This window comes from Odocoileus virginianus, chromosome 21 (assembly GCF_023699985.2).
Source record: "Odocoileus virginianus isolate 20LAN1187 ecotype Illinois chromosome 21, Ovbor_1.2, whole genome shotgun sequence".
Lineage (NCBI taxonomy): Eukaryota > Metazoa > Chordata > Mammalia > Artiodactyla > Cervidae > Odocoileus > Odocoileus virginianus.
This window is the reverse complement of record NC_069694.1, coordinates 43,421,542-43,565,720: the sequence shown is the minus strand read 5'-3', so window position 1 is coordinate 43,565,720 and position 144,179 is coordinate 43,421,542.

The window sequence follows — 144,179 nt, the reverse complement described above, 5'->3', positions numbered from 1 at the left end:
GGTTCGATCCCTGGTTTGGGAAGATTCCCTGGAAAAGTGTATGGCAACCCACTTCAGTATTCTTGCCTGGAGAATCCCCATGGACAGAGAAGCCTGGCGGGCTACAGTCCATCGGGTTGCAAAGAGTCAGACCCAACTGAGTGACTAAGCACGCACTTGTATTGTTGCAGGCCTTCAGGTTAATACTTCTCCACTGTTGTCTCACCCCACAATAGTTCCCTGATGAAGAGTGATAGTGAAGATTGATAAGCTGCTCACCGAACTCATTTCTTTTTCCTGGGCACACAGGGAGAACAAGTATCTTAGGGCCCCTGTAGTCAGGAGTGACTGTGGGACCAAGGGGTGAGTTCATTGGTTAATGAAATGGGGGGAGAAATGATTGTATTGCTTCCAGGCTCAGCCCATTAACATTTTTCTACACATGAGACTTCTGTTTTGTCCCATCTGCTGGTTGCAAATCCACACCCAGGGAGACCTCAGAAGGCAAAAGTTGAAAAACAGCAGCACCATAAGATAGAAGCAGCATGATGAGCCTCTGAATCACTTTTTTGGGAGAGACCTCACTGATCAGAAATACCATCATGAGGCTTTACGTCAATTCAAAATAAATTTCTGTCCTGTTAGAGCCATTTTACAGCTTTGGATCTATTAGAATATCTAGCATTACTTTAAATACTCCTACCATCTCTCTTTTAACAAAGGAATATGTTGATGTTTAGGGAGGACAAGTAACTTGTATAAATTCAAATGTTAAGGAGATGTCAGAGTCACGAGCTCTATGCAAATCATCTGGTGTTAGAGATTGTGCCTTATCCACTGCGTTCCACTGCTTTTCCTTTTTATGAGAGCAGTATGTCAACAAACATTGATTATCCAGAATCTAGGCATTTCCTAAAAGCCTACCACCACCCTCGTCCAAGGTCCATCATCTGTTTTCTGAATTATTGCATTGTCCTCCTGCTTTGCTCTCTTACAGTCTATTATCAATCAGAAGTCAGAGTGGTCCTATTAAAATATATGGCTGATCAAGTCACTTCTTTGCTCAAAACCTTCTGAAGGGCTCTCCTCTCCCTCAAATAAAAGCTATGGCCACCCCAGTCCATTCCATCTGTGACCTGGCCCCTTCATCTCTCTGACTGCCTCTCATATCTCCACCTCCTTCAACCTTGCTCACTTACTCTGGCCATGTCAGCCTTTTTGCTCATCCTTTACATTTACCTTTGCTCCAGATACTCACATGATTTGCTTCCTTATTTCCTTCAAGTCTTTCCTTAAATTTCCACTTCTTAGTGGGAGTTTCTGTAACCATTCTGTTAAAATTATGCCCCTTTATTTGATTTATTTTCAGTCCCAACATTTTTCTCAGTAGCATTTAATACATTGAGCATATTATGTAGTATACTACCAATTATTTTGCTTATTGTCTGATTCTTCTACTATAATGTGAATTATAGGAGAGCAGAAATTTTTAATTTTTAAAACATTATTTTTTACTATCTTTTTACTATTTTACTATTTTATCAGTATCTAGAAAGGTGCCTAGAATAGAATATCTCATCTTTCATATGTACACATGGAATGAATGAATGAATGAATTAGCATTCTCCAAACTACGGGAAGAGGATGAAGTTATTAAGTCTCTGTGGACTATATTGAAGGTCTCCCAAACCAGGAGGAAGATTGGCCAATAGGACTGACATATGAGCCCTTAAAACATCAATGGAAATATATTAGTATGGAGAATATTACCTTTAAGAAGTCCTTTCAGAGATAGTTCTGTAAGTGATTGGGATGAAGAAGTTGATAAGCCACTGAGATGGTGAAGAAAGTGACACTCCTCCAGGGCTCGATATCACCAAACCATCTTGCAGTGAGGGTGGGCCCAGTGAACCTCAGCGCTGAGGATTCCCAAGTAGGGCATTGCTTAATTTTTCAGACTGCAGGGTGGAGGCCTCATCTGCCACTAACAGACTTCCTTTGATCTTACCACATGTAATCCTTAGTCCCTCTTATAATTAAGTTTGTATCTAATGACTAACCAAATATTTATTTAGCACCAACTTTGGTGGATTCCTAAGTGCTGGGAATATAGTTGCAGATGAGAAAAGGTCTTTGTTTTTGTGGAGCCTATATTCTGGTGGAGAGAGGCAAATTATAAGTAAAACAAAATTAATACAATTTAAGGTGTTGATTTGTTATTGTTGTCAGTTGCTAAGCTATGTCTGACTCTTTGTGACCCCATGGACTGCAGCACACCAGGCTTCCCTGTCCTTTACTATCTCCTGGAGTTTACTCTGATTCATGTCCCTTGAATCGGTGATGCCGTACAACCATCTCATCCTCGGCTGCCCTCTTCTCTTATTGCCTTCAGTCTTTCCCAGCATCGGGGTCTTTTCCAATGAGTCAGCTCTTCCCATCAGGTGACCAAAGTATTGGAGTTTCAGCTTCAGCATCAGTACTCCCAAAGTATATTTAGGGTTGATTTCCTGTAGGGTTGACTGGTTTGATCTCCTTGCTGTCCAAGGGACTCTCAAGAGTCTTCTCCAGCACCACAATTTGAAGGCATCAATTCTTCGGTGCTCAGCCTTCTTTATGGTCCAACACTCACATCCATACATGACTACTGGAAAAAACACAGTTTTGATTACATGGACCTTTGTCAGCAAAGTGATGTCTATGTTTCTTAATATACTGTCTAGGTTTGTCATAGTTTTCCTTCCAAGGAGCAGGCATTTTAAATTTCATGACTGTAGTCACCATCTGCAGTGATTTTTGGAGGCCAAGAAATAAAATTTATCACTGCTTCCACTTTTTCCCTATTTGCCATGAAGTGATGGGACAGGATGCCATGATCTTAGATTTCTCATTGTTGGATTTTAAGATATTGATATGTGCTACAAAATGGAACATTTTGCTACAAAATTGGGTGATAGGGTAGAGAGCTACAGGAATGGATTTAGAACCTTTATCTGTAGAATGTTAGCAAGGGCTTCTCTGAAGACATCTCATCAGAACAAAGGCCAAAGGGATATGAAGGAGGCAACCATGTGAAAACTGGAAAAAGAACATTCCAGGATGAGGGAGGATAAGTTCAGCAACTCTGACATAGGAGCAGAAGCAAAGATTGGGAATAAGGCGAGTGACTGGAATATAGAGGGAAATGGAGAGGTGGGTTTGGAGATGTTCCCAGAGGCCTGAAGGTACATGGTCTTCAGGCATTGTGGAGAGATTGTACTTCACTCTCACGGCAAAAGGGAGTCTTTGGAGAAGTTGAATGCAGCATAATTGAAAACCATCATTTTTAAGGGATGCCAAAATAGCCCGTCAAAAGCTGCCTCATGTCCCAGGCTAGCACTGTCTGCAGATTCCCACACTTGACTCACAGGAGACAGGTTGCAGGAATCTGACCCAGGCCTTAATAAATTCTTATCACAACTTTGAACCATAGCAGGGGGACTATAAAATCTGGGATCATATTTTTCTAAGGGAACTTTCAAGTAATTATTTGAATGCCATTTGGAATAAATGTCCAGTTTTAAAAAGAATCTTCTTTTAACAGCCCACCAAATAAACCCAAATGGTTCAACTGGCATTCAACACTTTGCGTTAAATGGCTAAATAATTTCCTTTTAAAATGAAACACTTTAATGAGCCACAGAAAGCAATCAAATATATTTAACTTTAAAAGAAGATAGTCTTTGGTTAACGAGGTAAATCCAAATGGCACAGTGTGAGAGATAAAATATGAGTTATCTAGCAAAAAGGCTTGTTCCTATAAAACACAAAGTAATGCAAACGAGGGAGGAACATTAATAAATAGCAGTACAAGTTTCCAATTAATCAAGTGTCACTTGACTTTAAAGAATTGGGAGGATGATCAGCATTTGTGAGGAAAGAATGCCAGCAGGAGTTTATAAACAGCTCAATCTCTTAGTCTCTGAGGAAGCAGTGTTTTCTGGGATAAGCATGTTTGAAGGGCTTTGTATGAGCAGTTTTTTATCAAGTCTAGAAAAATTACTTTGCAAGCCTCCAAGACTTAGATGTTTTTGTATTTCTTCCCCAAGGAATGGTACTGTGGGATAAAAGATAAGGAAAAATAAGACCCAAGTGTTACCCACAAAAAAATCAATCCAGTAATGTATAGGGACATGGCTGCCCCCAATTAGGATGCGTATGAGGGGTTGTGTTAGAAATAGAACTGAGTTATTATTTGAGCTAAGAGGTTGCAAAGAGTTGGACATGACTGGAGGGACTAATATGCTATGGGGTTGTTTTAGAAATAGAATTGAGTTATCATTTGAGCTAATGGTGGTTCAAATCTAAACAGGTTTATTCTATATATTTTGGGGAATGGGTCTTGCTTTTCTATAAAGCTATATTTACAGAACAATTATTCAACAAGTATTTATTAAGTCCTGTGGGTATATGTCTCTTTTCTCTATCCTGTACATGTTATACTCTGATATATATCCATTGTCTGGCACATGGTAGGAATTCAATAATTATTCATTGAAACATATTTAAATAAATTAAAATATGAGTTTGTTCCTTGCCTTAGAAATTCAGAAACAATAAGGACAAAATGCCGAAAAAATTAGACAAGCCAGGCTAACTTTAGTCCCTGCACTTATTGTGTAGATGCCTGGGAAAAATTGTGCAGGCATTTGGCAAATGCATGGGATGGAAAAACTATGAAATGAACAGTTATTTCCAGCTGATCCTCAACTTGAAGACGACAGGGTTGAAGGCAGGTACAGTGCAGGAGAGATCAAAAGCATGAGCAAAGGTAAAATGCTGGGGAAACTTGTGATGTATTTTGGGGAATAGTAGAGTCCAATTTAGTTGAAGAGTTGATTGCCGTGATGGAGAGAGGTTGGTATGGTGGGAAGAACAAGAACTTGTGAGTCACATAAAATCCCAGCCCTGCCATCAGTTTGGTTAACAGCTTAAAGTTTATGATCACCCGTTCCCTCATCCTGAAAGAAAGATGTTGATGTTTCCTCTCCCTGGGTTTTTCTAAAAAACTAATAAGTGCTTGTATTCACTGAGGTCTTACTATGTGTTCAACATTGTTCTAAGCACAATAATTCTATTAATATAAATACTCATGTGAAGCAATTGGTGTTAATGACCTTATTCAGCCCTCACAAAAATCCTATGATGTAAGAGTTGTGAAGTTAAACAGAATCACATAATGCAGTGCTTGGCTTATAGTACATCCTCAAATAAATGTCTATATCACTTCTTTAACCCATCCCATCCTTTCTGTTGTAAGTAACTCGTGGGAATTAAGTCTGGAAAGGAACCTTGAGCTGAACTGCAGAGGGGCCTTACTATTAGCACTTTATTCAGCCAACAACTTGTGGTCTTTGAAGATTTTGGAGCTGGGACGTGACATGTTTATAGCTGTGATTTCCCTTTACAAACAATCAAGTCCTGTGGGTTGGAATTTTTTCTCACTGCTTCATCAGCTTTCTCAGAGATTAAATTTTCTTTTCTTTTTTTAAAAGAGATTAAATTTTCAATGCAAGTTGCAACTTTACCAAACTTCTTCTTTTAAAGAAATGAAATATCCCTCAATGACTAGAGGGTCTCAGTAGCATTTTTGAGATCCCCTCTTTAAGTTGTCTAGTCTCTTTATTCACAGTGATATAGACAGTTGAGCCAAAAGTATTTTTCCTGACTGTTGTTCATTATTTTACCCTGAGAGATATTGGGACATCCTTCACTATCAGTTGCACACCTCAATCTGTTGCACAGTTTTACTCTTTCCCCCTTCTGACTATCAAATATCAACTTAAACCCCTCTTTCAACATGGTTGAAAGAGCTTACCAATTTTCATAGAAGTTACCAATTAGCACTTATTTTTTATTGCTAGGTGAATTTGAGGCTTCTTTACCAAACAGAGACCACCGGATGGACCTTTCAAAATGAATCACATGTCTCTTCCCAAACTCTTTTAATTTCAGCCTTTTATCATTGCTATATGTAAAAACTACTGAATAAAATTTATAATAATAAAGCAAAATAAATACCATCATCTCAGGCTAAACTTCATTGTAAACCTAAGGTAGATTCAAGGCTAGAATACTTACAGATTCTAGAACTTTTTTTAAGTTATACCTCTTAAAGGATTTGCTTATTCTAATGATTAATTATAGTATTTAATTCAAAGATTATAAATTCAAGATTAAAATTTTAAAATATATTTAAAGCTATAGTAAGTCACAAAGCTGTAGAAAATTCGTGAATAAATTTTTTTGGCCGTCTAAAGCGAAAGGATAGGAATCATGGTTTGGGGATTGCAGACAGAATATCCTTTTTACTATACTGTGGAATACACCCAACATAGTAAGATCATTTGAAGCCAATTTCTTATTCCCCAAGATCCCTTGCTTCGACAGACAGATTCAGGTTCCTACTCAAAAGAAACACATAGTCAATATGGGTAACACATGTGTTCCCAGATGCTATGAATCTAAAACTAGTGGCATGAATGGAATGAATGACCACATGGTCTAAGATTTTGTTTCAGTCCATACAAACTGGAGACAATGAGATTTAATGGAAAACATTGAAATCCCGCCCAGAGCATGTTCGCTTGTTTATTGTTTCACTGTACTATAAGCTCCATGAAAGCATAGACTGTTTCTAAATCTATGGCCATTAACACTGTGCCTGGTACACACATACACACAAAATAATGAAAATAAAAATCACAGAAGGAATCATTTACTTGAAAATCATTTAATTTCATATTGATGTTCCTTTCTTGTATTGAATAAAGTAAAATAAAATAAACTTGATACAGAATAAGCCCTCTTATCAAATTCAACTATTTTTAGGTTAAAAAATATTTGTTGAAACACAGAATATGAAAAAGTAAACATATCTACTTTTCATATTTAAAAAAAGGCACTCATCCTAATATGTGGTTGTTTTGGGAATGAATTTAGTCGGATCAGTATTTTAGTTCAATGCCTCTCAAACTGTGAAGAAGAACTAGTTTGCTTTTTGACTTTCCAATCTGTCTCATATGAGTCTTCTGTAAAATACAAAAAGTGAGTTACTGGAAAATAAAATGTAAAGACAAAAGAAACAAGCTCCAACTTTTATATTATTAGACGAAATAGACATAAAACTTTTCTATTTTGTCTCAAAAGTTTCCAAATGCTTTTTCTTCAATTGTTCTCTCATTAAGAATGAGTAAGATAGTTGATGAACTAGCTGCTATTAGAGAACTACACTTTAAATAGCACTTTTTAGGATGTGCTTAGTCTGCCAGTAACTAAACTTGGTGTATCTGCTTTACACTCCGTGGGTTTCCTTTGGTCATGTGTAAATGGAGAACAGAGCCGAATCTTAGAGGTTGCAACACAGAGGTGCCCACTTTGTTCTTACATCCCTCCTAAGTCTAACCGGTGGTTCTTCTAAGGAAGGGTACCTGACAGGTGTGAACTAATGTGAGGCTCAGGGCTCCCTTGCACCACCTCCTAATCTGAGATGGAACATGACCTTTGAAAACTGATGAATGTTTTTAGTGTAGTAGTTATCTCCCCATCCCCTGAAATATTGCATATTCCTTTTCCTGCTTTGTATTTTCTTTGTGCGTGCATGTGCGCTAAGTTGCTTCAGTCATGTCTGGTTCATTGCGACCTATGGACTGTAGCCTGCCAGGCTCCTCTGTCCATGAGATTTTCTAGGCAAGAATACTGAGTGCGTTGCCATTTCCTTCTCAGAGGATCTTCCTGACACAGGGATCAAACCCACATCTCTTACATCTCCTGCATTGGTAGACAAGTTCTTTACCACTGGTGCAACTTGGGAAACCCCATTTTCTTTGTAGCATTTGAAAATAATAAACTATGTATTTTGCTTATTCATAATCTGTCTCCTTTCCCTTAAATGTAAGCACAGTCAGAGCTGAAATTTTTTATCACTTTTTGCTTGTTAGTGTGGGAAAAAAAAAATCCCTAAAATTGTTCTTTACAAATGATAGACAGCAAGTAAATATCTTTTGAATAATGAATAAGTGACTCTCAATTCCTTTATATTGCTTGTTAGTGATTTAATGTGATGACGTTTGCATATTCACTACTTTAGAATTTGGATTACTTCATTTTCCTTGAGTCTTACTATAGTTTTAGTGGAAAATCCAATATTTGAGGTAATTTAAGCACAATTCTGAAGATTTTTCAACTTGGCTATTTATGATTCCAGGCGTATTTTCCCCCTAATATATCAAAAAGGCCTTTAATGTATGTCAAATTCAAAGTTCTCTTTCAAAAGCGTAATTTGGACTCATCCAAATACAACAAAAACACAAATCCATTTTCAATGTAAAAGGCATGATTTAATAATATTCATATAAATCAAAAATGATTAAGTGGAATCATTCAATATTTTCTAAAAAAACAAAATGGACTGAAAAATGAGCATGAAAATTTTAGGCCTAAGGAGACATGTGTATGTATACGTATGCATATATATAGTAGCCGTGTTCGTTGCTATGTCGTGTCCAAATCTTTGTGACCCCATGGACTCACCAGGCTCCTCTGGCCATGAAATTCTCCAGGCAAGAATATTGGAGTAGGTAGCCATTCCTTTCTCCAGGGGATCTTCCCGACCCAGGAATTGAACCTGGGTCTCCTGCATTGCAGACAGATTCTTTGCTGCATGAACCGCTAGGGAAGCCTGTGTGTGTGTGATAAAAATTATATATATATATATTCATATAATAAATTTTTGTTAATGAGAAGGACTCAAGTACCTGTTTTCATATGCTTGTTCAAGTTCTTTTTCAATCATACTTACACCTTGACACTGTGGTACTATCAGCAATAATATCAAACAGAACTTTCTAATCCCACATTTATAGTATGTTGGGAAAAGGCACCAAAATCTCTATATTTATATTAAATAGTCTTTACTTTTCCTTTCAGGAAATTCAAACAAAGCAACTAAATAAAACACAAATCTGCCTTATGATGTTACCCACTACAGAGAAAAAGGAATTCAAATGTATTTAAACATACATAAACTTTTGTGTGTTTTTTTTTTTTTTTTTTTTTTGGCCATATGTGCCTTAATAATTAACTTTGAAAAAAAGTTTCCATATGTTTTTTGTTCTTTCTTGTTTCCATATTGGTCAGTCAACTTTTTCATTTCTTTTTCCTTCTATTACCTGATTGTTTCATTTTACTATTCATATTTTTAATGCAGTTTATATGTTTAGCTATAACTTCAACTTTCCCACAAAAGGACAATTTACTTTTTATGCACATTTTAGGATCTTAAGTTAAACACTGAAAGGCAGGGCATAGATGGGACCACATTTTCGCTCATCCAGTGTTCCTGCCTGCTTACACACAAGAGGTAGAAACTTTGATCCTTCCATAACTAATGAAAAGTGAAGCTTGACCTTTTCTCTCATTTGCGTTTCTTCTTCTCCTTCCCCCAAGAAGACTGACTTAATTGATATGAGAAATTGAGAGGATAGTCATTGCACTAGCTTGGCTTCAGTATATCTCCCCCTCCTCTTTGAGATCTGTCTGCTTTGAGGAAGTATACTTTTCTTTTCCTTTTTTTTTTTTTTTTTCTTTTCTTTCTTTCTTTTTTCCAGGCTCCTCCATAGAGTAAGTGCCCCCAGTTCAGGGTCTAAGGGCCTCAAGATTCACATCTATGGGGTTCCAGAGCCTAATGGGAGGGTTCTGGATGATCTGAAGATCTTAACTCTTCTTTGGAGGAACAGTCTTGATCAGTAGTAGGTTTGGGGAAAGACAGTAAAACAAAACAAAACAAATTCTTGTCATAGATCTAGCTGCATTTGTTAATCTGATATTGCCAATAGTAAAACCAATATTTTGACAATGACTTAATGTCTATTTGACTAAACACTCATCTGATTGCTGTATCTATTCTCAGTCAACTCAGCTCATGGGGAGGAACACAGAGTTGGTATGAATAATTATTCTCACATGAGAAAATTGGGTAGAATTTTGGTAGGTGAATGAAAGGAAGGAGATTCACAGGGTGATGTGAATAAAAGTGGGCAGAGTGGTTGCCCACTTCTGCATTTGGGTTTGTGAGTGATACATCTTTTATGGCTGGTGCATGAGATGCTTTTGAGAACTTTCATGGAAAAAATCTTGGATAAAATAGAATGGAGATAAACGTTGGTTGTTGATGGAATCTATGGTACTATGGAATGAAGAATCATGGAAAAATTTTTATTTATATAGTCACATAAAGAAGATATGAGCAGTATGAAGGAAATTTAGGGATAGGAATTGAAATAATGGGAGAAAGGGAGAAGGGAGAAAAAACAAGTGAAAATTAGACTAGGTATCTTAGCCAGCTGAGTAGCAATAAAAGCCAGAACCAAAGCAGTCAGCAGAGAATAGAGTATATGTATTAGGGACACATTTTAGAAGGAGATCAACAGATGTTAGCTGTTGACCAGATGTGAAAGATGTGGAAAAGAAAGAAGCAGAATTTGACAAAAATTTTAACAATATGAATTGGGAGGATGATATTTCATTAATCAAGTTAAAGAATATATATATAAAATATTTCAACCTTCTTTCTTTCCTTTTTTCTCCTTTTTCTTCTTTTGCTTCTTTTTTTCCCATTTTCCTTCCTTCTTCCCTTCCTTACTTTTCTTAGTTCTGTAGCACTTCAATCTATTAAGTAAATGCTAAGTACAACCTTTTTAATTTAAACTTTTTATTTAATCTTCATGTTGTTCCTACAAAGGAGTCAGATTTTAGTTAACTGGTTTTTTGATTAATTAATTAACTCAAGGCTCAGAGAACTTGAGTTACTTGTCCAAGGTCAACAGTTTGTTTGCATAAACATTTGGATTGGAACCCAGATCAGTTATATTCTTTATCTTTAAAGGAAAACTGTTTTACTACTAAGAACACATCTGACACAAAATGTATGAGCTTTCCACAAGAACTTTTCCAGTTCTGTGTGGACACCTATTGGGTGTCCTACAATTTCATTCATTCTGAAATTAACTATGCAGAGTTAGCATAGACCCCACAAGACTTCCTCAGTGATTCAGACAGTAAAGAATCTGCCTGCAATGCAGGAGACCAGAGTTCGATCCCTGGGTTGGAAAGATCCCCTGGAGAAGGGAAAGACTACCCACTCCAGTATTCTTGCCTGGAGCATCCCATGGACAGAGGAGCATGGTGAGTCCATGGGGTCACAAAGAGTTGGACACAACTGAGAGACTAACACTTTCACTTTCTTTCCGTAGATTAAGGGCTCAGTCCTGCCAGTCTATCTCCCCCACATCTGATGCCAATTACAAGTAGTGGGTCTTCAGATTACTCATACTTCTGTCTGACTTGGCTACAAATTTGGGGTTTCCATGACTTTCCCCCACCCACCTTAGTTTCTACAATTTGCTATAATGGCTCACAGAACTTAGGGAAAAAATTTACTTTTCATTGCTGGCTTATTATAAAATATAAGCTGAACAAGCAGTTAAAAGGTACACAGGGCAAGTTCTGGAAGGGTCCTGAGTGGAAGAACTTCAGTCTCTATGGAGTTTGGGGTGTACCAGTCTCCTGGCACATGGATGCATTCACCAAGCTGGAAGCTCTTGAAGAGTTTTTCATGGACATCCCATTACTTAGGCATGATTCATTAAATCATCAACTATTGGTGATTTGACTTAATCCCTAGCCTCATTCTCCTCTCTAGAAGTTTAGGGTGGGCCTGAATGTAAGTTCCAATCCTCCAATCATGTGGCTGGCTCCTTTGGCAACCAACCCCCAACCCGACCTCAAGAGTCACTAGTTAGCATAAACTCAGCTTGTTGGTGCTCAGTTCCTCAGTCATGTCTGACTCTTTGTGACCCCATGGACTGCAGCATGCCAGACTTCCCTGTCCATCACCATCTCCTGGAGTTTGCTCAAACTCATGTCCTTGAGTCAGTGATGCCATCCAACCATCTCATCCTCTGTCATCCCCTTCTCCTCCTGCCTTCAATCTTTCCCAGCATCAGGGTCTTTTCTAATGAGTTGGCTCTTTGCATCCAGTGGCCAAAGTATTGGAGTTTCAGCTTTAGCATCAGTCCTTCTAATGAATATTCAGGATTGATTTCCTTTAGGATTGACTGGTTTGATCTCCTTGTAGTCTAAAGGGACTCTCAAGAGCCTTCTCCAACACCACAGTTCAAAAGCATCAATTCTTCTGCACTCAGCCTTCTTTATGTTCCAACTCTCACATCCATTCATTACTACTGGAAAAACCATAGCTTTGACTAGTAGTCGGCAAAGTAGTGATGCTGCTTTTTAATATGCTGTCTAGGTTTGTCATAGCTTTTCTTCCAAGGAGCAAGCATCTTTTAATTTCATGGCTGCAGTTACCATCTGCAGTGATTTTGGAGCCCAAGAATATAAAGTCTCTCACTGTTTCCATTGTTTCCCCATCTATTTGCCATGAAGTGATGCAACCAGATGCCATGATCTTAGTTTTTTGAATGTTGGGTTTTAAGCCAACTTTTTCACTCTCCTCTTTCACCTCATCAAGAGGCTCTTTAGTTCCTCTTCACTTTCTGCCATTAGGGTGGTGTCATCTGCATATCTTAGGTTATTGATATTTCTGACGGTAATCTTGATTCCAGCTTGTGCTTCATTCAGCCTGGCATTTCGCATGATGTACTCCGTGTATAAGTTAACTAATCAGGGTGACAATATACAGTCATGATGGACTCCTTTCCCAATTTGGAACCAGTCTCTTTTTCCATGCCTGGTTCTAACTGTTGCTTCCTGACCTGCATACAGGTTTCTCAGGAGGCGGGTAAGGTGGTCTAGTATTCCCATCTCTTTAAGAATTTTCCACAGTTTGTTGTGATCCACACAGTCAAAGGCTTTATTATAGCCAATGAAGCAGATGTTTTTCTGGAATTCTCTTGCTTTTTCTATGATCCAACGGATGTAGGCATTTTGATCTCTGGTTCCTCTGCCTTTTCTAAATCCAGCTTGAACATCTGGGAAGTTCATGGTTCATGTACTATTGAAGCCCAGCTTGGAGAATTTTGAGCATTACTTTGCTAGCGTGTGAGATGAGTGCAATTGTGTGGTAGTAGTTTGAACATTCTTTGGCATTGCCTTTCTTTGGGATTGGAATGAAAACTGACCTTTTCCAGTCCTGAGTTTTCCATATTTGCTGGCATATTGAGTTCAACACTTCAACAGCATCATCTTTTAGGATTTGAAATAGCTCAGTTGGAATTCATCAACTCCACTAGCCTTGTCTGTATTCTTATGAATAATAAAGGATGCTCCTTTCATTGTTACCACCCAGGAAATTCCAAGGGTTTTAGAAGTTCTGTGACAAGAACCAGTGGTGAAGACCAAATATATATACTTCTAATTGTGTCACAGTATCACAACTTTTGTATGGTAATCATGTTTTTAGAGAAGAAGGTTTCCCTGTGAGGTGTCTGCAACACTGCAAAGAAACCCACTGGACAGTGGAAGTGTAGGTTTGGGTCCTCAGGAAGATGTAGATTTGGGAGCCACCTGTGGGAAGGTCAGAATAAAACTATGGGAATAGATGAGGCCATCAAGGAATGTGTGCAAAGTGAGTGAGAGGACAGCTGGTGAGAGTACCTCGGGGACTGTCTACATGGAAGGGCCAGGTGGAGCACTCACAATTCTTTGGGGGCATTTGTAGTGATTTAGTCTATGAAATCAGTTATACTTATTGTAGAGGATTTTAAAAAATTATTTTATTTTTGGCTGCACTGTATTTTCACTGCTGCTCAGATGCTTTCTCTAGTTGTGGCAAGCAGGGGCTAATCACTAGTTGCAGTGTGCGGGCTTCTCATTGCGGTGGCTCCTTTTTTGTGGAGCCCAGGCACGAGGACACAGAGGCTTCAGTAGTTGCAGCTCCCGGGCTCCAGAGCATGGGCTCAGTAGTTTTGGCACACGGGCTTTCTTTAGCTGATCCGTAACATGTGGGATCGTCCCAACCCGGGGATCGAGCCCAACTGTGCCCTGCATTCTTAACTGCTGGGCCACCAGGGAAGTCTTGTAGAGGATTTTTAAAAAAGGGCTTTCATCCCAGCAAAAGAAATTACTTGGGATTAAAAAACTATTAGAGGTATACTTAGAAGCACATTTATTTATAAAATCACATCATGACCACTGGCATGGTGGGGTGATGCAATCTGAAAGTTGCCATGCCAGTGACAAACTTATTTACTCAACCTAACATTTCATTGGTTAGTTGATATCTTTTTAACTTATCAGTTATTTACTGATTTCATACCTTGCTCAAGACAAGAAATGTAGCAACTGAACAACAAAATATTCCACAACTGCTATTAATAAAAACTGTTGCATATTTTTAAGATGTAATATTATTCCTTAAGATATACCTGACCAAATGTTTGCCTGGCCACAATTCCTATGATGGAGTGTGGGTGACGGTAATATAAAAAAAGAAGTTAAATTATGAGCTGAACTGTGCCCCCCCCCACCATTCATATATTAAAAGCCCTAAATTCCAGTACCTCAGAATCTAACTGTATTCAGAGATAAAGTCTTTAAAGAAGTGGTTAAGTTACAATGAGGCCCTATGGTTGAGACCCAAATTCAGATATGTCTAGTGTCCTTATAAGATGGAAAAGAGAAACCAGGGACTCGTGGGCAGGGGGACAACCTTGTGATGAGTACAAGTTAAGAAGGCCTCGGGAGAAATCAACGCTGCTGACATTTTGAGCTTGGGCTTCCAGCCTTCAGAACTGTGAAAAAATTTATTTCTGTTGTTTAAGCCATCCTTTAAGCTGTAGTATTTTGTCATGGCATCCCTAGCAATCTAATATTCTGTGAAACTAGGAGCTTACCTTCAAAGAGGGTAAAACCCATGCTGATATTAGGAAGGAGGATTTCTGGACTCTGCACTCCCAATGCAGGGGGTCCAGGTTCGCTCCTTGGCTAGGGAACTAGATCCCACATGCTGCAACTAAGAGTTCACATCTGCAATTTAAAATGCTGCATGCCACAACTAAAAGACCCTGCATGCAACGACTAAAGATCCTGCATATCGCAACTAAGACCCAGCACAGCCAAATAAATAAAAAAAAATTAAAGTGTGAGTATTATTTAGTTTCTGACAAAAATAGATTAGCCTCTTGAAAAAGTTGAACTGAAACTTAACGAGATTTACTGGGTTTTCGAGATGGGGTGCACCAGGTCTCTGAACAATTACATGTTTCGATTATTGAAGCAGTGATCAGAGACCATATTAATATTTAATTATAAAATATCTTGCCTTTGGTGCATAGAGGGGCAAAAGGCCATTTAGAAAGACTTTGGCTTTTCTCTTCTGATTTTATAACCATATCTATGGTGATAGGCAGGGCTATTCTGAAAAATAACGAACATATAAAATGCAAACCAGCAACATTTACCCTTTCACAAGAACTTGTAAAGATGCCTGAAGAACACACAAAATTACTCCTTTTAATGTGTTTAGGAGAATAGCTTAAGGTTGTTTTCAAAGTTTCAAGATCCAAAAGCAAAAGACTCCACTTCTTTACAAGTGGTTTAATCCCATGGGTAGTGCGGTTATAATCCAGATGACTCTCTTGAGGGGCAGGGAGAAGCAACGCCAATATTTTTTGTGTGTTGAAAGGACCATAAAGGAGAAACAGATCATACTTTGTGGGTTGATAAATAGCTCAACACACACAGCCAGAAGAATGAACATTCTGCACATTGCACAGCTAGCTTTTTTTTTCCTCCCCCCAAGGCAGAAATGGGGGAAAGGAGTTGTGGTTTTTGTTATTCCTCTGTTCTGATTCCTTGCTCGGTGACATGGCAGGACTAAAAGGGATATGTCAGAATTTAAAATGTGACATTGAAAGAAGAAGTTTAGAATATGATAAAGATCTAGGTATGGACCTTTATTTATTTTCAATTTCTGGTTTAAAATGAAACATTGAAAGGGGCTTCAGAAATTATTAGAAGCAGAACATTGGTGGTCCTGTTCAGATGACATGTGAAAGGAATATTGAAGTAGGAACAAAAGCTGAGAAGAAAGTCTGCTTTGCTTGGGCTGATTTTATACTTGATAGATGACTTGGGGAAGGATCGATTTGCGGAAGAGCTCACTCTAATAGTGAGCAGGGAGTGCAGGAGAGGGGGATTTGTAGATAATAAAAGTATACCAGATGCATGTGAAAGCCGCAGTAAGAATACTCTGGGGACTTCAAGAGTATTCACACACAGACCCTCCCCTCCCTTCTCCTCTCCTCTCTTTTTCTTTTGTTGTGTGAGGCACCATTAACAGTAAGGGAGCACAAACTCACTTCTTATCATGGATACACATGATATTTGTAATCCTGGGAAAAGTTTGCTTGCTGCTATCTTCTTCCCTCTCATCCTCCAGAATTGTCTTTTCTAGTCTGGGCTAAATGAAAATTTTCTTTTCTCATCTACGTGAAAACACCCTTTTTTTAAACACATCAAAGCCCGTTTGAATTTGGATCACATCATAGTTTATTTTATCAAACAGATTCTAATTTTTTCCAGATTTAAAAAATTTCCAGATTATTCCAAATTTTGTGTGCCAAATTCTTCCCTCAATTATACACATGCAGCTAATTGCATACACATAACTGAGGGCAGAGTTTGCTTTTGGAGCTGAAAAATCTCTGGCGCTCTGATCTTTTTTGCTTGGAAAAGCACAGACTTTATGAAACAAACAAACAAAATAATAAACCTTAAAAATAATTTATATCACTTTGCCCAAGTTGCTTTCAGGCAGTTTAGTTAATCTACCACACCCTGGTGTAATTACTCTATCTTTCTTGCAATGAGACAATAGTCATGTAAATGATCTTTTTATTTGCTTGAAGCCACCTAAGCAAGATGGTGGTAGAATTAAGGTTAGAGTTGAGCGTTCTGTGTTCTGTAATGATAGCTGAAACTATTTTTTAGCATTACGTAACTGTGTGCTGAATCTGTTATTTTCTTGATCACTGCCTCTTTTATTATTCAAAGTAATAATGGTTGTTATTGTACTTTTTTCCTAATTATAAAGATAATAGAAATAATTTAAGCAATATAGAAAGTGTAGAGAATAATGAAATCACTTGAATTCTCACCACCACAAGGTGGCCTTTTATATTTTGTTTAATATTCTTATACAAATGTCATCTGACTTTTTCTCTAATTTTATATTGATAGAATATTAGACATGTTGTTTTAACCAGCATTTTCCACTAGGGAAATATTAGAAATGTTTTCACCTCAGGTAATAAAGATACACTTGTTTTAAGGCCCACATACTATTCCATTGGACCAGCAAGTCCTCGACCAATCAGTTATTTTCACAAGAAAAAATGTGCTTCCTTGCTGTCTTTATGGACACGTTTGTTTAATTAATAATTGGAATTCTATTCTCTTTTAGCTATGGCCAAAATCTCAGATTTCCATAAAATCTATTTATTCTATTTTAAAATTATAATTTTGAGTTGTACATTGATAGAATGACACTCAGACATGAAAACTGAAAATATCACGGCAATGGAAAAATGTGAAGAAGTGTGTGAAGTGCTCATAAAATTCTTAAATGTATTTTATGAATAACCTTTTATCCTTACTGAACTTTAATCTGATGCTCTGCTAAAAATGTCCATAATTGATATGGATTTTGAGTTTTATCTCCACTTCTTTTCTTTACCAGTCCCTCAGAGATTAGGGTAAGCAATGAACTAGAAAATCTTGGTTAATCTACATTTTGGGCAGTCAGTTGCCAAAAACTAAACTTGGAGTGAAGTGTTTGTATTTACATAGTGTTTGAAAAATTAAGAAACTCCATATAGGCGCTGACATTACTATTTTATTTTTTGTTCCTCCTTTGATCCTTCTACACTGCTACCTTCATAAAAATTCACATCCTTTATCAGCCTTGTATTCTTCACTGTCTAAACTTCTTTGTAGCCTGCCCAAGGACATTGTTCTTTCAATATTCCCTTCTACCTCTCAAATCATCAAAATTTCCTCTTTACTGAATTATTCTCACAAATACATAAATATGAATTTTTCTCTTATCTTAAAAATATTTCTTCTTACCCATTTTCAGCTGTACCTACCACAGCATTTCTTGGCGAGCAAAAGATTTATCTTTACTTCCTGATTTCAATTCCTCTTCCTTTTCGCTTTAAAGCAATCTAATCAGATTTTCTCCTCACAAGTCTTCTTGAGGTCGCCAGTGACCTTCATGATCTTAAATATGATGGTCAATTCTCAATCCTCATCTTACTTGATCTGTCAGGATCATTTGGTACATTTGATCACTCCTCTTCCTTACCTGGTGGCTCAGTGATAAAAGAATTCACCTGCAATGCAGGAGACAGAGGAGACACGTGTTCGATCCTTGGGTCAGGAAGATCCCCTAGACAAGAAAATGGAAACCCACTCCAGTATGCTTGCCTGGACAATCCCACAGACAAAGGAGCCTGGTGGGCTACAGTTCATGGGGTCGCAAAGAGTCAAACGCGAATGAGCATCTGAGCACGCATTCACTTTCTTAATAAATGTTCTTCACTTAGTTTCCAGAATGCCATTTTCTTTTAGCTTCTTCCCATCCTTTCTGGTTATTCCTTCTCAGTCTCCTTGTCTGGATTCTCTTCTTCCTGATTTCTTAATTTGGAATATTAGACTTTTTCTCTTTTTTTCCTCCTCTTTGTCTACACTCATAGCCTTAAAAACATCTCTATGGTAATTACTCTCATATTCACACCTCTAGCACCATTTGTCTTCCAGGCTTAACTTCCAGAATGTTCCAGACTTAACATTCACATATCCGTGGATATTTCCACTAAATGTGAGTACCACTCAAACTCAACGTGTCCAAAAGTGAACTCCTGATTTCCTCACCCATCTACAATCCTGCTTCACTAATCTCAGCTCTAGCCACTCTATCCCTGCTGTTGTTTACAACTAGAAAGCCATTTTTGACTACTTTTATTCTTTCACACCCCATGTCCAATCTTTTAAGAAATCTTATTGGCTCTAACTTCAAAATATACTCAGAATCCTCCCATTTCTCATCCCTTCCACTGAGTCACTAGAATCTCTAAATCAGTTTTTCTACTATCCTCATCTTCTCAGAGTCTATTGTCAACAAATAAACCAGTGGGAGCGTCTTAAAACTTGGATCACAGAGCGGTAGGTGGTACTTCTCTCCTTTAAATCCTGACATAGCTCCCGTTTGTACTCAGAGTAAAAACTACAGTCCACACGATGGCTACAAGGCTAAGACCTCCCACTTCTCTGACTGCTCCTACTCCCTCTTTCAGTCTCTGACAATCACAGCAGGGTCTTTGCTCTTCCTCACTTATACTAGGAGCTCTCTTATCTTGAGATCTTTCACTTGGATATTCCTTTTACCTGGAACACTCTTTCTCCAGATATCTGAATTGACAACACTTTTGTCTCTTAAGTTTTTGACTAAATTTCACCTTCTAAATGAAGCCTACCATGACCACCTTATTTAGTATGTCTCCCATCTCTGGCATTTCCTATCTGCCTATCCTCCTCTGCTTTGTATTGTGTGTGTGTGTTCCATGGTATGTATGTTTGAGTATATTTACTTAAAAATTAAATTTTTATTTAGTTTCTTTGCTCTCACTAGAATATAATCTTTGAATATATCTTTAAGGACAGAGATCTTTGTTGTGAGTGGTAGGATTATGGGTAGTTATCCTATTATTAAAATTATAAATAGAATAACTAACTAAATACAAGCATATCATGAATACCAATGATGAGAATATGACACAAAAGGATAGATTTTGGTTAATCCCATTCTATGCATATAAGATTCTCAAAATTGAAAAGAAGAACCAGGGTGAAAGGAAGACTACTGACGTAAGAGGAAACAGTGTAAACTTGGCATTTCTATTGATAGTTCATAAAATTCCCTACTCTAAGGGGGACAACAGAGGATGAGATGGCTGGATGGCATCACCGACTCGATGGACATGAGTTTGAGTAAACTCCGGGAGTTGGTGATGGACAGGGAGGCCTGGCGTGCTGTGATTCATGGGGTCGCAAAGAGTCGGACACGACTGAGTGACTGAACTGAACTGAACAGAACTGAAGAGCTTTTGAGAGAGGAGTGATTAAGTTACAAATGTTGCTGTTTGAGTCTTGATTTCAGATTGGTTAATGATTATGCTAATTTTAGGATAAAAAGGGAGTATTTGGGGCTTTAAAATAAACATGTATACATCATTAGCCCATCTCATTAGCACTTCTGAACTTTCCCTTCAGCTGTAGCTGATTAGCAACTAAAAACATCAAGGTTTATTTTGAGAATTTTGAAGACTACTCTAAGGCCTTGAAATAATTAGTAGCTCAAGTCCTCATTAAGAAATAGAGCATATACAAGGCTATAAGACTTGGCTAGTCAAGAAAGCAAAATGCTTTTGAGCATTTTATTCAGTTAGGTAAATGAGCATGCTTTGTTCCAATTGGTTAACCAAATGTTTAAAGTATGGCAGAAGGAATGAAAATTTCCCCAGCTGGAGGAGGGTAGAGGAGGGTGATGAGACGTCAGGTCCACATAAAATTACTTTGTTGCAAAGACTAGTTGCTTATGTCCACTGATTTTGCTGCCAATTATTTGTAGTAAAAAAAAAGAAGAGTCTTTGAGGGCTTTTTTTTTTTTTTGAGGGCTTAGTTTTTAAAAAATATTACTTAATTTCAGCATTTGATGAGGCAACTAATTATTGAAAGAAATCTTAAAGAACATTAATTCAAATGTTGGCTGTAAAATAAGAGAAATATTTAGGTATGAAAAAGTGAGGGTAAATTTCTAACTTTGATTAAGCTTTAAAAAGTAAGGCTGAGGTTTTGGGGGGCCCCAAATAAAATACTTTTTCCTACTGTTCATGGGGTTCTCAAGGCAAGAATGCTGAAGTGGTTTGCCATTCCCTTCTCCAGGAAAGTCTGGCATGCTGCAGTCCATGGAGTCATAGAGAGTCAGACACGAATGAGTGACTGAACAACAAAATAAAATACTCTCTTCTGCTTTATGAGGGTAGACTAAAGTGTCAGACAGGTGTAGATCAAAAATGCCAGCTTTATTACTAATCAAAATTTGGTCTGAAGAAAGCACTTTGATTCGCAGCCACAATATCCTTTCTAAGGTGAATGCATGCTCCAGTCACTCAATCAGGTCTGAACCTTTGGCGACCCCCATGGAGGTGGCATGCCAGGCTTCACTGTCTATGAGATTTCCCAGGCAAGAATACTGGAATGGGTTGCCATTTCCTCCTCCAGGGGATCTTCAAGACCCAGGGGTCGAACCCAAGTCTCCTGGGTCTCCTGCGTTGGCAGGCAGATTCTTTACGACTGAGCCCTGGGAGCCGCATCCTTCCTAACACTGCCCCACTGTGAGACACGCTTGCTCATCTGACATAAGCAGTGCTTGATAACACAGACCTCCCTCCTGGGTCAGGATGTTTTACCACATGATATGGAGCAGACAGGAGAGGCAGGGTCCTTGCATAAAGGACCCCAGAAGGAGAGAAAACAAGGAAAAGCCTGAATAAACTTGTTCAGTGACTTCTCCCCCCATCCGCCAATTAGACCAATTAATTCTCCTCCCTTAAGGAGGGATAAGTCGGGGTGGAACACAAGGCTAACTGGTTTCTGCAATTATAGCTAAAGTCTCCCCAGCTGGAAACAAGAGGAATGGTCGACAGATCCGCCTGCTACACCAACACACTTAACTCGTCACATATGTGTGATCTATTATGTTAATAGCAATTATCCCATGTGTTTCAAAGTGTGTGTGTTAGGAGAGGAGGGGGAATGGGGATTATTAAATTTCAAAATTTCCACCTTCATTTTTCAGGTAATTTACACAGAGAGTTGCAAACCCGGGACTCATACATTGTTGTCGTGCACAGTGCTGTGAATTAACGTTCATGAGTGGATGGCCCAGCCATGGGCGCAGGAGAAACAAGAAAATGCAGCTGTGTTTTCATTGATGAGCGGAGGTCAGAATGCTGAGATCCCCACGGCCTCTGCTGAAGGCAGCGCTGCTGCCATCTGCTGGTCGGTGCGCAGGAGCGCCCCATACAGATAGGCGTCAGTCCCAATTCTGTCCGTCCCACTTAGGAGGCATTATGCTAGGTGCCAGGTAGGGGCATCCAAAGATCACAGACGATTTCTCTGCACCCAGGAATTTAACGGGAGAGACACCTCGCTCAGGAGGCTGTGATAGTCTGGCTCTAATGGGAGAGCCATGAGACGGTATCACCAGGCAAGGATTTACGAAGAGGTGACGAGAGTATGTCGGAAGCAAAGGTAGTGGCTCAACAGGGCGAGATGGGGAAAAGCCAATTCCAAGTGGATGCTACCTCAAACAACTTAATTCTCCTGGCTCATGAAGGGGCTCATGACATTTCCTCCTCTTTTTAGAAATAATCTTTTATTTCTCTCTTGTGATTGGCCTTTCCTTAGTTTATAATTGTTCTCATCCATGGATCAGACTTTTACTAATATAGACACTAACAGTGGAAGTTATGGGTATTGTATAGCTAGCATGCTGTGTCTGTCCCTCACAATGCTCTGATTGGGTATCTCCTATGCTCTGCCCTGCAAACCAGGAGGAGACTTTATTTCAGTGAATGTCTTTGGTCTGTGGTTTATCGTAGCATAAGTTTATGAGGTTGAGTTTTACAAATTCAATTTTAATCAGATATTATTTTTGTCCTAAGAAAACTCTAAATACCACAAATAAAGCTTTCATCAGTTTAGAAACCACCTATAACTCACAAGTGTAATTAGGGTTAGATGATGCTGAGATTTCACACGATCCCTGCTCAACACTTGTAATTTTATATTCTATGCCTCTAGTGCCTGAATAGTGGTCAGCTAGATATTTTCCTGTTATAAGCTGTGGTATGTTGAGGACCCAGCATGTTAAAGAGTAATAACTTTTGATTTGGCAACAGCAGAATCAAGTGAAATCCTTGCCAGCATTAAGTTTGACACATGGCTGATGATATTTTCAGGTCTCTCTCAGATATGAATGTACAGTGGAGCTATTCTGCCTGAATTTAGTTTGACTTTCCTGTGGTCATCAAAATGGCTGTCTTTCAATCTTTGTGTCAGTGGAGTTTGGCTTGTGTGGAACTTGAGAGATCAACCTGTCTAATATAACGAAGTTTGTGATTCCACTGGGCCCTGTCATAAAGATCAGTTTTGAAACCTGCCAAACTTAGTGAAATTGGCTGATTCTGGGGCTAGGGCTTACTGCATACTTTTGGACAATGCCTGCACATATGTTTAAAATAACCTCTTGTTTCAAATACGCTTGTGTTTAAGACTCCTTCAGTAAAGGATTTGTAACAGTAAATAAATACAATGGAAAACAAGTTTAAACAAATGTTTTAAATTTACTTATCCATTTAGTGCTTGAAATACTCTATTTCTCTTCCAAAGCTCCATTTCCACCATCTCTTCTTTTTAAATCCAAATGTTCATAACATTAATTTAGAAGATGTGTAAAGCTAGGCCAAGGAAAAGGAGTCAAAACTATAAAATCCAGTTAGAAAATGTAAGGAAATGAGCCAAATTGGAAGCAAAGCCAGTACCCAGGGCAATGTGGAAATATTGGACAAAGACACCGCCTTGGAGATGGAGCAGACTGGAAGTGATGACATCTTCTTGTTGAGACACAATATTATCCTGGCCTTGGATAGCTTACAGTTTATTTGAAGAGATACGGCTTGTTCTGATGAAAATAAACAGTAACACAAAATAGCAGGTGCTGAGCCAGTGAGTAGGGTAGTAGCAGGTGTACAACATCAAGGGCTAATGTGGTAAGGAATAGATTATGAGGAGGGGAGGGTTTAATGTAGGTCTTCCTCTCTCTCAGTTGTTATTTTTAAGTTAGGAAGTATTATAAATGTGAGAAGTGCTTGCGTGCATGCTCAATCGTGTCCGATTCTTCGTAACTCCATGGTATTGTAGCCCACCAGGCTCCTCTGTCCACAGAATTTTCCAGGCATGCATGCTGAAGTGGGTTGCCATTTCCTTCTCCAGGGGATCTTCCCAAGCCAAGAATGGAACCCATGTCTTTTGCATCTCCTGCATTGACAGGTGAATTGCTTACCACTGAGCCACCTATTTCTGCTTTATTGACTATACCAAAGCCTTTGACTGTGTGGATTACAATAAACTGTGGAAAATTCTGAAAGAGATGGGAATACCAGACCACCTGACCTGCCTCTTGATAAATCTGAATGCAGGTCAGGAAGCAACAGTTAGAACTGGACATGGAACAACAGACTGGTTCCAAATAGGAAAAGGAGTATGTTAAGGCTGTATATCGTCACCCTGCTTATTTAACTTATATGCAGAGTACATCATGAGAAATGCTGGGCTGGAATAAGCACAAGCTGAATTCAAGATTGCTGGGAGAAGTATCAATAACCTCAGATATGCAGATGACACCACCCTTATGGCAGAAAGTGAAGAAGAACTAAAGAGCCTCTTGATGAAAGTGAGAGAGTGAAAAAGTTGGCTTAAAGCTCAACATTCAGAAAACGAAGATCATGGTCCCATCACTTCATGGGAAATAGATGGGGAAACAGTAGAAGCAGTGTCAGACTTTATTTTGGGGGGCTCCAAAATCACTGCAGACGGTGATTGCAGCCATGAAATTAAAAGATGCTTACTCCTTGGAAGGAAAGTTATGACCAACCTAGATAGCATATTAAAAAGCAGAGACATTACTTTGCCAACAAAGGTCTGTCTAGTCAAGGCTATGGTTCTTCCATTGGTCATGTATGGATGTGAGAGTTGGACTATGAAGAAAGCTGAACTCCAAAAAATTGATGCTTTTGAACTGTGGTGTTGGAGAAGACTCTTGAGAGTCCCTTGGACTGCAAGGAGATCTAACCAGTCCATCCTAAAGCAGATCAGTCCTGGGTGTTCATTGGAAGGACTGATGTTGAAGCTGAAACTCCAGTACTTTGGCCACCTCATGTGAAGAGTTGACTCATTGAAAAAGACCCTGATGCTGGGAGGGGTTGCGGGCAGGAGGAAAAGGGGACGACAGAGGATGAGATGACTGGATGGTATCACTGACTCGATGGACATGAGTTTGAGTAAACTCTGGGAGTTGGTGATGGACAGGGAGGCCTGGCGTGCTGCGATTCATGGGGTCGCAAAGAGTCGGACACGACTGAGTGAGTGAACTAAACTGAGCTGAACTGAGCCACCTGGAAGCCCCAAAGGTGAGAAATATATATATAGTGTTTAAACAGAACAGATAGTAATTATCTCACAATAACTATCATTTGTTAAATGCTATGTGTCAGCTATTGTGGTCAAGTGATTTATATACATTATTTTACTCAATCTTGCAATTTTCTATGACTTAAATACTATTTTTCCCCAAAATTACAAATGGCAACTTCAGGTACCCAAAGTCACATAACTTCTACAGGACAGAACCCAGATTCAAAGCAAAACATGCCTGATTTCAAAGCCCTAACTTTAAACCCTGCTATTAGTGTCAGTGTATAGCTAATGAACAATTATCTGCATGTTGTAATAAGATGGTCAATGTTATGATACAGAGAATGTCATTCCTATCTTGAAGCATATGTTAGTTTGGAAAGAAATTCCTGAGATGATAATTGTAAAAACTATTTAACAAACATGGAACATAATGTTAAATGTAAAAAGAATAATATAATAAACCTATACATTGTGTTTACAGTTAAATCAAAACTCTGTATGCGTATAGACAAAACCCTGGTATAGAAGTTTAAAAGGAAAATAGTTTTCTTGGAATGAAACAAGTCATAGTTAATTTTTTATTTAAAATTTTTAGTGTTGAAATTTTGCCATTAAGATTTTTATAAATTAAGTTAGAAATTAAAGCTATTAAACTAATTCAGTGAAAGAAATATAAAGCTTGGTGCTGGAAACCAATCATTCTCAAATGAAAATTACAACTTGTTTTAAACAGGAGATCGCTTTTGGAGGTCAGAACATAATGGAAACTCTCAAGCTGACAAAGTTTAGTTTATGAGGGTGAATTTTCAATTGTTTTACTAGAAAATGTTTATTTTTCCTCTTCAGAAATTTGCATTAAAGTTGCTATTTCAGAAGATAAGAATGTTTATAGAATAGGGTCTCACCCTGCTCCCCTCCCCTTTTCATGTCTCCCTGTGTCCCACCCAACTCCATTTTGACAAATAAGCACCTTTTGTTTCTTGCTGAGTTCTCCTCCACCACACCTCTTATCTAGAAACTCTACTTAACTTCTAGGGCTCACAAAGGAACAAGAATTTTTCCAAAGGAAGAGGGAAATGGTGTGAATTTTTTTTTTTTAGGCCATAACAGTTACTTGAGCGTGAGAACTGCTTAATGGTTCTACTTACTTGACGGAGATATAGTTCAAAGCTCTCAATGAAGCTAGAATTTGAATCCAAAAGTAGAAATACAATTTACTGTTTTGTTTTTCCATAGGGATAGTGAAAAACTGTAAATCTTCTTATCCTCCTCTTTTTAACTGACCCACCTAATTGAGTTGCTCTCTATTGGGTCTGCAAATATTCTGCCTTACGCCTACTCCACTGAGAAGGTCTAAGCACCAGGTACGGTCTAGCATGTCTCCCTCTCTTCTTTCTGATTCATCTACAGCCAAATCTGTACATGCAAATGGTACTTATTGCTAGAACAGTGTGTTTTAATAGATATTATGCACACTGGTGAAATGTGTGCAAATTGAAAGTTGTAGAAAACAGTTGAATAGTCTTTTGAGAAGCATATGGTTATGTAGATAAAAGGAATGGTAATGAATTACTTGTGGAAGAGACAGATTTCTAAAAAAGCTTTAGAAAGATATGTGCTCAGATTGCATTGAGAGTTTAAGTTTTTGCTTTATTTTAAAGAAACTCAAACTGAAGATTTTAGAACGAGTGCAATAAAACTGTTACTTACCATACATTCAAAGAATGGATTAGACTCTACATAAAAACATTTACTTGTGAATGTACACTTATGTTTTAAGTTAAAATAGAAATCTTTAAGGTATGTAATTTTAATTATGATTCCCCAATGTAACTGACTTTTAAGAAAATTTTTAACTGACCAGTTCCCAGTTTTGTAGATAAGGGATTGAGAGAGTTTTGACTGTATCAGTATCACCTTGTATTTCAGTTGTAAAGGTACAGCACGTTCAGTGGCAAAATCAGAAGTAAAGAGTTTGCTATTTTGAAAGATCCCTAATAATTTCGAACTTCTTTGAGAGTTTTATTTATTTACTTTTGCTTCTATTCCATTTTACGCTTAAAATACTAAGTCTGTTTTATTCCTCCTTTTTCATTAATTCAAACTGCCCTTCTGTGGTAGAGACTAGCTGTTGAACAAATATGTATTCTCCCCATTCTTTTTCAAACTGGCCCAGAGTTTTCAGCGGGACATACTGCCCTATAGTTAAAAGAAAGATCATATTTCCCAACCTTTATTGCTGCTGGGTGTGACCAGGTATATTAGTTTTTATGGCTGTTGTAACAAATTGGCACAAATATAGTAGCTGAGAATAACACAAATTTGTTATATCCTGGTTCTGCCGTTCAGAAGTCTGAACTTGGTTATTCTACTCCAGATTTTACAAAGCAAAAATCAAGGTGTCACAGTGACTGTGTTCTCATTTGAAAGGCTCTGGGGAAGGGCTCATACCCAGACTCACTCAGGTTGTTGGCAGAACTTGGTTTTGTAGGGCCAGAACCCTGTTTCCTTGCCTGCTTTCAGCTTCAGGCTGCTCTTTGCACCTTGAGGCTTCTCACTGGTCATTGCGTGTGGGTCCCTACATCTCAGGGCCAATAGAGGTGTTGTGTTTAGAACCATGCTGGGAATGTCTGATTTCCCCTTATACCCTGGCCTGCTTTTGCCTCCAGCTGGAGAAAGTGCTTCACTTTTTACTGGCTCATATGATTAAGTCAGCCCCACCTGAATAATCTCACTATTTTAAGATCTGTAACCTTAATTACATTGGCAAAGTCCCATTTGCCATTTAATTTAACATAGTCACATATTGCAGGGATTGGGGGTAGACATTTTGGGGGAGCCATTCCGTCTACCAGAGTCGGTGATTATGGAGTTCTGGCTGATGAATGGAAATGGAGATGTTGTATATGACTCATGGAAGTTCCCTTTGAGAAGAAATTTCTTTTTCGTTCTGTGCTCATCCTGCTGCTGAGAGAGCAAGGCAGCCTCTTTGAAGCTGGAGTCAAGGACCACGCTCCAGGGACGGGAGAGGGGAAACTGGAAGGGGCTGAATACTTTTGAAAAGTTATTTTGTTAGTCTAGTTTGGTTCTATCTGTGTTTCTTTCACATGAGAGAGAAATAATTTCTCCTTAAATCCCTGTTATTCAAATTTTTCTGTTATATGTCATTGAACCTACTACTGAAAAATATGCCCTCCAAACTTTGCAACATTTTCTTAGCTCATTACAGTATCTAGCACAGATTGACAAAATTAAATGTACTTGGCTTCCGAATTCATTGCAATTCATGGGGTCGCAAACAGTCGGATACAACTAAGCAACTGAACTGAACTGAATGTGAGTAATAGATATTATACAAGATTTTTGTAAATTATAGATAAGAAAAATGGTTGGATGTTGTCACCCACTCAAACATGAGTTTGAGCAAACTCTGGGAGATGGAGAAGGACAGGGAAGCCTGGTGTGCTGCCGTCCACGGAGTCACAAAGAGTCGGACACAACTGAGCAACTGAACAACAGCAACAACAAGGTTTTTGAAATTACATATTTATAGTTATAAAAATATTTATTACTTATGAAATAGCTAATTTAGTAATAGCTAATTCTTTTTTTTCCTGTGTTCAAAATGTCATTCCATGCATTTCAGTTCAGTTATTTTTCCATTAGAGTCAAAAAGAGAGGAAAGTTTGACTCCACGTCTGAAGCTGAAACTAACAGGAAGTACCCAATTTTAGTCTTAAAGGACACGTTCAAAGTTTAAGAAAGAAATACTAAGACTTAATGAAATACACATTATCATAAATCTTATTTAATCAACTGCTTTCCATATTATCTTAAAATACTTTCTTATAAGATAAACCTTAAAAGAATGTGAATTATCCCCAATTAAACAATACATACTATACATTTGTCTTGTTTATTTTGGAAACTTGGATAGCTTTCAGAAATTCAGACCTTCTTCAAGATGGATTATGTAGGACATTTCTGATGGTATTTCCATAGGCTTATATGGATATATATTTGTAAATTATAGATAAGAAAAAAGAATTGCTTCTTAAATTTAGACCCTAATGACAAATAATTTTTTAAAATATTGCTGCATTACTTTGCCATTTCAATTAAATGTTATTTTAAACATTAATCATAAACAGCATTTTAAGGATGCTTGCTTTTTATTTTTTATTATCTTATTAAATAAACTTTTAATTTTTTAAAAAATAAGTATTTGTATTAAATATTTAAGAGTATTTTTTGGGATTAAAACTTCCTTGAGCGTCTGATCAATGCTTAGCTCATCTGCCCAGAAAAATGTCCACATATTCTCACATGAACACTTTTTAAGCAATTAAATGAAATGTTCATAGTGCCTATGAAATCTAACCATAAAACCTGTGTTAAGAACCCTTAATATAAATGTAGTTTGTCTTTGGAGGAGACTTACACAGAAATTTATAAAATATATGGCATATTTTTTCCCAACATAGGAGATTACTAAGCTATTAACCATTAATACATGGTGTTTTATTAGTGCTCTTGTAGGAGTCTTCAGCATTCTGAGCTACCAAAAAGGTTAACCAATTAAACAAGATAGGCATTTATTCATATGCAACTTGCATCTGCCTTCTCTCTTTTTAAGATTCTGTCCCTCTGTCCAACCAACAAAGAAGGAGGCTAACATATTCCACAGCAGTATCTTTCTACAACAACAGAAAGGGAGTAGTAGATAAATATATTTTCCTTTGGCCCCAAATAAGCCCATTGACCACAGAAGTTACTGTTTTTAATTGTAAAAATAATGCTGGAAACCTTTTTTGTCTTCCTTTAGCTTTAGAGCATCTTCTCTCAGCAAAGTACTTCTAACTTTATTTTTTTTCTGAAATGATCAAGAGTTTTTGATATTGAATTTAGACTTTCTGACTAATAGCTCTAGTTTTGTGTAGCTTTTTGGGTTTATCTTTGGCCACAGCAGCACCTCTTTGTAGTTTATATAGTTTTGTGTGCTCAGTAGGGATCACCATGTTTAGGCAAGGAAGTTTGTTTAGATCAATACTTCTTAAACTTCTTCGTATCAGGATCTCTTTACACTCTTGACACTATCGAAGATGAGTGAGACTTCCTGTATTAAACAAATTAAAAAATACTGTTGCAAAATAGTGTACCAATTTTTTGTATTTACAAGTAAGCAAAAGGAAAACTCTGAGACGTTTATGAATGATAATATTCTGATAATAATGTTACAGAGATTATAGAAGAAATAAATAAAGTGAAGAAAGCTAGTACGGGCACTGAAGTACCGAGAAAATACTGAATTAATATCTGAAAATGCACTCAAAAGCAACCATCTAAGAAAAGTTTTTAAAAAAGAACGCACAGTGATTCATTTCATTAGCTAGCACAGCAATGATATTATTACATGTATAGTTTCTCTAAACTACATTGTACACATAAGCAAATACAAAATTAAATAAAGTCTTGTGGTGGTTTAGTAGCTAAGATGTGTCTGACTCTTGCAACATCATGGACTATAGCCCACCAGGCTCCTCTGTCCATGGGGTTTCCCAGGAAAGAATACTGATGTGTGTTGCCATTTCCTCCTTCAGGGGATCTTCCTGACCCAGGAATTGAATCTGCATCTCCTGCGTTGCAGGAGGTCTCTTGCGTTGCAAAGTGGATAGTTTACCAACTGAGCCACCAGGAAAGCCCATGAATAATGTCTTAGTGTAATTAGGAAAAATAGTTTCTGTTTGGTAGCTGCTGCTGCTAAGTCACTTCAGTCGTGCCTCTTAGCGACCCCATGGACTGCAGCCCACCAGGCTCTTCTGTCCATGGGATTTTCCAGGCAAGAGCACTGGAGTGGGGTGCCATGGCCTCCTCCAGGTTTTGTGGCTACATGAATGCAATTCAGGGACCCCTCAGTGATTATGGACCTTGTTTTGAGAACCACTAGTTTAGATGTTATCTCTCTTTAGATGATATATAATGTAATTATATAAAATTGTAGGGACAGATTATTAGTTTTAGGAATCTCCCATCTTTTTTGAGCGATATTTTCCTTGAAAATCTAAAGCCATAAGGTCCTATTTTTTCCCCTTCTGCTTACCTGTTTTAAATCAACTTTCGGAAAGTTTAGGGTAGAAAATAATCATAGACTCTTAGAATTGCTGAGAATCTTAATTAATTAAAAGAAATTTTAACATGTTCCATAGCATTCCTGATGGTCACCCAGAATTTCTGCTTGAATATCCCTGTGCCTGTGTGTCACCACCTGAGGATTCATATCCCTTGCTATTGTGAGTATGGTGACTTTTTCATCACCTTCTTAATTTCATAAACTAAGCTATACAGTGATGGTTGTAGCAGGCAGTGGAAATAACCTTGCATCTTGGCTGCTAGCATGGAGTTCTTTTTGTTTTTAGCTTAAAACTGCTATTTTATAGTTAATATTTAGAATTGTGTATCAAGGATAACTACAAAAAAAAAAAACTTCATAGGTTTTCTCATCAGCAGTGTTACAATAAATACACAGAAGATAGTTTTAGAAAATGTGTTGGAAATGTATAATATAGCTCTTTCCACCTGCCCTCATGAGTAAGTCTCTGCTTCATAACTTCTTAGGAAAAGACTACTTACCTTAGTAGGAATCTATGTCTCAGAGAGATGTACCATCAGACAGCTTGAGTTCAGGAAGTGGTTAGCTATTTGTTTAATATTTAGTGATATTGAGCGTCTTTTCATGTGCCTTTTGGCCAACTGTATGACTTCTTTAAAGAGATGTCTCCTTAGATCTTCTATGTATTTTTTAATTGGGTTTATTTTTTTTTAATGAGCTACATGAGCTGTTTGTATATTCTGGAGCTTAATCCCTTGTTGGTTGTTTCATTTGCGAATATTTTCTCCCACTCTATGGGTTGTCTTTTTGTTTTGCTTGTGGTTTCCTTTGCCATGCAGGAGCTTTTAAGTTTAATTAGGTCCCTTTTGCTTATATTTTTATTTTCATTTATCTCGGAGGTGGGTCCAAAAAGATGTTATGGTAATTTATGTCAAAAAGTGTTCTGCTTATGTTTTCCTCTAATAGTTTTATAGTGTCCAGTCTTGCATTTAGGTCTTTGATCCATTTTGAGTTTGTTTTTGTGTGTGTTGTTAAGAGACTGTCCTAATTTAATTTTTTTCTTTTTTTTTTTTTTTTTGTGCACAGAGCAGTCCACTTTTCCCACCACCATTTATTGAAGAGACTGTCTTTTTTCCAATGTATACTCTTGCCTCCTTTGTCAAAGATTATTTGAACATAGGTACGTGAGTTTATTTTTGGGCTTTCTATCCTATTCTATAAATCAATATTTCTGTTTTTGTGTCAGTATTGTGCTATTTTGATTACTGTAGCTTTGTAGTGTAGTCTGAAGTCAGAGGTTCCTCCAGCTTCATTTTTCTTTCTCAAGATTTTTTCACATATTTGGGGACTTTTGTATGTCCATCTAAATTTTACAATTTTTTGTTCTCGTTCTATGAAAAATGACATTGGTGATTTGATAGTGATTGCATTGGGTAGATTACCTTGGGAAGTATATTTTTAACAATGTTGATTTTTCCAATTCAAGTACATGGTTTATCCTTTCATCTGTGTCATCTCCAGCTTCTTTCATCAGCTTCTTATAGTTTTCAGAGTAGAGGTTTATTCCTAGGTATATTTTATTCTTTTTGATGTGATGGTAAATGGCATTGCTTCCTTAATTTTTCTCTTTGATCTTTTGTTTTTGGTGTATAGGAATGTAAAATATTTCTGTGTATTAATTTTAAATCCTGAAACTTCATTGATGAGCTCTGATAATTTTCTGGTAGACTCTAGGATTTTTAATGTATAGTGTCATGCCATCTTCAAACACTGACAGTTTTACTTCTTCTTTTCCAATTTGGATTACTTTTATTTCTTTTATTCTCTGATCACCACGGCTAGGACTTCCAAAGTCTTCCCTGGTGGCCCAGACAGTAAAACTCCCAAAACTGTGTTCAATAAAAGTGGTGACAATGAACATCCTTTCTTTGTTCCCTGTCTTAGAAGGAATGCTTTCAACTTTTCACCATTGAGAATGATGTTGGCTGTGGGTTTGTCGTGTATAGCCTTTATTATGTCAAGGTAATTTCCACTGTGCTCATTTTCTGGCAAGTTCTTATCATAAATTAGTGTTGAATTTTGTCAAAAGCTTTTTCTGCATATATTAAGATGATCATGTTTTTTTTTTTTAATCTTAAAATTTTTTTGTTGAAGTATAGCTGATTTACAACGTTGTGCCTATCTCTGTTGTATAGCAAAGTGACTTGTACACATATAGGTATTCTTTTTTTAAATATTCTTTTCCATTATGGCGATGTTGAATATAGTTGCCTGTGTTATACAATAGGACCTTGTTGTTCATCTATCCTATATATAATAGTTTACATATTCTAATCTCGAACTCCCAGTCCTTCCCCCCGGTCCTCTCCCCCTTGGAAATCACAGTCTATTCTCTATGGCTGTGAGTCTGTTTTTGTTTTGTAGATAGGTTTGCTTGTGCCATATTTAGATTCCTCACATAAGTAATATCATATGGTATTTGTCTTTCTCTTTCTGACTTACTTTGCTTAGTAGGATAATCTCTAGTTTCTTCCATATTGCTGTAAATGCCTCAGTAGTATTCCACTGTATACATGTACCACATCTTCTTTACCCATTCATCTATCTATGGACATTTAGGCTATTTCCATGTTTTCACTATTGTAAATAGTGCTTCTATGAACATAGGGGTGCATGTATCTTTTGAATATAGTTTTGTCCAGATACATGCCCAGGAGTAGGCTTGCTGGATATATAGTAATTCTATTTTTAGTTTTAAGAGGAACCTCCACACTAGTTTCCATAGTGGCTGTACCAACTTACATTCCCAGCAACAGTGTTGAAGGATTCCCTTTTCTCCACACCCTCTCCACGATTTCTTACTCGTAAACTTTTTAACGATGGCCGTTCTGACTGGTGTGAAGTGGTACCTCATGTAGTTTTGATTTGCATTTCTCTAATAATTAGTGATGTTGAGCATCTTTTCATGTGCCTACTGGTCATCTGTATGCCTTCTTTGGAGAAATGTCTATGAAAAATATGCAAAGACAACCTACAGAATGGGAGACATATTTGCACATGATGCAACGGACAAGGGCTTAATATCCATGGTGACATTTCCTAGGTGCTGCTTCAGAGTCTCTGTTTATCTGTCTCTCCCTTGAACCTTTGCTCTGTTCTGGCTGCTGCTGAGGAGACTACTCCCTGTGAACTCTGGGCAGTTCCATGATCTGACCTGTCAGATGCAAACCAGAACTCTCCATGGGCAAACACTGACCAATGGAAGATGGTGGAAGCAGACACATAAAATCCCTCTCCATTTCCTCTTCTTTGTCCATTTTGGGGCATAGTGTTTCTTTATAGCCTGACTGTTGATATTGTAAGTAACAAAAGAAAGGTTTATATCTCTTCAAGAAGCCAGGACCTCTGGGAAATTCACACCTCTTCACTTCTTGTTCTTCTTTGCCTTGTATTCCTTTTTTGCTACTCTGCCATTGCCCAACAAAGCATCAGTGCTCAAGTTCTGACTCAAGCTCTATTTCTAGGGAACCTGGGCAAAGGGCTGTTCCAAAGTAGGTTTTAGAAATGAGTGTGAGTATGATTTGTGTTTTTCCTATTTTCTCAACATGTCTTTTGTGTTCAGTAACAGAGAAGAGAAGCAAGATATGAGAGAATCAGTGTTTAGACAGTACAGAGGTAGTTATTCTGCTTTATATATATATATATATATATATATGAAAACTTAGTTTTCAGAAAACTAAGATCATGGCATCTGGTCCCATCACTTCATGGCAAATAGATGGGGAAACAGGGGAAACAGTGACAGACTTTATATTTTGGGGCTTCAGAATCAGTGCAGATGGTGACTGCAGCCATGAAATTAAGACGCTTGCTCCTTGGAAGAAAAACTATGACCAACCTAGACAGCATATTAAAAAGCAGAGACATTACTTTGCTAAGTTACATCTAGTCAAAGCTATGGTTTTTCCAGTAGTCATGTATGGATGTGAGAGTTGGACTATAAAGAAAGCTGAGTGCTGAGGAACTGATGCTTTTGAACTATGGTGTTAGAGAAGACTCTTGAGAGTCCCTTGGACTGCAAGGAGATCCAACCAGTTTATCTTAAAGGAAATCAGTCCTGACTATTCATTGGAAGGACTGATGCTGAAGCTGAAACTCCAATACTTTGGCTACCTGATGCGAAGAGCTGACTCATTTGAAAAGACCCTGATGCTGGGAAAGATTGAGGGCAGGAGAAGGGGACAACAGAGGATGAGATGGTTGGATGGCATCACCGACTCAATGGACATGAGTTTGAGGAAACTCCGGGAGTTGGTGATGGACAGGGAGGCCTGGCATGCTACAGCCCAGGGGGTCGCAAAGAGTTGGACACGACTGAACAAATGAACTGAACATATATATATATATATGTATGTATATACACACAATAATCTTAGAGTTTAGATAATTTTATCTCTATTTAACAAATGAGGAAACTAACGCCCCCAAATTTTTATTGGAATATGTTTAAGTCATACAGCTATTAAGTGAAAACATTAGAATTGAAAGCCAGATTTATTTGCCTCCGAAAACACATTTTTCTCTTTCACCAATCAATCCGCTTAAATTGGTAATAGGATATGATGTGCAAGAACTGATTTTAAGTGGCTTATAAGCATAAATTGATCAAGATTCGAGGAGAAATTTACAAGAGGTTATCCTTTGGATGCCACTCTGCTTGAACTTAATGCTATTCTTTGTCTTTATAAAAGAGTTAGTTTTTGCTAAGTGTTGTGGTGTTGAACTAATTTGACCTCCAGCTGCTGTAACTGATACACAAAATCCCTGTATTTATGATTCAGTGTGTAGCTTTGCCAACCTAATCTTGGCATTTGCCATAATATTTTTTTTCCAAATGACAATAACAGTACCTATAGACTTGTCATTTTTAGTGTTGTTTTGATGTTATTTCCAAGGCAAAAAAATAAAGAAAATTTTAATATTCTTCCTTGATGGGGAGTCATTTATGTGTTATCTTAGTATCTATTAATCCTGGATAAAAGATATCTCTTTAGATATATAAGAGATTATATGCACTTAGTGAAATAAGCATTAGGCATCACAGGAATTCCCTAGTTCAGTGTTTATACATATATAGCTTCCTTTGACTTTCTCTGAATGTTTGGTCATTTAGGGTCTCCTGGCTCTTTACTGTAACATTTTTAAGGGGGAGTTGTATAGAAATGATTAAACATCTCTCTCATCTACTCATCATTTATCCTTTTCCTTTCTGACGTCAATAAGAATCCAAGAGTTAATTTAAAACACTGCATAATGCCCTATAATTTTTTCTGGAATAAACTGTCTTACTTATGAATTTACCTTCAAAAAAAATAAAAGCGCCTAGGAGAATTTCTTCCCGATAGTCTTAATGGAAGGTGCAAAGTCATAAATTAATAATAAGCATGCTCTAGAGAAATCTGTAATCATGCAGCGGATTTCCATGTTATATTATCTGTCTTTCCTTGGCCAACTCTTGCAAAATTTGTCTTGGTGAGAAAGATTAACAGATGTATTTGAATGAATCCTCCTTTTGGAATAGAGTGGGGTTAGCATCAGTCCTTTCATTTAGATGTTCTGTGTGATATTTTCTTTCGCTCTTTGGGAAGTGAAATAACTTATTTTGAGCTCATTCTTACAATGATTCATCATCCTGTTATAAGATTATGGAAGTTAGAAGAAGTTGTGATTTATTGAGAAAGCTTACAAAAAAGGGTACCAACAGTTGTGAATATAATATCAGTAGTTCACATTCTTCATAAAAAAGGGTATTTTAGGGATAAAATGATTTAAGATGTTTTAAGAACTCAGAAACATTGCTGAGTTTCAGCAGTTAATGGACTTTTATGATATCTCACATTCCTGATTAGATTTTAGCCTAATCCTCCCAATGCCAATGTTTGAAATGGAAAGTCAAAAGACAACTTTTACGTGTACCCTGAGACCTATGCTCTCACTCTAATTTTCAAGGATTTAGCAGAAAAAGGTAAGGAGATTACATGTGGAAAATATAAAACAAGCCTCTGTGTGTTTCTGCCTTCTAATGCATGCAGCTATGCTTGTCTCTTAACTACCCCCCTGTGATACAGGTGTCAAATCACGTTCTATACTAGATGTTCCTGGACTTTATCCTTAAATGTTTGCTTGTTTCCTGCCCAAACACTCTGCGTGTAACCCCTCACTTGACTCTGCAATCACCTATAAAATATAAGCCGTGTAATTATTTTGAAAGATGTTTCTCCGTTTGTCATATGAGAAAATATGTGAAACCACGTGTGGTGAGACATGGTTATTTGAAGTTTTAGAAAATGTACTTGCTATTCTCTGTACTTATCTTTTTTCCCACCTCTCAGCATTTCATACAGTCAGAGGTGTTCCTCTAAGGTGAGAAACATGGAGCAGAAAGTAAAAAAAAAAAACCAAAACACCTTTTAATTGCCCCAATTTTAATCTTTGAATTGAAAAACTTAGGGAATATAAAATCCATGATGCTATAGAGAAAGTCTTCTTTTCTATCTACACTGAAAAGCATCCCCAGGACAAGGGGGAGAGATGAGAGAATGAGGGAGAATAAATCATTTTCTGCTGACAGATCCCATAGAAAGAGTTCTGCTGTATTCCAAGAGGAGAAAAATGGTATCACAAATGCTCAGATAAGTCCAGGTCCCTGAGAGCAGGAGGTCCCTGTGTGACCGCCTTCCCCAAAGCACTTCAAGTAGAGCCTGGGAGAGTGGAGATTCTCTGGACAGACTTTTCTGAATTAGCCTCAGTTTCCTAAGGCTCAGAGTTTATGGGAGCGGTAGAATAGCTATCATGTGACAAAGAAGTCTAGCGGTGGATCTGAATAAATCAGTTATGGGGAAAAAGGTGAGAATGTGTATTGCTTCACAGACGAGCTGTCAGTGTGAGTATTTGAGATCACCAGCGATACACTGTACAACCCTCCCAATTTACACTGATACTTTGGCCTTAAATTTAGGTGTAACTCCAAAGAGAGGGTAAGGAAGACTGAAATTAAGTCTTCAGAATTTCATGGACTAGACCTCAAAAGAAAAAAAAAATTCAATTTTAGGGAAGAATGTAAATTTCTTCATGTATTTCACACTAGTATCTGTAAGAGTAAAATTTGTATCTCTTTCCCCATTCTCTCCTGCGCACCCCCCAAATTCTACCTCTTAAAACACTGAGCATCCTGGCCTCCTGACATGCTCACCTCACTTCAGGTCCTCTTGGTTGAGCCTTTTCTGAGTCTCAGGTTCCCTGTGTACTCCTCTGCATGGGGAGAGGTGCAGACAGACCCCTTGGCCTGATACGGCAGGGTGCTCAACCATTGCATGATGTTAATGGTGAGTTAAAAATAAGCTGCCACTTGATACATGAAAAAAGAAGTCCAGAAGAAGGGAATAGTCACCAGCTGTCACTAGTTTATTGTCAGTGTCATGCTAGTGTTAAATACCACCAGCTGTTTAACAAACAGGTCTTTAAAAGAAACCCCAAAGTTAATAATGTTAGCTTATGCCATCTATGTGGTGATTTCAGGCTAGCAACTTAGGATGTAGATGGTAGATGCAGATATAGATGGATGAATGATGGTTGGGTGAATAAATACATGAGGGGATGTATAGATAGGTACATGTATAGATGTACATGATGGATGTATAGATGGGTACCTGAATAAATAGATAGGTGGAAAGGTGTATGGATAATGTATGGAAGGAAAGATGGCAGATGGTTGGATAATTGGATAACTGAAGGAAAAAAATCTCTGGACATGGTTCTTAAAAAAACTAGTGAGCTGGCTCGTTTTAAGCTACCACTGTCACTGAATGTAAAAATGGGAAGGAAATGAACAAAATCATCTCTCATATGTTTGTACCTGCCAGTTCTAGGCAATCAGTGGCAACTGTCAATATGTACACAAAAAGATATACCTTCCTTTCTCAGTGATTTTCAGGTCCAAATGTGGAATTTCTGTCGGTTTCACTGATGGGTGTAGACTATTTCTGAAGCAAAGAAAGAGTCTAACATAAAAAATTGTTTTTAACGGGAATAATAAATATCCTTGCAAGTAGTTGTATGTATTATGTATAGTCTGCCTCATCTGGGGAATGAATGTGTGTTTTATTTTCCTTCACCCTTGTTGCTTACAGATTATATTCAGTAATAGCATTACATTGGCAGGTTTCAGGAAGAATAGGTGAAGCAGATTCTTTTAGACACAGACCTATTATTCAGGATCAACATTATTGATTATTTAGGATCGACATAGCCAGAACAGACACAGAAATCACAAAGTTCAGGACAAAACCATATCAAGCTTACCTAGAGTTTACATTTATTAGGTTGTTTAATTATAACCTAGAGACAATGCAATATACTTTTTAGGCTTTATTTTAATATGTTTATGGTTTAGTTTTTGCCACTTTTCTAAGTGTATTACATGTATTACTTAACCGTTTATCAGAACAATATGAGACAAGTACTATTATTACCACCTGTATGCTTTAGATGAAAAACTAAGGCTTAGGTTAAGTAACTTGTCCAAGGATCACATCTTTCTACTTTCTGTTGAATGATATCATCATTGATAGAAACAATAGTGTTTATCCAGTTTTCTTTAGAGGATAGTTTCATAGAATGATTTTCTGCTCATCAGGTTACTCTGTCCCTGTCCTCTGTCTTCCCTGGTACATAGTTGATTGATTAACAAATACTTGTTGGGTAAATGAATTAATCCTTTGCTTCATTGTCTGGCTTTGCCCATTTTGATTACTGAAACAACTGTTATAGTTTATCATCCTTCTATTACTTTATTTGTTGGTTCATTGAACAGTAGTAGTTTTATCAATATTTACAAAAAGTCACAATGAAGTTGTAGTCTCAGTACTTGCATAGTAAGTTTAAAACAAAAACAGACAAATGAAAAACTAATTTATTTTTAAAAATTTTCCCATCACAATTGGATTCTATAATTTACCTATTGAAATGTGATTTTTAATTCATACAATTTTGAAGGTGGGAAAATTTGACGAGAGCATGAAGCAGCTTGAAAGAAGATGAAGAAATTGAATGAAGTGAGGAAAGGCAAATGAAATCTCTATGCTTGAAGTGAAGTGAAATGAAGTCGCTCAGTCGTGTCCAATTCTTTGCAACCCTGTGGACTCTAGCCTACCAGGCTCCTCTGTCCATGGGATTCTCCAGGCAAGGATACTGGAGTGGGTTGCCATTTCCTTCTTGGCCCCCAAATATAATATTAATATACATTTTAGCATTCTCAATTTCTATGACTTCTGTAAAGTCACAGCATTAAAGATTTTTTTTTGTTGTTTCTTATGAGTTTATTTAATGCAGTTAGAGGGGACTAAATATTATAGGAGAAAAAATTTATTTCCTACCATCTAAAAATAGGAATTATGGGTTAGGCAGAGAGAAGAGATCCCCATACCCAATTCACAGCGAATCATTCATGCTGACCACATGTACCACAGTCAGCTCATGTAGTCTACCACAAAGAGCCCGGTGGACACAGATTTTAGAATATGGCCTGGTGAGCCAGAATTGGAATAATGCTGCAATATCCAAATTGTGTCCTCAATCCGTGTTACCAGCCCTCCCTTTTCTCATACGCTGATGCAACACCAGTCAATGGGATTTACTCCGTTATTTCCTTTCTAACTCTTCTCCTGAAATAAAATTGATCATAAATTTAAAGCTGAGTTCAAACAGTGTCTTAAAAACATAAAATGGGGTCAAAGGTGAATCATCTCAAAACAGTTTCTAGTTACTGGTTTTCACATTACTTCACAGTGCTCTGTCTTTCAACAGCACCATCCTTCCTCTGCTCTCCCACCCTTTCCCCCTTTCCACTGTGCAACTGAAGATCAGGAAAGGATATTTTATGTAATGATAAATTATTTCAGTCTTTGCCTGGAATTTTCTGTGATTTTTGCTAGTGAGTTCTTTCCTATTAACAAACCATCGTTCCTCTATTTCATGCATCCAGAATAGAGGTTGTGGATCCAGCATATGATTAACTACTGGTTGCTATTTGCATACATTTTGTATTTGTGCTGACATGTCTTGTCATTTATGTGAAAGTCATTGCTATCCTAATGACCAGATTGTTGGGAAATAAATTATGAAAGACTAACTCAAACAGTAAAATAAATGGCTAATTATTTTCAAATTAAAAAAAAACTATCAGATGTTTAAGGGTTCAAATTAAAATGTCAATGATTTATTTCTTGGAGTGACTGATGCCGAGGTAACTGCATCATGCAGCTTTAATTTCATCCCCTATCATGCAGCTTTAATTTCATCACCCTATCTATCACGGAATCATGTCAACATAGCATCATTCATGTCAGTTATGCAACTTAACAAAATATGAGGGAAAACACTTTCATAAGCCTGGCAGTAAACTGTAGACTACTGAATCTATAATTATAATGGTAGATACTTATTTTTCAAGTTGGTTTGAAAAGTTGGCTATCTTCAAATTTGAATGTTTACGGAGAAGGAGAACCATTTATCTCAGGTACTGAAGCCACTTTTAAGGGGCTTATCCTCAGTAAGGAATAATAATTCATGAACCTGTTAACACAAGGAAGTTAGAAAGACGCAAAATAGGAATGCACATTCTTCTATTTCCTCTGTTAATCAGATAACAATACCTTCTGTATGTGTTTGCGTGGTACTTTGTTGCTTAAAAACCACTTTCTGTGCACATTTCCTCATTAAATATGCACAATGGATTATCATTTGATATCATCCCTATTTCTTAGGTGGAAAATTATAAAAACTGATTTTTTTTCAAGATTACAAAATTAGAAAACCAGAAGACTCAGAACGCAACTTTATATTCTCTGACTCAAAGTTTAAATCTGTTCCTACCATTTTTTAATGCTAGGAACCATTTTTTAATGGCTTTTTAAATGACTGTACAGTCATATATGCTAGGAGCTTAGTGGAGAGATATCAGTCATTTGGGCGGATAACCATCTGATCTAATTATATACCAAAATTAATCTCAATCACAAAACAGTAAACATAAATACTTAAGAAAACAAAAGAATACCTAGTTTTGTCGATGCATTCACTGCTAATATTTAGATATATATTACATTGGATATTTATTTTCTGATAGTGTGGTAATACATGAGGTACTGAGAGGTATTAGAGGATTAGGGAGATCTACCAGGGGAAGGTTGTGGCTCACTCTTCTCTCTTGGACCAAAGAGAATTTTGAAGTCTAAGAGTTTATTTGAGTGAAGATGAAACTAACAGGCCAAATGAGTAATTTAACCCAAGATAGAAAATTGGCCCAATTATATAATCAGAATTTTTTTCTTTTATTTTTAGTATCCCATTCTCTATTCCAAAGAGTTAATGTAAATATTTTATTTCCATTATGTTACATTTGCCAAATTGGATATGGAGGGTCACATTTGGTATAACTTGCTATTTGGGGCTGTCAGTGTTATGTATCCAGGAAACATTCCATAAAAGAATAAAGTTCATGCTTTGCTTTTAAAACCCATGTGTATATGAAAGAAAACAGAACCTCAAAAAAAAAAAAAGAAAACAGAACCTCTATATTTTCTTTATTTTATTATATGTAATATTATACATATTATATATGTATATGCATATATTCTTTATATTTTTATATTTTACTATATGTATAAATAAAAATATTCTTTTGTGAGAAATATTTAGTGTGCTAGAAGTTTTAAAAGCTTTATGATGTTTATGTTAGTGCTGTGGTTTCATCTTTCCAGACTTAGGATTATATTTAAGTTCAGAACACTGAAACATTAGGTATAGTTTGATATTATACTTGCCATACACTCTCATTCCATTTATTCTTGCTGCTGGTAAGTAGTGGTGCTTCCTTTTTCATGTGAGTTCTGTTTGGAAAGACAATCAAAATGAAGAGAGCTGATAAAATGGTTTAAAGTGTCTGTATACACATGAAGTCCAATTGGCATTCAATAAATTGAACATATTTAAAGTGTGCAACATGATAAATTTCCACAACCCAGTCACTGTCTGTAACTTCATGAGATGCTGGCTGAGCCCAGTCTATTCCCAGATTCATAAGGAAAAAAACAATATTGTTACTGTATTAAGTTGCTGATTTGGAGTGATCTGTACATAGAATACAGAGGAGATTGGAAGAGTTAATATTGTATAGATGTCAATTTCCCCCAAACAGATTAATAGATTCAATACTATCTCAATAAAATTCCAGCAAGGTGTTTTGAGAGAAATCAAAAAGGTGATTCTAAAACGTTATGTGGAAATGCAAAGAGTCAACAATAGCCAAGGTAATCTTGAAAATGATAGCATAAAAGTTGAAAATTGGGGACTTTGCTGGTGGTCCAGAGGTTAAGAATTCGCCTGCCAATTCAGGGGACACGGGTTTGATCCCAGGTTCAAGAAGATTCCACATACTGAGGGGCAACTAAGCCCTGTGGAACAATTGCTGGGCCTGCGCGCCAGAGTCAGCGAGACCCGACAGAAGCCTCTGTGGCCTAGAGCCCGTGATCCACGAGGGAAGCGGCCACAGCGAGGAGGCCCTGCGCCGCCAAGAGAAAGCCTGTGCGCAGCGACTAAGACCCAGCAGTCAAACATAAATTTAAAACGCTGGAAGTTTGAATTATTAGATCAAGTTTTAAAATCAAGGCATTTAAAAACTGAGGCAATTAAGGCAGTGTGGTGTTGGGACAGTGATAACTACAGAGAGCAATGAAGCACAGTGCAAAACAGCGTGATTCACTACAGAGCTCTTGCAATGTGATAGAGATAAGATTTTTTAAAAAATAAGCGATACTGAATGAATTGCATATTCATAAAAGAAGATCACATGTCTCTCAGCATACAAAAAAAAATGAAAGGTCAAGCAATAGAGCTTCTAGTAGCTAATATAGGAGAATATCATCACTTCAAGAGCAGGCAAAGACTTCTTAAATGGTGTATAAGCAGCGTGTGTTTAAACAGTGGCCACTTTTGTTCATCAAAAGACACCAGTAAGGGCAAAAAACCCTAGCAAGTCATGGATTTGAGAAGATATGTGAATATATTTAACAAAAGACTTGTTTCTTATATATATCAGTTCTACAAATCAGTAACAAAATAATAGATAGGGCCTAAAATCTGAACAGAAATTTCAACAAAAAATCCATATATAAAATACATATGTGAAAAAGACTTAACATCATTATTTATCAGGGAAAAGCAAATTTTTAAAACCCTATAAGATACCACTACAAGCCCACCAGAATTGTAAAAATTTAAATATATATATAGTCCAAGTGTTGGCGATAATGTGGAGAATCTGGGTACTTCCTGCACTGCTCTAAAAGTCATTTGTGAATAAATGTCTGGCAACATCTGGTAAAGCTGAACTTACATGTATCCTATGATTCATCACTTTCACTTCTAGATGTATATCCAATAGAAATGAATACATATTTGCACCAACATTCAAGAACATTCATGACAGCATGATTTAAACTAGTCTGGCCCTAGAAATGACTCAAATGTCCTTGAAAATTCCAATTGATAAATAAACTGTGGTATATTCATACAGTAGAATACAATATGGGAAAATAACGAATTTCTAGATGTAGAACCATAAGGAGAAATATCACAAATAATATTGAATGATAAAATTCAGATACAAAAGTTCTTACCTTAGGTGGTAGTGGTGGTGACCCCTAAGAGGATGAGGGTGCCGATAATGATATATTTTGGTCTGGGTGGCGGTTACAAACATCCATTATAAAAATTTTTACACTTAAAATTTGTGCATTTTAGACTATGAGGTATGTTATGCTTCAACAAAAAAAGTAAAATTTGGAAAATATAGTTCTGAGCCTTGCCAGAGTTCCTTTGTAAGTAACATTTTCCATTTTTAAAACAGGATAGTGAAAAAATGTTCCATATCTATTTCTTACAGAGAAAAATCCTTTTGTGTTCTCTGGTTTATGCTACTTGACACCATTTTGAGAAATCATGGTTATTTATAATTCAGTAAATCATGAATCACATAAATAAATCTACTTTAGTTTTATGGTGGCAAAATAAATCAAACCCCATATTTAAGAAAGTCAGGAGATATCTCAAGAGGAACGGAAACTACTAAGTGGTGGCTTGACTAATTAATATATTTTCTTAAACATGTCTTTTATAACCAAGGGAAAAATTACTCACCCTGAATTTTTCTTTAAGTCTCACTAGTGTAATTGAATTGTAATATAAAGGCCCATTTTTTTTTCAATCCATCCTAAAACACTTTCTGGAAATAAATCTGTGTGAAGATAGCAGCCAAGTATCCATAGTGTTATGACTGCATTCATTCTAAGTGTTACAGAGTTCCATCCAGAAAGAACTGACCAAGTTATCTTAGATTTAAATTAAAAAGGAAGAAACCACTGTCTTCAATTTTGAATCCTATAGCTCAGAAAATTATGAGCTATAAATTAAGAAGACTTTTCCAAGCTCCTCATTCCATATGGCTATTATAGAATTCCAGCTCTAAAATGCTGCATTAAAAGGAATTTATCCCCTAAATTACTTAGAATAACTTTTGATGTTTGTTTTAACAGAAGCTTCTCTTTACCCAGAGAAATGTGCAAAATCAAATTTCCTTTGAAAAACAAAGACTTAAAATGAAAGGAAAAGTTTTCATTGCTGTCAAAGTTGAGGGGGAAATGTGTTAGAAGTTTTATGAAATGTAGCACCTCTAAAGCCATTCCATTCTTTGTCAAAATTGCGGGTACAACTTGTAATAAGAGTGAATTTGAATTTAATTTGAATCAGAGTGATTTAATTTGGAAGTGCAGTCACTTTCATATTGGAGTTCCCACAATTTTAAGTGATGAATCTGAGGAAGGAGATTTAAATATACTTGTTTTGGTGGAAGGATAGTATCCTGCTTGTTCTTAATTTAAAATGAGATTTTTATTAAATTTATCCAGCTTCTAAATCACAGGTTTTCTGTGATAATCCCCATGTTATCTCCCAAGGATTGCTTCAAAGTAACATTTTTTAGTCATGTTTAACCTAGTAATCAAGGAAAAAAGTAATCTCTCATTGGGAAGTATAAATTAAAACAGCAGATAGAAAATTATATTTAAGCTCAATACAATGATTCCTTTATGGATAATAAAAGAGAGGTGGAAATAATTTTCCCTAATAAGATAGTTAATTGATGAAAGTACAAAATCCATTGGAGTCAACTAAAAAAAATGTTTCAATTACCATATAGGAATTTCTTTAAGATGTATAATGAAATTTCAAGATGTGATCATTTAAAAAACTGATATTATGATCTGATTGTTTCACTTTGGATGCCAATTTCAGAAATAAATTATGTGGAAGATATGTTTTTATGCATATTTTAATGCATATTTTTATGTATATGTATGTTTTTATGTATATGCATCTTTGATTTCCAAAGATAAAGGAATATACTTAAAATTATTATTTACTCAGTAAATAGGCTTTTTTCTAAAGTTATGTAAGTATTGTGTGTATGCATATGTGTGGCTACATGTATAAGGTGGGAGGAAATGGGAGGCAAAAGGAACTGGATCCTTATATGCAATTGCTTTTTCTCCAATTGGGACAAAAACTCCTCACTAATCTAAAGCACAGTGCTTCAAATTTCTCTTGTGTGTACGTTCAGTTCAGTTCAGTCTCTCAGTTGTGTCTGACTCTGCAACCCCATGAATCGCAGCACGCCAGGCCTGGGACAAAAACTCCTCACTAAGCTAAAGCACAGTGCTTCAAATTTCTCTTGTGTGTACGTTCAGTTCAGTTCAGTCTCTCAGTTGTGTCTGACTCTGCAACCCCATGAATCGCAGCACACAAGGCCTCCCTGTCCATGACCAACTCCCAAAGTCTACCCAAACCCATGTCCATTGAGTTGGTGATGCCATCCAGCCATCTCATCCTCTGTCGTCCCCTTCTCCTCCTGCCCCTAATCCTTCCCAGCATTAGGGTCTTTTCCAATGAGTCAACTCCTAATTTTTCTGCTAGTTATTTTGTTTTGTTTTAAGGGGTACTTCCTCTTTCTTCTTGCTGAAATGTGATGTGTCAATCACTTAGCAGTAGTAATATTTGACCAATAATGCCCAATTTTTATAGAAGTGTGTTGTTAGTTTGTTGTCATCAATCCAAAGATTATCACTATTATTTGATGTATAACAGAATTATCCAAACTGACATGAAAATACTTTGCTTTTCTTTAATAGTACTAGTTCATTAATAAAAATTTTAATTATATACTTGTCTTATTTCCTCTCACATACTAGAAAGATAGATACCTATCTAAGAGGATACTATTTATATTAGAAGCAAAATTAAAAACCCCTTGAAGTTAGTATCTCTGCTTAATTGATCTTGGTACACTTCAGTGTACAAAAATGAGATAAAATCAGTCAATCTTAAGGGAAATAAATCCTGAATACTTGTTGGAAGGTCTGATGCTGAAGCTGAAGCTCCAGTATTTTGGTCATCTGATGTGAACAACTGACTCATTGGAAAAGTCCCTGATGCTGGGAAAGATTGAGGGCAGAAGGAAAAGAGGGTGTCAGAGGGTGAGATAGCTGGGTGGCATCACTGATTCAATGGACATGAACCTGGGCAAATTTGGGAGATGGTGAGGGACAGGGAGCTCTGGCGTGCTGCAGTCCATGGGGTTATAAAGAGCTGGACACAGCTGCGCGACTGAACAACGACAACACTTCAGTATCCAGTCCAGAGCCCAGCACATACTAGTGAACACACATCTGTCTATTTCAGTCAGTTCAGTTCAGTCTCTCAGTTGTGTCCGACTCTTTGCAACCCCATGAATCACAGCACGCCAGGCCTCCCTGTCCATCACCAACTCCCCGAGTTTACTCAAACTCATGTCCATTGAGTCGGTGATGCCATCCAGCCATCTCATCCTCTGTTGTCCCCTTCTCCTCCTGCCCCCAATCCCTCCCAGCATCAGGGTCTTTTCCAATGAGTCAACTCTTCGCATGAGGTGGCCAAAGTATTGGAGTTTCAGCCTCAGCATCAGTCCTTCCAGTGAACACCCAGGACTGATCTGCTTTAGGACGGACTGGTTGGATCTCCTTGCAGTCCAAGGGACTCTCAAGAGTCTTCTCCAACACCACAGTTCAAAAGCATCAATTTTTCAGTGCTCAGCTTTCTTCACAGTCCAACTCTCACATTCATACATGACCACTGGAAAAATCATAGCCTTGACTAGATGAAACTTGATTGGCAAAGTAATGTCTCTGCTTTTTAATGTGCTATCTAGGTTGGTCATAACTTTCCTTCCAAGGAGTAAGCATCTTTTAATTTCATGGCTGCAATCACCGTCTGCAGTGATTGTGGAGCCCCCCCAAATAAATTCTGACCCTGTTTCCACTGTCTCCCCATCTATTTCCCATGAAGTGATGGGACCAGATGCCATGATCTTCGTTTTCTGAATGCTGAGCTTTAAGCCAACTTTTTCACTCTCCTCTTTCACTTTCATCAAGAGGCTTTTTAGTTCCTCTTCACTTTCTGCCATAAGGATGGTGTCATCTGCATACCTGAGATTATTGATATTTCTCCTGGCAATCTTGATTCCAGCTTGTGCTTCTTCCAGCCCAGCATTTCTCATGATGTACTCTGCATATAAGTTAAATAAGCATGGTGACAATATACAGCCTTGATGTACTCCTTTTCCTATTTGGAACCAGTCTGTTGTTCCATGTCCAGTTCTAACTGTTGCTTCCTGACCTTCATACAGGTTTCTCAAGAGGCAGGTCAGGTGGTCTGGTATTCCCACCTCTTTCAGAATTTTCCACAGTTTATACATCCTCAACTCACAAAGAAGTGGTGTTTCAGGTGTTAATTTGTAGATTTGTTTTTAGAAATTGTTTTTATTTCCAGACTGGCCTATAAAAGTCTCCTTTACCAATTGTCTGAAATACTTCTGATTATAAAGAAAAAAGTAAAAACAATACCAGTGCAAAACCAATGATGAAAACATGGAAAAATAAAGTTGAATAAGAAATCATGCATAATCTGGAGCAGTTATATTTTAAGTTTAATCTGTGAAAAGTGAAAAGCTGAAGAAAACTTTTGAAAATTCTTAGCATTGTGTTTTTAGAGGTTGATGGAACCAGGCCTTTATTGTGTCCAATTCAACTTGAAAGTTTGAGTTTTCCTTTGTTTTATGTAGTGAATTGTTATTATTCTGTACTTCAGCTCTGTCAGTTTTTAGCTGTGTGACCTCGGACATGTTACTAAACCTCTCTATGCCTCAGTGTGCTCACTGAAAAAAAAAAGGGAATAATAGTAACTATCTTAGTGAATTATTATAAGGATTGAGAATAGCATTTGACGTGTATTAAGTACTTCTTAAATGTTGATATTGTTGCTGTTATTACTTGTCTTTTTCTTAATGCTCATATACTAGGTATCTCTTTAACTTATTACATTCCATCCTGTTTTCTACTCATTTATATAATATCTCCTTTGCCTTACATGATTTTAATCTCCCTGGAGACAGAGGATAGCTTCTATTATACAAAGCATAAGGCATGGTACTGCATCCATACTCAATAAATGTGATTTCAGTAAGTTTTTTTTGTTGTTGTTTCAAAGTAAAACAAAGAACGGAGGAAGAAGGGCAGATGCAGTTTTCTTAGGGAATTATGGAAGTGTGGTAAGATGGTTAATGTTGTGTATCAACTTGACTGGACTTTACCCAGATAACTGGCAAAACATTTTTTCTGGGTATGTCTATGAGGGTGTTTCCCGAAGAGATTAGCTTTTGAATCAGTAGGCTGAGTAAAGAGGACCATCCTTACTAATGTGAGTGGGCATAATCCAATCTACTGAGGGCCTGAATAGAACAAAAAGGCAAAGGCAGAATAAATTTACTGGCTCTTCTTGAGCTGGGACATTGTTCTTCTCCTGTCCTTGGACATCAGTACTCCTGGTTCTTGGGCTTTCAGACTCAGATCAAGACTCTACACCATCGGCCCCTGAAGCTCAGGCCTTCTGACTGGGACTCAGTTACGCACTGACTCCCCTGCCTCTCCAGATGGCAGACTGGGGTACCTCCCAGCTTCCATAAGCATGTAAGCCAATTCTTATAATAAGTTTCTTCTTATGTATGCCCATAAGTCTCATTCTAATTCTGAGTCTCTGGAGAACCCTGATTAAAACATGGGTACGGTGGCTGCAGCCATGAAATTGAAAGATGCTTGCTCCTTGGAAGAAAAGCTATGACAAACCTAAACAGCATATTAAAGAGCAGAGACATCATTTTGCTGACAAATCTACATATAATCAAAGGTACAGTTTTACCAGTAGTCATGTACGGATGTGAGAGTTGGACCACAAAGAAGACTGAACACTGAAGAATTGATGTTTTCAAACTGTGGTGCTGGAAAAGACTCTGGAGAGTCCTTTGGACAGCAAGGAGATCAAACAAGTCAATCCTAAGGGAAATCAGCCCCAAATATTCATTGGAAGGACTGATGCTGAAGCTGAAACTCCAATACTTTGCCATCTGATGCAAAGAGCTGACTTATCAGAAAAAACCTGATGCTGGGAAAGATTGAGGGCAGGAGAGGGGGGATAACAGGATGAGATGGTTTTCTGGCATCTTTGACTCAATGGGCATGAGTTTGGGCAAACTCTGGGAGATGGTGAAGGACAGGGAGACCTGGTGTGCTGTAGTCCATGGGGTTGCAGAGATAGACGCGACTGACTGACTGAATAACAACCACCGCCTCTGAGTGAAGGTCTGTCTGTAGAAGAATTTGCTGCTATGAAAAATAAAAGAAGACCTATGGGTTGATACCACAGATGAGCTAACATTTAAGTATAGTCACTTGATAGCTCAGCTGGTAAAGAATCCACCTGCAATGTGGGAGACCTGGATTTGATCCCTGGGTTTGGAAGATCCCCTGGAGAAGGGAAAGGCTACTCACTCCAGTGTTCTGGCCTGGAGAATTCCATGGACTGTATAGCCCATGAGGTTGCAAAGAGTTGGACACGACTGAGCAACTTTCACTTTCACTGATAGAGATGTTTTCAGGAAGAAAATAGAAGTAGGGTGCATTTGATGTAATGTGTATGTGAATATTTGTATATACGTGGATGCAACTTTCTAAGATATACTAGTGAGTATAATCTAAAAGCTCCAGGTATTTCCACCCTGTGTGTATAAATGAGGTCTTGTGGAAGCCAGCTTTGTGCCCATAGGAATGTGAGTTCTTTCTAAAAGCCCCTCTATGTCTCCTCCAGCTTCTAAGGTCCTCATTAGTGACCCAGAGTCACCCTTGTTCCTGCCACCTCTGCCTACTCCCTGTAACATCTTCCCCTGCACTTAGGCTCCATCAGCGGCCTTGAGTGTGGTGAGCTTAGTCGCTCAGTCGTGTCCAACTCTTTGCGACTCTATGGATTGTAGCCTGCCAGGCTCCTCTGACCATGGGATTCTCCAGGCAAGAATACTGGAATGGGCTGCCATGCCCTTCTCCAAGGGGATCATCCCAACCCAGGGATGGAACTCAAGTCTCTTGCATCTCCTGCATTGGCGGGCATGTTGCTTACCACTAGCACCTTTAGTATTGAAAGCAGTGGGCTCAAGGAGGCAGGGACTGGCCTGTGCCTAACTCTGTGCTGCGTACATTCCCTGAATCCTCAGGCCCTACCATGCCTCTCAGTTTCACACTTGTTCATTTATACAGTTCCTGCAGCTTCTTCCCCTAAAACTCTTACAAAGGCTCAAAACCTGCTTGTCAGGCTGTTTGGAGCTAAGAGAATGAAAGTTGACTCTTCCCTTTCATTACCTCCTCATTTCTGTTCCCTTCAGAGTTCCTGCCTCCACATTTTCTCTTTTCTTCCAGGTAAAAACAAAACCCCATGCATATCAACTTACTTCCTCCTGCCCACAGCACCTAGACCACAGCTCCTGCCTACAAGCCAAGGTACTCTGTTGAAAATATTATACTGTCATTTTTAAGTAGCAGAATAATAGTATTAATATTTAAAGCAAGTGTAACTGTTTCTATCACAGAAAATGTTCTTTATTCTTTGGTTCATTTCCCCTATTCTCTTGTGGTCATTTAAAATGCAACATGAGAAATAGCAATGATATCTTACTCTTAAAATACCTATGAGACATATATGGACTGGATTGAAAGAGATTGGCTATAGGCCAAATGGACTGCCTGTTTGCTCATTCTGGAACATATTACTGAAAACACTCTCTAATTTTAACAAGGAATATATTTCTGCTAATACTAATCCATCACTAGCATATTCTTTAAAAATAAAACAAATGGATAAAATAATCATTTTCCTGTAAAATTGTGTTTGAAGAGATCACTTTTGCACTAGGTGTTGGAGATTTAGGGTACTTTGTGACAAAGATCGGGGGGGGGAACTTCTTCCTTTTTGCCAGCCCCCGATTAATTTTTTATAAATTATTTATTTATTTTATTTCGTGGCTGTCTGCGTCTTTGTTGCTGCTCAGGCTTTTCCCTAGTTGCGGTGATCAGGGGCTGCTCTTGTTGCGTGCGTGGGCTTCTCATTGCAGTGGTTTCTCCCCTTGTTGTGGAGCACAGGCTCTAGAGCTCACAGGCTTCAGCAATTGTGGCTCAAGGGCTCAGTAGTTGTGGTCCCCAGGCTCTAGAGCATGCATTCAATAGTTGTGGCTCACAGCCTTAGTTACTCCACAGCATGTGGGATCTTCCTGGACCAGGGATTGAACCTGTGACTCTTGCATTGGCATGTGGATTCTTTACCACTGAGCCACCAGGGAAGCCCAGAACCCTATTCATTTAATAGATGACATTATATTTTATTAGAGACAAATTTCATTTTTAATGAAATTGTTTTGCCATCTCCTTAATATAAACTTAATAATGACATCAGCACTGGTTCTCTGGCCCTTCCCAGGTGAGGGTAAGGTGTCTCCTTGAACTATTTCAAAGGTCCTAGAATAATTGAAGATCAAACTCAATACCATCCTAGCTTAAGTGGAGTAGACCTCCATCTACTATCAAGCTCTTGTTGACCATCAAGCTTTATGAACAGGACCTGGATACTCTTGTCAATTGTGAGATAACGTTTTTTAGAGCCGAGATGCTTGGAGCTAATGATAAAGTTTTAAACAATTTTTTTTTCCTCTCTTTGGGAGAACTGAGAAGTGGGCTTCCTCTTTGGTATTTCCTTGGAGTTCTTAAAACAAAGAAGTCATTTATATAAGTATTTTAAGGCAGAAATAACATGTTGGTAGTTGTTTTGTATGAGACTTTTCAGATTTTCCAGGGAACATCTATTCCAGGTGAAAGTAATTCCAATAAAAATATGTATGCTTTCAGTTAAAATGTAAAATGGAAGCTAATTGGTATCTCTAATTTAATAGACTGCTAATATAATTAAATGAGCTTTTTTGAAAGCATTTTGGAATTTTGGTTCTGGAATGATGATGTGAAAAAGCAACATTTAGTTGAAGTTCCCTGAAGGCAACAAGTTCTAAAAAATCCACACCATAGGGCAGCTTTCTTTGTGTGTGCTTTGTCGCTCAGTCATGTCCAACTCTTTGCGACCCCATGGACTGTAGCCCGCCAGGCTCCTCTGTCCCCGGGATTCTTCAGGCAAGAAAACTGGAGTGGGTTGCCATACTCTCTTCCAGGGGATCTTCCCCACCCAGGGATCGAACCCTCGTCTCTTACGTCTCCTGCATTGGCAGGTGGGTTCCTTATCACCAGCACCACCTGGGAAGCCCAGGGCTGCTTTAGATCTGCCTTAACAAAGCCTGGAACCAAGTTTTGACATGTTCCTGGTGAGTCATCAATAAATTAACTGCATGGACAAAACTGAACACTCTTTTAAGGCTGAAGCAAAATCCAGATTCACTATCATGTATCATTGCAATGCCCTATGGTCAATGCTGAATCCTGGACATTGTGAATGACATTGTAGAGGTTAGAGTTCTGATACATCCCTCAGAGTATTGATTTCTTTTTGCTTTATCAGAAAGCTAGCATAGATGGACTCAGACATCATACTGTGACTCTCCTGCCCTGGTCAACAGCTAAAATCTTTGTTTTTTAGTTGGCCTGTTTGGGTTTATCTAGTGCATGGATAACTTAGGACTTTCAAGGAGAATTTATACCAGAATTTGAGGCACCCAATTAAAAGTTCTCTGCTTTTCATATTCCTTTTCTCATTTTGCTTGATCCTCCTGAATTCTGTCTTCTAATTCTTCATACAAGTAAGACCCTGAGCTTTTACCCAAATTTTAGCCACCTCATGTAATGCTCACTGCAGTGCTTCAGGCTAAAAGTAAACTTAACAACTCATGGAATTCATGATCAACATATGAAAATCAGGTGTATTTATATAAAATAGTAACAGACAACCAGAAAATAAAATTTTAAATGTTATTTGCAATACCATTATAAAACATAAGATGCATAATAAGTTAAAAAATATATGGAATATTTCTATAATGAAGACTGTGAAACATTATTGAGAGAAATGAAATGATGTATAGATAAATGTAGAAATATATGCCGTATTAATATGTTGTTAAGAAGTCAGTTATCCTCAAAATCATCTCTAGATTTATTCTTATGCCAACAAAATCCAAAGCTAGATTTGGTATGTATGTGTGAAAATAGATAAATTAATTCTAAAATTTATCTATATGCAAAGAACATAGAAAGGCCAAAACAATCTTGAAAAAGAATGAAGTTGGAGGACTGGCATTATCTGATTTTAAGACTGAAGGCTACAATTATCAAGATATTCAATAAAGGTATCAAAGCAATTCAGTTGGGAAAAGAAAATGCTTTTAGTTCTGTATCAGCTGGATCTTCATCCACATTTTAAAAAAATCAGTGTTGACAAGTGTTTCATAATATACAGATAAATTAACCTACAGTGAATCATAGACCACAATGTGAAGTTAAAGCCATAAAGCTTCTGGTGTGAAACAGGAAAATGTATTTTCAATTTTTGGATAGTCAAACGTTTCTTAATCAGAACGTAAAAGAAAACCAATGATTAAATGAACTTCACCAACATTAAAGCTCACCAAAACTTACCCTTACAACAGCAAAAGAAACAATAAGCAAATGAAAAAACCCACAGATTGGGAGAAAATATTTGCAAATGATCAGAAAGAAAAAAACAAATATCATAATATTGTTAATATGTGGAATCTAGAAAAATGATACGGAGGAACTTATTTGAAAGCAGAAATGGAGATACAGACGTAGAAAACAAATGTACAAATACCAAGGGGTGGGGGAGAGCAGGTGGGATGAATTAGGAGATTGGAATTGATATATATATATATATGTACATACACTACTATGTATAAAAGATAACTAATGAGAATGTACCATATAGCACAGGGAACTTTATTCAGTGCTCTGTGGCGACTTAAATGGGAAGAAAATCCAGAAAAGAAGGGATATCTGTATACATATAGCTGATTCACTTTGCTATGCAGCAGACACTAGCACTGTATTGCAACTATTCTTCAATAATAATTAATAAACAAAAATGTGTGGATGGGGAGTACATGTAAATCCATGGCTAATTCATATCAATGTATAACAAAAACTACTGTAATGATGTAAAGTAATTAGCCTCCAACTAATAAAAAATAAATAAATAAATAAATAAAATAAAATACTAAAAAAAAAAAAAAAAAATGAGTAGAGAAGTTATAGACTAGTAGAAAATATTTAAAAATGCATACATCTAAAAATTGTCGTCAGAATATGTAAAGAATTTTTGTTACACAATGATAGATATTAAAAATCATCCTATTGAAAAGTGGGCAGACTGAAATACACAGTAATTCACTAAGGATTATATACAAAGGAAGGATGATTTAAACAAAAACAAAACTTCAACCTCATTATTCATCAGTGAAATAAGAAGTAAATCCTCAAATGATACCTTTTCACAACCATAGAGTGCTAAAAGTAAAAAATACAGAAAAGAGCAAATAGTGGCAAGAAAGCAGCTCGTGCTTTCATACATTGCTAATTAGAGTATGAACTGGCACAGTGACTTGCTGCTGCTAGTTAGGAGTTGTTCAGAAATATATTCAGGAATTCCTATAACCCAGCAATTCCACTCTTAGGCATTTACCCAAGAGAAATGAAAGGATACATCTACAAAAGGACAACTTTATCCTAACAGCCAAAACCTAGACACCCCAAGGGCTCCCCTTGTGGCTAAGATGGTACAGAATCTGCCTGCAGTGCAGGAGACCCAGGTTTGAGCCCTGAGTTGGGAAGATCCCCTGGAGAAGGAAATGGCAATGCACTCCAGTATTCCTACCTGGAGAATTCCATGGACACAGGAGCATGGTGGGCAAAAAGTTGGACATGATTGAGCAACTAACACTTTCAGACACAATAAAAATGTCTAATCAATAGGAGAATAGATTCAGTTCAGTTCGGTCACTCAGTCATGTCCAACTCTTTGCAACCCCATGGACTGTAGCACGCCAGGCCTCCCTGTCCATCACCAACTCCCAGAGTTACGAAAACTCAGGTCCACTGAGTCAGTGATGCCATCCAACCATCTCATCCTCTGTCGTCTCCTTCTCCTCCTTCCTTCAATCTTTCCCAGCATCAGCGTCTTTCAAATGAGTCAGTTCTTCGCATCAGGTGGCAAAAGTATTGGAGTTTCAGCTTCAGCATCAGTCCTTCCAATGAACACCCAGGACTGATCTCCTTTAGGATGGACTGGTTGATCTCCTTGCAGTCCAAGGAACTCTTAAGAGTCTTCTCCAACAGCACAGTTCAGAAGCATCAATTCTTTGTGCTCATCTTTGCATGAAATATTCCCTTGGTATCTCTAACTTTCTTGAAGTCTCTAGTCTTTCCTATTCTACTGTTTTCCTCTATTTCTTTGCGCTGGTCACTGAGAAAGGCTTTCTTATCTCTCCTTGCTATTCTTTGGGACTCTGCATTGAAATGGGTATATCTTTCCTTTTCTCCTTTGCTTTTGGCTTTTCTTCTTTTCGCAGCTATTTGTAAGAGAATACATTAACAAAGAGTAATATATTCTTGCAATTAAACTTTACAGGGCAATAAAATGAAGGAACAAACAAAAATGAATGAATGGGCAATGTGAATAAACCTCAAAAATGTTATGCTGAGGAAAGGAATCCAGGCACAGAAAGAGTACATATGTTTATATGAAGCTCAAAAATAGGCCCATTGTCCCTTCAGAAATCAAAACAATGGTCACCCCTGAGATTGACAGGCAAAGGCCTGAGGGAATTGTCTGGGGTAAAGTAAGAACATTGTTTTAATCTTGTGTGAGGTTGATCTTATTTAGACTTCTGTAGGTTAATAAGGGATTCCTTTGTAGCTCAGCTGGTAAAGAATCCACTTGCTATGTGGGAGACCTGGGTTTGATCCCCGGGTTGGGAAGACCCACCAGAGAAGGGAAAGACTACCCCCTCCAGCATTCTTGCCTGGAGAATTCCATGGACTGTATAGTCCTTAGTGTTGTAAAGAGTTGGACATGACTGAACTACTTTCACTTTAGGTCAATCAGCCTATTAATCTCTAAAAACTCATGCAACTGTATTTAGGATTTCACATTTCACTAGATAAATGACATCTCAGTTAACAACAAAAAATAACACTGGTTGAAATAGCTAAACAGTAACTAAAATTGAAAGCAGTATATATACATTTAAACTGTATTTAGAAAATTGACATTTACCCTAATAAACTTAAAAAATTATTTCTTCATGAATGTTTATTTTCTTTCTTCGAAGAATACATGTAGACAGAAAGGAAACATTTTTTCCTAAGTCCCTACTTAGCACAGGTTATCTCTCAAGTTGGAAATATATGTATAAGACTCATTTATATCTAAGTTTGTCAGCTATTATTAACTAAAATGAATCAGATTTAGAATATATCCATAGCTATTACAAGATAATTCTTTTAATATTTTAGAATATTCATTAAATTGTAAATTAGGTAAATATGTAATTAAGTAGCCGTAGTTATTGTAAATAATATATTTAAAAAATTTAAAGAGTTTTTTTCTTAAGTAATATGTATGAAAAACTTTCCTTCATTGTAATTTTGGAGAATTTGGTTTTTTATTATTGTTCTGTAATTTTAATGAGTTTTCTCCTTATGAACTAATTGTTGACAGAGGTATTTTTGGCTGTCTGTCAGCAAATTTAGGAATAATGTAAGTTAGTTATTTTCTGTATGTGAGTGGTTGAAAGAGTACATATTTCCTTTAGATAACTGGCAGATAGAATTGTAACTGCTGCCAATGTTTACCTAAAATTGATATATATATATATATATATATATGTATATATATATTTTTTTTGATAAGGAGAACATCACATACATTTTATGTAGTCAGTTATTCTTTGCATAGCTTTTTCCAACTCCACAGATGTGATTGAGTTGATGACAGTTTACTCAGGCTAAGTTCCTGGGATGCAGGTCAACGCCAATGAAAATTAGATCATGTTTCTGAGGTAAGCTATGGTTTATTTAGAACCCAACCTACATGTTATTAATGAAATTTAAAATCAGCTTATAAAAAGGAATTTATGGGAGAACTAAAGTTTCCATGATTGGTAAATGATGATGCTAAGTTATTTATTCTTTCAAGTTCATTCAGTAAATATGCAAATATGGACAAGACATGATATATTCTCTTAAGATCTTTGTAGTCTAGTGGGGAGACATTTTTTGAGAGGGGGCGTTTTATTGATTGGCCCTTATGTGCTTAGAATATATAGACATAACAGTAGCAAATGATATATTTTCTGTTTTCAATAAGCTTACATTTTGGATGGAGAGACATTAACCTAATATGGAGTACAGAGTGATGTGACAGAAATAAGCACAAGGGTGCATATAGGCAAGGAACACAACCTAGGTTTTGGGCATGGGTTTTATGGGGTTACTGGGGAGGTGGAATATCTTTAATGAGTTTTGAAAAAATGCAAACGCGTAGAAGTCCCAGAGACACAAAAGAAGGTAGAAACATTTGAGGCAGAGCAAAAAGTCACTGTATGATCATGAAGACATGAAAGAAGACTGCTGCATAGTCAGGAAGTGGTAAAGAGTTCATTGTGGCTGAAATATAGGGTACTTGGAAAGGATGTGAAGGAACTGAGCCCAGCTGCTAGGTTGGAATGAAAGCTATGATACTACAAGCTATGATTTTATCCCTCAAGAAGCATACAGCCTCAAGAAGTCTTCAAGCAGAAAAGGGATATAATTAAATAAATTTTTTTGAATGATAGAGTGGAAAATAAGCTCACATAGAAAAGGACAGAATTAGGAATTCATGGTGATAGTCTGAGTAAGAGATGAAGAGGTCCTGGATGGTGGGAACAGTGGGAGTAATGGAGAGGAAGGGGTCAATTGAAAATTACTAGTAGGTAGAATCAGTGTAACTTCATTAATTTGGAATGGTTGATAAGGGAGCTAGAAAAGTCCAATATGGCTTCTGTCAATTTTGGGTGTCTGGATGCATAGTGATACCACTGAAAAAGACATGGGGACATGAGAAGGAAACTAGATCTGACAGAGGAAACTAATTTTCTTACATTGGAAGTACCAGGAATAGATATTCTGTAGGTGGTTATATAATTTTTTTTTTATTAACAAACTGACACAGATTGCATCTAATATTTCTGTCTTTTCCTGTCCCTGCCAACCCGAAGACTTTGAATCCACTGTTATTAGAAGGCTAAAGGGGCCCAAGAGAAGATTACAGAATCTCCTAGATAAGTGCAAAGATTATGGGAAAAACATGTAACGGTATGAACATGTAGAAAAGTCACTCTTTTACAGGCCTTCTCTATGAATTCCAGTTCCTCATAGACCCTTTTATTTGAACTTTTCATCTTTTGTGCTGCCTTTCTCTCATTCCTCTCCAAGTTTCCTTAGCCTTCTTTAGTTTTTGGACCTGAAATTGGATATAATACCGTAATAAGTGCCTGCCCAATGCCCAGTGGGACAATTGCTTCAGGGTTCTTGCACGTTTTGTTCTTGTTAGTGCATTCCTCTATCTTGCTGTTTTTAAAAATAATAACTGTGTGCTGCTGACTCATGTTCAGTTAAAGATTCACAGTGGCACTTCTTAGCCTCTGTGGCAAACTCTTTTTTCCTTCTCTTGAATTCACATGATATATTTATATTTCTCTCTTGACTACCTTCCTGCCAAGTATTTGCTTTTATTTCAATTTGTAAGGATCATTTTGGGTTTCAGTTAGGTCTTCAAAGTAACCAGATATCTTTCTCACTTTTTTGTGTTAATTCAGTTCCAAATTGTAGTAGGTGTTATTTCTCAGCCATTCCAAGTCACTGATAAACAGATAGATATGCAAGATTCTTTAAAAATTTTTTTATTTTATATTACAGTATAGTTGATTTGCAATGTTGTGTTAGTTTCAGGTGTATAGCAGATTGATTCAGTTATATGTATACATGTATCTGTTTTCAGATTCTTTTTCCATATAGCTTATTACGGAAATTTTGAGTAGAGTTCCCTATGCTATACAGTTGGTCCTTGTTGGTTATCTATTTTGTATATATAATAATGTATGCATATTAGTCCCAAACTCCTAATTTATCCCTTCCTGCCACCTTTAATAATCATAAGTTTGCAGGACAAGCTTCTTAAGGCAGAGTATATCATTTACAGGGGGCACCTTGTGGAAGTGACTTTGCTCATTGTTCTCTTGGCATATACCAAAGAATGAGAAAAAGGAATTGGAAATAATCAAACACTATAAAAACAGAATAATGCTCGTCACATTACAATGTTTAAAACCTTAGTTTCCTTCCATTTAAACTCTCTGAATAAATAAGCAAATGTTATTTAATCCCCACTAAGCAGAAATGAGTAGTTCCCTGGTGGCTCAGAGGTTAAAGAGTCTGCCTGGAATGCAGGAGGCCCAGGTTCGATCCCTGAGTTGGGAAGATCCCCTGGAGAAGGAAATGGCAACCCACTCCAGTACTCTTGCCTGGAGAATCCCATGGAGGGAGGAGCCTGGTAGGCTACAGTCCATGGGGTTGCAAAGAGTTGGACATGACTGAGCGACTTCACTCACTCACTCAAGCAGTAATGGGAGCTTCCCTGGTAGCTCAGCAGTAAAGAATCAGTTTGCAATGCAAGAGACATGGGTTCGATTCCTGGGTTGGGAAAATCCCCTGGAGGAGGGCATGGCAACTCACTCCAGTATTCTTGCCTGGAGAATCCTGTGGACAGAGGAGCCTGGCAGGCTACAGTCCATGGGGTTGCAAAGAGTCGGACATGACTGAAGCTACTAAGCATGCCTGCATACACAAGGTAAAATAGATGTTCTTATATGTTAATTTGTTCTTATATCTTATAACTACGTTCTTTTTTTTTTTTTTTTTCTTTTTTTTTTTTCTTTTTTTTTTTTTCTTTTTTTTTTTTAATTTATTTTTTTTTTTTAATTTTTATTAGTTGGAGGCTAATTACTTTACATCATTACAGTAGTTTTTGTTATACATTGATATGAATTAGCCATGGATTTACATGTATTCCCCATCCCAGTCCCCCCTCCCACCTCCCTCTCCACCCGATCCCTCTGGGTCTTCCCAGTGCACCAGGCCCGAGCACTTGTCTCATGCACCCAACCTAGGCTGGTGATCTGTTTCACCCTAGATAATATACATGTTTCAATGCTGTTCTCCTGAAACATCCCGCCCTCGCCTTCTCCCAAAGTCCACAAGTCTGTTCCGTACATCTGAGTCTCTTTTTCTGTTTTGCATATAGGGTTATCGTTACCATCTTTCTTATATCTTAACTATTTTAAGCATTTCTAAATGGTCTTCAAAATCATAACTCTAAATAGCTATTTAATATTTCCATCAGGTAGATGCATAATCATTTACATAATTGAACATTATCCAGTTTTTGATATTTGACTGATTTCTGATTTCCCACAATTATAAAAAATTTGTGTAGTAAGCATTTTTGAAAGAGCTAGGGTTTATAATACCAATGGATAAGTTATGTAGAACAAAAGGTATTCATCCTATTTAGTAACAAAATGTCTAGTTATGCTTTACTGTACATAATCAAAATATGCACTCATGTATCTCAGATGAAAATTTTATAACTAAACATGATCTTTTCCAAGCGGCTTCCACATGCTGATAAAAAGATCACTCACTCATTCAACAGATATAGTACCTGCCATGTCCTAGGCACTATGAGCAGTGTCAAGGACACAAACTTGCATAAGAAATAGTCATCTCTTTTGAGGTTCTCACAGTCTTGTGGGATAATACACATTTGTTAACAGACATTGAAATAAAATGTGATGAATATTACAATAGAGAAATGTGCAAAGAACATCTCTGTGAACCTTTCTTCCTGTTTGCCTTATAAAAGCCCATCCAAGTCATAGCTTACACCTCTCACTGCCCTGAGTACCCAGACATAAATGTAGAGAATGGTACTTTGTAAATTCTAAGCTTTGGGTTGTCTTCCTGCCCTTCTCCCCACTTCTTCCTCTCTCCCTTTAATCTTCTAAATTTATTTATTAAAACTATGATCAGGCATTGTGTATGATATTCAGAACATAAGAAGGAACAAGACAGGCATAGTTTCTGCCTCCATGAATTTCTGATGGTATGGGAGAATAAAATAAGTAAATAATTATGTGATGTGGGATGCAGGAGGTCCAACCCAGAAGCACAAGACCCCTGCTCTGTCTTCCTTAAGACCAGCTCTATTTTTGTCTGCTTAGAGATAAAATTTTGAATTTGTTTAAGATCTCTTTAAAAGTGTATGTATATACACATTGCTCTTCTGCTTAAATATGAGTAGGAGACCTAGAGTATTGTAATATGTAATTTGTTTACAAAGACAATTATATGATAGTTAAAGTTGAATTTGAATATGATAAGAGCCTGAATCTATGTTTCAGTGTTGGCAGATCCCAACCTTTTCTTAATTGAACAGATGCTGAACAGATTTGCTAATGGTATATTCTGAGTTTTATTTTCCTCTTACTTTCACATTCAAATTTCAGTCATTCAAGGAAAGCAAACCTTCTTACAGTTGTTGCTGTGTGATTTTCATAGGATAGTAGTGCGTTGACGTTATGCCTGAACAAAGGTCTTAATGACTCATCCATAGATGCAGTCTTGGCAGTACTCTAAAATATGTCTCAGTAACATCTCTTTGGTATGGTACAGAGGAGAGTGCTAACTTCTTGGGTCAACCCTAAATCACATTTTCAAATTTTTAAGCTTGCCTTTATTCTGGGTTAGTTTCAGGTCCCAGAAACATGAGAAGACAGAATCAGTTATTTTCATTATGTAATCACACATCAAAAATATATACAATTAATTTTCTGACATTTTCTTGTTCTCTTTAACTTCACATAAACAGGATCCAAAACACTTAAATTCAGACTTTAATTAACACTATTAATTGGGTTTGAATCAAAGATTCTGTGAAGAAATATTCTGAGATGAAGATGATTTTTTCTATATCTAGGAAAAAGTACCCCCATCACTGTTAAATCCATAATATAGTTACTTACCTAATTCTTACCTAGCTTCTTAATAGATTAAAAATCTTTCTTATCTTCATTTTATAATTTCTAATTTCCCCATTGAAAGCTAGTAATTTCTTTGTATTAAGGAAGAGATTATATAGCTTCCTTTTCAGAAGCTGTTTATTCACTTTTGTCAGTTTATTTTGAAACATAATTAAAATAAAGTGATGGACAGTCTGCTCTTGTTCCTACCTCAGCTGCTGGGAGGACTTTGCGGAATTGGAATTATTCCTGAAGGCTGCAGGAAAGGACTGGCTGGGAAGGGCATCTTCTTGTGAGTCATTCTTCCAAACTCATAAAACTCTCATTGATAGAAAGCTTTCTTATAGCTCCAAAATACTATGCAATGGTTAATTGGTTAATCATCTCTTCAGCCTTAAGGGCTCTGGGTAATCTGAAGCTTCGTTTTCCCTTTGTAGTTTGCGGTATTCATTATAGCATCATTTATTTTGAGCTCCCGATCTTGGTTTTATTTGGATATATTTCTCTTGGATGTGTTTCTAGTTTTTCTTTTTCCCTAACTTTGCTAGGCTGCCCAAGGGGCTTGGGACACGCTATAAATTAATCTAAAAATGAACTACATTTGTATTCTTTGTCATCTGCCAGAATGCCATTTGGAATATTCTGTTGGAATCTGAATCTCCCAAATACTCACCACAGTGGAATTCAGGTGCAAAGTAAACACAGCAGTTCTAGTATTAGCATCCATTTAGCTGGAGGGATGTGGGGGATGTTTATGCCCATTATTATTGCAAACAGATTGTTCATTGTATGCTATTTGAAACAGAGGAAGGGTGAGTGATTTAAGAACCTGTGTTTTAATAATCGGTTTATTTGCACACCCACAGTTTGCCTTCAGGGTTGTGAAACCACAGCCAAAACAGAAATAAAAACTTTGGTATGCCAAGAAGCAATTCAAGTGGCAATCCGTGATATTCTCTTTTCTAACTCACCAAGATTATTTTGCTTGTTCTCACCTACACAAATATCGTAAGAAAATGGCTTCTCAGTAAGTAATGTTGCTACTTAAACAAAAATAAGAAAAAACAATGAAACACCTAATTTGACACTGCAAATGACATTTTCAGCGCTGACTGGTAGAGAAGACCATACGGCTCTCTGGCTCTCTCTGTACCGTTGGGCCACAGTGAGCCCCTGGAATCCTTTCCTGCCTGCGGTGTGAATCTGGCTGTGGCAGTATTTCCACATGTGCTGTATTCACATGCATGATTCGCATTCAACAGATAGCTTGTCCCATGTTGGGGCCTGGATTTTAAATGTGTACTGTTAGCTAAAAGAAGGCCTTGTTCCAGCTGGCAATGGTAGGTGGATTGCCAAATGCAGAGTTTCATCTGAACTGGGACTGACATAATCTGAGGCACATTTCTGTCGGTGCGGGAAGACTGGAGTCATAGCAGATAAATTGAAAGATTGTTTCATGATGGATCACCCAAAACATGTTTTTTTTAAAAAAACGTTTTCTTTCACACAAAGGCCAGAGATCACATAACTCCTGTTCAGGACCATCCATCAAACAGACTTACTCTCACCAAAAGGCTAAATTGCCAAAAAATGGAGTGTCGGAAGGACTTCAGCATTTGGGATTATATGTAATACGTGTCATAATCCAATGACCCTGAGGATGGCTGAGTGCCCTGTGCTTCAGGCTGAGATCTCGTTTTATTGAAATCAACTGTAAGGCATTGGAATGAACTGACCGAATTCAAAAAGCAGTTGTTTAATTACCATCTCAGAATAGAAACCTCTTTTAGGTGATTTTGGGACTAAGGAAAAAGAGAAGCGATGCAATCCCCAGGATAGATAGATCTAGTTGAATGAAGGTATTGGCAATGATATGTATAGATTACAGGTACATATATTTACATAATAAACTCAGAATCAAGTGGTGGTTTTGGCAGTGTTGGATCCTTGAGAAGACAAGCTATTTACAGTGTCTTGATGTTTTTTATGCAATCTCAGGTATTGTAATGCTACATGAAGCTCTGAAATAAGCCAGTCAGCAATGTTATTGCATCTACCACAAGCAGAACTAAACAGCTGATAACAACAATTTTAAAAGAAAGAGTAGAGTCTCCTCAGTTAAAAAGCTAACTTCTAATGAAAGCCTTGGAATCAATATTTGTTTCATTAAAAAAAAATGCTTTTTCCTCAAATCGATTCAACATTTTCAAAGATCTTAGAAGAACTGTGAAAATTTTATCTTCAGGTTCAAACAGAATTATAGACAAAAATCATAAATATGGGTTTATTTATTTGCTAAAATTAAACAAGATAGATTTTAAGAGAGACTTATTAATATGTTAGGGTGACATTTTATTTTATCAAATTGATTAAATTGAGAAGTTAGGGAAACAAATGTTGATTGCAAATGAATTATCATAGTCTAACCAGACCAACAGAGAAGGCAATGGCACCCCACTCCAGTACTCTTGCCTGGAAACTCCCATGGATGGAGGAGCCTGGTAGGCTGCAGTCCTTGGGGTCACTAAGAGTCAGACACGACTGAGCAACTTCACTTTCACTTTCTACTTTCATGCATTGGAGAAGGAAATGGCAACCCACTCCAGTGTTCTTGCCTGGAGAATCCCAGGGACGGGGGAGCCTGGGGGGCTGCCGTCTGTGGGGTCGCACAGAGTCGGACACGACTGAAGCGACTTAGCAGCAGCAGCAGCAGCAATCAGACCAAAATACACATTCTCTCACTAAATTGTCTAAGTAACCCGGCCTAATCCATTTTACTATTAAGTGAGATTATTTTAAATAGTCCCTAACATGCTACTCCAAATCAGCAAGTGTTTCATATTTACATAGGTATACTTAGGGGTCAAACACAGAATACCAAAATACTTTCTTTGAGTTACAAAATGTCATTTGGTTTGATGATGAAGTGGTTTTGGTTGCCTTTGGATAGTAATCTAATTTTATTCTAATCTTGTGCTTAAGGTTTGATTTATAGTGGAAATCTAAATTATTGATCTATCTAAATATCCCCAATAAATATGCAAATGAAGCTGTGTACTATTTTCTTCTAGAAAAGTTCAGTTCCTTTTATTGAATGATTTTAATACCAGGAGCCAGATTATCCCTATGACCTAACAAAAGCCCTGAGATTTTCTGTCTCAACAACAGGCAAGGTCTCATTTCTTATTCCCATCTTCTGATTACTACTGACTGAGAGAGATCCTATTTCAGGTTCTGGGACATTCTGCATGACTCAGCCTGGGGGACTTAAGGCAAGATAAAGGGAGTCCAGTGTTAATAAATCAATTCATTATTGACTTCAGGATCTTAGAGAACCATTTTTAATACCTAGTTTTGTAAATCATTAGGGTCTCACAAATTCCAACTTTCTCTTTAATTCACTCCCTGTAACTTTTGCCACATTTTCATTTGGGGACTAAGTGACTTAGGAGACAGCTATGGTGTAATAGAATATCACCTAAAACATTGAAGACTTGGGTTCTACCTCCAATTCTCTGACTTAAAAACTGATAGTTCTTGGGCAGATCTCTCAACTTCTACAAGCCTCAATTATATCATACAAAGCAAGCACATCCCTACCTACCTGATATAGTTATTGTGAGGATTTAGTGTGGAGCAAATACTAGGTATTATTGGTTTTTGTACAGTGAATGACCAATAAAGCTATAGTTCAATTAAGCAATAGATCTGGTTTCTTTTGCACCAATTATAAATACTTATTTGAAATATAGTTAGTTGAAATGAAAAGTAGAAATGTATTTGAAATGAAAAGTAGAAGTGTAGTTTCTACCTGAGTCTTGAGATCTGTATTCTTAAGTCATCTCTTCAATTGAATCTGCTGCTGTACCAATCTTTAAGATTAGAATTGCGGAAATTGGATCAGATGGAGGGAAATCTGCAAGGTTCTTTGTGTGACTGAGCTGTTTGTGCTCAGTGGCTGGGAGCTGGGTTTCTCTGAGGCCATCTGAGATATTGGCACTAAATTTTCAGCAACTGCAACTCTTTGGCCATGAAATCTAGCCTGGGCCTCATAGGTTTCTGGGCCATTTGGTGGTGTTTGGTGGAGTATTATATTGTAGAAGTAAACCTTTACGTTATAGGCAAAGGAATGGAATTATTCTTCCCTCAAGTGTTGTGGTGGACTGAATCTGACAGGAAAACAGAATTGGGGAACTGCGTCTTAAGTGAAAAAAACAGCCTCCCCCTGAGTAAGGGTCTCCCTGCTATGAAACCGCTGCACTCTTGCTGTCATATTGGCGAGAGCATATTTTGCACCCCCCTCTCTAGAGTTCACCCTGGCAGTGTAATACTCAGAATCTTTGGCTCTTAAAACGAATAAGTTTTGGAACAGTATCCTTGCAGTTTCCTATCATGCACTTCCAAAATACTGTCCTGTATTTGACCCATGAGCATGAAGCTCTGTCATCCCTTCCAGGAACATCCAGGTGATATGTCTGCCATCAGATTACACCTGCTTAAGCCAACAAGTTTAATTGAACACACAAAACATGAATACTAGGGTGGTTTTTTTCTTTTTTTTGGTAAAATAGCAATCTTTTCTTGTAATCCTATACTCCACTAGATGCAGTCCACATAGAGAAAATGCAGGCATTCTGCTTCTGTCATTTCAATACAGAGAAATTCCATGAAAACAGCTGTTGGCCAGGTTACAATTTATCAACTTGTTAGTCAATAACCTTAGCTTTCTTGGCATATGTGAATGAATAGGGCTAGTGGATTCCTCTAGGCAAGTTCTAGTTTGCCAAAATATTAATCTGGAGGAAAAAAAATGTACTTTCTCTCCTTTGGAACCCTGTAGAAGCTATGAAATGTGAAATGAGAATATTAAATCTGATATTTGAGGGTCATGGTTATGCTGTGCTAAAGAAATTATTCAAAGTTCCATTGTTTTGGCATCAGGAGCTTAAGAAGATGAAAATCCCTCCTAAATTCTTCCAAGTCTTTTGTCTTCTGGCTGTATTCTTACTATTTTCAGATCTGGCCTTTTAGCTGAAAAAAGCAGGCCCTGAGAAACTCTTCAATTTATTTTTACTCTATCATGCATAGTAAGATTACTTGTATAATTTAAAAAAACATAGAAAATAGTTTACAGTGTTTTTATCATTTCTTTCCTTTTTCCACTACTCCCCACCAACTCTTCTTATCTATGCCCACTGCTGCTGTGCTGTGCTTGGTCGTGCCTGACTCTTTTCAACATCATGGACTGTAGTCCACCAATCTCCTGTCCATGGAATTTTCCAGGCAAGAACACTAGAGTCAGTTACCATTTCCTCCTTCAGAGGATCTCCCTTACCCAGAAATCTAACCCGTGTCTCCTGCATTGGCAGGCGGATTCTTTACCGTTGAACCATTGGGGAAGTCCAACTATGCCCATTGCTTTTCAGTAAATTGAAGGAGAGTAAATTGACAGCTGCTAATTTTTCCTAATGCTTGATAATTTTTTTGGAGAAAAATTGTGTGGTCTATGTGGCTCTTGTTTAGCATTTGCTATATATCTTAAAATAGAAAAATATAAAAGGGCTTTTATACAAATCTATTCTGTAGTTCTATTTCCAATGTACTATGAAAACTCTTATAAATGTGTGGAACATGTCACAGATTATATTTTGCAGAACCCTTGGAATTTATTCCATTTTTACCATCCCCATAGAATAATTTCCAAGATATATTGTTAAGTCTCATAGATAGTAGATTAATGGTTGCCTCAGCCTGGAAGTGGGGGAAAGGGTGACTTAAAAGTGGCAAAAGAAAACTTCTGGGAGATGATGGAAATATTCTACATTCTACTGTGAATGTGATCATACAACAGTAGATTAAATTCATAGAACTGTACCATACAACAGTTGGAATATATGGTTTGTAGATTACACCTTATAAACCGGAAGAAAAATCCCAGAATAATACACCGAGAATGATTCTAATAATACAAGAAAAAAAGAAAACAACAAAATCATCTTGAACTACATTGATGTATAGGCCTATGCCTGCATCTACACCCACATCTGTACCTGCATCAATAAATAACTACATATATATATATGATTTTGTAGTCAACTCATATACTTGTTATAACTTTTGAACTAAAATAAAAGAAATGAACTAGCAATGCATACTATTTGCTTGGAGAATATATATTTACCTTTTTGTAATAGGAATTTTCTCCTTTGACCAGATTGGTCTCCATTTCCCTGGATGGCAGAAAACCAGCTTAACTTCAGGTGATGCAGATGGGATCAGGAGGTTAGGTGCTACAAATCAGTGTGGTTCTTGAGGAGTGGTGTGCTGCCCCTAGCAAGCCTGCGGCTGCTGCCACCAACTCACTTGGGGTGGCTGTTTATGTCTAATCAGGACATCTTTGCTGCCTCTCATGAGGTCTTTGTAGTTTTAATCAGAAAGAGTAGCTCTATCCTTGTACATATTTGGACGTGTCTATGTGTGAAGCCTGAGGTGCCCTGAGGTTAATGATTTTCTGACCTGAAGTGTGCTCAGTTAGGCTGGGAACCTTGACTCATTATGGAAAAATTTGCCATGGAAAGAAAGCTTCTCTTCCAAAACGCCAGGTTGTATGAAAGCCTTGTTGGAACAAGGTGGGAGAAATTCCCTTTGGTCTAATATTGATATGCTGCTGAGCCATAGAGGTGGAAACCTAGCTTCACTTTGTATGTAATTTGATGATTTTTACATTCATTTTATTATTTGTATATAGTTGTCAGTTACACTCCATGTATATTATATATCTACTGGTTGAAAATGCTTCTTTTCCATTAGGCAATTGAAAAAATGAATCATTAGGAAATACTTAAGTAGTATTACATGAGGAGCAAGCTAGATCACACCTCTTACATTGATCTTCATATGTTTGTGGAACATTATTTCTTTGTCTTCCTCTTTCTTAGGAGTCATATATATACACATATATATATGACTGTGTGCATATATATATATATGACTGTGCACATATATATATATGACTGTGCATATATATATGACTGTGCATATACATATATATATGACTGTGTGCATATATATATATATATATATATATATATGCACATAATTGAATTCTGAAAGTGAGAAGAGTTGCATAGCTATGTGGACTTACTGGACATGCACAAGACTTGAAATTTTTGTGGCAAGAGGTTTGACAGTTTGATTTAGCAGATGATGATTATAATGTGAATACAGTTGATCAAGGAACTAGATGATGATTATTTAGTTTCAAACTACATGCACACTATTGAAAGAGTGGCCTGTGTTCTGAAGATGCATTTGTCTAATCATATTTACCTGCTGCTCCTCAAGGTAACACAGTTCAAGTTATGTAGGTCTTCAATGGAGGCTGCAGGTCCACGGATTTAAGACTACTGAAAATTCCAGTGATGAAGGCAAGAAAACTTGCTTCTTGATATTGTTTTTCTTGCATAACAACTGGGACCTGGATTAGACAACCCCATAAAATGTAAAATGGTAGAGTAGTGACCTCTAGGAATTCAGAAGACTTTCATTCAAAGTCTGGGTGCCTTCAAGGACTTTGAAACAAATCACCCCCATTTGTAGATATAATTATATAAATTCATTAAATGCACCAAACTGCCTGTGTGGGAAATGTAATGTGCTCTGAATGAACTAAAAACATTTTATTGCACTAGAGTTATATGTATTTTTAATTTTCCTGATTTGGCTGAGGTTTACCTTGTTTCAGCCAAAAGATGACTGGACATGTCAGCTGAGAAAGGATTGAGTGGAAGTGGGCAGGTAAAATAGTCCACTTTCAGCAAAAGGAATTATCTTTTAAAATGTATAAGTAAGTCTAATGTAGTTACGCTGGAGAAGGCAATGGCACCCCACTCCAGTCTCTTGCCTGGAAAACCCCATGGATGGAGGAGCCTGGTAGGCTGCAGTCCATGGGGTCACCAAGAGTTGGACACGACTGAGCGGCTTCACTTTCCCTTTTCATTTTCATGCATTGGAGAAGGAAATGGCAACCCACTCCAGTGGTCTTGCCTGGAGAATCCCAGGGACAGCGGAGCCTGGTGGGCTGCCGTCTATGGGGTCGCACAGAGTCAGACACGACTGAAGCGACGCAGCAGCAGCAGCAGCAGCAGCAATGTAGTTACGCGTTGAAGGAACTCCCATGAATATCAATGATTAGTACTCTTTAAAAGCATTTTTATATCATATTTTAAGTGCCTTTATATTTTCATTAAGACCTTAGTGACGAGTCCTAAGAGGCTGTGTTTTTGACTGCATCTCAGTCACTCAGATATTAACGTAGGGTTGTAAATTACTAATCCGCAAAGCCAGGTAAACAATTCTTAAGTTTCTATGAAGGTTATACTGAACAGTAAGGGTCAGCAGGCTGAGTTTTTATAACTGTCTCAGAATTTATTTATACATTTATGAATTAGTGGGAAACTCATATTTTTAGGTGATTTCCTAGCATTTGAAGTTTAATCACCTGGTTTGATAATGCAAAACTATTTTTCAATTAAGGTGATTTACCTGGTTTTATTCCATTCTTATTTTTTGATGAATCTTGTAAAATGTAGCAGTTTGTCAAGAGCTCAAAAGGATGTGTTTTCTGTTGAATCACAGCTAGAGCAGAATTGGTTGAAATTTGAGCTCATTCATTTGACCTTAATGTAACCCTGACCTGGGAGGACAGCATGTCTCTGGGGGTGAAAGATAATTTAATTTCCATGCATGTCAAGTCCTCTGCTTCTTCTGTGTGGAGGTTGCAGAGAAGTGTCAAATTCTGCAGAATCAGGTGTTCTGCGTTGGAGATGCAGAACACATTCTCCAGGGGTTAGAGCTGAGACCACCAAGTAGACTTCATTTTGTGGCCTTAGGGGAGCCCTGAAACTGTGAAGATGGAAAATATTTCTTTATACTGTAAACTATTCATCTTCCATTTTACTTCTAATATGTGTACTCATGATAGCATCAACAAAGAAAGTTCCAAAGACCACACTTAGAACATCTAAGTTTATTATTTTATATTTTTTAGTTGAAAACAATAGTTGAAAATTCCAATGTGTCAAACAATGAAATGCAGTTTCTAATGTGTTCCCTGTGTTTTTTATCCCCAAAGAATTGGAGAACACTGCTCACGAAGATTATATGTGAGAAACTCTGCAGTATTTATATGATAAGGCTAATTCCATTTGGCTACTTGAATTGCCTCCTTTTCCCACATACCTCTGGTTTGTGGAATAGTTTATTATTCGGTAAAGCAATGAAAATTTCCAGAAAGGCCAAAGTTAGTAGCCTAATATTATTTAACACTTCTGTGATTCTGAAATCATAGGTAGTTCAGAATACGGTGATCTCATCTCCGTTTCATCTTGCTGATCTCTCTGTGGAACTCCTAGGGTCATTATCCTACATAAGAACTTCTATGTTCTGCAAGTAAATTGTAGTAGCAAAGAAGAAAATGGTTTTAGAACAGTCATTGGATGAGCCATGAGTGAGGAAAATGCAAAGACCAAATCCAGCTGAGAGACACTTTGTAAAGTTCCTACTGGCTTGGTCATGGTAGACATATTTCCATTTCCACAATGGAAAAAATATATATTATTTTTAGAAATCCAATAAGTAAGATTATAGATTCAACTGTGATATGAGGGGAGTAGTTTATTAATCATCATATATGCTAATTGCTATATATTAAAAAGAAAAACAACCTCTAAACCTGAAGAAGCTTAACACCTTAAAAGTGTGTGTGCATGCATGCTAAGTCGCTTCAGTCGTGTCTGACTCTGTGTGACCCCATGGACCCCATAGCCCACCAGGCTCCTCTGTCCATGGGATTCTCCAGGCAAGAATACTGGAGTGGATTGCCATGCCCTCCTCTAGGGAGTGTATTTTATGCTTTTGTGAAAGTTCAGTGCAGGTCAGAGGGACAGAGATTCTGCTCCACGTGGTCACTTGGGGACCTAGGCTCCTTCTGTAGGTAGCTCTACATCTCTCGTGTGACCCTAGGTGTTTGCTTGGTTTCCTCCATCTACAGTCAAAGAGAAGACAAGGCATGAGGAAGACACATCTGCTTTAACCATGAGCAGAAGTGGGGGGAAAAAAGAAGTACAAGAAGTCTAGAGAATTAAGTGTAGATTTGTATCTAAGAAGAAGGAAAGTGACATATACAAAAGTGTCACAGCTGGCAGTGGCATGGGAAGTAAAATTTATTGGAAAGTATGAGCTCTTTCCTGCAGATGTGGGATGGGGTGGATGGTGCTGGAGAAATAAATGAAAAATATTATGTGTGTTTTATTCCCCTCCAAAACTATGGCAGTGTAATAAGCTTTATCTCTGTGCTAATTTTGGCCATTTGGGGTGGCAATCCGCCCCCCTCCCCAGCCCTGTCGTCCCCTCCATGACAGTTCTTTTGAATTGTAACAGGTATTTTCTGGTAAGATTCGTTTTTTTTTTTTCTTTTTTTCTTTTCTTTTCTTTCTTTCTTTTTTTTTTTTTTACAGTACTAAGCACTTTATTTAATTTATTTTTTTTAGCATTAACATAAAAACCTTTACTTTTTTCCATTTATTTTTATTAGTTGGAGGCTAATTAATTACTTTACAATATTGTAGTGGGTTTTGCCATACATTGACATGAATCAGCCATGGATTTACATGTGTTCCCCATCCGATCCCCCCTCCCACCTCCCTCTCCATCCCATCCCTCTGGGTCTTCCCAGTGCACCAGCCCTGAGCACTTGTCTCATGCATCCAGCCTGGGCTGGTGATCTGTTTCACCCTTGATAGTATACTTGTTTCAATGCTATTCTCTCAGAACATCTCACCCTCACCTTCTCCCACAGAGTTCAAAAGTCTGTTCTGTACATCTGTGTCTCTTTTTCTGTTTTGCATATAGGGTTATCTTGACCATCTTTTTAAATTCCATATATATGCATTAGTATACTGTATTGGTCTTTATCTTTCTGGCTTACTTCACTCTGTATAATGGGCTCAAGTTTCATCCATCTCATTAGAACTGATTCAAATGAATTCTTTTTAATGGCTGAGTAATATTCCATGGTGTATATGTACCATAGCTTCCTTATCCATTTGTCTGCTGATGGGCATCTAGGTTGTTTCCATGTCCTGGCTATTGCAAACAGTGCTGCGATGAACACTGGGGTACATGTGTCTCTTTCAGATCTGGTTTCCTCTGTGTGTATGTCCAGGAGGGGGATTTCTGGGTCATATGGCAGTTCTATTTCCAGTTTTTAAAGAAATCTCCACACTGTTCTCCATAGTGGCTGTACTAGTTTGCATTCCCACCAACAGTGTAAGAGGGTTCCCTTTTCTCCACACCCTCTCCAGCATTTATTACTTGTAGACTTTTGGGTAGCAGCCATCCTGACTGGCGTGTAATGGTACCTCATTGAGGTTTTGATTTGCATTTCTCTGATAATGAGTGATGTTGAGCATCTTTTCATGTGTTTGTTAGCCATCTGTATGTCTTCTTTGGAGAAATGTCTGTTTAGATCTTTGGCCCATTTTTTGATTGGGTCATTTATTTTTCTGGAATACTAAGGACTTTAAATTAAAAATAGCAGTACTCATTGGCCAGAAGGGGCTGGATCCAGACCTCCTCTTTCAAAGGATTGTAAAGCTAAACTGACTGGGAATGTTAAAATGTACCCTGATTTCGAATAAAAATTACTAACTTTCCCATCTCTATCTAGAAGTTATCCTCAGTGATTCTTAAGTTTGAAATTGCAAAGGTTTCTTCTCTCAGCAGTTCATGATTTAATATACTTACAGAAAATTCTTAGTATTACTCATGCAGTATCACTGGAGAAGTGTTTTTATGCTTTGCTTTTTCCTTGCTAAAAGTCACAGGCACTTGATTCTAGAAATTAAGAATTTGAATAATTCATTTGTAAGGTACTGAGGGTATTAGAATCTGTTTAGAGGTAACAGAGTGTTCAGTTATTTAATTGCAGTTTTCAAACATCAATGATAAATGTTCTAAAGTTGTTATTGCTCTAGGAAAAGTCACCTTCAGCACAAACTCTTTCACTTTTGAAAACTAATGTGATGACTATTTTTCCATCATAAACAAATGATTTAGCAAGCAGCTGTGTACCTTCATGTGGTCACTAGCACATGGCTTTTGGTAACTAATTTACTTTTGCTTTTTGGAATATGCATTTACTTTTATACATGTTGATAGTGAACCAGTATTACATATTATGTTAAAAACACTTTTTGAAAAAGTATTATTTTTAACCACAGCATCCTAAGAGACATATATATTATAATTTGAAGGGAAATGTATTTCCAGTGATGTGTTACAAAAATATAGGATAAAGATTTTGTTGGTGGGTGAGAAAGCAATGCAGTTAAATTTGGCCCAAGGAAAAGAGTGCATAATTCGAATCCTAGATGGTATATATATTTTTACAGCTATGTAAACATTTTGCCTTTTTAAGTAAGTGCCAGTCAGTGATCAAATAATTGTTACAACTTAGTATATAAAATTTAGCGGTGATAATTGTATTTATGGTGTTTTTACTTTACCTCTCCACATTTAAAAAAAATTTTTATTGGTGCCTGTGACTCATGTGAAGATTATTCATAATGCATGTCGTTTCCAAAAACAGACCTGGACCTGCTATTGTAAGACATATGTTACATGTCTAGGAGTGTGACTTCCAAAACTGATGTTGGCCTTTTAATGAGCAAGCCTCTAATATGTTGTCTTGATTTACAATTAAATTGCAAATATGTATATCTACTTTACTTATAATTTTTTTGTTGTTGTTGTTTATAAACAAAGAAATTAAGATTTATATGAAAACTGAAACAGAGTAAGTGTAATAGACATCCTTACCAAAGCAATTATTTTTGAAACATGTTAAAAGTCTTTCCTTTTTCTTGAATTCTTAGGGACCTACCTCTCTATATATTTCCTCTTTTAAAAATTAAACATAAATGAACAAATGGAAAACATTTGTATTTAAGTAAAAATGCAAAAATTAAAGGCAAAAAACAATGAAAGTACTTACTATTTTAAAAGTTCCTTATGTTTAGCTTAAGTCTCAATTTGAGTATTTAGAAACAGAAACATAATATTTATAAAGGCAGAATTTCCCAATAAGGTTAAAATGTTATCATTTAGAGATGCTTATTTAGAAAAGCCAGAGACGAAAAAAATAAAATTAAAATATATTTTAAAAATATGTATATCTTGAAAAAAGTCTCTGCTCACTTGGGTAAATTCACTAAACATTAATGATTTAGTTATAGAAATAAACCAATTTTTGTTTATGGGATTTTTATATTAGTTTTAACAATCCTCTCAAATTACCATAATTTCATACCTATGTGAAATACTTTCATATTGAGTATAAAACAGGAAACCTCCTAATTTCTGGATTGTTGCAAGGCAAATAGATAAATAACCTCCCTCTGCCCTCATCTCCCACATGGATTTAATGTTCCGGCTCTACATGGCATGAAGAATCATATAATGTTTAAATGTAACTAGATATATCTATGTGAAAAATATTTGGATGAAAATGTTTCTATCATTTTCAACCATGATAGAGCAAAGTCATTATAATCCCCAGAGGGGGGAAATGTGCCAAGCAACACTGGGTTATGAAAAACTCCATAGACTTTCACAGCAACCATTCTGGTTCCTACTATTGTTGCTCAGGACAATAAAGAATTTGCTGCCAAAGCCCATTTTCTAAATGGGGAAATGGAGCTTTGATTTACACAGCATAACTTACTTGGTTTCACATGTTGCCTCTTGGTGTGCCTCTTGACACTCTTCTGGCAGAGGTAACATTTCATTCCAGTTTTTCAGGCTTTCTGCATGAGACAGATACCCTTGTAAAAGCTGTGTGACTCACATTTTCTATTGTGAAAAGTACTCCTTATCCAGTCCTGTGAAGTGCTCATCCAAACACTTAACAATTTTACAACCACCATCTAGAGGCCCAGAAGTGCAAGTTAATGCAGACCAGTGATTTCACGGGCCTCTCCACAGGCCTCGGGATGAAGTAACTGTTTTACATTATCTGGAGTGTGGAAATGAACGGCCTGTTGTCTGTGTGCCTCTGATTGAACTTACACTCTTACGGCCATCCAGAAAGGCATTGTATCATCTCTTGAGATGACATCAATACTTAAAGCAGGCATGCCTAAGTGAATCACTGTATTCTCTATAACTGCAAGAAAAAGTCATTGTGTTCCTTTGGCCTATGTACTTGAGCTATTTCCTTATTCTTTTATTGAACCATTCTTAATTATAAGGGGTCATACGCTAGGTCTTCCTTAAATAGCATTTGTCATTTTCAGATGATTCACAGGTGTCTGCATGCTCTGTGCGTTAGAATATAAGATTGAATAGGCTTAAAATTAAACAGTAAGAGCTTCTTGGGATAGGTACTGTGAGATACTAGGGAAAGGGAACTTGAGATATATGAAACTTCTCATTTTCGTAAAAGTGGATAGTATTGATGGTGGTGTTACGGGATTGGTGTAGAGAAGAGAGGCGGCTGTCCATAGAAGATGGTTGAGGTACAGTCTTGCATGAAATCAAAGACTTATGTTTTGACCTAGTTCTTTACCAGTTCTCCACCTTTGGTGACAAGTCTTGTAAATGAGATTTAGATTTGTTGAACTACCTCTTCACCTGGAATTTCACCTCCTTGGAGCACTGGGTAGTATCATATATCCCAATGTAGCTGTTCTCTCCTTGGTTCTCTGGGAAGCTCTCACCCAGTTTGATTCAGGCCAGATGGATTCTTTGCTTAACCAGAGCTTTCTGAACGTTAAATGAATCAGATGCTTGCTATAATTCAGTGCTATGAAATATTTAAATTATATGCCACAGAATCAAGAACAGAGCATTCATCTTGGCCCTGTAATATTATTCCTCCTATGCCAAAATATAGAACTTACAAAAACAGAAATAAACTGCTGATTCTGAGTATTTTTCTATATTTTTAAAACATTAAATTTTGGCCTCGGGTGTGCCTCTTGAAGTGCCATTGAAATAAAATAAAGGCACATGTCTTTGCCAAACAGGGTTTGGCACTTTTCTTCTGAAAACATTCAAAGGCACTTGGTTCTCATTGTATATATTCTGTTACATGCAGATTTTCCATTATGTTTTATAAAGGAAGTCTAAAACTCTTGAATCATTTAATCAGAGAGCTCAAAAGTATTTCTCAGCAGCCACTATGTGAGTTAAACACTCCGGCGTGCTTATTGAGCAGCAGACACTGTTTCTACTTTCCAGTGGTTTAAAAAGGGAGATAAAAAACAAAAACAGGAAGAGAACTGTCACTCCTTCTGTCTTGTCTTATCTGTGGGAACAAAAATGAGTGGGATGGAGGGAGAGAAGAAGGGAAGGACAGAGAGAAAGAACTACAGTACAGCAATTTCACAAATATGTGGAAGGTTCAAAAATGGCATTGAAAGGCTGGAACTTGGGGAGGATGCATTTGAATCAGTGCTGATTACAGATTCATAACTAGCGTTTGGATGTACCTTTCTAAAAAGACCCATGGATCCTATGATTACTTTCATAAGAATTTCTACCTCCTGTAACTCCTTTATGGGTCTACCGATGATCGTGCTTAAAAGCAGGCACTTTTGACACTTTGAATGCACTCTAGTTCTGAAACAGGATCTTGAACCTGTTTTGAGCCTCCTCCCTGGAGCTGCCACCCAACTCTGTCACCTTCTGTCATCTACTGACTCCCTAGTGAATGATTTATTTTGAAGTTTTTACTTTAATTTTCTCCTCTCACGTTAGCTTTAGATTGATAGTCCTCCTCTCTTGACATCTGTTTTGCCTCACCAAGAAGGCTGTCCAAATATAGCAGGTTATAGCCTTTCTTTATCTTTATACAACAACAGGGTGTAGATGTGTGACCATAACTCATGAAGCTTGTTGGAGGGTCCTAGGAACTTGCTGGGGAAAAACCCAGTACATCAAGGACTCTGGAAAGCAGACAACTGCATGGTAAGACAGAAGAAGAAAAGTCATTATGTTTAGCTCTCATTTCTCATTTCCCAGCAAACGCTCCCCACCTCCAAGCTGTCTGGCCCTCCCAACAGTGGGGAGAAGTTTCCTGAGTCCTCACTCCATGTAAAGGGAGAAGCCTCTCATGCGAACCACGACGGGCACATCCAGCAGAGATCAAAGTACTTTCCCAGACATTTCCTTAGCAACTCCTCTCTTGGTCAACAAAGCTGCTCTTTAGCTACCACTGTCTCATTTTTGTTTGGGGTTGAGACTTGTGCTCTTTTTTTTTTTTTTTCCTTAATGTGGCTGAAGAAAGTTTCATCACATTTTATGCTGAATAAGTAGTTTAATAGCTTTTTGAAAAAATCTTTTTTAACTGTGGAGCAAATAGTGAATAGAGTTGTAACAGGCATTTACCAAGGAAAGTACTATCAAAGTACACTATGAAAATACTTGTAAGAAGCTTGGGTCCTTGAATGACAGGCCATATGGAAGCATATATTAGAAATATGCCAGCCTCACTGGTAGGTGTTGGAAATTATGAACAAAAGCATTTAGATATTCTGGTAGATTATTCCTTTGGTAATAGTTTTATAGAACTATATTCCTTGGAGGTATAAATATTCAGAGGTTACAGATAATGGCATAATTAAAAACAAGTTAGGTGTATATAATACAACTTCTTGTATTGAAAAATGAGCCAGGATATATATATATATATGTATACATATATATACTCAGATATTTCAATTTTTTTCTTGATTATGAGAAAATAATAGATAATCTCAGTAGTCATAGACTTAACATTCCTGGTTTCAGCTCTTTGTGGGAATCCCAAAAGTCGTGGTGCATGGTCATTGGCGATTTTGCTGAGGTCTTCATTGAATTTTATGATTGATTAGAGAGACTTCCTATGGAGGACAACTTTTGACTAGTGACTGAATCTAGTTGACCACTTAACTTCTTTATTGCTTATTCATTAGCCTACATGAAATAATCAGAGTGAAGTGAAGTAAGAACAAGTGTCATAGGTCTGAGGAGTAATTTCAAGTGTGTATGTGCGTGTGTGTGTGTGTGTGTGTGTGTGTGTGTCTGTATTTGTAACCAGTCTCTGTGTGTAAAAATAGCCCTGGAAAGAAAGCTGATGGGCTGATGGTCCTCATGTTAGATAAAAAGAAAAGGGATGAGATCTAAAAAAGTGTTTCTTCTTAACCAGAAAATAGAAATGCTATATAAATGTTAAAATGGCTATGAAAAAACAGTGAAGCACACTTTATTTTATGGAAAAATGATATGGTCATATTGCATTTGTAAATTTGGAGACTTGAAAGATTTAGAATGTATCCATTTATTTTTTAATTGGTATGAATCTAAATTGCTAATTTAAAAATACAGCCAACTTTTCTGATTTTCAAGTTTAATGATTATTTTATTAACATGCCTCTACTGTATGTCTCTGCAGTTCAGTTCAGTTCAGTCACTCAGTCGTGTCCGACTCTGCAACCCCATAAATCGCAGCATGCCAGGCCTCCCTGTCCATCACCAACTCCTGGAGTTTACTCAAACTCATGTCCATTGAGTCGGTGATGCCATTCAGCCATCTCATCCTCTGTCATCCCCTTCTCCTCCTGCCCTCAATCCCTCCCAGCATCAGGGTCTTTTCCAATGAGTCAACTCTTCGCGTGAGTTAGCCAAAGTATTAGAGTTTCAGCCTCAGCATCAGTCCTTCCAATGAACACCCAGGACTGATCTCCTTTAGGATGGACTGTTTGGATCTCCTTGTAGTCCAAGGGACTCTCAAGAGTCTTCTCTAACACCACAGTTCAAAAGCATCAATTTTTCAGTGCTCAGCTTTCTTCACAGGCCAACTCTCACATCCATACATGACCACTGGAAAAACCATAGCCTTGACTAGATGGACCTCTGTTGACAAAGTAATGTCTCTGCTTTTTAATAAGCTGTCTAGGTTGGTCATAACGTTCCAAGGAGTATGCGTCTTTTAATTTCATGGCTGCAATCACCATCCGCAGTGATTTTGGAGCCCAGAAAAATAAAGTCTGACCCTGTTTCCACTGTTTCCCCATCTATTTCCCGTGAAGTGATGGGACCAGATGCCATGATCTTAGTTTTCCAAATGTTGAGCTTTAAGTCAACTTTTTCACTCTCCTCTTTCACTTTCATCAAGAGGCTTTTTAGTTCCTCTTCACTTTCTGCCATAAGGATGGTGTCATCTGCATATCTGAGGTTATTGATATTTCTCCTGGCAATCTTGATTCCAGCTTGTGCTTCCTCCAGCCCAGCATTTCTCATGATGTACTCTGCATATAAGTTAAGTAAGCAGGGTGACAATATACGGCCTTGACATACTCCTTTTCCTATTGGGAACCAGTCTGTTGTTCCATGTCCAGTTCTAACTGTTGCTTCCTGACCAGAACATACCTAACCTGGCCTAGCATGGAAATAGACCAACCAACCCACAAATAATTGAGCTGTGGTGGATTGCAAAGCCAGTTTACCAATAATCTTCTTCCCTTCATCCATACCCATTGGTAGTGCTTCCCACAGACTCCAGATTGGTCTTGGTAATTGCTTTGTATAACTTTGTGATGTTAGCAAACATGATGCAGGCAGAGGTTTGTCATCTTAAGGAGAGACACACAATGTAAGAGTTGTGAGCTTAAGTGTTTTCAGGGTCTTGCTGAGAACTGTAGCCCAGTAGACAGCAGTCTGTTAGCTCTGAGGGAGAGGTAGGAGAGAAGCCGGTTTATATTTCTGGCTAGGAAGTATGGGCAGTCAAGCATATATGTTGGTAAAAGATGATTGCTAATCACAAAGAACAGAGGTTTCAAGTCGATGGTTTTAGTGCTTTTCTATTGTATGAGAACCTGGCATCCTTAAAATTCTTCCTGAGATCATACATCTGACTATGGGGCTTACTAGTCCCAAGTACACAGTGCCTCATTCTGTTAAATTGTTTTAATTTCCTCTCAATACACTGTTGGTCAGCAACTGCAATGGGTTATGACTGTTTTACCCTTATAGAACTAGATAGGGAGCAACACTCTGTCTCAGCAATCCCCATTGTTCTGCTTCTCAGGTTTGAAAATGACTTGCATTTTGGGACTTGCCCTTTCTTGCTGCTCTTCAGAATTTTGTTATTCCCACCATGTGGAGAAGCTAAGCCAACTGGATAATGTGAGACACAATTCCCAGTTGCCACAGTTATCCCAGGAAAAAAAAAAGCCAACTCTTAGGCAACTTATCATTGTTCAGTTGTTAAGTCATATCTGACTCTTTGTGACCCCATGAACTGCAGATAGTATTTCACTATCTCCCAAGGTTTGCCCAAACTCATGTCCATTGAGTCAGTGACGCCATCCAACCCTCTCATTCTCTGTTGTCCCCTTCTCCTCCTGCCCTCAATCTTTCCTAGCATCAGAGTCTATTCCAGTGAGTCAACTCTTCACATCAGGTGGCCAAAGTATTGGAGCTTCAGCTTCAACATCTGTCCTTCCAGTGAATATTCACAGTTGATTTCCTTTAGGACTTACTGGTTTGATTTCCTTGCAGTCCAAGGGACTGTCACGAGTCTTCTCCAGCACCACAATTCAAAAGCATCAATTCTTCAGTGCTCAGCCTTTTTTATGGTCAAACTGTCACATCCTTGCATGACTACTGGAAAAACCATAATTTTGACTATATGATCTTTGTCAGCAAAGGGATCTCTCTGTTTTTTATTATGCTATCTAGGTTTATCATAACTTTTCTTCCAAGGAGCAAGTGTCTTTTACTTTTGTGGCTTCAGTCATGGTCCACAGTGATTTTGGAGCCCAAGAAAATAGAATCTGTCACTGTTTCTACTTTTCCCCCGTCTATTTGCCCTGAAGTGATGGGACAAGATGCCATGATCTTAGTTAGTTGTTCACAAATGCAGGAGTGACCCCAGTAAGATTATAATAAGAATCATTCAGGTGAACACCCCATCCAAATTGTCTACCCATAGAAATTTAGATAAATGATTGTTTGTTGTTTTAGGCTTTTAAATGTTGGAAGAGTCTGCTATTCAACAATAGATAACTGATACAATAGCAAGCTAATTACATAACTTTAAAAGCAGTAATATGAATAAGGGATATCAGAAAACAAAATTCAGCTGAGTAGATCTGAAAATCTAGTTGGCTTTATTCAGTGATTCATAAATCTGATAGTATCCTGTCTAGCTAAAAGAAGGGTGTCCTGAGGAGTGAGTTTGGAGCTTAATTGCTCAGTTGTGTCTGATTCTTTGCAACTGCATGGACTGTAGCCCACCAGGCTCCTCTGTCCATGGGGATTCTCCAGGCAAGAATACTGGAGTGGGTTGCCATGCCCTCCTCCAGGGGATCTTACCAATCCAGGGACTGAACCCAGGTCTCCCGCACTGCAGTTGAATTCTTTACTGTCTAAACCAGTAGGGAAGCCTCACTCACTGAGGAGTGAGGAGCAGTATAAAGTGGACATCTTTATTAGGAAGGAGGGTGGGCAAGGAAGCAAAAGAAAAGAAGGGTTAGTTTGGGCCAGTTCAGGGGGTCTTTTTTTGTGTGTGAGGGAGGTTGGGAGGAAGAGAAAGATAAGGGTTTTATCATGCAGATTGCCTCTTCTTCTCCTGGGGAGAAGTGGGGAGGTCCCATCTGCATGAGTAAGATTACATTTCTGTGGAAGATCAAAACTGCAATTATATTAGGTATTAATTTAATTTTATCATGGGCTTTAGCACAAGTGGTGCCATTTTAAACCTGTGGGTTTTCTCTCTAACAAGGCAAAAACAAATTTTAAAGATAAGAAAAAATGTCACCCAAAATGTTGCTTATACATTTTAGGCCTGGGAGTTTTTAATGTGTCTTCTGGCTGTGAGTTTCAAGTCTCAAACACATTTCAGCCTGATATCTGTTGAGAAACAGAAGAAATGTCTGGAAGGAGTCTCAAAGATTTCTGGTGAGGTATGATATTAGTGCTCTCATTTTTTTTCTCCCAAGGTGTATATTTTCTGAATTTGGGTAAGACTGAAACCGTGCAACTCAGATTGGGACTTGAACCCACTGTCTTTTAACTGAATACCATGAAACTCAATTCAGTGAGAGACAAAGTGATAGGTAAGAAGTGGATTTATTTAAAGAGAAACACACTCCATGGACAGACTGTGGGCCATCTCAGAAGGTGAGAGCGGCCCTAGGGTATGGGATTATCAGATTTTATAGGGGGTGGGTAATTGCATAGGCTAATGAGTGAGTGGAAGATTCCAGTTATCTGGGGGAAGAGAGGGTTTTTCCAGGAATTGGTCACCACCCACCTTTTGATCTTTTATGGTCAGCCTTGGAAATGTCATGGCACCTGTTTAGGCTCCGTCACTCAGTTGTGTCTTTTTGTGACCCCATGGACTGTAGCCTACCAGGCTCCTCTGTCCATGGGATTCTCCCAACAAGAATACTGGAGTGGGTTGCCATGCCCTCCTCCAGAGGATCTTCCTGACCTAGGGGTCGAACCTGCGTCTCCTGTGGCTCCTGAATTGATAGGTGAGTTCTTTACCGCTATGGCACCTGTGGGTGTGTCATTAGGCTTGCTGTTGTGTTATAATGCACGTACACTGAGGCTCAAGATCTAGTGGAAGTTGACTTATCCACCATCTTGGACCTATTTGGTTCTAATCAGTTTATATTGTGTCCTTGGGCTATATCATTCTTTTAAAAATTGTACCCTGTCCCCTTCTCTCCTGTTTCAAGATCAACTCAGACTAGTTCTAGCTTCAGCAAATGGACAGTTTTGTAGAAGCTCCTCCATCCTTTGCCTGCCGTTTACTGCCACTCCATACTACATTTTATAAAATTTATTGAAGTATAGCTGATTTGCAATGTTGTGTTAATTTCTGCTGTACGGCAAAGTGATTCAGTTATACGTATACATATTCTTTTCCATTATGGTTTGTGACCGGATATTGAGTGTAGTTCCCTGTGCTATACAATAGGGCCTTGTTGTTTATCCATCCGGTATATAATAGTTTGCATCTGCTAATCCCAAATGCCAATTCTTCCCTTCCCTACTCCCCTCTCCCCCTTGGCAACCATAAGTTTGCTATTTAGTACCACCCAATACTGCAATTTTGAGAGAAATGTTTTTGGTCCTATTTTTAAAAAGTGGGAAAGCAGGTTGTATTTATAATAATGCTAGTTAATTTCTATTCTATTCAAATTCATATATAAGCTTCATAAATCCTAGGACTTTGCTTTATTTTTATTTATTTGATTCACTGTTATATTCACAGTCCCATAACCGTATTTAAGCCTCAAGGTTAAATACAGTAAGGCTGGTTATAATCAGTCTACTTCACAGGTAGGTAGACCAAGAAACCTTTATTCCATCCTGGAGAAACAAAATAGAAAAAAATATGATTTGTCCCTGTGAAATTTTGTAAGATTATTAAAAGCAAACTTCAAGCCCACAGCTTTAATTATTCTTCAGAGATTTAGGCCTTTAAACATAAATTTATGCCTCCCAAATACAATTGCATCTCAGTTGAACTCTTGCTGTCTGTATTTCTAACCTGAGATATATATTGATCAGCTCTTCAATATGAGGTATTTCCTAAGTGACACAGTAAGAACATTATTTATGTCACATTTACAGTAAGATGCTATAGACAGGGCCTATTATGATATAAAGAAATGAGCTCTGGACTTTGGTTTAGAAAACTTCAGTCTAGTCTGAGTTTTGACATTTACCAGCTGCCTGATAGGGAAATTGATTGAACCTCTGTTTTCCTACCTATGTGATACCAACAACAGAGTAAACGATATATTCAAAATTCTCTTAAACAGTATGAAGTATTGTAAAATGGAAGGCATTATTACTCTGTCTCTTGGCTGAACAAAATTTAATATTTATAATGGCCCTAGAAAATACCCTTGCAAGTGATACTGCATCACCACATATAAGAAAAATGAGAAGAGCATTTTCTAATATAAAGTTGTTTGTAGCCATGTAAGGAGAACAGACTGCAGAAAATGTATGTTCCATATGAACTACAGGTTCATACATTTCAACACCTCACTCAGGCAGATAATAGTCATTCAAACTCACAAGTACTATTCCATTCAAATTTGGGGGGGGGGAATACAGGTCAGAATACTGTGACATTAATAATGACACTCATAAATGGCCAGGAATAAAATCCAAGTTGATTTAAATAATTGTATATCATGTCATTTGGAGTTCTTTGGCTAAATTAAAAAAGAAAAATTATGAGAAGCATATGAAATAGTCCTTGGAATCTAAGAAAGAGGAACAGCTCGGCCTTGGGACAGATAGCATGATCCAGATTACTACCTCTCATCTGAGGCAGAAATGAGAGAAGATAGTGGAGATAACATTTATTATTTTACTAAAGTCATTTGAATGAGGGAAAGACAGTTTCTAAAAGGTAAACTAGGCCACTATTTTAATCAGAAACAAAGGGTTGCTGGGCAGGCAAAAACAAAAGATGTAAATACACTTATCATGATTAATAAGGATGCCTTAAAAATTGTTTTCTTATGAGATTTGCACCGAAGTTATTTAAGCCATTTTTTCTATTTATTTAAAAAATTTTACAGTTAGTTTTAGCGTTTCCAAAGATATTTTTTGAGAGAATGGGAACTTCCTTGGGAAATTAAGTGTCATCTCAACTGGATCCAGGTATTGTTCTAGTTTCACTTGAAAACTTGGAATATTCTATTGTATAGAAGAATACAAAATTTACATACCTTAAGCAAATTAACAACAAGGAGTTTTCAGTTCAGTATGAATGTCATGATAATTGGCCCAGTATTATAGCCTAATGTAATCAAAAATTTTGTGCAGGCCTCAAATGTACTGTGAACAAGAGTACTAGAGTTGTACCCATATTCCTGAATAAAAAAAATTCTTGCTTTCCCTTATGATGGAAGGCCTTTGAAAATTCTGACATGGTTTGGGTTGTCCACAGCCAATTGTGAATGATGCTATTGTAGAGGTTCAAATGTGAAGGGATATGAATTTAAGCAAACTCAGGGTGATAGTGTAGTACAGGGAAGCCTGGCATGCTGCCGTCTATGGAATTGCAAAGAGCTGGACATGACTTAGTGACTAAACAACAACAGATGTGAATCTTTAAAAATATGTTATAGTTTCTGTGTTAATCACCTTTATTTTGGGATGTTTCCTGTCTATATAATTTTTAATTTCCTTTTAGAGACATTGTGTTTTAATATTTTATATTTGATTTTGCATTTTATGATATGGAAGTGGATCATGGAATCAACAAAATGCAAACTCATAAAACAATCATGAATTCAGCAAAAAACTCAGGAGGTCTCATATCATTTGATACAAGAAAATAATTGAAGGAAGAGCGATGAGAAACCACAGCTTCTGATGTCATCCTCATGTCATCCTCATTAGGTCATTTTCTGGACAATTCCTCAAATTTGTGAGTGATTTTTGAGTTAAAGTCTTAAGCATTTCTATGTGAAAATTAATTCCACCATTTTATTTTATCAAAGGATTGAAAAGTAAAACTTTATATTATTGTATACAAAAATGAGAGTATTTCTTCTTAAAACATAATTAACATCTGAATCTATGTTCATTCCTTATAATGAAGAGATAGGTGCTGACAAATGGTTCTTGAGAAACTGGCAGAAAAATGCTTTGAGACCCACTGGACTACTAGAGAAATTGCGACAATTAGGATATAATTAAACACATTTACAAAGAAATCTTAGCTGTTGTGTTGTGTATTAACATAAACAGGAAAGAACATGGTTGAGATAACATTTAGAAAGTAATATTGCTTGCCTGAGTTACCTTTTCTGAGCACCAGCATTGTGACAACCAGTGTTACTTGGTACACTTGTACAATATCTGAAGATCTTTTTTAACTTGTGATCTCATAAAACAAATTAATAAATTGGAAATAACCAAACCTTCATTGAAGGTTTATAGTTATACCATTTGCTATGCTACTCACTTTTAGACTGAAAATTTTAAAAATTACCTACAAATATCTTATGTGTTTTTGGTTCAGTACATATACCATCAAGATTGACAATGGCTTTTAATCTCCATAGAGACTACTGAAGTCCTTGGTCAAATGTGATGAAGGAATATATGTTTGTGCATCTTGAGAAATCTGTATGCAGGTTAGGAAGCAACAGTTAGAACTGGACATGGAAAAACAGACTGGTTCCAAATAGGAAAAGGAGTATGTCAAGGCTGTATATTGTCACCCTGCTTATTTAACTTATATGCAGAGTACATCATGAGAAACGCTGGGCTGGAGGAAGCACAAGCTGGAATCAAGATTGCCAGGAGAAATATCAATAACCTCAAATATGCAGAAGACACCACCCTTATGGCAGAAAGCAAAGAGGAACTAAAAAGCCTCTTGATGAAAGTGAAAGAGGAGAGTGAAAAATTTGGCTTAAAGCTCAACATTCAGAAAACTAAGATCATGGCATCTGGTCCCATCACCTCATGGGAAATAGATGGGGAAACAGTGGAAACAGTGTCAGACTTTATTTTTTGGGCTCCAAAATCACTGCAGATGGTGACTGCAGCCATGAATTTAAAAGACGCTTACTCCTTGGAAGGAACATTATGACCAACCTAGACAGCTTATTAAAAAGCAGAGACATTACTTTGTCAACAAAGGTCCGTCTAGTCAAGGCTATGGTTTTTCCAGTGGTCATGTATGGATGTGAGAGTTGGACTATCAAGAAAGCTATGCACTGAAGAATTGATGCTTTTGAAGTGTGGTATTGGAGAAGACTCTTGAGAGTCCCTTGGACTACAAGGAGATCCAACCAGTCCATCCTAAAGGAGATCAGTCCTGGGTGTTCATTGGAAGGACTGATGTTGAAGCTGAAACTCCAACACTTTGGCCACTTGATGCAAAGAGCTGACTCATTGGAAAAGACCCTGATGCTGGGAAAGATTGAGGGCAAGAGGAGAAGGGGATGACAGAGGATGAGATGGTTGGATGGCATCACCGACTCAATGGACATGGGTTTGGGTGGACTCCAGGAGTTGGTGATGGACAGGAAGGCTTGGCATGCTGTGGTTCATGAGGTCACAAAGAGTCGGACGTGACTGAGCGACTGAACTGAACTGAACTGAGCTCTCAAACACTTCAGTGATCCCTCTACTTTCTCCTGGCTCTCCAAAATCCATGCCTATTAGCCTTGGAATATTCTATACCCTATTTAGAAAATATAAATCCAAGTTCACAAATTTAGCAGTACAACTAGGCTATCTTTATTTTTTCTGCAACTGAACTGTATCAAGCCTCTAGTGAAATGCATGCTGAAGTTAATCTTTCCTAGGATATTTTTACATGATCCCCAAATTTTGTCCAGGTTCTCCAGTGGGAATGGGTGGGCAATGGGGGTTTTCCTGTGGTAAATAGAATGAGGTAAATGACATGTTTTGTCTGAGTTGTAATCATTGATTTGTTCTTCCTTCTGCTCAAATATTCTCTTTTCAGAACGGGTGGAGCTGTCTTCCTGTAGACCAATGACGTGTTTCCCTTATTACCATCCCCATGACTTAAGATCACCCATCTTGTATGCCATTTTAGTGTTGTTCTTGGATAAAGGGAATATGCTTAACTGTTCCAACACCACATTTGGGTTCAGGCAACTCTGTGGCACGTTTTTAGGCCTTTCTGTCCAGACAGTGCAGACTATTTCTACTCTACCAGCCTGTCATGCTGGGCACAGGGAATCTGAAGTCCCCAGCTCCTCTTCAGAAGTAGAAGGCAGAAATGCCCTTGGAATTTTCACAGTAAAGTATACTTCTTGATATTCTTCATCTCAGTAAATGTCACCATCATTTACATAGTTGCTTAGATCAAATACTTAGATTTATCCTTGATGTGTCTTTGTTTTTCTCACTCCCATCCAATCTTTTATGAAGGCTTCTCAACTCTACCTTAACTGATATCCCTAAGCCACTTCTTCTCAACAGTCCATTGCTACTATCTTAACTCAGGCCAGCGTGTGGTCTTCCCTGGCTGACAGTAATAGCTCCTTCACTAGCTTCTTTTAATTCCCCACTTCTGCAACTGCTGCCATCCTCTCACCCCCCAGGTAAGTTGCTAGAAACTTAAACAAATTCACACAACTCTTCCACTCAGAGCGCTGCAGTGACTTACTATAATGTGTGGAATAAAATCCTCCTTCCTTTTCAAGGTCTACAAAGCCCTGGTTACTTTGCTTCTTCAAGTCTGTGCTTCATGTCATTTTTGCATGTGCCAAGCCTATTCTTTCCCAAAGACTTTTCTGATTGTCTACTCCCCCCCATGTTACTCTTTTAAATGCTTCAATATCTTCTTAAATGTCACCTCTCCAGGGAAGCCGTCTTTGTATCCCTTTGCTGCATGCATGCTAAGTTGCTTCAGTCATGTCTGACTCTTTGCAACCGTATGAACCATAGCTCCAGACTCCTCTGTCCAGGGGATTCTCCAGGCAAGAATACTGGAGTGGGTTGCCATGCCGTCCTCCAGGGGCTTTTTCTGACCCAGGGATCGAGCCTGCATCTCGATTACGCATCTCCTGCATTGGCAGGTATGTTCTTTACCACTAGTGTCACCTGGGAAGCCCCCCTTAATCCCTTACCTGACTTATTTTTCTTTATAACATTTATTACCACCCCAAATTAAGTATTTGTTTATGAGTTTATTACCTGCCTTCACCACTGGCCTGTACTTTGTCCTCCACACTGCAATGCAGAGCATATAATACACTGCCCGGTCATAGTAGGCCACTGATAAAAATACTTTTTCAGTGGATGAAAGCACTTGATACCGAAATCCAGTGAGAATAGGGTTGTGCTTTATTGTCAATGTACTTATTTTTGGAGATGAAAACAATTTTTAGATTAAATCTGAACTCAAGGAGGCTATTTTTACTATTTAGCCATGTCACGTCCACTATTGTATAGCATCCAAGACTGAAGAAGATATGTATCATCCTAAATCCAAAATGCACAATCCAGAATGCTTTTTAAAATAGTATAAAATCATGAAATCGTGATCTGGAGATCCTCTTATAAGCCATAGTAATTTATATGTTCACCAAATTTGTTGAACACGTGTAGCAATACTGGCCTAGGGCAATAATAATTTCTGAAAAATGTGAATAGCCTTCATTAGTCATTTACCATTAAGCTGCAGAGACTTTGTATTACTATCAGCTGTGTTCCTGTTAATAATATTTGACATTTATATATCCCAGAGCTCTTTTAGTTATAAGTGACTGGAACTCAATTTAAACTAGCTCAGGCAAAGAACAATATTTATTGGCTGATGTAACTGACAGATTGAGGCTGGAATCTAGGCTCAAGTGATGTTTTCATGGCTTGAGCTCTATCTCTTGGTTATCCTTCTCACTGTTTCTACCCATGTGTTGGCCCCTTTCTTTTATGTGGATAGGCTTTCATCATATAGCAGAAAAATAATCCCAGGTCTTCATCAGTACAGCTTGTGATCCATATAAAAGAGTCTTCTGCAGCAGATACAGCTAAAGTATCCTTGAGAGGATTCTTATTGGTCAAGTTTAGTCCTAGGTCTGTATTAACCCTATCACTGTGTTGGAGAGATACTGTATTATGATTGGATCAAACTTGATAATGTCCCCACACCTTTGGCAAGGAGGAGGGGTAAGGCATATGATTGATAACTCCTCTAGGGAAATATGGAATAGGAGAGATGTTTCTCAGAAACCAAAGAGGGGGAATGAGAAATCATGTTGAGCAGGTAAAACATTATTACGATCCATATACAAACATTGTTTTAGACTTCTTGAGATCAAAAACATACAATGTATTTGTGAAAGAAAAAAATCTTAAGTACTGTTTTATTATTTGTTATTCGTCTCCTTTAACAACTGGATATAAGGTACTGGAAATGCCAGATATATAATGCCGGCTAATTCTAGGAATTCCAACTTGAGAAACAATACTATTTGGAATCAAACCTCATAAATAAAGAAGAAATGAGCAAAAGATAAGAACAATGAGATGGCAAAAACAATAGAGACGAAGGGTAGAAATCAAAGTGACAGGTGTTTCTGAAGGAAAGAAAATAGCAGAGAGAAAAACAGTAATCATAAATCTCGGATAATAATTCTTTGACTTACAGTTCTTTAGATAAAACTATTTGGGTCATATTTTATGTATGAGAAAATATAGCCTCCACTTTCTAGTACCTCCTTCTCATTTGTTTATTTGCTCTTCACATGGGCTTGTTTATATACAGTTTTTGCTATCTGTAGCCCACCTAGTTACTCTGCTTTTGCCATATTTCCCTGTAGAATTGAGGCATAGCCCTGGTTCTAAAGAGAATACCAGAACCTGTGTTTTACCAGTTTTTTTTTTTTCAAGCACGGACCTTGATCCCTGTTTCCTATTCCTCTCACTCTTCACTGTCTTTGTGACCATTCTGTAATGGAAAGACAGATCCTGTTGAACTCACAACAGGTCAAATGGTTTCTGTAATATTCTTGAACGCTTTGCCCACTAGAATAACTTTATGGAAACAAAGATACTTAGATCTCACTGGAGTAACAAGCCTTGGCTGACCCCACCGTGCTCACCAGAACCGTCTCTGTAGCTGCTCATTCTCTCTCCCTGGTCCCAGCACCGATACTCAGCTAGTTTGCTTCAGTGCAACGAACTAGATGGAGCCTAGTCTCCCTGGTTGCTGGTGAGGGGAGACATTTTCCTTTGGAAGTTCCCGTGTTTCCCTACTTCCCTAAAATCATCTGGGGCCTAGTGAACTGGCCTATACCAGTCTTTCTTTTCCTCTTCATCTCCATTAACACAATTTGTGAAAGCTCAGAATGCTTTGCAAGCTAATGTGGTCACTACAGACCATCCCAGAACCTTTTTCTTTTTTCAAAAAATAAGAAATATATTCAGCTTCTTCCTTTTTGGTAAAATTATCTCCTGACATCATATGCTAAGTCCTTTCAGTTGTGTACCACTCTTTGCGACCCCATGGACTGTAGCCTGCCAGGCTTGTTTGTCCATGGGATTTCCCAAGCAAGAATACTGGAGTGGGTTGCCATTTTTCCAGGGCATCCTCCCTACCCAAAGATCAAACTTGAGTTTCCTTCATTGGCAGGCAAATTCTTTACTATTAGCGTCACCTTAGAAGCCATCTCCTGACAGGAGGTGGCGTATTCCCAGTAGGTCCCATATCCCCACCGGATCAGTCAGGTTGTGCCTGTTTCTATAGGCCAAGGCAGTCTAGTTTTTTCTTTTCTTTTTAACCAAACACTAGGTAATTTGTTTTTCCAAATGTTTCTTATTTCAGAATGAAGCAGTTCTCATCTTTTGATCATTTCTTTTTCATTCTATGAGATTTTGATTTCAGCTAATATTGTTTCTCAAGCTGGAATTCCTAGGATTAGCCGGCATTATATATCTGACATTTCCAGTATATTACATCCAGTTGTTGAAGGAGATCAACAACATAAATAATAAAACATAGCACTTAAATTTTTTTTTTCTTTCATCAGGACAATAAGTTGAGTATGACTCTTGCCGATGGCTCTTTCTAGGAATGGGACTGGCTTTACTGGCTCTGTCTTGATTCAGGCAGTGATAACCAAGTCTCAGATCATATCTTGTTTTTCCAAACATTTCTTATTTCTGAATGAAGCAGTTGGAAAATACTGACTTTCAGCCCATTTAATTTGTTTACAGCTTAAGAGGTAAATGAAATCTCTTATTACTTAAGTTATAATAAAGCTGAACACTAGAATAATTCATTAAGGATATATTCCATAAATCAAATAATGTGTCTTATATCACAGACTGAATTTACTTTTCCTTGTTCTACTAAGCTTTATTGGATAGGCCTCCTTGGCTACACTTTTCACATCTAATTCCTCTAGCTACAATACCTGCATTTTATCTCATGTTTTTAAAGGTAATTTGTAGTGTTATCTTTGTTACTGTTTTGAGGACTTGGGAGTGAGCGGTAGGCTAGAGTGACCTTTCCTCAGCAAACTGGAAATGTACCATTTCCTTGACATGATTTCAAAATTATTTTTTCCCACAGGACAAAATCCATGATATATGAGGTAATGAGCCATGACTTAACTCAGACAGCACAGTCTACAGATAACTTTGTACATATAGCATGAAGTAGGAACTTATGACCCTTGACTCCAATAATCCACCCCTTCCTAATTGTTTAGTTCTTTAAGTGCCTTGATTCTAACACCATACACAAAAATAAACTCAAGATGGATTAAAGATCTAAATGTAAGACCAGAAACTATAAAACTCCTAGAGGAGAACATAGGCAAAACACTCTCTGACATAAATCACAGCAGGATCCTCTATGACCCACACCCCAGAATTTTAGAAACAAAAGCAAAAATAAACAAATGGGACCTAATGAAACTTAAAAGCTTTTGCACAACAAAGGATACTATAAGCAAGGTGAAAAGACAGCCCTCAGATTGGGAGAAAATAATAGCAAATGAAGCAACAGACAAAGGATTAATCTCAAATATATACAAGCAACTCCTCCAGCTCAACTCCAGAAAAATAAATGACCCAATCAAAAAATGGGCCAAAGAACTAAACAGACATTTCTCCAAGGAAGACATACAGATGGCAAAAAAACACATGAAAAGATGCTCAACATCACTCATCATCAGAGAAATGCAAATCAAAACCACAATGAGGTACCATTATACACCAGTCAGGATGGCTGCTATCCAAAAGTCTACAAGCAATAAATGCTGGAGAGGGTGTGGAGAAAAGGGAACCCTCTTACACTGTTGGTGGGAATGCAAATTAGTACAGCCACTATGGAAAACAGTGTGGAGATTCCTTAAAAAGCTGGAAATAGATCTGCCATATGACCCAGCAATACCACTTCTAGGCATACACACTGAGGAAACCAGATCCGAAAGAGACACGTGCACCCCGATGTTCATCGCAGCACTGTTTATAATAGCCAGGTCATGGAAGCAACCTAGATGCCCATCAGCAGACGAATGGATGAGGAAGCTGTGGTACATATACACCATGGAATATTACTCAGCCATCAAAAAGAATTCATTTGAATCAGTTCTAATGAGATGGGTGAAACTGGAACCCATTATACAGAGCGAAGTAAGCCAGAAAGATAAAGACCATTACAGTATACTAACAAATATATATGGAATTTAGAAAGATGGTAACGATAACCTTATATGCAAAAAAAGAAAAAAGAGACTCAGATGTATAGAACAGACTTGTGGACTCTATGGGAGAAGGCGAGGGCGGGATGTTTCAAGAGAACAGCATCGAAACATGTATATCTAGGGTGAAATAGATCACCAGCCCAGGTTGGATGCATGAGACAAGTGCTCAGGCCTGATGCACTGGGAAGACCCAGAGGGATGGGGTGGAGAGGGAGGTGGGAGGGGGGACTGGGATGGGGAATACATGTAAATCCATAAAAAAAAAAAAAAAGAGTTAAATTAGATGGTATAACTAAATCACCAAGTAAAATATGTCACTCAATAAAAAAAAAAAAATAAGTGCCTTGAATTATTTTTTCTTAATTTTTACTGGAACCTAGTTGTTTTACAACGCTATGTTTGTTTCTACCGTACAGCGGAGTGAATTGGTTATATAAGTGCCTCAGTTTAAAAGGAAGATGCCTCCTACATGTTGACAGAGTTTATTTCTTTTTTCAAAGCAAATGAATGGGACAGTGATTTCTGTTGGAATTCTTCTTGGGTTAGATATGTGAAATAGGAGGGTCACTAGACCATTTTTATAAAAAGTTCATGTGTTACCCACATATAACAGTTCAATTATCAAGCAAAAATTATAGCTTTATTCTGTACATTGAAAAGTTTTCCAGATTTTATATTTCTTTTCATTATATTCTCAAATTATTCATCTAGTATCATTCAAGGAAAATGTATTTGTTCTAATAGGCTGATCAAATAAAGCATTGAAAAGGGAAAACTGGGTATTACTTTCTCTATGGAAACTTTGCCAGGAGTGTGGCCTTCAAGGATGAGGCAGCCGTGTTAGAGTAGGTCTGACAGTTTCCTCTGCAGTTTATAGTAATGAATTCATACAGATACACCTAATATGTTGTATATCCTTCAGCCTGCACTGCTGACAGTTATATTACATAGAGTTCAGCCTAAGACCCATGTGTCGAGCTCCAAACCAGCATTTCAGAGCAAAGACTGCACTTTCAATTAAACTCAAATTATCCAGTACCACTCCTTATCCTGTAAAACACCAAAACCAAATAGAAAAGGCAAGATGATACTTATAACATTTTGCTGTTTCTCAATTCAGTGATTCTCCAGACAGCTATAAACTAAGATCTTGTTTGTGATGTTTCTCTGGCCATGTATCCCCTAGCAGCCTATATGGAAAAAAAAAAATTCCCAAGTTATAAGGCTGAAGGTCAGACCTTGTAAGTAGTGACTTTAGATCCAAGAGTACACTTTGGCTATGACAGCTCGTGCACTGGCTTCCAGAGGGATTCTTCGCAGATGTTATTCTGCCGTTTATGACATAATGTCTTTCCAGCATAGTCAGATAACTGAAAGTGACCAGCAAAAGGAGGATGATGTTAAGGGAAGAGGGAGGATTCATTTGTGTGCATGATTTCATGAGAAGAGTAATTGGAGCATCACAATTTCAGGGTGACGGCCAAATCATACACATTGGGCAGAACTACTTCTGACTTGCTATTCCAAGAGAACCTGAAATATAGATATTACCAGTGCATTTGCAATAAAAATATTCCTTCCTTGAAAGTGAAATTAAAGCTGGACCACTGAGATGCATGAAGCTTAAGTTCTCTGTGGCCCAATTTCTTTGAGCAATTTTTATAAACACTTCCTAAGTATTTTATGAAGTATAAAAACAGTGGGAGAAACTGTACAGCCACATAAAGGTCACATGCTAAGTACATTGCTGGAAAACATACAGCAAACACGAGCAATCAGTGAAGCTTCCTGACAATTACTGTGGTCCTAAGGCAGAAAACAAATTGTGTTTGTTACCCAGTAGGAATGCTTTTAAGGTTTCTCTTGTCACTTGGAATAAAATGATTAAGTTTCAGATGTGCAAGCAAATGTCTTCCATTCATGTAGTTTAATTTTGCTGTCATGGTACTATTGGAAATAAGGAAGAAAGGATTTTCAGAGGAGGATTTTCTTCTTCTAAGAATATTGGTCATATTAGCTTAATATCAAAGATAAATTATTTGCAAGCAAATTATGATGTAGCTCTTTTCTTTTGTATTTCAAGAATTATTTTCTATAATTCTATGTACTATTATTTTCTATAATAGTACATAGTTTTGATTTATAGTTAGTCTAGTTTTGAAGTATTTCTTTTCTTAAGGACCTCTACATATCTTTCCTCCATTCATCTCCAGATTAGTTTGCTGTGGTGTTACTTTAAGAAGCTTCAGTTAAGCAAAGCATGTGCAAGTACGTGTAGAATGCTTATCTTAACAACTGTCTGCAGGTTACATTTTAAGTGTGCTTGGCATTACAGTTATTCCAGAGAGTGTATTTTGATTTGAATCATAAGGGACAGTTGAGTGAACTGGAACTTAAAAAAGAATTTAGGATTCTAATATATAATATCCTGTGCTTGGGTATTTTTCTAGAATTCAGGAATCCTAGAGGAGAAACACTGATCCCATAGATTTTTAGGGTGTAGGGACTTTAGTGACAAGGCGGTCCAACCTTCTCATTTTACAGATAAGAAAGCTGAGGGTCTGAGTGACTTACTCAGGCATTACCTTTCCAAATGTTTGAAAAATGATTAATCTTTTATGTAGACTTTGAAAAAGACTCAATAATACATACAGTTTTTCATAATAACCAATTAAGTTTCTATTAAAGTCAGTCTGAATAGAATAAACAGTTTTGGAAATTTAGAACCTTAGCACTTTCAAAGTTCATATTTTTTTAAAATCATAAGTTTAAACAAACAGTTGTACTGTTGCAGAAAGTAGAAGTGTATAGTGATGTTAACCTGTAATGAAAAATGCCCCAAACCAATACTTTGATCAGAGTAGCGCAAAGCTAATCTGTAATAAACAGTATTATTCTTTCAAGGCATGGGGCTTAGTTCTTTGTTTTAAAAAGGACATTTGATCCCCGTTAGACTTTTCTTTGGCCTTAGTATTTCAAAGAGCTGTTTAAGAGGTAAATAATAATGAAAGAGGGGAAAAAAATAAATCTTATAGAAAGAAAGTAAATTAACTCTCAGAGGGACACATGATGGGGATAAACATTTAAAAAGCAAAAATTAGAGAAGATGTTAAAATTGGAGATAAAGTCTCCTTGGTGAACTTATAGTATGAATAAGAGATCAAATACAGGTGAACTTTACAAAGAGAAAACTGTCCAGTGGCCACAAAATGAAAGCCAACTCTAACCAGAAACTCATGGATACTCATCCCTGGTAGAAAGTAGAACCCAGTGAGAGAAATTAATGACAAAATGAAGCCTGTCACAAACAACTGAAGAAAAAGCTTTAAAAGCACACATTCTATTGGCTATCTTTTAGTCGCTCAGTCGCATCCAACTCTGCGATCCCGTGGACTGTAGCCAGCCAGGCTCCTGTGTCCATGGAATGCTCCAGTCAGGAATACTAGAGTGGGTTGCCATTCCCTTCTCCAGGGGGACTTCCCAACCCAGGGATTGAACCCAGGTCTCCTGCATTCCTGGCAAATTCTTTACCATCTGTGCCACCAGGGAAGCCCTCCATTGACTATATTGTTCTACTAACAAAGGAAGGAAAACTCAGACCTAAGAGATGGAAGAGGAACAGAGCATAGGGCACTAAGAATTCTTGAATTTGTTACAGACTTCACAGCTGATCGTTGGTGTCAATGTCTTGAAAAGGTTTAAACCTATTTTTAAATTCTTACTTTCTGTATTTTGCCATCACAAAACTTAGCCAAGGGGGGAAAGCTCTCTTTGGGAAACATGTCTGAGCTTGTGACCTACTGATTACTTGGAAGCCAATTAGCTTTTTCCTCTACATTTCGAAAGTTAATGAATAAAAGATCTGACTATATAGGAAACGCATCATTTTAAGAAATAAATGCAGTTTCCTTTATATTAGTGTGAAGGAGTTCTCTGGGCTGTAAAGTAGCTCGTGGTACAGTGAAAATGATACTAAATCTACAGGTCATTTGTTCTGATATCTTTTTTTTAAATTGAAGTATAGTTGGTTTACAATATTATGTTAATTTCAGGTATCCAGCATAGTGATTCAGTATTTTTGGTTTTTTACGGATTATACTCCTTTAAAAGTTATTGCAAGATAAGTCTATAATTCTCTATGTTCTCCAATATATCCTGTTGCTTTTCTATTTTATACATAGTATGTAATCTCTTAATCCCATACCTCTAATTTGCCCCTCACTTCTTCCCCCTTCCCATGGGTAACCACTAGTTTGTTTTCTACATCTGTGAGTCTGTTTCTGTTTTGCATATACCTAGAGAATATTACACTTAGCAAAAAAGTCAGCAAAGACAAATACTGTATGATATCACTTATATGTGTAATAAATAATGCAAATGAAGGTGTATGTTCTGATATCTTAATGCTTTTTCATGAGTATTTTCCTATCACAGTCCTGATATTTCTGAGATCTGGATCCAGAACTCTCATTGGTTCAAAATGAAGTCATTTTTCCTCTCTGCAGTAAATTAAAAAGAATAAAACATGAAGAGGGAATCCTTTAATTTTCATGTATTTCATAAAAATCATTTTCTATGTAGAGGCTTAATCTTTTCTCCAGTCACCCAAACTTGAATCCTTGAATAAAAGGACTCCATTTATAATAGGATACTATTATAAATTGGTGATGTATCTAAAGTGGTTTTGCAGCTAGGCAAATGTCAGTTAGAGTGGCAAAGAGAAGAATCGTGTGTTTTAAACCTAATATGGTAAAGTTGTCTAGCTTTCCTTCATATCCTTCAGGAGGGCCCAGAAACAGAGCCCGTTTAAGGGATGTTAAACACCTCATGATAAATTATTCTGCAAGCAATTCTCAGGGATCAAAGTTCTAGTCAGAGAGGAGTGATGGGAAAAGTGCATGCTGCCGGGAAAGCCAGAGCCGTCTGGGCCTTGGCCACCACGTTTATACAGGAAAAAAAAAAAAGTTGAAACTGCTCATTTTGGCTGACTTTCTTACCACCTCCCACTCTTTCCAACCTTCCAAACTCACTTTCTGGAATATGGACGCAAGCTGATTCCCTGTGAAAGGGGGAAGAGATGGCTACACATGTCTTGCAGATGGGATAAAAAGGGGGTCTGGCATTTCTAGAAATAGATGATATTCTAAAAAGTCCTTGAAGGAAATCTTACAGAGCAAGTAAAAGACAGAGAAAAAACATTATAATACATTTGTTATTCTAAGTGGCTATGAAATCATCTTTATTATTTGCATAAATTTTAATGAATTAGTATACATTTTCAGCAATATCAGGACTTGTCCTTCCAACATAAAATCATCAATATTACGTACTTTAGATTAGTATGAACATATAAGTCAACATTATTTGTCTTCCACTATGTTATCATACATTTTATTCCCCCTCATAATGAAATGCAGAATTAATATAGTACTAGTAGTAATGGCATCAACTAACTTGTCAGTCATTTGTTTATTTTTATATGGAGGACCTGTGCTAGCATACATATATATATATATAAGCTAAAAACATACCCATGGGGCTCCCAGGTGGTGCAGTGGTGAAGAATCCACCTGCCAGTGCAGGAGACATGGATTCCATCACTGCGTCAGGAAGATCCCCTGGAGCAGGAAATGGAAACCCACTCCAGTATTTTTGCCTGGAAAATTCCAGGGACAGAGGAGCCTGGTGGGCTACAGTCCCTGGTGTGGTGACCCAAGGACAAAAGAGCAGATAAAACCAAGGAGGGTCTTGGAATGCAGGAACAGAAAAACCAGACCCTTATCGCCCTTCCCTCCCCCATGTTGTAACTATTAATGGATTTCAGGTCCTCCTGAGCAGTATAACCTGTCTCCCCTCCTACCGCATAGGGAGAAGATATTTGCCTTACTCTCCCTGCCCCTCTCTCCCCCCAATATACGTGCCTCATCCAATCAGCAAATGACCTGCAAGGCCCCTATCCCACTCCTTGTACCCTGGGTATAAAAGTGGACTAAGGATCCCTGTTCAATGTCGGTTCTCCCTTGAGCTGGCCCGATGTTCTAACAGCATCTCCCACTCTAATAAACTTTATTTCCCTCTCATTGTGTCTCATGTCGAAATTCTTTTCCAACCTGCGCCCGGACCATGACACATGGGGTCGCAAAGAGTCAGACATGACTAAGCGACTGAGCACACAATAAGATACCCTAGAGTTCTGCCCTCACAGCAGCTAGTAATCATAGATGAGTTTCATAAACTCTCTGGCCATCTATAAACAAAGGAGTTGAACTGGATGGTTTTGCATGTACCTTCAAGCGCTAAAATGGAATGCACCTAATCTCTGCCATTGACATAGGAGATAAGGATTGTGGTTTCCACACTTGACTTGCTCCCATTCCTTCCTTTTCCCAAAAGCATTAGGATGCTGAAGGAGATACTTAATAAAGGAGTAGAAGAAGCACTTCTTTTCAGACAGAAAGAATTGCTAGAGAGAGAACAGGAGAAAAAAGGAGGCAGAAACCCTAAGTCACAGAATTTTGAAACCTATGGTTTCATTTTAGAAAGCTTTTAAAGTCAGAAGCAGATTGCTTGGTGTATTCCTTCCTGCTGCCTTCAGCTAATACCAATCCCATTCTGTCTTTGCATAACTGTGCTCTCTTAAGTGGTGATTAAGAAGTTCATGAATAATCACTAGCACTTCCTGAATTGTAGGCCCTGCTGAAGTGTTTTACTTGCATTTAGATACTATTATTATCCTCATTTTCCAGGGAAGAGTCAAAGAGGTCCAGGAACTTGTCCAAGGTCACATAGTAAGAGGTAGACCCAGGATTTGACTGCAGTGTCTGACATCACTGCCTCGTTTGTCTATTACCTGACTGAACTGCTACTTCCATTACTTTGTGATTTTTCATTACTATTTATTAGAAAAATACTATTCTTGAAAACCTCTTATATAGTCTCTTTTAATCACACTGATGGATGAGTAATTAATTGATCTTGTCTTTCTTTCTGCCATTATTTAAAAAAAGAGCAAGTTAAATAATTGTGATTTCAGTTTACTTTTGTTTTAGCTCCCTAGGACTGATGCAGTATATTACCACACATTGGTGGCTTAAAACAACAAAAATTTCTTCTCTCCTAGTTCTGGAGGCCAGACTTCCAAAATCAAGTTACTGGCTTGATTAGTTCTTTTTAGAGGCTCTGATGAAAATCTATCCCATACCACTCACCACTCTCCTAGCTCCTGATAGATGTCAGGAATCTTTGAGGTTTCTTGGTTTGTAAATGCATCACTGTAGTCTCTACCTCCATCTTCCTATGACCTTCTCCCAAATGACCTCTGTGTCTCAAAACTGCTTCTTCCTTCTCTTTTAAGAATGTTCAGCCATCAAAGTTAGGACCCACCTTAAATCTAGGATGATATCATTCCAAGATTTTTAACTTAATTACATCTACAAAGAACCTATTTCCAAATTAAGTGACATTCAGAGGTACTAGATATTAGGACTTGGATGTATCTTTGAAGGGGATTCTATTCAACCTACTACAGCTCTATTGAATGAAAAAATTTAATGGTCAAGATGTTTTCTTCATGAAGTCAATCAACACTTGTCCCATTCTTCTGATTTCACTAATTTAACAAATATTGATGGAAAACCTCAACTATATCCAGGTTACAGCAGGAAACAGGAGAAACTCTCTGTGCTCTTGAAGCTGGAATTGTGACTGGGAGGGAGAGGTAGGGAGAAATACAATGAATAAGTAACTAGTAAATAAACAAGACTGTTACAGACAATGAAAATGGCATGAAAGAAATTAAACTGGACAATGGATTCTGTTTAACTTGTGAGTCCTGAGTATCTCCTTAAATATCAGTTATACCTCTAGACACTGCCAATAGGTTGTATGATTTATTTTATTAAATCAAATTATATTTTGCATTTTATTTCTGTTGCGTAAGATCCTTCTTGGTATGACAAAGTGGTCAAAAGAAATTATAGACAGCTTTGTCATTACTCATCTAACATGTCAAAGAAGTATTCACTCATGAAAGGAGTAACATACAAGATAATCTGACTTCCCTAGGAAATTTGAGGAAATTGAATTGGGGAAAAAAAATAACAAAAGCACCAATTCACCAACTATCAATTTTGCCAACTCCCAAAAAATACAGCATTGTAAGATTACTATCAAAGATGTCTTCAGGAATCTTTATCTGTAGAAACATAAAAGTTTTGGAAAAAAATTCAACTTGCTGTAATTGATCATATTTCACTCATCAATTACAATTGTAAAAGTTTTCCAAAATATATTGGCAAATGACTTGGAAGTTGTTATTCAGGAAGTAATTCATGGAACCTAAGATGACTTCTTAAAACTCAATTTGAGTTCAAATGGTGCCATAACATTAGTCTCTACAGATTACCTGTCTAGGGACAAATTTATCCCATGGCTATATAATCAATAGTTGCAAGAAAAATCTTTGGTGATGTTTTTGTAAACTACTGAGAACTTCTTTTTGCATACTTTTGAATTTGGGGCTGTTATTTGTCCATTTTCTCTTTCTACAAATTATATTTCTTTTGTTCAATTTTAGTAATTGTCCACAAGCATCTGGAGTTATTTTACTTTAGTTCATGAACTCTTTTATAGTGCTAGGAATTAAAAAGGCACAAGCATTCATTCTAACTTGAGATACGAATTGAAGTGAAGGCCTAGTTTATTCTGATGAAAGGGATTTGGCTGTGCTTGAGATTAAACTGATGCTTGTTTCAGCAAATACTTCAACTCTACACCTTGCTGATTTGTTAGAGAACTCATTCTTAGTTATCTGCCCAGGAAAGGAAAAGATTGCAATCTATCCTTTCATTAGGAATTTAGACATCTCCTCTCCATAGGTGAAGAAATGATTTTTTGGAAGACATTTGGTACTGTTTTACAAGAAGTGGACACAGTGGTAAAGAATCCACCTGCTAGTGGAGAAGACACAAGAGACATGGGTTTGATCCCTGGATTGAAAACATCCTCTGGGGAAGGAAATGGCAGCCCACCCCAGTATTCTTGCCTGGAGAACTCCACAGACAAAGGAATCTGGCGGACTACAATCCATGGGGTCACAAAAAGTCGGACATGACTGAGCACAAAACTGGTCTTTACAAGAACTACTGTATAAGGCACTACAATTCCAGTTGTTTTTTTTTAAAACTACATTAACAAGAGAAGATAAAAGAAACAAAGTAAAAAAAAAATTAAAAATAGTGGAATTCAAAACAAAGGAATGAAACAAATTTATTTAATGAGTTTGTGCTGTATTCTTTTGCCCAACAAAATATCATGTCTATAAAGTTGTGATGTTGATAAGTTTGTCTAGGTCTACCTCTTGCAGAACTTTTATTTCTATTTAGTTAGTTAGTTAAGTCGCTCAGTCATGTCTGACTTTTTGCGACCCCGTGGACTGTAGCCCACCAAGCTCCTCCGTCCATGGGATTCTCCAGGCGAGAATACTGGAGTGGGTTGCCATTTCCTTCTCCAGGGGATCTTCCCAACCGAGGGATCGAACTCAGGTCTCCTGCATTGCAGGCAGACGCTTTAACCTCTGAGCCACCAGGGAAGCCCATTTATTTCTATTTATTGGATCTCTAAAGGGTGCTTGCTGGGTGCTAGGTGCTGTAGTATATACTTGGTGTAAGGAGGTGAACCAAATACATGTATGGAGTTGAGTGGCAGACATTAAACAAGAACATGAATAAATAAATAAGCATTTTCATATAGTGTTTAGTACTATGAAGCAGTAAACTGGTTGAAATGATTCACATTAGCCAGAGGAGAAATATTTAGATAAGGTAGTAAATAAATGTTTTCCCAAGAAGTTATTTATGCTCAGTGCCAAGTGTTATGGCTAAGTATCTAAGTGTCTAATTCATACATTATAATGTCAATTGGACCTTCATATAACTAGTCAGGATTGGAAATTATTAACCTGTGATCCTAGAACCAAAGAAGAGTAAATCTGGTGTCCTATAGCAGGATTGACCATGTAATTTATATATATTAAAATATATATGTATAAATAATATATCATTTACTTATTAGACTGTTTCTATGAAATGAACTGTAATGACTTTCCAGCTGGGTTCACTCACATTATTTGCCTTTGATCTGCCCCCTTTTGCCTTCATGATAAAAGGAATTCTAACTGGATTGGAAATCTTGCACTTTGTAACCTTTGAGAGTTAATCTGTCAATCTATGTATTTAGTCACACCACTTAGACAAAATTTTTTGTAGGGGGGATTTTCAAGAGTGTCGAAAGCATTAGTAGATAGAATTTACTGCTTTGAGCTGCCCATATAGTAGAAAATGCTCTTCTGTGAAATCTTTATCATTCTTAGTATACTTTTCTATGGTTTCACAATTTTCTTATCTGCCTCATGGCTATGATGAGACTATGTACCTAACATTCAGCTATAAACTATTAACTGCATTCCTAAGAACACTAGAGTTGACATTATAAAACAATTATTTCAACGTGAAAAGGGGAATTAGAATGGTAGTTTTAGCCTTGTGCTTGCATGTTATTTTTCTTATAGGAATTCCATTAATAATTTAAAAATTATTAATGCACAGATAAAAATCAAAACAACACTGACAAGAACTAGTCTTTGACTACATATAACTTTTTCTTCCCCTTTTTACCACCTCTAACACCACTGTTGATGCATTGCTTCTTATACATTCTAATCTATAACTTGCACAATTATAATACCGACCAACATTTATTAAGCACTATGTGTCAAACATATTTATAAGCATATTATAAATATTTTCTCATGTAATCTTCACAGTGATTCCACACAATAGGCATTTTCATTAGCCTCATTTCCAGATATGGACATTAAAGCATAGTGTGGCTAAGTATCTTGCCCAAGTGCACTGAATTGGCAATTGTGACCATGGAGTGTAAAAACCGTAACTTTTCTAGACTGCAACTGCTATGCTCGCTTCTAGTCCCTGATTGAAGTTTGGGGATTTCCTTGTAGTCGATTAAGGCAAAGTTGTCAGTGCAAAGCAAAGAATGTTTCCGCAGCAGCTCAGTCATGCTGTAGATATTTGCTTTATGAGAAGCAAACTGGGAAAAAATTCTGGTATAAGAAGAGTATCATTAGTTTTAATAAGGTATGTTCATAAGATGCTAACAAACCCATTTAGAACTAAATGAAAAATACCAGTTGTGTCTCTTTTCAATTAAGTTTATTTATAAAAGAACCTGACCTTTCTGATGGGTGTTCTCAGGAGGAAAACTTCAGAGTGGGCTGGGAATATGTGTGTTCAGTTGCTCAGTCATATCTGACTCTGCGACCCCATGCAGTATAGCCGGCTAGGCTTCTCTGTTCATCAGGATTCTCCAGGCAAGAATACTGGAGTGGGTTGCCATGCCCTCCTCCAGGGGATCTTCCTAAACCAGGGATTGAATCCAGGTCTCCTGCATTGCAGGTGGATTCTTTACCATCTGAACCACCAGGGAACTCCTCAGAGTGGGGTTGGATGGTATTAAAGGCACACGCAATATGGATGAAAAGGGGTTATAGCAGGTCTGAAGAGGCCATGCTTATTTATACTTAAATAAATACTATGCTGCTTAAAATATGACTCTAACTAGATGAATTATTTTTCTTAATTCTGATATGTAGGAAGTGATTACCCTAAAGCACTGTTCTAGAGAATCATGAATACCAACGGTGATGGTTTGGATTCTGGCAGCTTAACTCTGAAATTTCTCCTCCTTTTAAAAGTATATGCCCCTAATATAGTTTAAAATACATAATGGAAGGAAATGTCACATGGTTTTATGCAACTTGGAAAATAGACCCCTAAGAGTTTTACCAATAAATCTTGCATTAGATGCTTCTCTGTTCATAATGTAAAATGCTCACAAAGATCAGAAACTCTTCTAACACATTGGGAGTTTTCTTTTCCTAGTCCCTTGAAAAATTGAGTTCTGTTGTGTCAACTTGGCTAAGTCTGCCCTGGGCTACTCTTGATGATGGAATTCCTAGAATAAACACCAAGGATGATGAAAGGTAACCTGAACTGAATTTTTCCTGAACTTGAATGAGGTTGAGAGATCACTCTGCAAATTCTTTCCAAGCTGAAAATTCATTTCAGTTGCTGCTATTATTGTGATCTATCTATGCATAAAATGAGAGAAAAATTAATGGGGAAAAAAGACTAGTTTATATAAGAATTTAAGGAAGATGAACATTTGGAAAGAGCATTGTCAAGATCTGTGGAAACATTGTGAGATATGTTGCAAACATAGACACAGTATTGATTTGTGTTAATGAGGACTGCTTTTGAGAACTTTGTTAGTAGAAGCCATCCATTAAAATACATATCTGTCACTTGAAACACCCCAAGGGTAAAACTGAATAAAATGGAAAGAAATTGTATAGCTGAACACTTAGGCAATATGTCTATAGAGACAGGCACTAGAGGAAACATTTCGTCATTGTAATTCCCTCTCGCAATTTGTATGTAATCTATTTGAGAGTTTTGTTAATAGAAACTGAGTTTTGTTGAAGTCACTGTTTATTACATTGTATTATGTATCTCTACCAGATATTTTTTTGTTCATTCATTCAGTCTTTGTTTATTTATTTTCCTCCACTAAAATATAATCCTTATAAGAGCAAGACTTTCCAGTGTACTCCTTCCAGCATCCTGAGGATCACAGGAATTATCACTGGCACCCTTCAGCATAGGAAGGAGAAGGTGATCTCTCCCTAGCATTACCTAGAACGCTAGCACAGTGATTTGTACACTGGAAGTCATTAAGTACTTGTCGGGCAAACTAAGTAACTAGAGATTATTGCATTTCTGTCACCAACTGCATGTTGATGATAGAAAAATAATTCTAATGAGAAATGTACCTCAGAAGGAATCAATGAATACGTAGGCTTGAGTTTGTCCTTTAGACTCTAAACCACTGAAATACAGTGCACTGCAATACAAGTGGGGGGGAGGGTGGTTATCAATAAATACAGTGGTCTCTGAGGGTCAGAGGGAATTCGTTCCAGGAGCCCTCCTCCACCCAAAATCTGTGAATGCTGAAGTACCTTACATAAAATATTGTAGAATAATCTGCCCTCCATATCTGTGTGTTTCACATCTGAGGATTTGACCAATCACCAATGGAAATTTCCATCAGGGTTGGTTGAATTCTTCCATGGGTGTGAAACCCATGCACATATGATGGGTCAGAGGACCAAGTATATATTTATTGAAAAAAAAAAATCTGTATTATAAGTGGATCTGTGTAGTTCAGACCCTAGTTGTTCAAGGGTCAACAGTAATACTGACTTAGCAACTTTTTTAAACGAGAGTATCTCAGTGGCTACTGTACATAGGGTGGCCATAGAAAGCATTTATGAAGAGATCAAGAGATCTCTTGATGTTTACTCTAAGATCTGAAAGGAGAAAAAAAGAGACACTGATAAATGTGTTAAATGAGAGAGCACTTTCTATAGGAGCAGTAGTAGTGCAAAAGCCTGATGACAATGAGATGTATATTTGAAGAAAAAAAGAATTTTCCTTGGATTTTATTATAATTGGGATCAGGAAGTACTGTAAGGTTTTAGTAATATGAATAGTGTGATATAATTTAGGTTTATAAATCACTTTGACTGGTGTGTGAGCTAAAGATTATAGAGGGTTAACAATAGAAACCGCAAGGCCATTTTGGAGGCTGCTTTAGTGGGGAAGGTGAGAGAAGATGGTAGCTTGGACTTGTCACAGCGGCCTGGCCAGGAGGAAGCAGACAGATTCAGAATAGATTTGGAGGTAGAACCAGTAAAGCTGCTTGACTGGATGTGGAAAGTGAGAGAAAGAAGAATCCTGGAGAATGTTTAGGAATATGTAGTATCGGAGGTTATGTGTGAACCCTACAAATGGCTGTGAAAAATCTGGGAAAATTTGAGAAGAGAATATCAGGAGGATCAACAGGGATATTACAGAGACTAATTGGAGGTGAAATACTGAAAGACTAGTGGTGGCGGTTTACTTGCTAAGTCATGTCTGACTCTTGAGACCCCCTGGACTGTAGCCCTCCAAGCTCCTCTGTCGGGATTTCCCAGCAGGAATACTGGAGTGGGTTGCCATTACCTTCTCCAGGGGATCTTCCTGACCCAGGGATCAAACCAGCATCTCCTGATTGGCAGGCAGATTCATTAACACTGAGCCATCAAGGAAGCCCAAAATACTAATAGTAAATGTTTATTGAGTTCTTACTGGGCATAGAACTAAATAAATACTTCATGTATATTATCTTATATATTCTGAAGAGTAAAATGAAAATCGTCTAATGTGTGTATTATCATTTTCATTTTAGAGATGAGAGAACAGAGCCATAACTAAGTTAATTAACTTGTCCAGATCATATGAATGGAGAGAAGATAGGTACGAAATCCTTCCAGACATCAACTTCTCAATTTCTCAGATACTCTTGAGCTCTCCCTCAGGGAAATACATGAATAAATGCTCTGAGAATGAATGAGAAACTTCATAAAAAAAGCACAGAGAAAGTTGCTCTAGCTAGGCTCACGTGTGTCTGATCCTAAATCCCTTCTGTTTTCAATAGACATGTTTTAGAATATTATGGAATTACTAATATATACACTGTGCACTGTGCACAGAGCAAGACACTGGAAGTGTTGTTATTGAAAGGGATGTAAAGATGAAGAAGATACTACTTCCAAGAGCTTACAAACAAAATGTGAATATGCTTAACAACCTGGGATGTATTGATAGAAGACATTCAACAAATGTGGGCTGAATAATTAAGAAGAAAACCTGAGATTGTTAGTAAGGCAATCATCAGAGATCAGTGAGGATTTGAGAGTGTTGATCAAGGCTTCTAAAGTAGATAGGCACTACTCTGGTTAAAATAGCAAGGGAAGTCTTCAAGTAGCTGTGGGAGTAAGTATTTCTACCTTGGCCCAGTTATCATGGCTCTAAGGGAGCACCATGATTGTATTTCTTAGGCATTAACTTCACATTCTTAAACTAATAATACTTTGATCCTATTTTGGCTTCATTTAATGGTGCCAGCTTGTCTAAAAGTGTTAAGCAAACTGAAAGAAAAAGTGAAGAAGAGCTTATGAAGCAAACTGAGATTGGGCAAAGTTGTATAATTTTGTGAATTTTTGTGTGGCTTTCTCTTTTCTGAGGTATTGCCATTCTTTTTCTGGCTCAATCAGCAGAGAATTCCCTTCTCTTCCTGGTTCAGGTAAATTTCTTGGTACAGGATTAGGGATGCCTCCTGTTCTTGTAGAGAGATAGTTGACATAACCTAAGGCTATTGGGTTTTCTCTTGGGTCTTACTAAGGTTTCATTGTATTTGCTTTTCAAAAGCAAGGCACTTTCAATAAGAATCAGTGGCCACATTCTATCATAGCAACAGCTTCTTCTTTCACAACATTTTATTATGTCATTTCTGATCTCCATCAGCAATCATGAGCTACTTTCTGGTTCAGCTTTAAAAATCCCATTTTCTATACTGAGGGGTGGAGAGTGGAAGGGAAATTGGCAAGGGAGAAATTTGATGTGATCCAGTTACTCACAAGTTCATCCCTAACTTTTATTGTCAGATAATGTTTAAACACTTCTTGTTTTTGTTTTCTCTTTGGGATCGTTCATAATTTTTGTTCTAAAGTCCTTGCATCCTTTACCCCTTTGGTGCATTCCACATCCTCTTCTCTAACTTCTGTTGGGAATATAAGATGTCAACAACAAGCTATTTAGATGTAACTCCCTTATCTTTTCCTTCATTGCATTTGTCATTCCCTATTGTCTCTCCAAACAAATGGCCACTCCTACAGGGCTTTGATCTACTTTCAATTCAGGCCACATTATTACTTTGTCTTTTACGTCTTGTCCCTGTATCAATAGGTACAGATAGACTTGTTTGTAATATTACACCTGGTTTGTAAGATAACCAGTTCTTCCCAGAGTTTCTGACTTTCTTCAGGTTGCTGCCCTATCATTTAAAAACCAAGATTTTTGTTAGTTTAAGGTTTTCTGGTCCAATCTAAAAATGCAAAGCATTTTACTACTATCTGGGGCTCCTGTAAATTTAATGATTTTATTAAAATTATGTCTCCTATCTATACAAGAGGTTCCTTTTTTTTCCCAAAAAAGATAGATTTCTATTTTCCATTTGCTTTTGAAGCTCAGCATTTTCATAGTCTTCAAGCTGTAATTTTGATTATCACTGTGTCAGATTTTCTTTATTAGAGTCAGTTGTAGATGATTGTTGCAAGACAGTTTTGGTAAAATTGAGAAGTAATCTCAGAAACAAAGTACCTAAGGAAGAGAATTTGCTTTATGAAGAAAGGAAAAACACACTTATGACACTGTATATTTTCTTCTGGTTCATGAGTAATTGTTGAATGCAAGTAAGCAGTAATTTTCTAAAGCACACAGACATCCAATTATCAATTATAACTTGCCCTAAGGTGAAAAGTAAGCATAGGTCACACTGTCTCTTAATGAACCAATGCACATCCCAATAAGTCCATTCTTGTTGTCTGATGGAACTAGGCTGAACACAACAAAGAAACTCAGTTACCCAATCACTCTTTACAATACAAAGTCCTTTATCTCTCCGCTTTGGATTCTGCTGATCATACTTGGTTTATAACAAAACATTACTAACACAAATATAGACTCTTGCTCACAGTTCTGGCTTTCTTTGATCTTGGCTTGCCAATGCTGTGGCAGCTGCCAAGAAACAATTTTTTTTTTTTAAGTGTAAACACAATTCTGACTTTTCCACTTAAACTGTGGTACAATAATAGGAAAACAATTAATAAGAGTACCTCAAAAACCATAACCACTGCTGTGGACTGAACTGTCCTGACATATTTACATATTCACCTGACATATTCACACGTTGAAGCCCAAATTCCTAAGGTGATAGTATTTGGGACAGGGCTTTTGGAGGCAATTAAACTCAGATGAAGTCTAGTACTAACCTGATAGGATTGATGGCCTAGAAAATGAGGAAGGGAAAGATCTCTTTCTCCCTCCATGTGCTTGCATTGAGAAAGGTCATGTAAGGACACATCTGTAAGGCAGGAAGAGAACTCTGACCAGAAACTGTGCCGGACATTCTGGGACTTCTAGCCTCCAGAATAATGAGAAATATGTGTCTGTTGTTTAAGCTGCGCAGTTCAGTTCAGTTCAGTTGCTCAGTCATATCCTACTCTCTGCAACTCCATGGACCACAGCATGCCAGTCCTCCCTGTCCATCACCAACTCCCGGAGTTTACCCAAACTCATGTCCATTGAGTCGGTGATGGATGCCATCCAACCATTTCATCCTCTGTCGTCCCCTTCTCCTCCTGCCCTCCCTCCCTCCCTCTTTTCCAATGAGTCAACTCTTTGCATCAGGTGGCCAAATTACTGGAGTTTCAGCTTCAACATCAGTCCTTCCAATGAACACCCAGAACTGATCTCCTTTAGGATGGACTGGTTGGATCTCCTTGCAGTCCAAGGGACTCTCAAGAGTCTTCTCCAACACCACAGTTCAAAAGCATCAATTCTTCGGTGCTCAGCTTTCTTGATAGTCCAACTCTCACATCTGTACATGACCACTGGAAAAACCATAGCCTTGACTAGACAGACCTTTGTTGGCAAAGTAGTGTCTCTGCTTTTTAATATGCTGTCTAGGTTGGTCATAACTTTCCTTCTAAGGAGTAAGCATCTTTTAATTTCATGGTTGCAGTCACCATCTGCAGTGATTTTTAAGCTGCCCCGTCTGTGGTATTTTGTTATGGCAGCATGAGCAGACTAATACAGCTACCCTTAGAAAGAACCATGTAAAAGAGAGGACACAATCCCTCTTGGAGTGAGGCATACAGTTTTAATGAAAATGTAACAGGAAACAAGAGGGCAGGGCAGAATCTTTAAAAGAATGACATAGCCATTGAGGATATGGCAAGAACTAGTTAGATCGGATTAGGTCCAAGAGGGCCGAAGATTCAACTTCCAGTAGCCCTTGAGCCTCATTATACGCTCATTGTACTACATTAGCATATGCTAAATGACACACCAACAGGTGTCATGACAGTTCCAAGGCCATCCATAAAAGGCCAAGAAGTGAGCAGTGGCCCAGTTCCTGGAAATTTCCACCCCTTCTCCAAAATAGTTGGAGTAATCCTCCCACACATTATCCTATGAAATTACCCATAAAAACTAACCATCCCGTATTTCAGGGCCTTTGGCCTTCTGGGATGGCCCACACTCTGTCTGTGGAGTGCATTTGTCTCATGGCCACTCTCACTTTCCAAGATGATTGCATGCCCTAGGTCCACTCTTGCCCTTGAGCAGGACTGCATTCTGTCTATGGGATGTGGATTTCTCTAAATAAATCTACTTCTTACTTATCAATTTGTCTCTCACTGAGTTCTTTCTGTGATCAGACTTAAAAACCTGAGCTTCATTAAGTCCTGAGACACGTGTGTGATTTCCATTAAAAGACAGTGGAGTCTCAAAAGCTTTCCTTAACATTTTCCAAGGGGCTCTTTCTTCTGTCTCTTCTCTCAATATGTATACTTAACTTATCCAATGAATAAGATGTTCATTGAATTTATCATCTAAATCAGTACAGACTTTATAACTACAGGCAAGGATCTTCTAGACAAACTGAGACATATTGTCACCCTACTTACAGAAAATGTCTCTCTACCCACTAATATGGCCATCATAAGTGTCCAATATTGGCCATGGTTGGTGATATTGGGTCATTATCCATTGCTTACAACCAATCTTTGTTTTTCTGAAGGTGGTCTTAAAAGATAAGACAGTTATATGAGGTTCTTTAAGGCAGTGTAATGTTTTTTTAAAAATAATAGATAACTTCCTCATTGCCTAATAAATAATGGAAGTTCTCCCACTGAATGACAGATAAATTGAATGTATTTTTATTATTAATATAACTGTGAATTTTCTATTTCTTCTACCTTAATCAACCTATTTTTAAAATATATTAGAGGATATTGAGTGGAAAATGCACTGTGTCCAAGAGTTGTGGTTAAGGCCTCAAACTGCGGACAAGAGGTGCTAAGTATCCTACTTTGCAAGCCAGTTTGTAATAGAAGCCAGCCATATTCCCACAGGGCTTATTAAGAGGTGAAAAGTACATTCCACCGCCTGCCAATAGTGACTAAGAAGAGAACTGGCGAGGGAAAAGGGAATCATCAGCCTTGTAGGGTGTGCTAGTTGAGAGTGATACTGCTGTAACTAACAAACCCCTATATTTCAGAATAAAATAAAATAAAATTTTTCATCCATGTGATTGAGCAGTGTGGATGTTCCTGGTTGGATGGTTTTCCTTCAGGCACTCCTTCCAGCTTGTAACCTTGCCATTTGCAGCACAGGGCTTCCAACTTTGTCCTGGGGGGGTCATCTCCATTCCATCCAACCAGAAAGGGAGGACCAGGAGGATTATAATATATGGGAAAGTTTTATGGGCTTTATTAGCTTGGTAGGGCTGCCATAACAACAGAAATTTCTTTTCTCACAGTTCTGGCAGGTAGAAGTCCAAGATTAAGGTGTCAGCAAGTTTAGTTTCTTCTAGGCCTTGCTCTTTCACGTGCTGATGGCCATCTTCTAGCTATGTCCTCACATGGTCTGTCTTCTGTATGTGCATGCCTTTGGTGTCTCTGTGTGTGTCCAAATTTCCTGATACCAGATTTGAACAGGGCCCATCCTAATCATCTCAGTTTAATTTAATCACCTATCTCCAAATAGTCACATTCTGAGGTACTGGCCTTACGGCCTCAACATATGGATTGGGGCAGGACACAATTCAATAACATGGGCCAACCACTGAAGTGATAGAAATCATTTCCATTCAATGGAATCCTTGCCTAGATTTCCAGCTCCTGGCTAGACCTAAATGCAAAGGGAACTAGGAAATGTAGCCTATTTGTGTAACCAGCAAGAAGAGAAAGGAAAATGAATGGGTTTGATTAAGGAGCGGAGTCTTCCACAGTGTAGTCAACAAATATCTGTTTTAAACTTCTTTGTTGTTCAGTTGCTAAGTCATGTCTGACTCTGAAACCTCATGGATTGTATAATGCCAGGCTTCCCTGTCCCTCACCATCTCCCAGAGATTGCCCAAGTTCATGTCCATTAAATCAGTGATGCTATCCAACCATCTCATCCTCTGCCACCCTCTTCTCCTTTTGCCTTGAATCTTTCCCACTGTCAGGATCTTTTCCAATGAGTTAGCTGTTCATATCTGTTGGCCAAAGTACTCATGGAATTTACTTACCCTGTCTCCACAGATTCAGTGTATATCATCTCCAGACATTTAAAAAAAGAGGATTCAGATATAGCTTCTGCTAGTCCAGTGACTATGAAATTTAAAAGGAAAATTATCTGCTCACCCCCCTGCCTCCATACCTAATACTTAACAGTGAAGCAGGGTCAGAGTAACAGCAGGGACAGAGTAATTCTTCCAAATGAGGAAGAAAGAGAGATACACAGCAGTGACTGGTAAACAGCAATAATGAATTCCTGTAGGGCAGGCATCATAAGGGCCCTCTGCTGTGGCAGTTCTGGGTTGGATTTTTATTCTGCCCTCTCCGAGGACCATTCCTGACCACTGCTCTGTGAGGCCCCGGCTCTACTCTTCTCGAGGTTCCTTCTTGTCTATTATCCTCCAAGGCCACGTCTCAAATGCACTTTGGGCAAATACTCCTTGGGAGTTGCTCAGATTTTGCACTCTACTTCCTGATCAGGTAAGTTTGGGCACCCATGGATTAGCTGAAGTTTCAAGAAGTCAAAGGTCTATATAATTTCTTTGGTAATGCCATGTCCTTAACACCTTAGGAAGATTTTGATCTACTTGGTTCTAATCTGTTTTCACATGTCAATAAGCATATTTGACATTTGTTCCCAAATAAATGTTTCAAACCTGGCTTATGCCTTTGCTACCTCCCATCCATGCTTCTCTCAGCTTGGACCTTAAGGGCAAGTACCTTGAGGTTATATGAAACAATAATTTGTGGTGGAAATGCACTATCCTCAATTCAGTCTCAAAGCAGAACTGAATTTCTAGTTCAATTAAGTCTTACTGGGCCTTTGTTGGGGCCTTCCAGGTGGCACAGTGGTAAAGAATCTGCCTGCCAGTGCAGGAGATGCAAGAGATCCAAGTTCAATCCCTGAGTCAGGGGGATCCCCTGGAGAAGGGAATGGCAACCAGCTCCAATATTCTTGCCTGGAAAATACCATGGACAGAGGAGCCTAGCGGGCTACAGTCCATGGGGTTGCAAAGAGTCGGACATGACTGAGCACACACCCAGGGCCTCTGTTATTCAAAAGCCTTATGATTTCTTACCTTTTAGAATCTAGAAAGAAAGAGTTAGCTTTTCTGAATTTTTAAGAGCCTGGATTCCTGGATTTTTTCTGTCTTCTTTCATTTCTGTTTGAAGACTGTGCAAGTCTTTCCTCATCTCATTGCTTTCTTGCTATACCTTGTTAAAGGCATTGAATAAAAGCCAAAATCTGCGCTCTTTTAAACCACTTCCCCTAGAATAACCTAGATGGAAAGGGAATCTAAAAAAGAGTGAGTACGTGTGTACGTATAACTGATTCACTTTACAGTACAGCAGAAACGAATACAACATTGTAAAGCAACTATACTCCAGAATCAGTTAATAAAAGACAAGACAAAACAAACACACACAAAAGATGAAATCTTGACCCAACCCAAGATCAGTGAGAATTTTTCCTGTATTGTCTTCTAGATTTAGCTTTTTAACTTCAGTATATAGTTCATTTGTGTTAGTTGTTGTACATCCTTTTTTTTGCATGTGGATTTCTAATAGTTCCAGTATAATTTGTTACCTTTTTCCTCTAAAATATCTTTGGACCTTTTGCAAATATCAGTTGTCTATATGTATATGTGATCATTGATCTATTTGTCTGTATTTAAATAGCACATTGTTTTCTTTATTGTAGTTTTATAATAAGATTTGAAGTCAGGTAACATAAATTCTCTGACTTTACCCTTCATTTTCCAAGGTGTTTTGGCTCTTCTAGATCTTTTGCCTTTCCTTTCAGCTTGAAACTTCCTACAGAAAAATCCTGCTTGGATTTTGACTGGCACTGCATGGACTCTACATATTAATTTAGGGAAAACTGACATTTTGACGTTACTGAATCTTCCAATCCATGTGCACAATATCTTTCTCCATACTTTTGGACTTTCTTTAATTTTCTGCAGCAAATTTTGTAGTTTTCATTGTATTGGGCCTTTACATCTTTTTTCAAATCTATCCCTAAATATTTCATATTTATGATGTTATTATAGATAATTTCAAAAGTTTTAATTTATGATAGCTTCTATCACATACAAGGGTAGAATTGACTTGGTTATTGACCTTTTATTCTTGCTAAACTCACTAGTTCTAGTAGCTATTTCACATATTTCACTGTATTTTCTACATAGACAATTACTTCATCTGTGAACTAAAACAGTTTTACATTTTACTTTCCAGTCTGGATGATGTATATTTCTTTTTCATGCTTTATTGTAGTAGCCAAACCCTCTAGTGTTATGATGAATAAAAGTGATGAGCAATGACATCTTTTTGTTCTTTATCTTAGTGGGAAAATGTCACTTTTACCTCAGCTGTTAGCCAAGGGATTTTCATAGGTGATCTTTATCAGGTTGAAAAGTTCCCTCCTGTTTCTGGGAGGTTTTTTATTTTTTTTTAAGTGGAAAATACATGTTGGATTTTCTCGAATGCTTTTTCTGTACTTATTTAGATCATCAAGAGTTTTTAACTTTTAAATTTCTTCATACGTTGAATTATATTAATTGCTTTTTGAGAAAAATTACATTTTTCCTTCTGTTCCTGATATAAATCCTGTTTGGTTGTGATATACTATAATTTTAATGTATTTTTAGATTCAGTTCAGTCGCTCAGTCGTGTCTAACTCTTTGCGACCCCAGAACTGCAGCATGCAATGCCTCCCTGTCCATCACCAACTCTTGGAGTCCACCCAAACCCATGTTCATTGAGTCAGTGATGCCATCCAACCATCTCATCCTCTGTCGTCCCCTTCTCCTCCTGCCCTCTCTTTCCCAGCATCAGGGTCTTTTCCAATGAGTCAACTCTTTGCATCAGGTGGCCAAAGTATTGGAGTTTCAGCTTCAGCATCAGTCCTTCCAATGAACACCCAGGGCTGATCTCCTTTAGGATGGATTGGCTGGATCTCCTTACAGTCCAGGGGACTCTCAAGAGTCTTCTCCAACACCATAGTTAAACAGCATCAATTCTTCTGTGTTCTCCTCTAAAATTTTTGTGTAGAATTTTCTCTTTAATGATGAAAAATGTTGTTCTGTAGATTTATGGTGATATATTTTGTCTAGTTTTGGTGTCAGTAATGCTTGCTTCATAGGATGAGCTGGGAAATGGTTCTCAGGGATTTGCCGATGGCTCAGATGGTAAAGCATCTGTCCACAATGTGGGAGACCCAGTTTCGATCCCTGGGTCAGGAATATCCTCTGGAGAAGGCAATGGCAACCCACTGCAGCAGTCTCACCTGGAAAACCCCGTGGATGGAGGAGCCAGGTGGGCTGCAGTCCACGGGGTCCCAGAGAGTTGGATGCCACTGGGTGACTTCACTTTCACTTTCTTTCATTTTATTTTCTGGAAATGTTTGTGTAAAATTGATATTGTTTATTCCTTAAATATTTGTTAGAGCTCACCACTGAAGACATCTGGCCTGGAATTTTCTTTTTGGGAAGGTTTTTGACTACAAATTCAATTTCATTGAAACAGAGCTGTTAAGATTTTCTTCTTGGGTGAGGTTTTTTTGCAGTATCTTTCTAAAAATTTGACCATGTCATTTAAGATGTTGAATTTATTGGCATAAAGTTGTTCATAATATTCTCCTGTTATTTTTTACTCATATGGACATGTCCTAATTGTTACCTCTCCCATTCCTGTAAATGGTAATTTGTGGCTTCTGTCTGTCTAGTCAAGGCTATGGTTTTTCTAGTGGTCATGTATGGATGTGAGAGTTGGACTATAAAGAAAGCTGAGCGCCACAGAAGTGATGTTTTTGAACTGTGGTGTTGGAGAAGACTCTTGAGAGTCCCGTGGACTGCAAGAAGATCCAACCAGTTCATCCTAAAGGAAATCAGTCCTGAGGTTCATTGGAAGGACTGATATTGAAGCTGAAACTCCAATACTTTGGCCACCTGATGTGAAGAGCTGACTCATTTGAAAAGACCCTGCTGCTGGGAGGGATTGGGGGCAGGAGGAGAAGGGACGACAGAGGATGAGATGGCTGGATGGCATCACCGACTCAATGGACATGAGTTTGGGTAAACCCTGGGAGTTGGTGATGGACAGGGTGGCCTGGCGTGCTGCAGTCCATGGGGTCACAAAGAGTCAGACGCGACTGAAGGACTGAACTGAACTGCACTATAACATTTTTTGCTCTTCAGTCTGGCTAGAAGTTTACCAATTTATTGATCTCAACAAATCAGTCTTTTGTTTCACTGATTTTCTCTATTGTTTTTTGATACTAAGTTTTATATGTGAAAAGTAACCATAACTGAAAAAGGTAGTTTGATCAAGATGTTGTAAAGAGACCTACTACTCAGTGGGAAAGCAAGATTTGATATTTGAGAGCAGTAATTGTAAAGCTAAAATCATTTCATAGTAAGACTCCTAAACTGCTTTCATATGTTTAGTGTAATTACATATTGATACTATCATTCAAATGTAATTTGATTGTTAACATCCATTATGTGTTTTGTATGTCAAATAATGTAGTGCAGAACTTCCCAAAGTGGGTGCCACTGGACATTATTTCCTTGAATATTGATGTCTATTAGTAAAGAAATGATTTAATCTTCAAATGATAGGAAACACTAGTTAAACTGAGTTGGATAAATTTCTTTTTTTTGTAGAATTTCTTATACTTTTAAATACTACATTGTACATCTTTAATCTTCATGAGAGGGAGAGGGATATAAAGTACAGTGATTCTCAAATTTATTTGACCTGGGATTTTTTTATATGGATCATCTAGCAGTACAAGAATTTAACAAAATTTCTTTTGGTGAATGCTAGTAGCTTGAATGAGCTTTAAAGTGAAAACAAACCTAAGTTTAAATCCTTATTCTAGAAGCAATTTGATTGCAGTCAAGTAACTTAAAGGCTTTGAGCCTCAGTTCATCTTCAAAAGTGGATATTAAGAGTTCCCTTTTAGGATGTTGGGATGATTAGCAATAATGACTATAAAGCACCTGGTAAAATGCCAGGCACATAATACATGATAAGTTATTGGTATCAATATTAATAATTTTCTTCAATAATGTAGGATGCTAGATGAGAAAAGAGGTGCTTCATTTCCATTGCTAGAGCTGACATAAGAGCATTTTGTACAATTTAGAGTAATGATTTTTGTGTCAAAAAATTATCACTCACCTATCTTTATTCCTAGAAATGACATCCAGTGAAAAACAATCTTGGTGCAGAATTGAATTCAGGAAGAAACCCATGAATTTCAGCATATCTGCCTATCACTGATTTCTTATATGATCTTGAACAATTTAAACTCTTAAGCTTTGGTTTCCATATTTATAAACTATAGCATTTGCACTGGAATTTTTCTAATTGTTTACTTTTTAATACTGATAGATATTTGTCCTTGAAAGCTGTATTGTCTTAAATTTAATCTCTGTTTACAGCATTTTTTTGGTTGTTGTTACCTCTATCACTTGTTATACAAAAAGAAATATTATCTTAACTTGATTTAAATTTTTAATCTCAAATCCTTACCCTCTGAGCAATGCTCTACCTACATTTACCCTCAATGTTTAGCCTTCATAATTCTAATGCAGTTACTGTAAAGACACACTTTTGGTTGCCTTCCCACTGTTCATTTTTCTCTTCTTCCTAATAAAACTTGAATTTATTCAGGTATACATGCTCCTGTATGCATTCATGTGTCCCCAAGAGAAGATGACCATATCCCAGCTACAGTAGTATAACTAGTTCTCCTAAAGGTAAGTTGATTATCCCTAGCTAGTGATAGGTCCAAGAATGGAAATATGACCCAATCCTAGCCAATGAACTGTGAAGTGAAATCAACTGGTGCATATTCTAGAAAATGACTTTAACCCTAGGAGATACCCATCCACATCAGAGGACGGTGTATTTGTTTTTATTGCCTGGATTAGGCATTTGGTCCTGATTCATCATCTATCTAATTAGTCTGTGAGTCAGGTCAAAGCAAGGAGGGAAGAAAAGAAGGATGTAATAACCTTTGGTTTAGATGACACTTAAATAACTTGCCCTGAAACCTGAATTTTCTCTGAGTCTCTATTATGTGAGGCAATAGATTTTCTTGGTGTCTAAAATTCTATAGGGTTTCTGTTACTTGTGGGAAAGAGCATACTGTCAAATGTTTCAACTTATAAATTGATAATTTTAATTTTGTAGTATTAATAATACTTCTTATTTTCATTCTTATGCTAGTAAAATTCATAAGAGCTGAGTATTTCAAATGCAAAGTGCAAATTGAAAGGGGAATATCCATGGTAAACAGTTGCTGGAGTTAACCATGGAGTATTAAATTATCTTGGTTCTTGAAGGTAGTAGATATGCTCTGTGATGCTACAACAGGTGGATAGGCTACAAAGTATAGTCTATTTAATTATTTCCTTATCAAATAACCCTAGTATTTTACCTTAGAGATTTTAATTTGATAAAATTTTATTAAAAACACAGGTTTGACATTAATTTTAATATATTTTTTCTTCTAAAAGATAAATTTTTTTGGTGAAGACTATGGAGAATTAACAAGAATCAACTTTTAAGTTTTTGGCTAAAGTTAATGTTTCCATAAACCTCTTCTTACCTCCATGAAAAAAATGCATTTGGTATTTGAAAATGCTCTTCATTGCTATACAGAATCAGTGAACAACTCTTTTTAAATGAGTAAGTTTTAGAATCCAGGACTTGGTCTGACATTAATTAGCTATGAGGAAAGAAGTGAATCAAATAGACAAGTCTAATGAAAAGGAATTTTATGGCCATATTGCATTTCACAGGAACAATGGTCTAAAATTGGATTTTAACAGTATTTAGCATATATTGGATTATTAATATGTATTGGTATAAGACAAATTTTACATGAATCCTGTTATGGACAAGTTTGCCGTTGAGGTATCCACAGACTCCAAAGAGTGATTTTACTTACCTATGAGGGCTCATAGATTGGCACACTTCTCAAGGGTGAAATGTTTTATGCCACTAACTTCATATGTAGCTGAACTCTCTGGGTACTTAAATGATTCTCACTTAATGCCTTTTTAAAAATTATCACTTACTTGTTTAAACTTTACAAACAGTCCTTTGCCAGTCACTGGCAAAAATACACCCACTCTTTGGGGACGGCTCCCTTTATCAAAAATATCTTTTACTGTCAGATGGTGTTGAATGACTGTCATGCCAAGACTGAACATGATTTCTTGATAATAATTCTGGATTTGCCTGTTGTAGTTCACTCCGTACTGTAAGCTCATCCACCAAGAAACATGTTTTGGTTTTCACCCTCATCATCAGGATGGATGAGTTATATCAGAGGTCTGAGGTACTTTATGATGAAATCCAGGAAGGCTTGGAAGTATTGTAATTCCATATTTTCCATGATAGACGTAGCCAGATTTCTTAAGCATTTTTGGATTTCTTAAAGACATGGGTAGCTGACCAAATGTTTCAATGCTTATTCTGTTGAAATTTGGTTGGGTTTTTCTTTTTTTCCCCCCTCTTTCTACACTTAGAGGAGAAGAAACATTCTTCAAGGTCTGGGCTACTATGTTTGTTTGAGGGTCTAGATACTCTATGACTACTGTTGACAAGTGTCTCCTAAATTGAGGTCCCTTGTTTTCACCTAGGCACCTAGATTGAGACCTAGAATTTGGGATGTATAACACCTTCTTTTGGAGTACACTGTTGGCCTGCTTCCTTTTGGAGTAATTTGAATTTTTATTTCAAAATCTCAGTTGGGATATAATTTTCTTTTTGGACCTTTGACCAATCATTTTGCAATGCCAAGAACATTTGCCTATATCTAATTGACTTATTTTGAGGGGTTGTGCCAGAAACCACACATAGTGAACTGTAATAAGCACATCTCTATTATTTAGGAACACATTGTCCTGTGATACTTCATCTTTGTTTTTGCACACCCTTCTCCCTTTTCTCTCTTTGCCTCCTTTGGCACTATCTCCCATCACCTTCCCAAGGCGGCAATCCATTCCAGTGTTGGCAGGTGGCTCCTGACATCTACCCTGATCCATGTGTTTGAAAAAAGAGGAATTACATCATCTCAGAAACGTGGTGTGCTACATTTACAGTATTAATGGGTACTTTCTTGCCAACTTACCTAGAGCATATACTGGGTTTCATCTCTACAGACTGATAATCACATTTGCAGGTTGTACATTAATTATTTTTACTTAAAACTTTAATTTTGTGAAGCTATGCATGTTTAGTCTGTGAGCTAATCTTTTTTGCTACTTGGTAATTTCTATCTTTAAAACATCTAATATTTATATTTGTTTCCTTGACAGCATGCTATTAATATTGCTAGTCTCAGTTATGATGTATTTTTTCCTGACTTCTCCTGGACTCCAAACTAATAAGATTGTTCTTTTTTCCTCTTTGATTCCCAAACCCTGGCAAAGCAATTGGCACACAGAGTAGGTTTTCAGTAAATATTATATGAATGAATATGTGTATGCATAAAAAATGCACAGTAGACTCACTCAGGGGTGATCTCAAAAAATAATAGTGATCAAATTCTCCCAACAGGAACAATTTTGAAAAGTTCCCCTGGTGCACTAGTTTGAAAATATAGGAATTATGGGTGAGGCAAAAGACATAGCAGGAGCTTGGAAATAAAAAGATTGAAAGATTGGAGATTAGATAATCTGGGATAGGAACATGTGAATAAGAATGGGCACCAAAAAAAAAAAAAGAAAAGCTGAGCACTGAAGAATTGATGCTTTTGAACTGTGGTGTTGGAGAAGACTCTTGAGAGTCCCTTGGATTGCAAGGAGATCCAATGAGTCTATTGTAAAGGAAATTAGTCCTGAATGTTGGAAGGACTGATGCTCAAGCTGAAACTTCAATACTTTGGCCACCTGATGTGAACTGATGCACTGGAAAAGACCCCGATGCTGGGAAAGATTGAAGGCAAGAGGAGAAGGGGATGACAGAGGATGAGATGGTTGGATTGCATCACTGACTCTATGGACATGAGTTTGAACAAGTTCTGGGAGTTGGTGATGGACAGGGAAGCCTGGCATGTTCAGTCCAGGGGGTTGCAAAGAGTTGGACATGACTGAGCAACTGAACTGAACTGAACTGGGCACAAAATAGAAAGTTCTTTCTATCAGTAGTTCATGTTCACCAGAGAACATTCAGTACAGAATAGACAGTAAACATCCAAGTGGACAGTATAACCCAACCAGTTTTAATGTTAGCCAGCCTCTGTCTTTGCCCAGTGCTGGCAGGATAGGCACACAAGTGACAGTGACAAAGATGTAGGTCATGCATAGACCCAATGTCATGGACTCCTCCTTACCAAGACTTATCTACTTATTGCTACTGTAGACTCTAATCTGACAGCAATGAGATAAGAACTGAGCTCCCAGTACGGCATAAGATTCTTTTCTCGCTGGCAAGCTGATTATATTATTGGGCCCTCACTACTCTGGAAAGGCCAGTGGTTCATTCACCCAAGAATATATGTATATTCTAGGCATGGGTTTGTTTTTTGTTGTTTCTGTCCACAGTGCTTTAGCCAGTTCACTTCCCTGAAGATATAGGTACCGAGTTCACTGGTGTGAAACCCCACATAACACTGCCTCAGAACAAGGAGCATGCTTTATATCAAATTGGTGTGGGAAAGGACTCATGATTGTGGGGTCAGTTGGTCATAGCTCATATTGCACTACCTAGAAGTCGATAGCCAGACAAAGCCTTGGAACTGCCCACTCAGTACAGAGCCGAAGTGCTCACTTTGGACGTGATAGTTTGTGTGGATGACAGTCCATCCTCTAGGGCATAGTATATACACTGAATCAACGACCTTATGTGGCATTTTGCTCCCAAAAGGAAAGGAAAACAAGGGTTGAAAGGAGGAGTGGCTCCATTTACCGTTACTTCCAATGACCCATGGGGAAAGTCTGTGATTCCTATTCTCACAACTCTGGGCTCTGAGGGGTTAAGAGGACATAGGTTTCCAAAAAAAGCATACCCTTAGCAAGGGACTCAGTAAGGGAACCATTAAATTTTAATCTACAGCCTTTGGGCTCCTTGTATCCTAGGACTAATGTGCAGGAAGAGGGGTCAACATCTTGGGAGGGTAATTGACTCTAATTATGAGGAAAAGGTGGACGAGCTACTACACAATGAGACAGGGAGGAAAACGTATGGAGCCCAGGTGATCCAAATGGGTACCTCTTGGTACTTGCTTTCCCAAATGCTACTGCAAGTGGGTAGATACAGCAACCTCAGCCTGAAGGATGGTGACCAGGGAACCAAGATAATATAGGATGAGGATTTGGGTCATGGCAGTAGGCAAACTTCCAAGGCTGGAAGAGATGGGAGCTAAGTATGAGGCAAATCTATTTTGGAATGCTTTCACTATATTTGTTTCAATTTTTTTTAAAAAAAATTTATTTTAAATAGTGAGGAAATTAGCTGGAAAAAGAAATGCTAGAGGTGTCAGCTAATGGCACATGTAGAAAAAACTTTCATAGTATCCCTGAATACTAAATGAGTTGGTACCAGACTGGAGTGAGAAGAGAGAAATGGATGTCTTTGATTTCAGTGTTGAATTTCCGAAAGAGAAACTGATACGTCTTTAGATATTGAAAGCCCAGAGTCATTATCATCCAAAGTCTTAAGCAAAGACCAAGAGATCCATTGAAACAAAATGTTCCATACAGTAGGGAGAGAAACCTCATATTTTAGGTATGTGTGGCATGAAACAGTCGATGTAAGTGATTTTTCCAGATAGCATATCTGTGTTAAGTATTAAAATTTTAATTTTTTTCAAGGAATATTTTTCGAATGTGTTACACATTTTCTTAGTTTTTTACCTTGAAAGGGTATTTGGGATTATTTAAACATTTCCTCACTGTCTCGGGACTATTGTTACAACAGTTAATGAGCCATAATGTGACTCAATAATGTTTCCAATGATTATCTTATTTGGGTTGGTTTATACTGAAGAGCAAGTTGCTTGCTTTTCAGTTTTTTACCTCTCTTTTAGTTTTTCTTGCTTTTTTGAATTGAATAAACACAACGATGAACAAAGTGAGAAACACTTAAATTATAGGTTAGTTACATATTTTTGGCTATTTATTTGTTCATTGTGTATTTGTTCAACTCATCCTTTCTATTTATTTATCTTCTTTTTACTTGCTGATTCTTCAAAATATTACTGGTACAGGTTATGAGAAAAGAGAGTCAAAGCACTCTATTGATAAGATCAAGTATTCTATTGATAAGATCACCCACTGTTCTAGTTGAGCTTAAAAACAAATGAACAAACAAAAAAACACAGAAATGTCCTGGCATCAGATTTGGTTGTCACTTGTATTGTGAAACCACAAATAGGGTTAACATGGCTTCAGGCCTGAATTTTTACATAATATAGGGATTACTTGAACCTGTGCTCTCTGTGCATCTGAACAAAGCCTCTAAGCAATTAACTGACCTTCTTAACCTCAAGTGTTCTCTATCAAGTTCAATTCTTGAGGAGCAGAGAAGGAAGCCAAAAGGGAAGGATATCATCATAGGACAATATTCGTGATTATATTTGCCAGGGAAGGCGGTGTATCTTGAGTAGAAAATGGGCTGGCGCTCAGAGGAATTGGAAGATAGCAAAATGACCCTTACAAATGGCACCTGGGGCTCTGATCCTTTTCAGACATTGCGGGGAGAAGTTTCTGTAGCTGGTTTTTTACCATCCCTTTTTGGAAGAGGGGAATAGGAGGATCAGGATACCTTTTTCTGCAATCTTTTGTTTTCTCTCATCTATTTGTTTTCAAAAGAAAAAACAAAACAACAAAAGGAAAAAACCAAAACCCAGTGATTCAAGATCTCCTGGCTGAAAGTGCTGTAAAGAATTCCCTAAGGCTTGTAAAGCTGTTGCAGCTGAGAGCAATATAGTCTGAGTGTATAGGTCTTGAGAGTCTAACAGACTTGGGCTTAAGTAATGTTTCAGCTCTTCCAAACCAAGTGACATGCAAGAAATACTTAATCACTTTATTTACTCGTTTTGCTGTGTCAGGTCTTAGTTGCAGCTTATGAGAAGTCATGCTCTAGTTGTGGTGCACCATGCTCAATAGCTTAATCACTTTAAATTATCATACCCTCACCTGTGAAATACAGGTAATAATAGCTACCTTGTAGAGTTGAGAGGATTCAATAAGATCATACACCTGGGGAAAGCATTCAAAGAATTGTAGCATTTATAAAATATACTAATACTATTCAACTTATTGTCTTGGTTTGAAAGTCCAGGTGTCTTTGTATTAAATAACTCTAATGGATCATTATCTGCGTGCATGCTCAGTCGTAGATAAGTCAGGACTCTTGTGACCCCATGGACTGAAGCTCTGCCAGGCTCCTCTCTCCATGGGATTCTCCAGGCAAGAATACTGGAGGGAGTTGCCATTTCCTTCTTCAGGCAATCTTCCCAACTCAGGGATCGAACCCCGGTCTCCTGTATTTCAGGCAGATTCTTTACCACTAAGCCACCTAGAAAGGCTTGTCATTAGCTTTATGGACTGCTTTCTCTGAAGGAATGATTTTCGTTTTATCTGGGCTTCATCACCTTCCATTTTATTCTCCTTTTAAGAAGATGAAAAAGTGTTTTGAAGTATTCTCTGTGCTTTGGAAGCAGCGAATTGGGAGAGGGAAAGAAGATACTCAAATTGCTTATCTTCATTCTAGCAAACCCTGGATTTGCAATTAATCGTTTGCATGGGAAAAATGATTCTTGGCCAGTTTTAGCAATGCCAAAGCAAATCCTCTGTAGTCCACATTTCTATTTAGTTTCTTAAAAATTGTACTCTCATTTGTTATAATAATTCATATTTATATATTTGCCATGTATGAAGTGTGTGTATATATATATATATATATACTTTGCACATGCCTGTATATATATATATATACACTTTGCATGTGCCTGCTTTATACACACACATACACACACACACACACACACACACACACACACACACACACTGGTATAATAAGTAGAAGTCAAAGCCTCAAAGAACCTGAATCTAAGATGTTATTTAACTCACATACATTTGAGGGACTATGCCAGGTATTAGGCATACTTCATGCAAAGATTTTAGTACACTATTTAGCAGACCTTTACCAAGGTCAAACGTGAAAATGAAAGAAGAGACAATTTCAGTGTCTCATTAGTAGAGAAATGGTTAAATAAATGGTAGCAAATTCATCAGTGGAATGCTATGCAGCTGTTAAAAACAATGAGGAAAAGCTGTATGCATCGAGTTGGAAATATCTCTAAGACATTAAATAAAAAAAGCAAGTCTGAGAACTATGTACTTTACATGACTCCATTTAGGTTAAAAGATATCACATTATCATATCCAATAATATGTATATGTCAAATATATACATTTTATCTCTAGATTTATACCTATCCCATAGACAACAGAAACTAAAATACCCATCACCTGTGACCCTTGGGGAAAGAAACAGTTGAGGAATTTATTGTTTTGCTCTAACAATTATACATTATTTGAATCGCTTAGAATGTATTCTTGTTTACTTCTATGCCTTTTTGAAAAGATGAATAGACGACACATAATTAGAGTAAGGTCAGGAAAACATGAATCTTTTAAAAATTATTTCTAATTATGATAAAATTGAAAAAACATAAAAATTTACCATCTTAACTATTTTTGAGGTACAATACAGTGGGGTCGTTTATTCACATTGTTTTGCTACCAATCAACACCATCCACATCCAGAACTCTTTGCCCTGCAAAACTGAAATTGTACTCATTAAACAGTTACCCATTTGCTCATCCCACAATCTTACTTTCTGCTCTTAAGATTTTTTTATTTTCATACAACAGAAAGTGTAAATTTTACTTTTCTTTCACTAGGGTAACACCATTTCCCTAGAACACGATACAACTTTGCACATTATTTCACACCCAAAGAACTACATCTGTTTGCCAGTGCTTTGGGTTCATCCTGTAATAAGACAACTAGCTTCCAAGCCTCTTCACTGGGTGAACAGTTCTGGTGGCGCCTCTTGATGACGTGCCTGGTTTGCACGTGCCTGCTTTAAAAGGCCTGAGTCGGCTGCATGTGCTGTAGCGGGAGGTTGGAGAGACACTCGGCCAAGGCTCTGCGTGGCTTTGCACCCACTGGGACCTCAACCCGAAGGGGCTCCCAACAGGAGTGTGGTGCGTGTGTGGGGCTTTCTTGTGCAACAGCCCTGATTTAGGGGAGGTTTCGTGGTTAGAAAGCACCATTTTCCTTAGAAAATCCGTTGCCATTTTATGGGTGAATCTGTGTGGTCAGCGGCGGCCTGCCTGGCTGAAAGCTTTTGGAAGCCGCCCACGCTGGGAGGATTCGCAACTTGCCTGCCAGCTACTGTTCCTGTGAATTTGACTTCTCCAGGTACGTCATATAAGTGGAATCATGAAGTATTTGTACTTTTGTGACTCGTTTATTTCACTCAGCATCTCCTCAGCCTATGTGTCGTGCCCTCAAACTTTGCCCATGTTGAATTTCCTTCCTTTTCTAGGCTGAATAATATTCCTGTGTGTATGTCAGTGTTACACTTTGTTTAAGCGTTTTATAAGTCTTTTCTTAAGTGATTTTTCAATTGGCTATAATACATAATAAAAATGTGGTTAAGGGATGGTGTTCTGTTTAAAGAAGATTGGCATTATCTCTCAAGAGTTGCAAAAAACCAGTCCACCACACACATTTTTTTTTTTTGGTCATTAGGAATATGAATCAAAGAATTGGAAAACTGAATACTTGCTCCATTAGATTGGAGAATGGATAATTCAAATAAGACCAGACAAATATGGCATAACCTCACTATTTGAGTCTTATGTCAAGCATTTCATCACATGTAAATTTTTTAGTGCCATTCTGTTTAAACTCCTGAAGGAATCAATTAAGTGGACATTTAGGATATTTTACAAGAAGAGTAATTAGGAAGGCAGGGCTTTAAATTTTGCCTAGTTTACCCTGTATCTGGAGACATAACTAAAATTTTATTATATAAAAGAATAGAGGAAATTGAAAACAGGATTGCAGGATGTTAACAAAACATCCCTGTACACATATTTATATTTCCAAATGCCAGTAGGAATTCCTTTTGCATTGTACTTTTGCCTAATTACTTATGTCAGGAATTCTGAGACAATTAGGAGCCAAAAAGGAAAGAAAAAATCTTTCCCATGTTCTTCTCTTTATTAAATTCTTGTGGGCTAGTTGTCTATAATCCACAGCTTTCCAAAGGATATGCTCCAGGTGTTCTTCAAAAATAGTTAAAATCTTCTGTTCTCTTTTTGTATTAATACAAAGGACACATAATAACTTACTTCCATCAATCAGGATATGATATAATTTCAGACAAGAATTGTGGTAGCTTTACCAAGGTCATCGTCACAGTTGAGGAAGGCTAGAGACCCATGTCTTTTTCTCTCTGTGGCACATTCCACCTTTATTTTTCCTTTGCCCCATTTTCCTTCTTACTCTGTACTCTTTTTCTCATTTAGCCATGTAGTTGTGTATCTTCAGGCTGTGATCTTCAGTGGAAGTAACAGAGTAATCTTTCACTTGTTATGACTTAGAGTTAATTCTACTTTTCAGACTCATTTATTGTTGTATCAATAATAATTACAGCTTTTTCCACTCCCAAAGGCTATGAGAAAAGATATGTGTCCATATCTTGGCTATTGTGAATAAATACTTCAAAAAAGATGGGATATAGCTCTTCAAAATTCTGTTTTCATTTCTTTTGGGCATATACTCAGAAGTGGAATTGCTGGATTGTAGGCTAGATCCTTTCATTGGAAGGACTGATGTTGAAGCTGAAACTCCAATACTTTGACCACTTGATGCAAAAAGCTGACTCATTTGAAAAGACCCTGATGCTGGGAGGGATTGGGGGTGGGAAGAGAAGGGGATGGCAGAGGATAAGATGGTTAGATGGCATCCCTGACTCAATGGACATGAGTTTGAGTAAACTCTGGGAGTTGGTGATGGACAGGGAGGCCTGGCGTGCTGCAGTCCATGGGGTCGCAAAGAGTTGGACACGACTGAGCGACTGAACTGAACTGGGCTATATCCTATTTTTAAATTTTTTGGGGAATTTTCGTATTGTTTTCCACAGTGGTTGGACCAATTTACATTCCCAGCAACAGTGTTCCTGTTGCTTCCTTTTAAACATTTTCTTGCCAGCACCTATTCTCTCTTGTCTTCTTGATGTTAGCCATTCTAACAAGTATGACATGTTATCTCAGTGTGGTTTTGATTTGTGTTTCCCTGATGACTAGTGATGTTGAGCATCTTTTCCTGTGCATGTTGCCCCTTTTTATGTCCTCTTTGAAAAAAACCTGTTTGGTTCTTTTGCCCACTTTTTAGTTGGATGTTTGTTTTTATTTGTTATTAACTTGTGTGAGTTCTTTATAAATTTGAGTATGAACTCTTTATCTGATACCTTTTATTTCTTTATCTTGCCTAATTTCCCTGGCTAGAACTTCTGTACTGAACTGAATAAGAGAGGTGAAAGTGGGCATCCTTGGCTTGTTTCTGATCTCAGAGGAAAAGGTTTTCAATTTTTTCTCTGATGTGTATGGTGTTAGCTGTGAGTTTGCCAGATGTGGCTTTTATTATGTTGAAGTGTGTTCCTTCTATACCCATTTGTTAAAAGATTTTTTATCATGAAAGCATAATATATACAGTAAAATGCTTTCTTTGTGTCTATTGTAATGATTATGTGTTTTTTTTTATTTTGTTGATGGGATAAATTATAGTAATTGACTTTTGTATGTTGAACCATTATTGCATTTCAGGATGAATTCCACTGAGCATGGCACATTATACTTTTACTGTGTTCTTAAATTCAGTGTCAGTTCAGTTCAGTCACTCAGTCATGTCCGACTCTTTGCGACCCTATGAATCACAGCACGCCAGGCCTCCCTGTCCATCACCATCTCCTGGAGTTTACCCAGACTCATGTCCATCTAGTCAGTGATGCCATCCAGCCGTCTCATGCTGTCATCCCCTTCTACTCCTGCCCCCAATCCCTCCCAGCATCAGGGTCTTTTCAAATGAGTCAACTCTTCGCATGAGGTGGCCAAAGTATTGGAGTTTCAGCTTCAGCATCAGTCCTTCCAATGAACACCCAGGACTGATTTCTTTAGGATGGACTGGTTGGATCTCCTTGCAGTCCAAGGGACTCTCAAGAGTCTTCTCCAATACCACACTTCAAAAGCATCAATTCTTCGGCACTCAGCTTTCTTCACAGTCCAACTCTCACATCCATACATGACCACTGGAAAAACCATAGCCTTGACTAGATGGACCTTTGTTGGCAAAGTAATGGCTCTACTTTTTAATATGCTGTCTATGTTGGTCATAGCTTTCCTTCCAAGGAGTAAGCATCTGTTAATTTTATGGCTGCAGTCACCATCTGCAGTGATTTTGGAGCCCCCCAAAAAATAAAGTCTGACACTGTTTCCACTGTTTCCCCATCTATTTACCATGAAGTGATGGGACCAGATGCCATAATCTTAGTTTTCTGAATGTTGAGCCTTAAGCCAACTTTTTCACTCTCCTTTCAAGAGGCTTTTTAGTTTCTGTTCACTTTCTGCCATAAGGGTGGTGTCATCTGCATATCTGAGGTTATTGATATTTCTCCCGGGAATCTTGTTTCCAGCTTGTGCTTCTTCCAGCCCAGTGTTTCTAATGATGTACTCTGCATATAAGTTAAATAAGCATGGTGACAATATACAGCCTTGATGTACTCTTTTTCATATTTGGAACCAGTCTGTTGTTCCATGTCCAAGTCTAACTGTTGCTTTAGATTTTTGCATCTGTGTTCATCAGGGGTATTGATCTGTAGTTTTCTTGTGGTTCCTTTACCTGGTTTTGATGTCAAGGTAGTGTAATAGTGGTGGGACAGGAGCATGGCCTTTGGCCTGTGTGGCAGTGGTCTCAATGGTAGCAGTTTTCTTAGGTTCAGTCTGTAGGCCCCGGCCCCCCGTTTGCCTGCTTGTCCCCTTCCCTGGAGCAGTTGCGAAGCAAGGCCTGCCCAGCAGGACACTGAGGAGGGGTACTGGAAGAGAAGGCTGCAGCAGCATCAGGCACGTGCAAAGCTGCACACACAACTTCTTGCTTAGGTGAGTCTGGGCTGTTTCAGGAAGCAGAGTAGGTGCACGGACAGGTAGACCAGCAGACTGGCAGAGATGGCGATGCTGTGTCTGACCATGAACTAGGGAGACCCTCTGTTAGTGTGAAAGGCCAGTTGAAGATGCGTGGCTGGAACATTGTGACCTGACCATGACCTGACCCGCGTGAACAACTGCAGGAACAAATGATCAGACACCAAGAATTTTGCAACAACTCAGCACACCCCTCCCTCACCTTGCCTATAAAAGGGCTTTGCTGAACACCTTTGGGGAGTTCAGGGTTTTTTAAAGGCATGAGCCACTTGTCTCTTTGCATGGTCCTGCAATAAATCTCTTTCGGCTTCAGATTCCAATGTTTTGGTGGTGTTTGTCTTCACTGTATGTTGGGTGCACAGACTTGCATTCAGTAACAGTAATGCTGGCGTCATAGAATGAATTTGGGAGTGTTCTTTTCTCCTCTGTATTTTGGTATCTGAGAAGGATTGGTGTTAACTCTTCTTTAAATATTGGCTAGAACTCACCAGTGAAGCTGTCTGGTACTGGAGTTTTCTGTGTTGGGAGGTTTCTGTTACTGATTAAATCTCTTTACTCATTATTGGCCTCCTCATATTTTCCATTTCTTCCTGATTGAATCTCGGTAGGTTGTGTTTCTAGAAATGTATGCAGTTCTCCTAGGTTATGTAACTAATTGGCATGTAATTATTCATAACAGTCTATGTATTTCTGTGTAGTATTAGTTGTAATGTTGCCTCTTCAATTTCTAATTTTGTTCAAGTCGTCTTTTTTCTTGGTTAATCTTGCCAACGTTTGTCTATTTTGTTTGCCTTTTCAAAGAAGCAGAACACTCTTTTCTTATTCCTTTCTATTGTTTTTCTGATCTCTTTCATGTATTTCTTCTCTGAGCCTTATTGTTTCCTTCCTTCAGCTAACTGTGGGCTTGATTCAATCTTTGTCTAGGTCCCTGAGGTGTAAAGTTAAGTATTTTAATCAAAATGCATGTAATTTCTTAATATATGCATTTATTGCTGTAAACTTTTCTCTCAAAATGCTTTTGTTGCTTCTCACAAGATTTTATCTATTGAATTTCCATTTTCATTTAAGAAAATATTTAATTTCATTTTTAATTTCTTTTTTTGACCAATTGGTTGTTTAAAGTGTTACTTAGTTTCCGTATGTATGTCTTATCACTTTCCTGTTGTTGATATCTAGTTTCATATCATTGTCATCAGAAAAGATAGTTGCCATAGTTTAAATCTTCTTGAATTTGTTTACATTTGTTTTGTGTCCTATGATAGATGTATCCTGGAGAATGTTCCATGTGCCCTTAAGAAAATATATATTTTGCTCCTGTTGGATGAAATGTTAAGTGTATATCTGCTAAGTTCATTTGTTCTAAATTATTGTTCAGGCTTCCCTGGTGGCTCAGCTGGTAAAGAATCTGCCTGCAATGAGGGAGACCTGGGTTTGATCCCTGGGTTGGGAAGATCCGTTAGAGAAGGGAAAGGCTACCCATTCTAGTATTCTGGCCTGATTAACTCCAACATTAATTGTTGATTTTCTGTCTTGGCTGTCTATTGTTTCCTGATAGTGGGGTATTGTAATCTAATATTATTGTATTATTGTCTAGGTCTCTCTTAAGATCAATTGTATTTGCTTAATATATTGGTGCTCAGTGTTAAGAAGATATACATATATATATTTATGAACACATATATAATTGCTACATCTTGATGTCTTGACCCCCTTTTCATTTTATAATGGTCTTATTTGTCTCTTGCTACCGTTTTTTGACTTGAAGTCTATTATGTTTTATAGGAGTATGGCTGTACCCACTTTCTTTTGGTTTCTGCTTGCTTAGACTATCATCTTCAATCCTTCCTTTGAGACTATGTGTATCTTTAGAGCTGAAGTGAGTCTTCAGTAGGTAAAATATAGTTGGATCTTGTTTTTTTAAATTCATACAGTTATTCTGTAATTTTTGATTAGTGAGTTAAGTATATTTACATTTAGAATGATTATTGATGTGTAACAATATAATACTGCCATTTTATCTTTTCTGGTTATTTTGTATCTCCCCCTTTTTTGTTTTGTTTCTCTTTCTGTCTCATTTGCAAGTTGGTGGTTTTCCATAGTGATGTATTCAGTTTTTTCATGTTTTGTGTCTCTGCTGTGTATTTTTGCTTTGTGTTACCATAAGGTTTATATAAAACATCTCTTAAATAAAGACCCCTTTTTATGCTTTATAGCAACTTACTTTCAATCATAAAGGTTCCATTCTTGTTCCTCTTCTATGTTTTGATGTCACAAATTATCTCTCTTTAAGCTGTGAGTTTGTTACCAAATTGTAGTAAGTACAGTTATTTTAAATTATGTTCTTTTAATGTTTATGCTTAAATTAAGTGTTTAACACACTTCTAAAATAGAGGCTTTATTTTCTATTAAAATTTATTAAAATTAAAATATTTAAATTTATTAAAATTAAAATGTATTTCTATTAAATTATACATTATATTATTTTATACATTAATTTGGTAAATTTTATAAATTTATAACTTAAGTTATATTAAAATACATTTTATATTATTTTATATTAAAGGGACCTTATTTTATATTAAACTGGGGCTTTCCCAGTGGCTCAGCGGTAAAGAATCTGCCTGCAGTGCAGGAGCTGTAGGAAATGTGAGTTCTGTCCCTGGGTTGGGAAGATCTCCTGGAGAAGGGAACGACAACCCACTCCAGTATTCTTGCCTGGAGAATCCCATGGACAGAGAAGCCTGGTGGGTTACAGTCCATGGGGTTGCTAAGAGTTGGACACAACTGAGCGACTAAGCGCGCACACACAAAATAAAGTTACACTGTTCTAGTTCCGGCTATCTGTATATCATCTTAATCAGAGTTTTGTGTGCTTCTGAACTCATTTCAACTTGAAGAGTTCCCTCCCACCTTTCTCATAAGGTACATCTTGTAGTTGTGAATTCCTGCAGCTCTTTTTTGTCTGGGAAGGCTTTTATTTTTCCTTCATATCTGAAGGATAACTTTGTTGGATAGAGTATTCTTGGCTGGCAATTTTTATCTTTGGATAATTTGAATATATCAATCTACTTTCTTGTGGCTTGTAGATTTTCTACTGAGAAATCTAATAATGGCCTAAGTGGGAGTTCTTTGTAGATTACTTTTTTCCCCTACATCTTAAAAAAAAATTTCTTCATCATTAACTGGCAATTTCATTATGATGTGTCTTATAAAGGCTGTTTGCATGGAGATAAAGTGTTCTGTTAGCTTTGTGGAATTGTGTTATATATCCAGTTCTTTCCCAAGGTTTAGAAAGTTCTCAGCTATTGTTTTTTAAAACAAAATCTCTGCCCCCTTCTTTTTTCCTTCTGTAAACCCATTATTCTTATGTTGGATTTTCTAAGGGAGTCTGATAACTTGCATAGGGTTTCTTCACTTTAAAAAAATCTTTGTTCCTTTTTATCTTGCATTTGAATCATTTCTCAATTCCTAACTTTCAGGTTGCTTATTCTCTCTTCCATCTGATCTGTTTTCGGTGCTTTCTAATATATTCTTCATCTCTTTTTCTTTTTATTGTATTCAGTTTTTCAGGCCCATCATTTCTATCTGGTTCCTTTTTAAAATTTACATCTCTTTAGTAAAGTGTTAATTTTATTCCTGAGTTCATTGCCTTTTTTTGAGTATTCTTGTAATATGTTGAAATTCTTCATAATTGAATTCTCTCTCATATTACAATATCTTGTGTCCAGATTCACTTGCAGAATTGTCCTTTTGTTTTTGTGATACCATGATTCTTTGTGATGCTTGATGAAATGTGCCTCTGCTGCTGCATTTTAATTAGCAAGCAACTTTTATTTTAGGTGTTAAGACTGTTTAATTCTAACAATGCAACAGCTTGTCAATTAGAAGACTTTCTTCTGTTTTCCAGAAGGTGGCACTAGAGCACAAGTTTTTGGTTTTGTTAGTGGTACTGCAGATGGTGACTGCAACCATGACAAGTTAAGACACTTGCTCCTTGGAAGAAAAGCTATGACCAACCTAGACAGCATATTAAAAAGCAGAGACGTTATTTTGCCCACAAAGGTCTGTCTCGTCAAAGCTATGATTTTTCCAGTAGTCATGTATGGATGTGAGAGTTGGACTATAAAGAAAGCTGAGCACCGAAGAAGTGATGCTTTTGAACTGTGGTGTTGGAGAAGACTCTTGAGAGTCCCTTGGACTGCAAGGAGATCAAAACAGTCCATCCTAAAGGAAATCAGTCCTGAATATTCATTGGAAGGACTGATGCTGAAGCTGAAACTCCAATGCTTTGGCCACCTGATGCGAAGAATAGACTCATTGGAAAAAACCCTGATGCTGGGAAAGATTGAAGGTAGGAGGAGAAGGGGACAACAGAGGATGAGATAGTTGGATGGCATCACTGACTCAATGGACATGAGTTTGAGCAAGCTCCTGGAGTTGGTGATAGACAGGGAAACCTGGCATGCTTCAAGTCCATGGGGTTGCAAAGAGTCAGACACGACTGAGCAATTGAACTGAACTGGTGCTGACTTGTGGCTAATGTTGGGTGTGTGCCTATTTAACAAAAAAAAAGCTGGCATTAAAAAAAAGTTGGTGGCAAGAGTTGGGGGAGCTGTATTGTTAGCCTTTGGGTTCTTGCCCAGTCGGGGGAGCCCCAGAGGGCGTGGAGGAGTACAAGATGTCCACAGGCAGACCTTTTGCTGACATCTTGCGCAGATGGTGTGAAATGCATTCCTTCAATTCTCTGTCTGCCTTCTTCGCTTTATATTTTCCCTCCACTAGTCATGGTGACCTCTTTCAGAAATCTGATTGCAGGAGAGCAATGGGACCTTCTAAGCAGCTCTTGCGGCCAGGCAGAATTTTAGCTTAAATGTCCTCTGCTGGAGGGGTTGCCGTTGGTGTTGGTGTCACTGGCCCATTGCTACTGCTGCCGCACCTTGTTTGACTCTATATTCTCCACCCTGGCCTCATCCACCCACTTTTGGGTGCATTTCTGAAGTGTTCTGGTGTGATGTGTTAAGGAACTTGAATCAGTTATAGATATCCAATTAGTTTTAAATTGAAGAGGAGAGAAAAAAGAACAACTCACACCAACCACCATGATGCTGACCCCAGTCTTCTTAAATCATCATTTTTAACCTCATAATGTGGCTAATGAAATGCCATCTCTACTATACTTTCAATGATATGCTTTCATTATTCATGTAATATTTAGAGGGTTGTTTCTTTTTAAACTAGTTATCTATGTTGAGGTGGTTAATTTGGTTAGAAATAAAGTTAATGTTGATAAAATTAGAATTTTCATGAATTCAGTTAACTGAGAAATAGTATATTATTTTGAAATACTCAAAAAACATAGACATAAACTTTCTTCCATCAAGATATTTTGTGTTCCATAAGAGAGAATTTGATCAAATCACATAGTATGATTTAGGGATCCAGTAATCATCCTTATTATAATTAAAGTCTAATTTCTTTTCTGTTTTTAATGAAAATAAAAATATAAATTCTAATATGTTCTTTATACTTATGAAAAGGGCATCTTTCACACCCAACCTTAGAGACATCTATAGAACAAAATCCACACTCCTCAATGTAACTGTTATTTGGGGTTAGTGTTTGTATGATCTATATTTTCCATCAGTTTCCTTTTAGCCTGCTCAGGTGTTTATACTTAACACAGGTTTGTAGCTTATAGTTGGGTCTTGCATTTGAATTTAACAATAATTTTTTTTAATTGGAGTATTTAGACCATTTATATTTAAATGTAACTATCAATTTGTTCAGCTTTTAAATTTACCATCTATTTGTTTTCTGTTCATCCCATCTGTTTTTTTTTTTTGTTCTTTTACCATTTTATTCTTTTCTTTTGAATAGAGGTTTTAATGTATATCTTTAATTTCAATATTGTTTCCTTTTTTTGTACTGGTTTTCAAATTTTATCTTAATGGATTGCAATCTACCCTCCAATATTATATCATTTTTTTTATAATAGTATACTTCCATTCTCACTTACCATTCTTGGTGCTCTTGTCATGCGTTTTATTTTACTTTTGTCACAATATGTTATTATCATTATTATTATCTTACTTTAGTCAACCATAATTTAAACCAAAATTTAGAATGAGAAAGCATTTTATATTTACCACATGCTTGGGCTTTCCTGGTGGCTCAGATGTTAAAGAGTCTGCCTGCAATGCAGGAGACCTGGGTTTGATCTCTGGGTTGGGAAGATCTCCTGGAGAAGGGAATGGCAACCCACTCCAGTATTTTTGTCTGGAGAATTCTATGGACAGAGGAGCCTGGCAGGCTGCAGTCCATGGGGTCGCAAAGAGTCAGACATGACTGCGCAAAGTCAGACTTGACTAACACTTTCACACTCTAACATTTTCAGCACCATTACTGCTTTAGTAGAGCCCTAAATTTTCATCTAATATATTAAAATGTATTATAATATTTTTATTTCCACTAAAATTTTTTTCTGTAACATTTCTTATAGTGCACAGCTGTTGGTAACAAGTTCTTTCTGTTTTTATTTACCTTAAAGAAGAGCTTTGTCTTTTGTCTTTCTTTTTAAGATATCTTTATAAGCAAGTTGTTCCTTTCAGTAGTTTAAAGATGTTGTTTCCTCTCATCTGGATTTAATATTTTATGAAGAGAAATCTGTGCTCATTTTTGTCTTTATTCTGTAGTATTTTAGTGTTCTCCAGAGAAACAGAACCTATAGGATAGATAGGTAAATAGATGGATAGGTAGGTAGGTAGGTTGATGAGTTGGCCCAAATGATTATGGAGGCCAAGAAGCCCCCAATTTGTTGTCTCCAAGCTGGAAGCCTCAGGACACAGGTAGTATAGTTCCAGTTCAAATCTGAAGGCCTAAGAACCAGGGAAGCCAATTGTATAAGTCCTAATTTGAATCCAAGGACCTTAGAACCAGGAGGACCTATGTAAAAGGAGAGGAGAAAATGGATATTGCAGCTCATGCATGAAAGCAAATTCTCCTCCTCCCACCTTTTTCTTCTGTTCAGGCCTTCAGCCAATGGGATGATGTCTACCCACATCCATCAAGGTGACCTTTTCAATCTACTGATTCAAATGTTAAACTCTTTTCGAAACACCCTTAGAGACACACTCAGAAATCATGTTTTACCACCTATCTGGGCCTCACTTAGCCTTTGAGTTGACATAAATAAACTGTCACATGTAGTTAAAATGTTTTTTTTCCCCCCAACACTTTTTTTTCTTTATTGCTAGTTTTTCATGAATGGATTATGATATGTATGATATTTATTGTGTTTATCCTGTATTGGTTTCATTTGGCTTCTTGTTTTTTCTGAGATTATAGAGTTCATCTACTTTGAAAAGTTTTCAGCATTATTTTTCAAAATCTTTGTCCTTTACCCCCTTACACACACATTTTGCAATTCCAGTTAAATATATCTTCAGGCCTCTTAACATTCTTCCGTAGGTCACTGGAGATCTTTTTATTTTGTTTTTAGTCTTTTTTTCTATCTTATTCAGAATGATAGTTTCTGTTGCTATGGTCCAAGGTCACTGATCTTTTATTCTAAAGTGTTTAAGCTTTTACTGGTTCCATGCAGTCACTTTTTTATTTTCCATATTCCCATGTCTCTGATGTCTATATTTATTTATATTTGTAATGGCTGTTTTAAAGTCCTTGTCATCTAATTCCATCATTTCTGCCATCATTTATGAGAATGTTTTTATTTTCTGGTTTTTCTCTGGGTATGTTTATTGGTATAACTTGCTATTTTCATTGTGTGGGGCATAGTAAATGTTACATTGTTGAATATCTGGATTTTGTTCTGGCATATTAGCTTGCAAATAGTAAAGTTATAGATTAGCTAAACCCTTTGAGGATTATTTTTTACATTTTAAAATTTTTTACATTTTTTAAAGCAGGCTTCAGTTCAGTTCAGTCACTCAGTCATGTCCAACTCTTTGCGACCCCATGAATCGTAGCACACCAGGCCTCCATGTCCATCACCAACTCCCAGAGTTTACTCAAACTCATGTCCATCGAGTCAGTGATGCCATCCAGTCAGTTCAACCTCTGTCGTCCCCTTCTCCGCTTGCCCCCAATCTCTCCCAGCATCAGGGTCTTTTCCAATGAGTCAACTCTTCGCATGAGGTGGCCAAAGTATTGGAGTTTCAGCTTCAGCATCAGTCCTTCCAATGAACACCCAGGACTGATCTCCTTCAGGATGGACTGGTTTGACCTCCTTGCAGTCCAAGGGACTCTCAAGAGTCTCCTCCAACACCACAGTTCAAAAGCATCAATTCTTCGGTGCTCAGCTTTCTTTATAGTCCAACTCTCACATCCATACATGATCACTGGAAAAGCGATAGCCTTGACTAGATGGACCTTTGTTGGCAAAGTAATGTCTCTGCTTTTTAATATGCTATCTAGGTTGGTCATAACTTTCCTTCCAAGGAGTAAGCATCTTTTAATTTCATGGCTGCAGTCACCATCTGCAGTGATTTTGGAGCCCCCAAAATAAAGTCTGACACTGTTTCCACTGTTTCCCCATCTATTTCCCATAAAGTGATGGGACCAGATGCCATGATCTTAGTTTTCTGAATGTTGAGCTTTAAGCCAAATTTTTCACTCTCCTCTTTCACTTTCATCAAGAGGCTTTTTAGTTCCTCTTCACTTTCTGCCATAAGGGTAGTGTCATCTGTATATCTGAGGTTATTGATATTTCTCCCGGCAATCTTGATTCCAGCTTGTGCTTCTTCCAGCCCAGTGTTTCTCATGATGTACTCTGCATATAAGTTAAATAAGCATGGTGACAATATACAGCCTTGATGTACTCTTTTTCATATTTGGAACCAGTCTGTTGTTCCATGTCCAGTTCTAACTGTCCTGACCTGAATATAGTTTCTCAAGAGGCAGGTCAGATGGTCTGGTATTCCCATGTCTTTCAGAATTTTCCACAGTTTATTGTGATCCACACAGTCAAAGGCTTTGGCATAGTCAATAAAGCAGAAATAGATGTTTTTTGGAAGTCTCTTGCTTTTTTGATGATCCAGTGGATCTTGGCAATTTGATCTGTGGTTCCTCTGCCTTTTCTAAAACCAGCTTGAACATCTGGAAGTTCACGGTTCATGTATTGCTGAAGCCTGGCTTGGAGAATTTTGAGCATTACTTTACTAGTGTGTGAGATGAGTGCAATTGTGGGGTAGTTTGAACATTCTTTGGGATTGCCTTTCTTTGGGATTGGAATGAAAACTGACCTTTTCCAGTCCTGTGGCCACTGCTGAGT